The sequence below is a fragment of the Cetorhinus maximus genome, chromosome 14, assembly GCF_964194155.1.
Source record: "Cetorhinus maximus chromosome 14, sCetMax3.hap1.1, whole genome shotgun sequence".
Lineage (NCBI taxonomy): Eukaryota > Metazoa > Chordata > Chondrichthyes > Lamniformes > Cetorhinidae > Cetorhinus > Cetorhinus maximus.
This window is the reverse complement of record NC_135892.1, coordinates 23049871-23171687: the sequence shown is the minus strand read 5'-3', so window position 1 is coordinate 23171687 and position 121817 is coordinate 23049871. Positions and strand designations below refer to the sequence as shown.

The following is a 121817-nucleotide window of genomic DNA, read 5'->3' as shown; positions in this document are numbered from 1 at the left end:
CTTTATTCTTCTCCGCCGATGCTACCAGATCTGCTGAGTTTTTCCAGGTAATTCTGTTTTTACTTCTGGGATCTTGCCGTGTGTAATATGGCTATGTTAGCAATGATGGATTTCAAAGTAATTGTAGTGAAATTGGTTTTTGAGATATTTCTGGGAGACATAAGATGTTATATCTTACATAAATGGAAGCTTCCTCTTTGTTTCTTTCACTTAAAGGATGCATTTGATTATTTCCGTTCTGGTGCTTACAAAAGACAATTCTGAAAGGTTAATATAGCATGAACCATATGGATAAAAAGTGAGAATTCAGTGTTCAAATTTGTGCAAGCATAAGAAAGAGATGCAGAACTGCAGTCTGCGCCAAATCTGGTCACAATCAGCCTCAAGTTTAGTAAGACCTTAGGTATCAACTCCGCCTACTTCCTCTTCCCGATCTAAAACCTACGAATTAGGATGCGTACGCCCCAGCTTCTATTGCGTATTGGAAGCCATTTTGGAGCTGTTATTATTCAAAAGAAAACACGGTGATCAATATGGATCCCAGAGAATGCCTGATACGACAAAAGATTCGGCGCGTACTGCGCACGTGATCTCAATTCCCAACCGCCAACCGTTCCAATTCTTTCAGTCCGATCGCGCCGCACTCTGTCGAGTGCCCGTATGTGCCCATGTCCTAAACGCACATGCGCAGGCGGCAGAGGCGGGGCGGGCTTCGCTTTCAGTTAATGGAGAACGGGCGGAGGGAAGAGTGAGTGTGTTATTATGTCCCGATACAACCGGTGCGGTGGAGGTGAGGATTCCCCCCCCTTTAGCACTGAAGGAAAACCCAAACAGAAAATAAGACCACCGAAAACAAGCCAGCGTCTCGTCCCCAGGCATCCCCTGCCCTTCAAATTGGATGCTGCTGTACGGTCCTGAAAGGTTGCGGAAGCTGCCATCTGCGCGATGGTAGCACGCCAGCCTCTTCAGCATGGCGGGGGTCGGAGCTGCGTAATGGCGGCCGCTTGTTCTCTTTCCTAACGTCAATTTCATTTTCCTTGTTGCCCTCTGCGATTTCAATGTGCGTGTCTTTTTTTTTAAAAAACCGTTTTCCCTCGACGGTTTAACTGTAAAGATTGTGGAAAACATGTCGGAGAGCAAGCACTGAAACCGAAAGCAATTGTGCGCGCTTTGGCGGGCAATGCCAGGCGGGCCGTGCAATGCCTCCATGTTGTTTAAGGGTACATCTCTCCAGTTCGTGATTAAAGGGGTTGGGAAGGTGATAACCGAATTGTGAGCCCGGCACGTCGGTGGTTCTTGACGACCCTGGGTTTGGGGGCAGAGTAGAAAAGGAAGCTCGACAATGCGCCAGGCGATTGAACCTTTTGCAATATTTTGTCTCGTCCAGTAAATTAAGATTTAGCGTTCTTTGAGGAATTAACGATGTTGTCTTATTTAAGCTGCTATCATGCACAATTGAAGCTGTGACCCAGGCTTAGAACATCTCGAGTTTTAATTCACTTGGGGTTTTCGAAATCAGAGTTCATTGAGAAATTCATTTTATTAAAATATGCAGCATTGTAAAATTTGAAGCTTGTGCCGTTACCATTTTATATCTTTCCTGTACCAATTGTAACAGTTGAATTTTGCTTTGTGACCCTTTATGGTGAGGAGGAAATTCGTAAGAGAAATAGGCTGCCTTATGAATTGAAGTTATTTTACGATATACAGATATTTATTGATTTAAGATGATAAAAGTCTCAGGTTATGTCATAAACTGAATCATGTTCATAACTAACAGAATCAGAAATGCTGGTATGTGGGAATCATTTGATCCACACTGCCTGCTGGTTCTAGCTCCACGTTCTAATGTAATCTAAACTACTTTTGCTTATCTTTTACATAAACTTTCATATTTTTATTCAGTGTTGATATAGCTCCTTCCTAAATGTTTTTTCCCCTTCATTGCCACTTATTAGTAAAGAATTCCATTTTCTATTATCTTGAGAAAATTTGTTCCAATCATCTTTTGTTTTTAGTACTAAAAAGTGTTAGCCTTGACTCAATGGTAGCACTCTGAGTGGGAAGGTTGTGGGTTCAAGTCCGATTCCAGAGACTTGCGCATGTAACCCAGGCTGATTCTTAGGTGCAGTATTGTGGGAGTGCTGCACTGTCAGATGGTTCATCTTTCAGATGGTATGTTAAACTGGCTCTTTCTGCCCCCTCGGATGGATATAAAATGTCCTGTGGAAGAAAAGTAGGGGCCTTCTTCCCGTGTCCTGGAAAATATTTATCCTTGAAAAAAATTATCTGGTTATTTTCTTATATGTGGGACTCTGCTGTGCACAAGTTGACTGCAATGCTTCCTACATCAACAATGACTGCATTTCAGAAGTACTTCATTGTCTGTAAAGTGCTTTGGGACATTTTGAGGTTACAAAAGGCACTATATTTTTTACTAATCCTAGGCTTGGGGCCCCTCATTTCAGATTCAGTGAGAATATGTTTGCATTAATGCATGTAAACCCTTTCTTAATTTTTACCACACTTAATAGATTTATCCTTAATCATCTCTGCAACAAACATTTTTACATTTGATAACTCTGTCCTGTCATTCTTAAGCCGTTGACAACATGTCCTGCTTTGAAACCTATGAATTTTGGAATTCCCTCCTTGACCCTCTGTGCGATACTGTTTCATTCTTCATAACTTATTCTGACCATTTTAGGATAAGTATCCTCTCTTTTTTCAAAAATGTACTGTATATTTGAATTTGACTGCAGTTGTCACATATCTACCAATTATAATTTGCTTGTATTGTACTGTTGTTTCTCCTCACAGCTTGCCATCTAGTTTTGATATCCCTCTATTGTGTGCAGGTCACTTCTATTTATATAGAAACAAAATGTCCCAGTACATTCCTGGAGAAAACTATTCATTAATCCAAGAAATGTCTGTTTACTGCAGCTCCCTCCCTCTACAACTCCACAGTTAATACTGTGGGCTTTAATTTTAAGCATCCTATGTAACACTTCAAATACTTATTAGTAGTCAAAATATAACATGATTTCCGAATTTACTTTCTTGATAAGATTGCTATTTTTCTATATAGCCAAGCTGAATAAAGATGTTTAAAATATAGTTATTGAAAAGGACTATATATATTGAAATTGTTATTCAGAGGATAAATTGTGGTCAATATTTTGCTAAGCACAATGGTTATAATGTTATGGAACCTCTAATTTGGGCAATTAGTCTATAGTTGAGTAGAGAAATAATGCTATTGGTAGGAATTAACACCATTGAAAAGTTCTGATAACATTTTAAACAGGCCTCCACTGAATCTGGCTCTGGCAATTTATATTGTTTTTGCAAAAAGTTGCTGATCTTCAAGTATTTTGACTATGTACACTATTGAAATTTCTCCCCTTCACTAGAAAGTCTATTAGCTTTTCATGTAATGAACCAGGGTGGTTTACATTTCCAGACTAGTGTAATATAACTTAATTGGACAATTTGAGTGGACTTTTCAGACAGATTGTCACTTTTGTAGCAAAGAGGTGTTTTGTTATATTGTTTACGAAATGGGAGATTTCAGTAGAAGTTTTCACAGCTATTTATGCTTCTTGCATTCATCATAGAAAATATTGAGAACTTTTTTGGAATAAACCTAAATCAAAAAATGGTTTTGCTGAAGCTAGCATGCGTGCAACACTATTCCAAGAACCTATTTTTATGATGGCAGTTTTAATTGGGGTTGGCTATTCTGGTCCTTGTCCTCTGTTCTAAAATGAATCCACTCTAACTATTTGTATCTTGATATTGCTCTAAAGCATACCTTGTAACTCAGGTGTGCTGTTAAGATATTTCTTAAATTTTATCATGTTCCTGTTCCCTGTTGCAGTAGAGATGTAAGTAAGTACTGGTCACATATTTCCATAGTAAGGGAAAGTTGGAGAAAGACCCACTAGATGTTATGCAACTCTTAATGACCTGTTTGAGTGGCATGCATGGGTGGGAACTCTAGAGTCAAGGTGGTTGCAAAAAGCAATGCAATTCCTTCTGAGAACATACAAATGTGGAATCAAATTGTCAATTTTTTTGGATTACTCTACATCTAGAATATACACTTGCTACCTTTTGTAGTAGTGTGAATGATTGCCCATGCGGACCAACAACCAATTCAATAATGTACTTCTAATTCTCTCGGGCTGGGGAGGGAAGAAATTGAATCTTAGCTTGTTTGAAACCTTGTTCATAAAGTATTGTTTTACTTGCTTTTATGTTTTGTACTCTGCGGAATACATTTTCTATTTGGCAAGTTGTGTTGGAATGAGGAGATCTTTAAAACTGAATAGTGGGGCTTAATGTTAAAGGTGATAACTTTGCATGCTCAGAAAACAGAGCCCTATGCCATAACTAACATATTTTTGATCTATCTTACTTCAGAATTCCAATTTTGCCTGCATTTGTACAGGGAGGCACCAAGCCGAAGATAGTTGGAAGGAAGTTTGGATGGAAATGTCCATAGACCTGTAGTTGTGTGGCTTTTGGTGACTGGCTAGAAGTGGCGATACTGGTCTCTGGCCAGGTTCCTGCCATTCAGTTGTAGATCTGTGGCTGAAGGAGACCTAGTCCAGGGAACTTGTGTGCAAAAATTGATCGGTCCCTGATCATGCAATTCTGAAGATTTGCTAATTTGCAGGAGCCTGTTACTGCCAGTATTTATTGTGCTTGTTAATTCTCATGTAAGATAAACTTTTTAAATTTTGACAATTTGGCATGCATATATTCATTCCAATATGCAGCTCAGTTTTGGACTTTGTATTAAAGCTTTTTACTCTAATGTATGAATTGCATCTAAAGGCTTTTGCCTTTCCAACAGGTAAGAGGTTCTTGCTGCCTGTATGCATGAGGGCAAAGTTTGCAGTGTGGATGAGCAAACTGACAGCATCACTGGTACAGGAAGCCTTTGAAGTAGGGAGAGTGAAAGGGAATATAATGGTGATAGAGGGGAATACAGTTTGGTCGATAGATACTATTCTCCGAAGCTGCGACCAGGAGTTTGACAGTGTGTTGCCTGCCTGGTCCCAAGATTAAGGACACCTCTTTGCGGTTGGAAAAGAAATTGAAGTGGAAGGGGGAGGATCCAGTTGTTGTGGTCCATGTTGGAACCAGTGCCAAAGGTTGATAGGAATGAGGCTCTGCTGAAGGGCTAGGGTGGAAATTAAAACACAGAACTTTGCAGTTAATATCTATTGTTACCTAATACATGTGAGTTTGCCTTGGGGAACACACATTAAGAGTTTTATAAAAGCAAAATGCTGCTTTGCAGATGCTAGAAATCTGAAATAAAAACAAAAATTACTGGAAAATTCAGGTCAGGCAGCATCTGTGGAAAGGAACAGAGTTAACTTTTCAGATTGGGAGACGTCTCATCAGAACTGAAGAAAGATAGAAATGTAAGTTTTTAAGCCAGTGGAAGGAGGAAGGATGAGCAAATAGCATGCTCTGTGATAGGGTGGAGGGCAGGGAAGGTTAAATAACACAAAGATTTCATGATGAGGCAGCCAAAAAGAGTTGTAATGGATATGGAATAAACAAAGGTTGTGTCCAAATGAGGTGTAAATGGGTACATAAAAAACATCTGAATGCACTGTGAAGGGATAAGGAAAGAAACAAGACAAACACAGCAAAACAAAATAAAGAGGTAAAAAGAACAAGATGAAGTTAGATATGGAACTTGATGCTGAGTCCAGAAGGCTGTAGAGTGCTGAGTCAAGTTTGCATTGTAGCAGGCCATGGACTGAAAGGTCAGCATAGGAGCACGATGGAGAATTAAAATGACAAGCAACCAGAAGCTTGGGGCCATGTTTGCAGACTGAATGGAGATGCTCACCCAGTAGAGACCATATTATGAACAAGGGTAAGGGGAACACTATTGTGGTTCTGAGAGGGAGGGGAAGGGTTGAGAGTAGAAGTATGAGAAATGGATTGGGCTCTGTAAACCATGCTGGGTGGGAATCCTTGGTTGAGAAAAAAGGAAGGCATGTCAGAAGCGCTGGTGTGGAAGGATGCATCATCGGATGTGACGGAGAAACTGGGAGAATGGAATAGAGTCCTTCCAGGAAGCAAGGGGTGAATTTGTCCTTGTCCACCCCACCAACCTCCATCATCAGTTCCAGGATGTTAGCAAACACATCTTCCCTGCCCTCCCTTTTCAACATTCCAAAGTGACCTCTACCTCCATGACACCCTAGTTCCCCCCTCAGTCACCCCAAATACCCCCTCTCTTCCCCAAGGCGCTTGCCGTGCAAGTGCAAGAGATGCAACACCTGTCTTTTCATTTCTTACCGTCTCGCTGTCCAAGGCCCCAAACATTCCTCCCAAATGAAACAGTGATTTTACTTGCACTTTCAAGTCAGCGCACTGTATTTGCTGCTCATCATATGGTGGTCTCTACATTGGAGAGACCAAACGCAGAATGGGTGCACATCTCTGTTGGGTCTGTAAACATGATCCCAAGCTTCTGGTTGCTTGTCATTTTAATTCTCCGTGTTGCTCCTATACTGACCAGTCCATGGCCTGCTACAATGTAAGCTCGAAGAACAGCACCTTATCTTTCGACTATCTTCTGGACTCAGCATCCAATTCAACGTCTACCTTCATCTTGTTCTGTTTTTCATTTTCCTTGTTTTGCTGTGTAGGCCTTTTTTTAATCCCTTCATGTTACATTTAAATGGTTTTTATTTAGTCGTTCATGGCTCTTTGGACACAACCTTTTGATTTCTTTACTATATCCATTGCCACTCTTTTTGGCTGCTGCATCATGAAATCTTTTGTTATTTAACCTCCCCATGCCCTTTGCCCTATCACATAGCTTGCCTTTGTTCTTCCTGCCTCCTTAAAAACTCATCAGAACTGAAGAAAGATGGAAATAGGAGAGGTCACTCGACCTGAAGCATTAACTGTTTTTTTCGGACCTGCTGAGATTTTCCCAGCAATCTTTGTTTTCATAATAAAAATGCTTGACTGGTGTGGGAGGCAGGGCACTGGCACCAGTACTGGGGAAAGAGGAAGTTTTGTTGGGATGAGCTCCACTTAGAGCTGGGGCCAACATCCTGATAAATCAAATAATTAGGCCTTTTGAAAGGAGTTTAAACTAATTAAGGAGCAAGTGGGAGGATTCAGAAAAGGGCAAATGCAAAGCAATAAGAAATGTAGAGCAGAGAAGCAACTTGGGTTAAATCAGTAATATGTGTCAGGAAGGGATAGATAGCTTATGAAGATAATGGGCTTTGGTTGAGTGACAGGGAAAAATCAAAAGTTCATGCTGAAGACACTTTATTTATGCAAAGCACTCACAGCAAAATAGATGAATAAATAGCACAGATGGAAATTAATGGGATTAATATTTCAGGTTAATGGACTTTATATCAATGCGTTTTACTCTCCCAATTCATTGATTTTAACACGGTTGCAGTGAACTAGATTCTGATGGAATGTTATCAACTGAAACATTAACTCTCTTTCTCTCTACATAGATGCTGCCTAACCTGCTGAGTATTTCCAGCTTGTTCTGTTTTTATTTCAGATTTGCAGCATCTGCAATATTTTGCTTTTGAGTTTGTAAAAATTAATAGGTTTGGTCTATTGGCTGACATGGAGATGTGGTTGCAATGACCAACTTTTCCAAGATACTTGACCTGAAGAGAGGCAAAATGGAAACGAAGATGGTTTTGCCCTGATAAAGTACAGGATATAGGCAGTAGAGAGAAAAGGACCTTAGCTCAGAAAATCAAGATGTAGAATCTGTTTGGGTGGAGCTGAGAAGCAAGAGTGGGAATATAATAACGGGATTAGTATATAGGCCCCTTCATGGTGATTGTAGTGCTAGGTAGAATACGAATCAGGAAAATGGAGGTGCATGTACTATGGGTAACAATCATAATCTTCATTATAGACTAGGCAAACTAAATTTTCAGTTTAGTGTGGAGGACATGTTCGGCAAGATAATTTTGGAGATTAGCATGTCAAGGAATGAACTAAGGAACAAGCTATTTTTAGATCTAATTTTGGGCAATAAGATGTAGTTAATTGATAACCATGTAGTAAAGGAGTCTTTGGGGAAAAGTGCTCATAATATGATGGAATTTTATATTGAGTTTTAATTATGTCTGAGACTAGGAACTTAAGCCTGAACAAAACATATGTAGGTATGAGGGGTGAGTTGGCTAAGATAGCTTGTGAATCTAGATTAAAAGATATATGATAGGTACAGGTAGATAGTTAAATATTTAATTGGTAATTTGCATTGGTTATATATTCCTTTTAGGAATGAAAATCCTCACAGGAAAAGCAGTTCAACTTGGGTCCGTGAGGAGGTTTCAGGGGGTCTGCTAATACTAACCAAAAATACATTAATGTACCATGCCTACACACCATTTCACCATACAAACAGCAATTTGTCCTCCACTTCTGGCGCTGCCATTGGTAAAATCCAACCATCCACCTGATTTTTCTTTTTTGCCTTATTTCGGCCACAGACTTGTTAGCCTGAACTCCCATGCATGTAAATGCAGTAGCACCATTGATGTTTGTCTGCTTTTGTAGCCTGTACACACCATGTGGTAGCATTTTAGATGAACTGGATAGCAGCCCTTGAAGTAGCACTTATGGAAAGGGAGGCGGGGCTTGAGCAGAACAGTCTGTCACCATGCCTAAATTTGGGATGGGCACATGGTATTCGAGTCTTTGATCTGTAGGCAGTCGGTTAGAAAAGATTTGGGACAGTGGTGAGCATCAGGTTTATTGGCAAGAAGTGAGGTGGATTGCAGCCCTTCTCAGTACATGGTGGTGTTTAATCATCTGCGGCACAGTAAGTCACGTGTTTAAACCAACTTGAGTGACTCATTCCTAATGCATCAGATTTGCAGGTCTCTTCTGTTTCATCATTTTATAACTTTATCCTCCTACCACATCATAGATGTTGAATTTTTGATTTCCACCTGTGAAGTTCCAATGTATAACACATTTTGAGGGATTATTATGCTTTCAGATCCCACATTTAAGCAGTTCTATACGTGCAGATGCTGGAAAAAGTATTTGTTGCAGGAATTTTTATAACACTGGAGAGGGGGCTCGAAAAACGGTTGAGAACCCCTGGTTTAAATCCACTCCAACCAAAGAATTCTCTCCATTACTTTTTAAAATACCCTTATCTAATTTAAGTTACTTCACTTTAACTCAGCCTTTGATACCTTTATGTCTTGTAAACTCCGCGTTTCACTTGTTCTGTTGCTGCTGTTAGCTCTGATTCCTCCTGTTTGGTATTGTCCCTTTTTTGAATATCCGTTGCCTCTGGATTTCAGTGACACGTTATGTTTGCCCACCCTCCCCCAGTCTGTTTGTGCACCTCCATTTTTCTCATAGACTCTTGCTTTGCACGCATGTAGGTGTACCAAACAGTAAATGAAACAAGTAAGATGAGACCTTGTGTGATGAGATTTATCTTTATACGAATGAGTCTTAGTTAAAGCTGAGACAGAAATTTGGAAATTACAGGACTTTGGCAAGTTAATTGTGTGACGCGTTTATGCACTAAGGTGTTGAACTGTATTTCTGGTGCCAACCCATTAAAAATAGCTGTATGCAGTATAGAGCCATTTATGGTGCAGAAGGAGTCTATGTGGTCCATCAGGCCCATGCCGGCTCCTCGTGGAACAACTCAGCCCCACTCCCCTACTTGATCCAAGTAGCCCTGTAAATTTATTTCCCTCAAGTGCTCATCCAGTTTCTTTTTGAAATCAGATTGTTTCTGCTTCCACCACCACCCACATGGGCAGCGAGTCCCAGGTCATTACAATTCACTGTGTAAAAAGTTCTCGCGTTCCACTCTTAATGTCTTAAATAAAATTTTAAGTCTGGGTCCCCTAGTGTACAGCTGTCCACATAATCCATTTACTGAAATAACATTATTTAACCAATTTGTATTGACAGCTATAAACAAATCTTTGAATTTATTTCTATTGAATACATCACAATTCAGACTGCATTTTGTAGCAATATGATAAAATATAAATAAATTGGCATTAAGTTAGCCTCATTTGCAGTGTGTAATTGTCTGAGGTTTTGAAGAATCACCAGTTGAATGCATTCGGTTCAGACAGTTCTTAAGTTAGTGGTGGTTTGTATGTTTTGCCACATTTTAGCCCTTTTGGTATATTAATTTTGTTCATACTTGTATGTATGTGGATATCAATGTAGCTTCCCCAATTTGTGTATTTCCTTACTACAGAAACTTATGACCAAACAGCTAAGTATAGTTGCTGCCCTAGTATATAGACATTGTCCATCAGTGTAACTTCAGATGTTCTAGGTTTAACTCCCAATACTCCCATTGCATCTCCTAAGCAGCTTTTTTGGCATATCAGTTTCCTAGGTATTGTACCAAAATGTCCAACTAGATCATATACTCAGAACCCTGGAGTAGTACTTGAACCCAAGCCTTGACTGAAAGGTGAGTGCTAACAACTGAGCCATTTTGACAGTTTCTGATCAAATTACACTACCATGTAGTTAATATGGACAAGTTTCACCTGGTAAATTGATTCCTTATCAGCACACCCCACAGCCACATTTCTCACTGCCTTCCCAGTAACTCACAACATAACCTACCTCAGCTCTCAGGCCTTGGTCGCTTTCCTTCACCCTCTCAATGCTCCCACCCTGGACCTTCTTTTCGCTGGTCCCCTCTTGCTCTTGGATTATTAGCTTTTCAATTTATGCAAGCAAGAGATACATTTGAGTCTATCTTAAAATCTGTGTTCTTTTTCTAATTTATTCACTTTGCTTCAAAAGAATACCTAGCCCTTTCTAATACATCCTCACCGTTGCCAACACCGATTCCACTACGGTCTCCAGCGGTCAGTTTGTCATCTTGTATTATTCTTTCCTCTGCAACATTGAGTCAGTGGCATAATATCAGAATATAGTGGAAATGCTGAACAGGCCAGGCAGCATTTGAGGAGAGAGAACCAGAGTTAACGTTTCAGGTCAATGGTCTTGGGACCTAAAATATTAATTCTTTTTCTCCCTGCAGAGATGCTGCCTAACCCACTGAATATATCTGGCATTTTCTATTTTTATTTAAGATTTCCAGCATCCACAGTGTTTTGCTTTTGTCAGTGGCATCCTGGTTCCATATGAGCCTCCTACCAAACATTTACTTTGCACCTGCATCTCTTGAGCAGCTTTTTCTGCTGTCATAAATTTATTGATCTTGAATATGGGTATTTTACCATGATGTTGCCCTTCGCCTGGCCCCATAACAAGCCATTTTTGCATTCATCAACTGAATTTCTTTTTAACTAGTGTAATGAGATATTTTTCACTTATTGTTAAGTCAGTCTACTTGTGGAATAGAGTTCTGTGTTACCTATAATGGATACCTTTGCATGCTAAACATTTCTGTTCTTAGTTTCTAGTAAGACATTTGACCTTGCCAGAGATTTTTGCCTTTCCCCATCTTCCTTAGTATACATTGAAACAATACAGTAAGGTTTATTTTGTATTTATGTATCTAAAGCACACAGAGCCCCTATAGTTATCACAGATAGTTAAGTATTGTATATTTAACGTAGTTTTATTTAGTGTTTTGTTTTGTAGACTCTAATGATGTCTGATGTGCATCTCAACAGAAACCAAGGTCTATGTAGGTAACTTGGGAACAGGTGCCGGTAAAGGGGAACTAGAGCGTGCATTCAGCTACTACGGACCACTGAGGACAGTCTGGATAGCACGGAATCCCCCTGGTTTTGCTTTTGTGGAATTTGAGGAGCCTCGAGATGCTGAAGATGCTGTTCGTGGTTTGGATGGCAAGTAAGTAAACTTTAAAGGGGATCTATACCCCATTGGTAAAGTCACTGCTTTCATTATCACTTGCTGTTCTTTCTAATTACATAATATGAATGTTTTCAGCTGTTTTTAAAAATTCTGGTCAGAGCACAATTGTTTGGATTGTGTAGGTACTAAAAGGCAGGGTTTGTTCCCTTAAAAGTAGTGATAGAAATAATAGCGCATGTGTAACCTTTCCTATAAAATCAATGTCAATCTGCAGGACCTTACATTATTTAGGAATATAGTGGGCATTGTGTGCTCTGATCAGAGAAATAGAGAACATCTGAGGATCATTCACTACTTTTAAATGGAGAGAATGAATAATGAAAGGACTGACTTTACCATTTGGATTTAGCTCCCCTTTAAATAATGGGCAGTTGTCGATGAGTGACAAATGTACAAAATTGTTGTATATATGTGTGTGTGATTGGTGTGGTTGGTATCCATACATTTATTTTTATTTATTACAGTAAATACAATAGTGTATGGATAAAAGACCTATGACAGCTGCCATTACTGTAACCAAACCTGTATTAAACACTCGTGTGGTCTGGCAACTGTGGAAATGACAATTTATTTCCACAGTTGTCATGTCATCCGCCAGCATACCGGTACTATTTTTCTCATCGGAGAGCCTGTCCAGTAACTGAATATATGCATGACAGCTCTTCTGCCCTGTTTAGGACTTAGATGTCAGTTAAATTCTAACCACTCAAGAGCCTTCTCCTGGTAATGTTTAGCTTTTTTCTGCTAGATTCTCCCTGTGTAACAGGCATTTGGTGGTGGGGAGGAATGGAGATAGTTGCTCCTAAACCTCTATCTATACTGTTCTGTAGTTTTCCCATTTACCAGGAAGTACTTGACTCCATTTTGGGAATTACTGTGTGGGCAGACTGAAGCATAAATCTGCATTGATGTCAATCAGAGGTTCCCAAAGTTTTTGCTGAGGCACCCTCTTCAGAAATTCGATGTTCTATGGGCACACCCTCTTGACTAACAGTGGATGCGATAATTAGTAGTATGGAATGAGCAATAGCGAATCACACTGTTTTTAGATTGCTTATGATTTCCATTGAAGTCAACAGAAAAGAAAAAAAGCATGGTGTAAACCATGGTGCTGATTTGTTTATTTGACCTCTTTTAGCACTACTGCTAGAAACCAGTCTTCCCCCACCCTTGTATTTTTGCATAGACAATTTTATTTTCTCAGCTAAAGTAATATTGCTTACAACAGCAATGTAACTAGTGCTGTACTTGTTACTATACAACTGAATAAACTTGAACATAGAAGAATCCTTAATGACTGAACTCTTGGTGACTCGACCTACCTCAGCTGTCGGGATGAGCTTGTTTGCTAGTACATAATTTGTGGAATCGCTGTTTGATTTTTGGAGTTTCAACTATAAATCAGTCTCTACATTCAGGCTGCTTCTATACTTGTTCAGGGATGTAAATATTGAAAAAATTCTTATTTCGCACATACTTTTAAGTAAAATGGACAAATAATTCAGTGACTCTTTAGGATAACGTGGAACATTCATTTTGTATTGAGAGCCAGAACTGGTCAAAAGGCAAAATCTTCAAATTTTCTCAAAGCAGAATCACTGACAGTGTTGATCAAATTCTCATTTAGATTTAACGCCAATCTTGAGCTTTGCTACAGAGTCCTCTGAAAATGGATTTCGAACCCAGACAAAATCCTGCAATATGTTTGCCTCTTTTCAGGAAACATTTGCTGAATTTTATGCAAACTTGATAAATACTGCAGAATTTCATTTTTAACCTAGGGCTGACATTTTCCAGTCCATAATAGCAGAAGACAATATTAGGAACCTAGCCCAAAGGCAGCCTTGAATAGGTAGATCCCAGCACAGCATGCAGTGTTTGAATAGGTACTGATCACTGTGAAAAGCACCTCTGACTGGCCCAACTTTTTTTTCTAGAAATCAGCGTGAATTCAAACATTCTGTGCTGAGATCGCCCTATGCAACACGCGTTATACTTTTTCTTTGAATTTCAACTTAATTTTTAGGAAATTGAGCACGTTTTAAAGAAATTCAGATTTTTGATGTACCTCCTCTGATTATGTGAGGTTGCATTGGTGGCTCACCCTTCAGCCAGCTTGTCCTCATTGCCCACATTCCCTAACAACCTTGTAGCCCTGTTGCTATTGTAGATAGCTGATCTGTCACTCCCTTTGACACTAGGCTGCCTATTTTTATAAGTATACTATGGGAATGAGTGACCCTTTTTCCCCATTTGTTTGTCTTAGCAAACTTTGGATTCCATTTGTCAATTGCATTGCAGGGATCTGCTCCTATGCTTGTGCTAATGTTCCATAACTGGGTATTTTAAGAGTGATTTCTCTCGATCTTTCAGTTTCCTGTGGAAAAGCACCTGGGTTCTACTTGTCTCAGTTCCTTTACTGCATGCCAGAAATTTGGAATGTTTGATGGAACTAGAAGTTTGAAGGCTTCTTGAACTTTAGTGCAGCATTTTGGCATACTACCAAATTCTTCCAGCCTTTTCAAAAGATATTTTAATTGTTTTATATTGTGTGTGGAGTTGAGGATTTCTTGTTTCATTGCTCACTGTGGAATAAGTAGGATCTATGGCTAAGATATTGTAAGTTTAATTTTGCATCATAGTTTGGGTGATTTTGAAGTGCCAACTAGTTGATTCTTGAAAGAGGAGATTGATACGACCAATTTAAGTGTATTGGAGTGCCCTCAGCAATTCCAACAGTTTTTATTTAAATCTAAATGTATTCATACTAAAAATTGTGACCACATGAGTGTTATAAATAGAACATGTTATGGAGGGAAGTGAAATACAGTTTTTATTTGCACTTTGGGACAGATTAATTCTCCTGCGACTTTGTCGCTCGTGAATTGTTAACTCTGCCGGTGGACAAATTGTATTTCTCGCTTTCTATCCTGTATCTTCTGTCAGCTGTCGTTAATAGGCTATTTAAATTTCTTTAAATCATAATACTGATCTGTGGTCCCAGCTTTTCCACAGGACCTCAGATACAGCTTGAGTTAATTGTCCAACTGTCCTGTACTGCAGTTTCAAAAATAAAATTTTGATACATTATGCACATACAGGGCTATGTTTGCCTTTCTTTTGCCCCCTTTTCACTTTCCTTTTTTTTCCCCAGAAGTAAAGATAATATGATTTTTGCTAATAAGTGGTAAATGTCATCAAAACATTTTATTTCAAATAAAAATTTTGGATTTGCTCCAGTGCACAGGTGTTGGCATCAGTCCCAGTTAAACTATTCTGCAGTGATAACTTCATTTCCTTTCATCAACATGAAAATTTTTTGGCTTCTGTCACAGCTTTATTGGTGTCTATAACTTCTCACCCAATCCCTCTCACAACTGCTTGCTTTCCTTTTATACCCCTAAACTTCAAACCAAGGTGAACAACTGAAAGTCATTGAATAATACATCACCACACTTAATCTCCCTTTCAAGTAGACAGAAGGAGACCCTGTTAGACACCATGTTTTACTAACTTGTGAACTGTTATTTAACTTATTTTTTGCTGTACACGTAACTCTTCGAGCTGTTAACATTTAATTTTCACTAGGATGGATGGAGTTATTGTGCTGCTCCCTGCTCAGTTAAACAGTGTAGTGCCTTTAACTGTACAAGTACTCTTGATTTGCTCCTGTTTTTGTTTTAATTTTGTGTTTTTTGATTCTCTGTCTCAGTTGTGATACTGTTCTTTCCACTCTAGTCTCAAGGAAGGTAGGTACTGTTTGTCGTCTCCTCTTCCCCTGCCACACCCTCTTCCCTCTCCCCATCCAAATCAAACTGATGGTTCTGAATTTTATTCTTCAGGGTGGTAGAAGTATATTTTTTATATAGAGATTTTGGTCAGATCTTCAACTGCCTTTCCTGCTATCTTTCCCATATCAGACAGGTGGTCTTAGTAAATATTGCCAAGCAACTTGTGATGTTACGAGCTTCATCGTAAGTTTACACTGTTCTATAATTGGCCTTTAATACAGTGATGATGTAGTGTTCACTTCCCTGTTGCAGGAAAAAGCTTGTACAGGGAGGATAAAAAGGAATCTGAATAGCCTGATTTATCACTATTTTGTAATAGGCATTGAAACAATAGCAGTGATGGAAACCCAACTAATATGCATTTTGTTATATACAACATGAAACGAGGGACAGGTTATGCTGTTGAAGCCTTCAAGTGCCAGTCATTTCATAGCAGTAGTATTTGTTACAGTTACACATTTCAACCTGTGCTTTGTGTTATATTGACTTTGGTTTTGCATAAACACTAATTTCTTTAACTTAAGGGTAATTTGTGGCTCACGCGTTCGAGTGGAACTATCAACAGGAATGCCTCGGCGCTCACGCTTTGAGCGGCCACCAGCACGCCGACCCTTTGACCCAAATGATCGATGCTATGAATGTGGAGAAAAGGGTCATTATGCTTATGACTGTCATCGCTATAGCCGACGCAGAAGGAGCAGGTATGAGTTGCCAATTTCAGCGACTTCTAAAATTGCTTTAAAACATTTTAATTTAATAGCTAAGAAACTTTATTTTAATCTGAATAAAGAAATGCAATGCTTTATTATTCTTGCTTTATATTTTAAGTGATAATCAGGCCTTGTGGCACTTTTTGCTTGACTTTTTGAGTTTCACTGTGAATGTTTTGAATATTAATGATCCACCTGGTCCGAACCTTTCAGGTTTCTTCGTTTGAGTCAGTCACCGCGATTCAGAATGTCGTGAGCCTCATGATATCAGGCTAAGGCATCTAGCAAATCCAACAGTTTTGATGCGCCTAGAGCATACGGTGATTGGCATGAGGCCAGATCCCCTCGAGAACCTGCTACAACTAGCTTCACCTTAAGATTCTTTTGAGGGCAGAAAATGTTTGAGAGTGAGACAAGGTGATCGCCGTTATGCTGTAAATTGGCTTTCAATTGGGCCCCTTTCTAGAGGAACGCCAGATTGACCGCATTCCCTCGTAGACAAACCATCCTGCGTCAATCAAGCCTCACTATGGCTCATTTGGCTGTCAGTTTGATCGTCGTTAGATTGAAGAACATCTAGATGCTGCGATGATCTGATAGATACTTCTAGATCGCCTAGATCTGCTAGACCTTGGTCCAAAGAGAGGGTCGACTGACCTGCAAACTTGCAAGGTTTACTTTACGTACCACTTACAAAGTGTTTTTTTACAATGCACAAAATACTAAAAAAATGTAACATTTTTAACTGAATCTACATTATGTAGATATAATCTAAAAACAAATACTTAGGGCCCCAAGTTATCTTCAAACTGACGAACATGTACTATATTGTAGCAATCTTATTTTTGACTCCAGCAGAGGTATTCCAAGAATTTAATGCTGAAATTGCTAAAGTTAATACTGCTTTCTTTTGTTAAACCAGGTCCAGGACTAGATCGCGTTCACGCTCGCGGGGAAGAAGGTACACCCGTTCACACAGCCGTAGCCGTGGCAGAAGGTACATTTTTAATTGTCAGGTATTAGCTTTGAGGAGTATGCCTTTTGTTTCTTGATATCCTGTACAATTTAAAAATAATGTTCAACTTTTATTTAGGTCCAGGTCTTTTTCTCCTCGGAGGTCCCGGTCTTTTTCACCAAGAAGGTCTCGGTCGTTTTCTCCTAAAAGGTCCAGGTTAGTGAACACTTTTCCCTTTTCTCTTTGCAACTTAAATAAGCTGTTGAAACTTATTGAACTTCAAAATATGTTGTTTTTGTTGTTGCTGGTTGCAAATGTGCTTTTCTGCCTGGCAATTTTTTTAAAAAAAACTTGACCTTGCAAAGAGAGCACCTCATGTTAGTGTGGCACTGAGAAGTTGCTATCATGAAAAACACATTGGGTAAAACTGGCACTGTGTGTGTTGCTGATGCAAAATTGAGCTTTTGATTTAAGTAAATTTGAGTTATATACAAATAATTTGCCCCTTAATTGGCACAAGTTTAGATGACAGCAATTCAGTCCGTGCAGTAGTTTAGTGTTTTCGTTTCACAGCCAAGGCAATTTGTCGCTTGTCTTCATTTCACCTTGGTTGTTGACAAACTAATTCCTTTGTATGAATCTAGGCTTCAGTTTATGACCTGCTTTGCTGTGGGCTACAGACTAAGCTGGTTTTCTTCAAGATGAGGCATGGGAATGTTTTTTGGATTTTTTTTTTTATACACAAATGAGAGGACCTTATTGAAATATATATATATTTACTAGAAAACTAGTGGTGCTGTAACATTTATCTTTCTGGGAAGTGCCTGGCCTTCACTTGGCAACAACTCAACTGGTTGAAATTGAGAGCTCACTTTTGGGACTCATGGATGCAGACTTGTTGCTCCATCTTCCTCAGTTGCAGCATTCCTGAGAATATATCTTGTAAGCCATCTGGCATGATTCCGGTTTTGTTGACTTGTGACTCACGATGTAAACCTTTCTGAGCTGCTCTAGACACTGCAATATAGCATTGCAGTTGAGAGTCCAGATGCTTTAGGGTCTTCCTAAGTTCGGTGGTGGGGGGTGGGGAGGAATGAAGCAAAGTGGGGTTATCGCTACCACTTTGCTAACAAGCTTGTATGAAAACAAGCATAAATGAGCAATGCTGGCTTTTAATATTGCTGGAGGCTTCACTTGTAGGTTAGGTTCTTTTATTGTTTAGGTGATAATGTAAGGTAAGTTGATCTGTTGAAACTGCCCAAAAACCGAAGCTTGCATTCTGTCCCCCTCACCTACAGCTAACTGCACAGAATTGGTATTTGTAGACAGATGAGAAATTTAAAGTAAATGCCCTTGACCATACAGGTGTTCTTTCTTAGAAGTACCTTGCTATTTTACCTAATACTGGAAGTTGATATATGTATACAGCATGTGACAAATTACAACACTTAATTTATTTGCCTCTATAAATTATAACAGAAGATTGTCTGCATACTAAACTTGCCTTTATTGGATAGTTATTGCAATTTTAAATCTTTCTTTCTTTGTAGTCAGAGTTTGTATTTGCTGAAACTGTCTTGTCTGACCACAATTATCCCACTATATTATGAGTTTGCTCCGGACTGATGGAATTGAAATTAAGCTGGAGTTTTCTGCAAATTGGATGCACTTTTCCTGCAAGTACTTAGAATATGAGCTATATTGTATATTGATTTAGGTTTTTTAACAGACTTTAGAGTAGCTAGACAGTTTTCATAAAGTCCAGAAGATGGCTGGCTCTGTCTAGCAGAAATTAGTCACGATGAATTCCCATGCAGCAAACCTTCCAAGCATAGAAGATTGTTATTTGGACTATTTGCAAGCTGATCATTTTTAAACATATTCCCAACCAGGTTATTTCTAAGCACAAATTGAGTTTTAAAAAGACATGAATGAACAAAGTAAATGACAAAACTCACAACTAGTAAAGATTGGTGTGTAGGCACTGCCTTGCCTGAGTTCGCTTGGATTTCCTTATGGAGGAAATGGGTGACATCTAGGCTCTTAGAAGGGCCAGTAAATATTTTTAAGTTAAATTAAGTACCTGTCAATCTTTCCTAATAGCTTACTTTTCCCCTATCGCAAGAAGATCATGATTTTATTTTCTGTCGTAGGTCTAGATCGAGGTCACGATCCAGATCCAGGTCTCTGTCAAGGCAGAGAAGCAGGTTGGTTTAATTTTCTTAGTGTAATATCCCCTTTTTTTGTAGTAATCGAGAAACATTGAGTATATGATAAGTTGTCAATTATGTAGGAGCTATGTCAAGTACAATTGCGAATTAATATCGGTGACTAGTTGCAATAAAAATTGGAAGCCAGCTTAAAAGGAGGCCGAGGCTCCTTTTGACAGCAGCTTCAATCCACGACCTTTTTCACCCAGAGGGTCAAGGCAGGAGATGCTTGGGAACACCAATGCCTGTAAGTTCTCTTCCAAGTCTCTCACCATCCTGACTTGGAAATATATCACTGTTCCTGGGTCAAAATCCTGGAACTCCCTCATAGCACTGTGGGTGTACCTACATCACAAGGACTGCAGTGGTTCAAGAAGACAACTTAATACCTTATGAAGGAGGGCAATAAATGCTGGTGATGCCCGCATGAACATTTTTTTAAAAAAAAATCAGTTCAGTATTAACATTAATGAAAAATTAATATTGTAAATTTATGGGGGAGTGGAATGATCAAGATGCACGCAATTCTGATTGCTGTCTTTGAGGAGAGGCAGGTTTGGGCGGGTTAGGGCAGGAGCAGTGCACAGAGACCAAATAACTCCTAGGAAGAGAGGAAATTGAGCAGGTTATTTTGTGTTTTTGAGCAGTACTAGAAGAGCCTTAAGGGGCTGTCATCTCGGTTGTTGTATGGGTAAGAGGCAGAAAAATGCAAAGTGGAATATTTGTTTAGGAACTTGAGACAAAATATTATAGGCAGAAACCAAATTAATGAGCAAGATTTGTAACCATATCCAATAAGTTGGTAATGTAGTTTGGAATAGATGATCAGACTGCAGTGACACCAAACCCATAACGCAAATGCAGTAATTTTGATAAGCAGGAAGGGAATTTATTGGTGGTTCAGTAAGTTTCAATAACAACTGAGCTTGCAGATAGCTTTGAATACAAATTTGCAATGTAAGTACAATGGGTATTTGGTATCAGGAAAGGCAAAAAAAACTCTTGAAAGACACTCTGAAGCTATATTTGAAGCATAGCAGCATTGATATTAATGACTGGGAGGAGATTGCTACCAATTGTTCAAAATGGTAACAGCTTGCCCATCTAGCTGTATCACACTTTGAATCACAATGTCTTAATAATAAGGCAGAGCAGCAGCAGAGAAGGAAAGAAAACAAAGCAAATCCCTTACTCCGATCTCTCTACATCATGGGATATCCTGCCGTATGTGCCCAAAGACCTGTTGAGTCAAGTATCAGCCTGTTCATTTACATGAAGATCCATGGCAGAAACTCGCAACCCTGAATAGACATCATCTTTGAAGCGAGGCACAGCTGATGACGAATCTGAGTTCACGGGCCAGATTCGGCATGTTCCACAGAGTAAAGTATCTTGCCCAAGAAATCTAGAGATGAAAACTCTGATTCAATGCAGCGTATTTTGTAATCAGAAATTACATTAAAACTGTAAAGAGTGTACTTTGTTGTTTTGCCATGATGTGAAGGATGGGAAATTGTAATTGAGAGAGTTACATAGTTGCGAAGTAATTGACCCTCAAGTGAGGCATATTAATCTGCAGTTGATAAATCTTTATTGCTGTCAGTTAAACACTTTTTTATTTTTGTAGGTCTCTATCTCCTCTAAGAAGATCCAAGTCCGGAACTCCGGTTCGAAGGTAAGGAAACCAAAAACAGAAATCTTACTAATTGTTTTTATAGATTTATACATGTTTCTGACTCCCCCTACCCTATTCACCCTCCCATATCAGTTTTAAATGGGATTTCTGGTGGTGCGTGCTATTCCATAAGCACACATTAAATAGTTGACCTCCCAGCTATCTAAAGCTATTCTTAAGCCAGTTGTTAGGAGGTGTGTGAGAAAAGTATGGATTAACTACTGTTCATGTGTAATTTCAGGGTGTCTGCATTATTGATGGCATAGCTGTGATCAGAACTTGTGTTGTTGGAAATTCTAGTCATGGCATATTGAAATACTGCAGTGTTGCTCCAGAGTGCCTCCTGTATTATGGGGATCCAATTGGATATTGTTTTACCTGTGGGATCTGGATTTGATTTGAACCCAAACTGATATTTGAATTCTTGGTGAAGTAAGTTTGGACAGCATGAACACACACTATTGAGCCATAACGCAAAGTTGCCCATCAAATGTGAAATGGCTAGTATTGAGGAATTTAAAATGGGAGAATCTTTTCTGAGCTGAGTCTGCTTGTTCAGGTAGAGTAGGGAGAACTTTACTCTGCTGTTTTCTTTGTAGTACTTTGTGATGCTGCTCAGTTCCTCACAATTAGTATTCTTGAATATTGCTAAAAAGAGACATGTTGCCGAAACTTTTTGTCTTGCACTCCTCAGGACAAACGCAATAATGCCAAATTTCAAACTATCATAACAATTTATACAATAGGAAAAACGTGCTGATTGATTGGCGGATCGACTGAGGCGATGCAGTGGGGAACTATAGCCTCCCCACGCTTCCGAGTAATTGAAAAAGGTGCAAGGCTTGAACACATTTGTTTTGTTTTCTGAGAACATGTCCCTGCGTATGAATGTATGCCGCTTCTAGCAAGCAAAAATGAGCCACATTAAAAGCTTGACTGATTATCTTTAAATTAGTTGTTAGTGTAGCTATTAGCACACTTGGAATTTTTCAGAAAGTGCTTCTGATTGCAGAATCACTCCTAACAGATGTTTTGTTTTTGTTTTTGCAAGCGCGGGCTGGTTGAGTACGGTCTGTACTCTGCCTGTTACGAACAGCCGGTGGAACATGTTTGATTCGATCAGCCAGTTGTTGGGACATATGGCCTATGTACCTGGCATCACACCAACACTGAAACTTGTACATAATGTTGCTGTTTGGTATGATAGGCAGAACATCTTTTTGGATTGATGGTAGTTTCCTATTACTGAAAGATACCACATGTTGCCACTGTATAGCAGCGTGAAACGGCTTGCTTCACCTGTTGTTCACGTTTTTGAGATACTTTGCCTTTCCTGATGAGTGGAAGACAAAAAGCTTCAGCAACATGTCTCTCTTTTCAGCACTATTCAAGTTCTGTACTACCTTGCAGCAATTGGTATCCTTTCCCTCCCTTTCCCATCCCCTCTATCCAGAAATTTGTGGTTTTAATATTGGTTTTGTATGCTTTGGTAATCTGTGTACCTTCCTTTCTTGAAACAGTCGCTCGAAGTCTAGATCACTTTCACCAAAGCGAAGGTAAGGAATTATTAAAATGTAACATTTAGTGCCCCTTCACTGTAATTTCTATCTAAGGTGTAGGGCCAGACAAGGTTGGGGTAAATCAAGAAATATTAGTTGACTCTTTTAAAGTCTGAAGATGGTAAGAGGAAGGACTGACTGAGGAAGAAGGTAGGAATTCCAACATAATTTAACACGAGGTGAATAGGTTTCAGTTCTGCCTTTTCTGTTATTTTGCATTTATTATAGTAATCTGCTACAAAGATTTGAGTTTATATGGGAATTTTGTGCAAATAATTGCACTTTTTTGTCACTGAATTGTTTTTCTGGCAATTTGGGGTAGTACCCTTGTATTTTGAAAGTCAACTGGGACAATACTTAGTTCTTGGAATCTATTTCCTTCTATCCATTGCTGTTTAACATGTGGGCTGGGTAGTTTTAAGTCACTGAAAGGCCTGTGAAGATCGTAGAAAATTATGCTGATGTATGACTGCTTAATTAGATTTTTTCCTGTCTGAGGTTTTTTACATGTGTACATTAAATTACACCTGTCATTGTCTAGCCTGTTCCATATTTTATCCAATTTAATTTCTCCAATTTCTACGCTGCTGCTTCTGAACCCACTTCCCCATCCGCTGTGCAGATTTGGGTTGAGTTTCCGAATCAGTCATTTATGTAAATTAAAAATAGTAGTGGTCCTACTATTGAGCCCTGAGACACTGCACTTCAGTCTTTCTATCCCACAATCCTTTCATCTTTAGTAATAGCGCTTGTAAAAAGCAGTCTCCCTGCACCAAATTTTGTGTTTTTTGGTTTAAGGCATCATATTTAGCGCACACAAGCATTAGAAATGATAGATATATGTCTGAAGTAATGGGCTGAAAGTCCTAGTTAATTATATCCAAAATCTACTTCCCCGAATGAGCCTGAGTGAATTCACTTGGTATTTAGATTTTAAAAACTATGATGCAGATGTATATACTACATTAATTGCTGGTGTTGTAAAGGTTGTTTTGCTTAGCAGTTTGAATTTGGGAGTGCAGTAGATTCTCCTGTTTTTCTGTAAAAGTTAGACCTTTCGATTAAGGTTATTTATTAAAATGTCTGAAATAATTGCTTTATTTCATGCCAGTTAATTGTTATGTGGATGTAAGATATTTTGCTTTAAAACTTGACTTGCATTAAAAAAAATTCTACTTGTACTGACGAAGCAATTTCCTCAACGAACCAACATTATTCGGGATGGGAGTTGTCATTGGTGCAGAATATGTTTTATTTCATCATCTGACATACAAACAGGATCCAAATTAAGCCATGCATACAAATTCTATACTCGTGCTTAACTCTACTTGCTTTTTGAGATGGAGTATAATATGGAAAATGTGAGGTTGTCCACTTTGGCAGGAAGAGTGGAAAAGCAGAACATTATTTAAATGGAGAAAGACGGCAGAATTCTGCAGTACAGAGAGATCTGGGGTGTCCTTGTACATGAATCACAAAGTCAGCATGCAGGAGCAGCAATTAATTAGGAAAGCAAATGAATTATAAAATTAGGGAAATCTTGCTACAACTACAGCTTTGGTCACCTTAAGGGCGACATACGTTGAAAGCAGTTGGGAGAAGGTTCACTGGGATGAGAGATTTATTTTATGAGGAAAGGTTGAGCTTTTACTCATTGGAGTTTAGAAGAATGAGAGATGATCTTATTGAAACATAAGATCCTGAGGGCTTAATAGGGATGCTGAGAGGATGTTTCCCCTCATTGCGGAATCTGGAACCAGGGGCATAATTTTAAATAAGCAGTCTCCCACTTGAGGAGATGAGGGGGAGTTTCTTCTGAGGGTTGTTAATCTTTAGAATTCTTTTCCCCAGTGAGCAGTGGAGGCTGGGTCATTGAATTTATTCAAGCCTAAGTTGGACAGATTTTTGGTTCACAAGGGAGGGAGTCAAGGGTTATGGTGTGGGGGGCGGGGTGGGGGAGTGGGGATAAGGCCACAGTCAGATCAACCATGATGTTATTGAATGGCCTACTCACTGTCTATTTCTTATGTTCTGGCTAATGAATCATGTCCTGTTGCTCTTTGTCATTTATTCAATGTCCCCTTTACTGCAGTTTAAAAATCATGCAACTAATTCAATTCCAACTTTGTTTATCGAATGTTATCGCCTAATAGGTGATAAAGCAAAATTGGTAAAAGCCTTGGAGTATGATCCCTGACTGCTTTATTGATCAATGAGACCTGAGTTTTTATTTTGAGAATAAGGGAAATTGACAGTATCCTAAAATATAGATGAATTGAAAGACAAATTAATTTTTCTCATGTTTTTGAATTGCTATTCTGATTTTTAAAATTTTTTCTCCCCAGTCGTACACCATCCGAAAACTCTCGTAGAAGTGCAAGTCCTGACCGAAATGACTAAGTTGCAAAGCAGAACTTTAGAATGAATGTTTTTTTGTTTACATTCTTTGAAGTTGTATGGGAATCTTCATTCTTTGTGGGTTTTTGATTTGATTTTAAATGTAAGGGCTTGTTTCTAACTTAATTTTTCATGCTTCCTTTTCCCCCTTTGTGGAAAACATGGCGCGGGTAGGACTGATGTTTTTTTTAAAAGAGTACACATCTTAGAGTAGAGACTAAATCCAGTAACCTGCATTTATTTTTCCTGCATAACTGTGTTGTATTCTTTTGTTCTAATATCAGATTCCTGTTGAAGTGTATCACATTTTTGTATCTGGAAATAGAAATAAATAAATTGTCCTGAGAAATGTGTGTTTCTAAATCTGTATGTATTTGTTGGGAGAAGCATTCAGACAAATTTACTGGCTGTTGGATCTCTTGTGCTGCTCAGGGTGAAGTTAGAGATTTTAGAATGACCGTTATGCCAAATAGTTTTAAGACACTGACTTACCATCAGAGCTCTGGGAATGAGGCCTAGCAATATTTTGAACAGGGTCTTTGAAATTACTGCAGAGGGAGGTTGTTGGAACATTCTTAGGTATGGCAGCATAGTAATTATGCTACTAAACTAATCAAATCCCACCATGGCAGCTGGGAACTTAAGTTCAGTGACTTAGTTGAATCAAATTTAAAAATCAGTTATGGTGACCATGAGACTGCCAGTTACTGTGCAAAAATAAAAATGGTTTACTGATTTCCTTTAGACCAAGTAAGGATGGCAGGTTTCCTTCCCTATATTTTGACTCCAGCAATGTGGTTGACTCTTAACTGCCTGCCCTCTGAAATAGCCTAGTAAGCCACTCAGTTGTATAGAGATAGCCAATAAAAACTGGCCTTGCTAGCCACACCCATATCCTATGATATAATCAGTATCTTTGGGATGGGGATCTGGAAATGTTGATGAGGCCAATCTTGGAATTTGACATTTCTGGTATGAAGCAGTGGGAATGCTGCTTGGGGCTTGAGCTGTGAGGACAGGGGAAAAAAATGAGGATGGATCTCCTGGGTCCAGTAGTAATGTGGGATGGGGAATTTGGGACCAGTCTGTAGAAGTATTGGCAGTTGCTGGGACCTTCTGATGTGGAGAAGGAAAGCAAAGTCTCATTACAACTTTGTGAAGTAGCAAGACTGAGGGTAATAGCATCAAAATTGCTATTGGCTCCTTTTGAACCATCAAACCCTTGCTCTAAATACCCCTTTGGTGCTAAAGTAAAGTGCAAATTTATTGTTTAAAATTAATGGATGGACCGCTAGAAGTGGAATTTCTTTCTTTGAAAAGCAAGTGGGAACATTTATTGAACTTATGTTGCTGTTTTGTAGGCTAACAAAGAGATTTCTATAATACATTGTTATAAATGAATTATTTGTAGTTTCCCAATTTTTATAAAAAGTTCCAGTGGAGGAAAGGTCATTAACAGAAGACACAGATTTAAGGTAACTGGCTGAAAAACTGACGAGTCATGGAGGTCTACAGCACAAACAAAAAGGCCCTTCGGCCTATCGAGTCTGTGCCAGTCAAACAAGTACCTAACTATTCTAATCCCATTTTCCCGCACTAGGCCCATAACCTTGTATGCCATGGCATTACAAGTGCACATCCAATACTTCTTAAATGTTGAGGGTTTCTGCCTCTACCACCCTTTCAGGCAGAGAGTTCCAGATTCCCACCACCCTCTGGGTGAAAAAGTTCTTCCTCACATCCTCTCTAAATCTCCTGCCCCTTACCTTAAATCTGTGCCCCCTGGTTATTGATCCCTCCACCAAGAGGAAAAGTTCCTTCCTATCTATCCTATCTATGCCCCTCAATTTTATACACCTATAAGGGAAAATAAATTGGTTAGTGACTTATGATTTGGAATGTACTGCTTGAAAGCATTGCAGAATTGGATTCAATAACTTTCAAAAGAATTGGATAAAAAGGAAAGGACAAAAAGTTCAGGACTATGGTGAAAACAGGAGTAAAACTAATTGTGCAACTCTTTCAAAGAGCTGAATAGGCTGTGCTGTGTAATTCTATGATTCAATAAATAGTTGTAAGGGTTATGGGATTTATATTTTTCTTTATGCCATGAATTTTAGGTACTGCACTTCATAAATGTTTGAATGGGCTTTTGGTAAGTAAAGAATTAACTGCTGGTATGTGAACTTGTTTACGCTGATTGTTAGGTTTAAACAAAGGATGTTGTGATTAGGCATAACGGATGAAACTAGTCATTTTATAGAGATAGAAGTTAAAACAAATGAGAATGATTGGAATGTAGTTTAACAATAAGACCAGAAAAAGATTATTTGAAATGACTAGGTTGTTTTTGTTTTTCATTATTGCTAAACTGTTACCAAAGGTGTTATCAGAGAACAATTTAGGCTCCAAATTGTCTGCATGTTTTAGACTTCATTAATTGTAGTTCAGGGTGTAGCTATTGATTGTGTATCAATGGTCTATTGATGTAACTCTGGAGTATTGATGGTCTATTGATGTAACTGAATGGTGTATCATCAGGAGATTTTAACTGTTTTGAACACATTTCGTTCTCTAAACCCTTACTGCTAAGCAGTAAAGAAACCACAAGAGGGGTTGCTGATGTATGATGCTTTTTACAAGTGTTGTATGGAGGTCATAAAAAAGCACACATACTTGAAATAAAAGTTGATGAGAATGCAGTCCTTTCTTTCCCACAAAGTTTTTGGAGAAAGTGAAGAAACTCGAGTGTTCATAGGAAGAGAACACAAAACCATCCATCATTTAATTTTTGATGGTCATACTAGCTGCATGATACAATGATAATGAAGTTATTGACTAATCATAGTCAAAAATCTACAACCTAAATACTTACACAATTCTTTTAATGTTTCTTTGCTAACTCAACTGTCACTTTGAACACCATTGACAGACAGTAGCTGCCGAGTGCATATTCACAGAACGTTACTTTGACAACACCACAAGAGATGTAGTCATCTCTAAGTCAGTGCCATCCTGGCTTCGACACATCATTATTAATTTTCGTTCTTTGTCACTGGTTCAATACCCTGGAAAATGAACCTTTTCTGATATGTATGAACAACAATGCAAGAAATAGACACAAGTTAACCTAATGCAATTAGTTTCACAATCATAGTCACACAGAAGGTGGCTATTCAGCCCATAGTGTCAACTGTGGCTTGGTAGCAGTCCTGTGTTTTGAGTCAAAGGGTTCAAGTACCACTCCAGGATTTGAGCACAGAAATCTAGGTTGACACTGGTGCAATAATGAGGGAGTGCTGCATCTCTTTTAGATGAGATGTTCAAGTGGCCCTGTCAAGTGGATGGAAAAGATCTCATGCCATTATTTCAAAGAAGAGCAGGGGTATCGTGGCCAATATTTATCCCTCAGTCAACAGCACAAAAAAAAAATTCTGATCATTATCATGTTGCTGTGGGAGCTTGCTTTGCACAGATTAGCTGTAAAGTGCTTTGGGATGTCTTTTGGTTATGAAAAGCACAATATAAATGCAAGTCTTCCTTTCTATTGTGCCTGTGGGGAGTTCTTTGAAAGAGCAGCCCAATTACTCAAACTTGCCCTGCTCATCAATTTTAGTTCTAGGGTATCTAGAAATCTCCTGGTAACAGATCCCTGATCCCAACAATGAGACACTTCATGCAACAATGGATTGAATAAGTTCAGGACACCTGGCTGGGACATGACTCCTCTCCAACACAATAAAACCAGTGGGGCAGCGGCCTCGCTTACTCCATCTCCACCCGTGCTGCGGACTTGGTGGCTTTAAAGTCAGGGTGGGGCAGAAAGGAAGATTGATTATCAAAAGGGCATGAAACTTATCACAAACCCACTTGAAGAGAACTTACCTCCTGCAAATCAAAGCTGTCCCTCCTGCCTCTTCAGAGCTCTCGCTCACAATGAGGATTCAGGAGCAGGAGAGGCCACAAGTCAGGGTTGACAAGGAAGGGTCTGCAGTGACAGTGGGGGTCAGAGAGCGGGATATGTGGCGAGCAGGAGGTACTACAAGTAGAAAGCTACCCTATTTTAAAATAAAACAAACTTAACTTTTATATTTTTATTTCATTTACCAATAAAAGAATTTAGCAAAGTATTTTAACTTAAAGGGTAAAATGTTTTTTTCTGATAAGCAAGGTACTACAGAACCTAACTACAGCTTTTACACTGGTTTTAATTGGAAAATGTGATTCACTTATAGTTGTGTTCCTGAAAATCACAACTTTAATTTTGAGGACTTGCTGTATTTATCCTTAAACCAAATTATCTGGTCATTACCTCTCTACTGGTTTTGTTGGACCTTCCTCTACACAAGCTGACTGCTGCTTTTCCTACGTTACAACAGTGATACACTCCAAAAGTACTTTATTGGCTGTGAAGCATTGAGATGTCCGATGGTCATGAATATGAATACAAGTCTTTCTTTTTGTGGCCATTATGCCAAATGCTAGCCCGAGTGCTTTGCTAATATTAAACATCCAGACCTCTAATCTGTTCTCTTCCCGAATAAACAATCTGAAGAGCTGTGTAATTTAAGGCATCTCTGGTTTGGGGGAAATATTCTAAGATAGATGCTAGTCCACATTCTTGGTTATGTACTGCTGAACTCTGTTTTTGCACTCCCTCTTGTGGGCACAATGGGTAAATACATGATTTAATTTTCCTCATTCTGCATTGGTTTTCTTTCCTTACCAACAACCCCCACGTCGTGTGATTTTATTTTTTGCTCTAGTTTAACTAAGGTAAAAATAAGTGTTTTGATTCAAGTATGACAACTAAAACATAGCTGCCCATATTACCACACTCAAAGTACAGAGAATTTAAACCATGTTGTGTGGTCATATTCCTCGCCAGGTCTCAGCAATGCATCTGGGAAATTCATCTGCAACATAAAACATTTGGAAATGTCAAATTAAATTCTAACTCTCAGAAATAGTAAATACTGTGTGCACAAAACAACTTCCAGACTATTTTCCTGGACAGTTTCTCACCTGCCCTACCACCATCCCCACAACCACCGGCCCCTGTGCACTTAAGCTCATCAAAAACTCTATCAAATTTTGTCTGATAATGTTCCTATGAAGCATCTTGGGAAATTTTACTGCATTAAAGGTGCAATCAATGCAAGTTTTTTTTCCAACAATTTGCAACTGGTCCTAATTTACTAAATTATCCAGTTTTTCTTTCTTCAGAGTTGCAGGAAGCATTGCAGTAATATTTTTTTCCCAAGTTAGAGATAATGGGTTAGGTCAACGAACTGGTTTCATGACCAGAAGGCAACCTAGGGCATGTTAACAGGAACTTTGTTCAATCAGAACTCTTACATTAATATTTTCTGCTTTCGCTTTATGTAAAGGTTTCTTTCCCCTCCTCCCTCCTAACCTTGTTGACAGCATCAGGCCAACTCTGGGTTTCCAGACAAAAAGCCGAATGCTTAGGGTATACGGCCCCTCCTTTGCCCTTCAGGCTCCCATCCAGAAAATTGGCAGTGTAAAACTGAACTCCTGGCTGTGTAGTCTCGATTTGCAGTAGTCTGCCGCTTGGCTGATGGTAAACCCTGTAAACAAGAATATGTTTTTACTATTTTTGAATATTAAAGATTTATTCCCTAAATTTTCTCCCTAATCTACATTCCACTCGTGGCTCAAGGGGGAAAGTGCTACCAGATTGCTCTAATCTGACCAACAGCAACTGAGACCTGAACACTACCCAGGGATGGCACATGTTCTCTGTTCAGTATTTCCACAAACTGAAATTGGTAATTCGCTAGCATAGGATTCAACCTTCATTCCTCTATTCAGCTGCATGTCACATCAAAGCCACCAGAGAACTCTGCTTTTATAATTCCACTGGACACCTTATCTACACCAACTCATCTTGCTGATTTTGTTTCACTGATACCCTGTATTCAAGTCCCTGCCAAAGACTTCAACACAAAATCTAGGCCAGTGCTTCAGCATAATACTGAGAGACTGCCAGAGGTGTTGTCTTTCAGGATAAACATTAAACGAAGGCCCTGCCTGCCCCCTCGGGTGGAGAACAACTTGCATCTACATACAGAATCCTTAAAGTAAAACAGCCCAAGTTTCACAGAAGTGTAATTCAGACGAAATTTGATACTGAGCAAAAGGGGAGGACGTGTTAAGACAAATGAACAAAAGCTTGGTCAAAGAGATATGTTTTAAGGAGGGTTGTGGAGAAGGATAAAGAGGTGGTTTAGGGACGGAATGTCAGGGTATAGGGCCTAGATAGCTGATGGCATGGTCACCAATGGTAGGCTGAAGGAAGTAGGAGAATACACAAGAGACTAATTGGAGCATTGCAGGTTTCCCAGCGGGTTGCAGGGCTGGAGCTGGTTACAGAGATAGAGAAAGATAAGGCCAAGAGAGAATATGAGGATGAGAATTTTAAATCAGAGGCGTTGACGCCCAGAAGCCAATGTAGGTCAGCGAGCACAGAGAAGTTGAGGGAAGGGGAGTTGGTCTAACTCGGGACAGGCAGCAGAGTTTTGAATGAGCTTTAGATTATGAAGGATAGCAGATAGGCAGCCTGTTAGTGATAACAAAAACATGGATGAGGGTTTCAGCAGTAGACAGGTTGAAATGGGGTCAAATAGAACACCAAGATTGCAAACAGTCTGACTCACCCCGAGACAATGACTAGGGAATGGAGTTTGTGTGTCGAAGACGATGGCTTCTGTCTTCCCAGTGCTTGATTGCAAAAAATATTAGCTCTTCCAATATTGGGTGTACGACAAGTAGTGGAGCAAATGAGAAGTGGAAGGGAGGTGATGATGACATAAAGCTGGGGTTACATGTACATGTGGAACCTGATCTGTTTCTGGCGAGGGGCAGCAAGAAAAATAACATGCCAAAGATAGATCCTTGAGGTCTTTGGTGGTAATGGTATAGGGGCAGGAAGGGAAGCTATTGCATGAGGTCTCTGACTGGATAGGTAAGAGTCAAATTAGGCAAAGGTAGTCCCTTTCAGTTGGTGAACAGAGGAGAGGTGTTCAAGCGTAAGACCATAAGACATTGGAACAGAAATTAGGCCATTCGGCCCATCGAGTCTGCTCCGCCATTCAATCATGGCTGATAAGTTTCTCAACCCCATTCTCCCGCCTTCTCCCCGTAACCTTTGATCCCCTTACTAATCAAGAACCTATCTATCTCCGTCTTAAATACACTCAATGACCTGGCCTCCACAGCCTTCTGTGGCAATGAATTCCATAGATTCACCACTCTCTGGCTAAAGAAGTTTCTCCTCATCTCTGTTCTAAAAGGTTTTCCCTTCACTCTGAGGCTGTGCCCTCGGGTCCTAGTCTCTCCTACTAATGGAAACATCTTCCCCACGTCCACTCTATCCAGGCCTTTCAGTATTCTGTAAGTTTCAATCAGATACCCCCATATCCTTCTAAACTCCATCAAGTATAGACCCAGAGTCCTCAAACGTTCCTCATATGTTAAGCCTTTCATTCCTGGGATCGTTCTCATGAACCTCCTCTGGACCCTCTCCAGGGCCAGCACATCCTTCCTGAGATACGGGGCCCAAAATTGCTCACAATATTCTAAATGTGGTCTGACCAGAGCCTTATAAAGCCTCAGCAGCACATCCCTGCTTTTATATTCTAGTCCTCTCGAAATAAATGCCAACATTGCATTTGCCTTCCTAACTACCGACTCAACCTGCAAGTTAGCCTTAAGAGAATCCTGGACTAGGACTCCCAAGTCCCTTTGCACTCCAGATTTCTGAATTCTCTCCCCATTTAGAAAATAGACTGTGCCTCTATTCTTCCTACCAAAGTGCATCACCTCACACTTCCCCACATTGTATTCCATCTGCCACTTCTTTGCCCATTCTCCTAACCTCTCCAAATCCTTCTGCAGCCTCCCCGCCTCCTCAATACTACCTGTCCCTCCACCTATCTTTGTATCATCTGCAAACTTAGCCAGGATGCCCTCAGTTCCTTCATCTAGATCATTAATGTATAAAGTGAAAAGTTGTGGTCCCAACACTGACCCCTGTGGAACTCCACCAGTCACCGGCCGCCATCCTGAGAAGGACACCCTTATCCCCATTCTCTGCCTCCTGCCAGACACCCAATCTTCTATCTATGCTAGTACCTTGCCTCTAACACCATGGGCTCTTATCTTACTGAGCAGCCTCCTGTGCGGCACCTTGTCAAAGGCCTTCTGGAAGTCCAAGTAGATAACATCCATTGGCTCTCCTTTGTCTAACCTACTCGTTACCTCCTCAAAGAATTCTTAACAGGTTTGTCAGGCATGACCTCCCCTTGATGAAACCATGCTGACTTTGCCCTATTTTATCATGCACTTCCAAGTATTCTGAAATCTCATCCTTAAGAATGGACTCTAAAATCTTACCAACGACTGAGGTCAGGCTAATCGGCCTGTAATTTCCCGTCTTTTGCCTCACTCCCTTCTTAAACAGAGGGGTTACATTAGCGATTTTCCAGTTCTCTGGGACCCTCCCTGACTCCAGTGATTCCTGAAAGATCACCACTAACGCCTCCACTATCTCTTCAGCTATCTCCTTCAGAACTCTGGGGTGTAATCCATCTGGTCCAGGTAATTCATCCACCTTCAGACCTTTCAGTTTTCCTAACACCTTCTCCTTGGTAATGGCCATCGTACTCACCTCTGCCCCCCGACTCTCTTGAACTTTGGGGATGTTACTCGTGTCTTCCACCATGAAGACTGACGCAAAGTACCTATTCAGTTCCTCCGCCATTTCTTTGTTCCCCACTATTACTTCTCCAGCGTCATTTTCCAGCAGCCCAATGTCCACTTTTGCCTCTCTCTTACCCTTTATATATCTAAAAAAACTCTTGCAATCTTCTTTTATATTACTGGCTAGTTTACCCTCATATTTAATCTTCTCCCTCATTTCCTTTTTAGTTGTCCTCTGTTGGTCTTTGTAGGCTTCCCAATCCCCTGGTTTCCCACTGCTCTTCGCCGCATTGTATGCTTTCTCTTCAGCTTTTATGCTGTCCCTGACTTCCCTTGTCAGCCACGGTTGCCTCGTCCTCCCTTTAGTATGCTTCTTCTTCCTAGGGATGAATTTTTGCTGTGTCTTCCAAATTACTCCCAGAAATTCCTGCCATTGCTGTTCCACTGTCTTTCCTGCTAGGCTCATCTCCCAGTCAATTCTGGCCAGCTCCTCCCTCATGCCTCTGTAGTTGCCTTTATTCAACTGTAATACTGTTACATCTGATTCCAGGATAGTGTTGTCAACTGTGTCAAAGCCTATAGACAGATAGAGAAGTATGAGCAGCAATAGTGCTCCACAGTCACAGTCACAAACAACGTCATTTGTGATTTTGATCAAGACTGTTATGGGGTGGAAATCTGATTGGAGAGGTTCGATTGTAGAAAAGTTGGGTACAGATTAGGGAGGTGGCAACATGTTCAAGGATTATGAGAAGAAAAGGGAGGTTGGAAATGGGGTAGTAATTTGTTGAAGGGAGGGTGATGATGGCAGATTTGAAAGGGTGGTGAACAGTACCTGGCGACAGTGAATCAAACAATATCAGCTAATGATAGCATCTCATCATGTTACATATCGTGGGATCTTACGTGAAAATTACTACCACATTTCTTATGTTGCAACAGTGACCACACTTCAGAAACACTTCATTGACTGCAAAGAGTTTTGTGCAGCTAACGTGGTGAAAGGCGCCATATAAATGCAAGTTTTTATTCCCCCTTTAATAATCTTCCCCTAAACCGTTGCAACTGAATCCCAGTAGCCGAGTTTGGAATAAAAACATGGAACATACCTTGGCCTTGGGAGGAAATTGATGTAAGTGCAGTAATATCAACACCTGGGGTTTTGTTAATGAATTATTGACTCAGTGTTGCTGTTATAATGTACACAATCTATTAAAATTAGTGTGAGAAGTAAGTTTTTTGTCAACCTGTGAATAGCACATTTGGGAAAAAGATACAAAGGAGATAAAAGAAATGATGCAATTTTTTTTTTAAAGGGAACAAAATCACAAGTGTTGGCAACACCCAAATGCACAATTACAAAATGCCTCCCAAGTTCAAGATAAGTATAATCCCTTTTCCCAGGCTGGTTACCTTGCACAAGGAGATCGTTGTTTTGAGGAGTTTAAACAGAAGTTGTGATCAAAGCCTCCGACTAATTTATTTGCAATATGGTTTCCAAGTAATACTGGGTTCCTCAAGTCAAAACTTGTGTTCTCCACTGAGGCAATGTCTCCTTTATAAATTAGAAATATGTTAAGAAGCATCGCATCATAAAAATCTGATTATCTCATGTAAATAAGGAATAAAAATGTTGATACTCTTAATAACCTTCATGTATTAGCCATGGCTCAGTTGGTAGCATTCTCACCTCTGAATCAGAAGATTGTAGGTTCAATTCCCCCTCCAGAGACATGAGCATAACATCTAGATTGACACCACCAGTGCAGTTCTGAGGGATTGCTACACTCTCAGGCATGCTGGCTTTCAGATGAGATGTTAAACCAAGACTGTGTTGGCCCTCTCAAGTGGATGTAAAATTTCCCATGACACTATTTTGAAGGTGAGCAGGAGAGTTCTCCCAGATGTCCTGGACAATATTTATCCCTCAACCGATTTCACTAAATCAGATTAGCTGGCTATCATCGTATAAACATAAAAGTAGGAGCAAAGATAGGCCATTCAGCCCTGCAAGGCTGCTCTGCCATTCAATAAAATCATGGCTGATCTGTCCCTTGCCTGACAAGAGTCTATCTATCTCTGCCTTAAAAATATTCAGTGACCCTGCTTCCATCACCTTCTGAGCACAGAGTTTCAAAGTCACACGACCCTCAGAAAAATTTCTCCTCATCTCTGTCCTATAAGGGTCACCCCTAACTTTAAAACTGTGCCCCTTAGTTCTGGATTCACTCACAAGAGGAAACATCCTTTCCAAATCCACCTTGTCAAGACCATTCAGGATCTTATATACATTAATCAAGTCACCCCCGACACTTCCAAACTCCAGTGGAAATAAGCCCAGCCTGTCCAACCTATCCTCATAAGGCAACCCACTCATTCCAGGTTTCAACTTAATAAACCTCTGAACCGCCTCCAATGCATTTACATCCTTCCTTAAAAAAGGAGACCAAAACTGAACACAGTATTTGCGATTTGGTCTCGCCAATGCCCTGAATAACTGAAGCGTAACATCCTTACTTTTATGTTCAATTCCTCTTGCAATAAAGGATAGCATTCCATTTGCCTTCTTGATTACATGCTGTAGCTGCATACTAACTCTTCATGACTCATTCACTAGAACACCTAGATCCCTCTGCACCTCAGAATTCTGCAATCATTCTCCATTTAAGTAACTCTGCTTTTTTATTCTTCCTGCCAAAGTAAACAATTTCACATTTTCCCATCTCCATCTGCCAGATTTTTGCCCATTCTCTCAACTTATTTATATCAGTCTGCAAACTCCTTATACTTTCTTCACAACATACTATCCTACCTATTTGTGTTGCCTGCAAATTTAGCTGCCATACCTTCACTTCCCTCATCGAAGTCATTGATGTAAATTGTAAAAGGTTGAGGCCTCTGCAGGACTCCACTCGTCACATCCTGCCAATCAGACAGAGACCCATTTAGGCATACTCTGTTTTCTGCCAGCCAGCCAATCTTCTATCTATGCTAATATGTTAGCCCCTACACCATGAGCTTTTATTTTCCGCAATAATCTTTGATGTGGCACCTTATCAAATGCCTTCCAGAAATCTAAGTATAGTACATCTACCGGTACCCCTTTATCCATAGCACATGTTACTCCTTCAAAGAACTCTAATCAATTTGTTGAACATGATTTCCCTTTCACAAATCATGCTGACTCTCCCCGATTACCTTCAGTTTTTTTTTAAGCGCCCAGCTATAGTCTCTTTGATCGATTCTAACACCTTCCCCATGTCAGATATCAAGCTAACTGACCTATAGTTTCCTGTTTTCTGCCTCCCTCCCTTCTTGAACAGAGGGGTTATATTTGCTACTTTCCAGTCTGATGGAACCTTTCCAAAATCTATGGAATTTTGGAAAAAAAACACCAATGCATCTACTACTTCATTAGCCACCTCTTTTAAGGCCCTAGGATGAAGTCCATCTGGGCCTGGAGACTTGTCAGCCTGCAGCTCCATCAGTTTGCTCAATACTACTTCCCTTGTGATTGTAATTTCACCAAGTTCCCCTCTCCCTTTCACCTCCTGATTTACAGCTATTTCTAGAATGTTTTTGTATCTTCTACAGTGAAGACAGAAGCAAAAATATTTGTTCATCTGCCATTTCCTTATTATGTACTATTAACTCCCCATTCTCACTCTCTAGAGGACCAACACTCACTTTACTTACTTTTTTTCCTTTCTAAATACCTGTAGATACTCTTGCTATCTGTTTTTACATTTCTAGCAAGCTTCCTCTCACACTCTAATTTCTTTCTCCTGATTAACCTTTTAGTCATTATCGGACATTCCTTATACTCTGACCTGCCACACGTCTTTGCACAGTTATATGCTTTTTCCTCAAGTTTAATGCTTTCCCTAACTTCTTTGGTTAATCACGGATGGTGGGTCCTCCATTTAGCATTTTTCTTTATAGTAGGAATATACTTATCCTGAGTATTCTTAAATATCCCCTTAAATGTCTGTCACTGCTTCTCTATTGATCTATCCTCCAGCCTAGTATCCCAATGCACTTCAGCTAGCTCAGCTTTCATGCCCACATAGTTGCCCTTATTTAAGCTCAAAATACTAGTCTTAGACCCACTCTTCTCCCTTTCAAACTGGATGTAAAATTCAATCATATAGTGGTCACCGCTACCTAGGGGTGCCTTTACTCTGAGGTCATTAATTAATCCTGTCACTTTACACAATACCAAGTCTAATATAGCTCTCTGGTTGGTTCCAGAAAGTGTTGCTCTAGCAAACTATCTCAAAAGCATTCTATGAACTCCTCATCCAGGCTACTACTGCCAATCTGATTTTTCCAGTTTAGATGTAGATTAAAGTCACCTATGATTATTGCCATCCCTTTATCACAAGCACCATCTTCTTGTATACTTTTTCCTACATTGTGGTTACTGTTAAGGGGCCTGGAGTCAACTCCCACTAGTGACTTCTTTCCCCTACTATTCCTCATCTCCACCCAAACCAATTCTACATCCTGATCTCCTGAACCAAGGTCATCTCTAACTATTGCACAAATGCCATCCTTGATTACCAGTGCTACCCCTCCACCTGTACTAGCTTCCTATTATTCTTGAATGTCATATACCCCTCAATATTCAGGACCCAATCCTTGTCGACCTGCAGCCACATCTCCGTAACGGCTATCAGATCGTACTTATTTACTTCAATGCGCACTATCAATTTGTTTACTTTGTTATGAATGCTATGCGCATTCAGATACAGAGCCTTTAGTTTTGTCTTTTAGTTCTCTTTGTAACATCTAGTCTTGATTGTCGGTGCATTCTTCAGTTTTTTCCTCTCTGTCCCTTCCTGCCATTCTCTGACCCTCATTTCTCATATTGCTATTTTCTTCTCTTACCTTGTCTCTACTCTTTGATATACCACATCTGCCCACATTTGATCCCTTGCCCTAACTATTTAGTTTTAAACCCTCTCTACTTCCCCAGTTATACGGTTCACAAGAACTTATGCTTGTGGGAGCTTGCAGTGTGCTGCTGCATTTCTTATGTATTCAAATTAGAACAGTGACTACACTTCATAAGTACTTCATGGACTGTAAAGCACACTGGGAAATCCAGAGATTGTGTAATATACTACATAAATGCAAGTCATAAAACCTTTACTGTGGCACACAATCATGTATTGTAAGCAACTTCATAATGTTTACTTCCTCTGAAATCCATCCGCATAAATTAAACTCTTCCTCGAATCCAGCAAAACTGAGGTTTATTTACTCCATAACTAATGTTGGTGTGAATTTTGGCTTTACACCAAAGTTGAAGGGAGACTAGAGAAACTGGGATTATTCTCCTTAAAGCAGAGTAGGTTTAATAGAGGTGTTCAAAATTATGAAAGGTTTTGATGCAGTAAATAAAAAAAAAAACCTGTTTCCAATGGCAGAAGAGTGGAGAGTCGGAGGAGGCAAGTTTAAGATAATTACCAAAAGAATTAGAGGGAGGTGAAGAGGATTCTTTTTAATGTTGCCAGTTGTTAAGACCTGGAATGTGCTACCTGAAAAGGCCAGAAGAAGCAGAATCCATAGTAACTTTCTAAGGGGAGTTGGATAAATACTTGAAAAGGGAATTGCAGGGCTATGGGGAAAGAGTCGGCCTAATAGGATAGCTCTTTCAAAGAGTCAGCACAGGCACAGTGAGCTGAATGTCTTGCTTCTGCGCTGTACGATTCCAGGTTGTTGTGTAAATCTCAAATCAGACTCTTTAAAAATGGAATCACGGCTCAACCAACTCTGGAACCAAGTGGAATGAGATTTCCTAGTGGTCTTTCCGGCAGTTACTGTCTTTATTTCAGCTGCGACTATATCAAAAAATTGTAAAACAGGTTAATGTTTTTTGGTTTTGACCTTTTATCAGCACTTAATACTGAAAAGATAAGACAGTTCTTAAAGATCACTGAACATGCAGAAAACAACATTTGTAATCACAAGAGTGGAAGTTGAATAGTCTACCAACTGTTTATTGTGAAAAGTGAAAACTCATAAAAACAGAAAATGCTGGAAAAACTCAGCAGGTCTGGTAGCATCTGTGGAGAGAGAAACAATGTTTCAAGCCTTGTATGACTTCTTCAGAGTTGGAGAGAGTTAGAAATGTGATGGGTTTTAAACTATTGAAGGGAGGGGTTGGAGCGGGTGGAGCAAAATAGGTCACGGATATGTGGGAGCTCAGGAGAGATTTGACAAAGATGTCATGGACATAAAATAAAGGGAGTGGCAATGATAGTGTTAAAGACTAAGGCAGGTATTAGTAGTGACATACAAGTCAGATAGCAAAATCTGTTAATAGCAAAGCAAGGGTCAGCGCTCCCTGAAAGCAAAACATAAGAACAAGTCACAGACTGGCCCTGTGAGGGGAGGTGGTTGGGAAAAAATATCAAATGGAGTACAGAGTTCATGGTCTGAAGCTGTTGGACTCAATATTTAGTCCAGAAAGTGCCTAATCAGAGGATGAGGTGCTGTCCTTTCAGTTTGTCTTGGGCTTCAGTGGAACATTGTAGCTGGCCAAGGACAGAAATGTGGGCATGAGAGCAAGATGGTGAATTGAAATGGCAAGCGACAGCAAGGTTGGGGTCATGCTTGCGGACTGAACGAAGGTGTTCCCCAAAGCGATCACCCAGTTCGCGTTTAGTCTCCCCAAAGTAGAGGAGACCACATTGTGAGCAGTGAAGTGTGGTGGGAACCCCGCTTACATGCATAAAGAGAGCTTCTGCCACACTTTCGTCAATGTAACGCTGACGGATCTGAAGCAGCTCAAGAGAATTTCCTGGCTTATCTTGCAGCATTGTCCCTGTCAGGTTCAAAACCGCCCTTTACAATCCTTACTTGAAAAATATACCCTCAACATTCTACATGCCCAACCTGACCCGAACTGTCAAGTCTGAAATCCGGCAGGGACTTAGTCCCAAGGTTGCTGATTTTAAGACACTGTACCCCGAACCCATTCACAACCACATTTCATTAAACACTGTTGTGTGCCTCAGTTCCAAGTGTCACATGACATACTGGAAAGCTCCACATGTAGCAACATGTACAATTTCCTCCCACAGAATGACTCATTGACTTATAAACACTTCAAGTTTAGTGTTTACCAATTCATCACCACAATTTTACAAATCACTCCAGTTAAGCAAGAGGATTAAAAAGCAATTAACTGAATTATGCCAAGTTTTTAGATTAACTGGTGATGATGATGAAGTGAAATTAGAAGGGCTATTTCAATTAAAAGGGGAGTTTTGTTAATGGGCAGTAACTGCTAGTGACAACATTCAACGGTGTTACTACACTGTACAATCCTCAGGGTGCATTGCAGCAGCTCACCAAGGCTTATTTGACAACTGCTTCCAAACCAGACACTTTGACCGCCTAGACAGACAAGAGGCAGTAGATGCATGGGAACACTATTTCCTCTGTGACATATCGTCTCAACCTGCACAAATGTTATCGTTGGATCAAAATCCTGGAACTCCCTACCAGCGCTGTGGGACCCTTAACCCATCGGTTCATGAAAAAGGCAACTAACCACTGCCTTTTTAATGGCAATCAGGATTAGACAATAAATACTGGCCTTGCTGGTTTTGCCCATTTCCCAGAATGAATTAAAGGAAAGCATCACTGAATAGTTCTGGTTCTAATGCTCAAAATGGAATGGTATGCCATTTTGGTAATAAGCAGCAAAATCTCATCATCAGTAACAAATTACAATACACAGCAATAGTGATGGGGGCATTTAACAATTAAGGAATCAGACAAGCAGTGGTTGCAGACTTGGTATCAAGTGGCACTTACTCAGTAATAACCTGTTCACTGATGCTCAGTTTGGGTTCCACCAGGGCCACTCAGCACCTGACCTCATTACAGCCTTTGTCCAAACATGGACAAAAGAGCTGCACTCCAGAGGTGACGTGAGAGTGACTGCCTTTGACATCAATGTACCATTTGACCGAGTGTGGCATGAAGGAGCCCCAGCAAAACTGAAATGGGAATCAGGGGGAAACCTATCCACTGGTTGGAGTCATGCACAAAGGAAGATCTCTGTGGTTGTTGGAGGCCAATCATCTCAATCCCAGGACATCAATGCAGGAGTTCCTCAGGCTAGAGTCCTAGGCCCAACCATCTTCAGCTGCTTCGTCAATGACTCTCCCTCCATCATAAGGTCAAAAGTAAGGATGTTCACTGATGATTGTACAATGTTCAGCACCAGTCATGACTCCACAGATACTGCAGCAGTCTGTGTCCAAATGCAGCAAGACCTGGACAATATTCAGGCTTGGGCTCATATGTGGCAAATAACATTCACACCACACAAGTGCCAGGCAATGACAAACTCCAACAAGAGAGAATCTAACCATCACCCCATTTGACATTCAATGGCATTACCATCGCTGAATCCCCCACTATCAACATCCTGGAAGTTACCACTGACCAGAAACTTAACTAAATAAAATGGACTAGCCATATAAATATTGTGGCTACAAGAGCAGGTCAGAGGCTCGGAATTCTGTGGAGAGTAATTCACCTCCTGACTCCCCAAAACCTGTCCACCATCTACAAGGCACAAGTCAGGAGTATGATGGAATACTCGCCATTTGCCTGGATGAGTGCAGCTCCAACAGCCCTCAAGAAGCTCGACACCATCCAGGACAAAGCAGCCTGTTTGATTGGCACCTTGTCCACCACCTTAAACACCAACGCACAGGGGCAGCAGTCTGTATCATCTACAAGGTGCATTGCAGCAACTGACCAAAGCTCCTATGGCAGCACTTTGTAAACTCCCTACCTCTACCACCTAGAAGGACAAGGGCAGAAGATGCATGGGAACACCAACACCCTCCCAAGTCACACACCATCCTGACTTGGAACTATATTGCTGTTCCTTCCCATTACTGGGTCAATATCCTGGAACTCCCTTCCTGACGGCACTGTGGGGTTCCTAAAGCACGTGGGCTGCAGCAGTTCAAGAAGGCAGCTCACCACCACCTTTGCAAGGGCAATTAGGGATGGACAATAATTGCCGGCCTTGGCAGCAACGCCCACATCCCATGAAAGAATAAATAAAAAACACAACTCCAGGATGGTATGTTTGCCTCCCTCGTGCCGGGATCAAGTATGTTACTTAGTGGCCGCACAGAATTTTGAGGGGAAGAGTGAACAGCCAGAGGTCATGGTCCACATTGGTATCAATGACATAGGTAGAAAGACAGATGAAGTCCTAGAGGCAGATTTTAAGGAGCTAGGAAAGAAATTCAAAATGTAGGACCTCAAAAGGTAGCGCACTCTGGTTTACTCCCGGGGCCACACGCTAGTAAGTACAGAAATAGTTGGAGAGTACTGATGAATGAATGGCTGGAAAGATAGCGTAGCAGAGGGCTTTAGATTCCTGTGGCTTTGCGTACAATCTCTACAAGCCAAATGGGTTGCACCTCAACCAGGCCAGAACCAATATTGTGGCAGGGTGGTTTGGGGGGGAGGCAGTGGTGGTTCTCAGTGCTGTTGGAGAGGGTTGGAACTAGCTTAACAAGGGGATGGATTCGTGGATGTAGATTCAGAAGGGAAAGAAGCAAAGCCAGAAATGGAAATCAAGAAATTAGTAAGCAAGTATGGAAGGCACAGGAAACACAGGCTCATAAATAAACGACAAAGGAGTTGCTCAGTGATTAATGATATATACTTCAATGCAAGGAGTCTGGTGACTAAGACAGATAAGTTGAGGGCACAGATAGACACTTGGAAGTATATCCTAACTATTACTGAGACATTCCTGCTAACGGAGTTTTCAGATGGGATAAAGGGGGATTGAAAAGGGGGGAGCGTTGCAATACTGGTTAAAGAAACAATCACAGCTGTGAGAAGGGATGATATGACTGAAGGATCTTCAGATGAGGCCATATGGTTGAACTTAATCATTCTGCTGGAAGTGTACTGTAGGCTGCAATTAATCAGACGGAGGTAGAAGAGCAAACACATAGACAAATTGTTGAGAAGTGCCAAAACAATGGAGCTGTAATAGAGGGTGATTTCAACTACCCCAATATTAACTGGATAAAATCAGGTGCAAAAGGATCAGGGGGCACAGAATTCTTAAAATGCATTCAGGAGAACATTTTTTGCTGGTAACACAGCAAGCCCAACAAGAGAAGGAGCAGAGAAAGCTCACCACCACCTTCTCAAGGGCAAGTAGCAATGGGCAACAAGTTCTGGCCTTGCCAGCAATGCTCACATCCCAAGAAAGAATTTAAAAAAAGAACTTCTAGTTTTAGGGAATAAAGCTAGGCCAGCAAAAGAGGTATAAGCTGGAGAGCATTTTGGTATCAGTGATCATAATTCAATTAGATTTAATGTAGTTATGAAAAAGAGTAAAGATAGACAAAAGTTTTAAGGTGGGAAAAGCCAATTTTCCTAAGCTGAAATGTAATTTGACAGCTACTTGAAAGTAAATCAGTGTAAGAGTAGTGGGAGATGTTAAAGGAGGTGATGGACAGAACAGATATGCCCCCAGAAAGAAAAAGGATGGGGTTCCCAAATCCCAGGTCACCCTGGATGTCAAAGAACATTCAGATAGGATAAGGCAAAAAAGGAAGCTTATATCAGAGACTGAGCGTTTAATACTGCAGAAAGCCTACAGGAGTATCAAAAGTGCAGAGGTCAAATCAAAAAGCAAATTAGGAAAGCAAAGAGTGCATGAAAAAAGTACTGCAAATAATTCAAGGAAAACCCAAAGATGTTTTACAAAGGTACAAAAAGCAAGAGGATGAGTAAGGAAAGAGCAGAGTCAATTCAGATGGTAATATAAAAACAGAGATTAAGAGTTTCTACAAGTGTTTAAATAGGAAAAGAGTAACTAAAGCTAGTTAAGGCCCTCTAGAGAGCGAGTCTGGGGAACTGATAATGGAAAACGAGGAGATGGTGGAGGTGTTGAACAGGTATTTTGTGTCTGTCTTCCTGTAGAAGACTTAGAAAACCGCCCAAAGATACTTCAAAATCAAAGGGCTGAATCTTCCGTTCTCACCAATGGCAGGAATCTTGGCTGGCAGGGGTACTTAATTTGGGGAAGAGGCAAAAAATCTGATTCTCAACAGCGCAATAAACTGTCCGAATTTTGTTCTCCCGACTTTCAAGTCAGGTCGAGTTTCCCAACGAGCGATGTCGGGAACCCCATTAGCATTCATTAGCGTCTCATACATGCTAATTAAAAAGGATCAAAGGTTACGGGGAGAAGGCGGGAGAATGGGGTTGAGAAACTTATCAGCCATGATTGAATGGCGGAGCAGACTCGATGGGCCGAATGGCCTAATTTCTGCTCCTATGTCTTATGGTCTCATGGCCACCTCACCAGGAATAAGTTCATCATTAAAATTAAGTTCCCTGCCAGCGAGAATTTAGAACGTTCAGTTTTACGACTGCACATAAGTGGCCTGCACCTGGCAAACTTCACCTCTTCCATGATGTTGCTTTCGCCTTCTTGGGGGCTTTGCATAACTTCATTCCAGTGCTGGAACTAAACGCTGCACCAAGACTGGAAATGGGAGGCAGGCGAAGGCTGGAAGTGAGGGGGCGTAGGGTGGAACGAAGGCTGGGGAGGGGAGGCAGGCTTACCAGGGAAGGAGGGCGCTAGACTGTCCAGGGAAAGAGTGGGGTAGAGAGTGTCCAGGGAAGGGGGGAATGTTTTGGAGGGCAGGGTTGGTGATGTCGATAGTGGGGTCCTGGAGGTGAACCCAGGGCACTGGTGATAGGAGCGAGTTCACTATCAGAGGGGGAATGGCATGCGTTAAGGTGGCAGGTCCAGGGTGACAGTCTGGCAGGTGTAGGTCTCTTTGGCGGGGGTGGTGGGAGGGGGAGAAACTAGACAGGTGGCTCAGATAACGGAAGACGGCATGGTCTGGGTGGGGATGGTTTGCTCTGAGGGGAGGGAAGGCTTGCAGAGGTGGATCATGATAGAGTACAGGGTATTGGGGGTTCAAGGATGACAGAGGGAAGAGGAGTGGTGATATTGGGTGGGTCAAGGGTGATGGGGGTGAAGTTGGTGGGTGACAGAGGGAGGGTAGAAGGTGGTGGAGTAAGTTTGAAAGGTGAGAATACACCATTTTCTAAATCTGACCTTGATCACGCAGTTCATCAGTCAGTGAGATCCCTCGAAGTGAGAGGACGGTCTTTTCAGGTGGGCGGGGTTCAAGTTCAGCACAAGTAGCCGACCGAGAGCGGGAGAGGGGGCGGGCGCGGGAGAGGGGGCGGGCGCGGGAGAGGGGGCGAAAGAGAGCGTGAGAGAACAAGAGAGAGAGTGTTTGATGCCCCCTCCTGTATGTGTCAGAGACATGGGCAACGTACAGCAGACACGTTAAATCTCTGGAGAAATACCATCACTGATGCCTCCACAGAATCCTGCAAATTCAATGGCAGAACATGTGCTCCAATATCAGTGCCCTCTCTGACCAACATCCCCGTTTCGAGGCACTGGTTATGGCCAATCAGCTACATTGGGTGGGCCACATCGTCTGCATGCCTGACACAAGACTTCCAAAACAAGCCCTCTACCTCTGAGCTTCCTAACAGCAAGAGGTTACTCCCAAGAGGGCAGAGAAAACACTTCAAGGATGTCCTCAAAGCCTCCCTGAAATAAAATGCAACATCCCCACCAATATGTGGGAATCTCTTGTTTGAGACCACCCAAACTGGAGAAGAAGCATCCGCCGTTTTCTGTGGGGTTCTGCAGGGCTCAGTGCTAAGTTCCTTGTTTCTTGTCATTTGTATCAATAATTTAGACATAAAGTCGGGGCATTATTAGGAAAGAAGTTTGCAGATGTTGTAAAACTTGGTTGTGCAGTTGACAAATGAGGAAGAAAGCTGCAGAATGCAGGAAGATAGCAACAGGTTGCATCCTATGGGTGGAATTTTCCCAGAATTGCACTAAGTGTGGTAGCGGGCGAGTAAAATGGAGTCCTACCCGCCGATGGAAATGGCCGGCTCTCGCGCCGTGGCGTCCGGAGCTCCCACGAACACACCATTTCCATGGCGGATGGGCACTCGTTTGCACGCCCGCCATCACCCCGCTGTTGCATCACGTCGGCCACCATGTTTAAAAGGCCACCGACAGCAGAGTGCTCATCGCCACCAGCTCACCACCGCTGTCCGGCAGACATGGCCAGGAAAGGCAGAAAGACTGCAGCCACAACGGGTCCCTCAAGCGACTGCTGGATGCTGTAGAGGCCCGCTGGGATGTGCTCTACCCCCGCTCTGGCCACAGGATGGGCAGAAAAGTCACCAATCCGGCTTGGGAGTGGTGGCAGTGGTGGTCAGCGCAAACGCCCTGCAGAGGAGGACAGCCACCCAGTGTCGCAAAAGGATGAATGATCTCCTCCATTCCGCCAGGGTAAGTCACTCTTTTCATCACTCCCAACTCGCACACTCACAAACCCATCTCACATCCACAGGGCCCTCACTCACTGCCAGTGCAAGGGACATCACCATTCACTCTCTCACACACACTGTCATTGTCCTCATCCCGTCCGTGGGACCACTCATCACCCACGCAGGCCAGACATACTTATCATCTGGCCTGGCAGGCATCCTGATCCATTCTCCCCATCTCTATCCAGGACAAACTGGCTCACAACAGGAGGGAAAGGTCGCAGACAGGGGGAGGGATTCTGACAGAATTCAAAAACAGAGCCATCCAGCTGGCTGGTGAGGATCTGGACCATTCCTGTGCTGACGATGAGGTCGGCGCTGCTCTACCAAGTGAGGATCCAGCAGTGCAACATCCATCAGACAACCATGCCATAACTAATGTGTCCTCTTGCACAGGCCACTGCCGTGCACTAATTGCTTTCGCAGGCATATCTGCCAAACAGCTGACAGAGTCCATGACCCAGAGCCTTCAATCAAGCTCTGAAGAAACCTCTGAAGAGGAATCTGAAGGCACCCTCCCTGAAGTCCCATCACAGTGCTCACCCACACCCTCCACCAGCGCAGAGACACGCACCTCGGTGGGACCTAGCTTTAGAGTAGCCTCGGGATCACAACCTGGTGAGCACATTGCATTTTCTGATCCACAGCAGGCGGAGGCAGGGACTTCCCAGGCCCCCGTCACTTGGAGGGCTGCTGGAGGCCAGAACGTTGCTGAGTCCGAGTCAGATGATGAGCCTCTGGACTCGGTCATGTCACAGTTGCTGAAGCTGCAAAGGCAAGCTCGGTAACATCAGGAAGGGATGTCCGCTTCACTCCTCAGATTGCAAGGCACGATGGAGGAGTCCGTCCGTCTTCAGGCTGGAGGTGATAGTGCCGGCATTGCAACGCACCGAGGTTAACACTGGCAGGATGGTAGCTGCCATGGAGACCTTGGTCCAGGATGTTGCTCCTGCACTGCTGCACGGGCTGAACTCCATCGCTGATGTCATAGTTGAACTCTAACAGTGTGTACACGAGAGGGGCGCTGGGCAGCTCAATCGCACTCCAGCTACCCCTTCACGGAGTCAGCCAGGGGCCCTCGGGCACCCATAGGGAGGAGGATCAGCAGGATGAACACTCTGGGGCCATCCATGCAGCTGTCTCTGGGAGTGACTGGCCCATCTGAATTCCCCCCTTCCTGTGACCTCTGCAGCTCCATCTTCACAGGCCGAGGGTGCCACTGCCACACAGCAGGACCCTGAAAGCAGGCTGGGGCCCTCCAAGTCTCGACCCTCCAGAGGACCCCTATCAAAGTCATCACAGACAGGGCGTCACAGTCAGCAGGCTGCCTCCACCTCTGCTGTGGATGTCCGGAGAGCACCAAGACGTAGCTGCAAGGTTAGGAAAGTTAAGTAAAAGTAGTTGCACAGCCTGCGCGCGGGTATTGATCACTTGTACATACTGTTCACTATTGTCAATAAACTCCCAAGAATGTCCCCCTGCCTATGGCTCCTTGTTCTGATGAGCAGTGTTCTTGTCACTCAGATGTGAAACCTTTCTATACAAGATAAAAGGCAGGTGTCTCAGTCCAGGGCCTCTTCCCTGTGCTCTGTGCAGCCTTCAGACCACAGTGATGGTCCAGCCTCTCACTCCCTGGAAACATTACTGATGCCTGCACCTCAGTGCTGGTCATTGCTGCCAGAATGTAGTGGGCAGGCACCACAAGGTTCTCTCATTCTCTCTTTGTGCTCTCAGCACCTGTAAGGTGGGGCTGGCCCCCATCACACCAACATCTGCGACTAGTGATGCTGTGCACCAGCTCCTGAAGGGTTGAGGTGCTGAAAGCGGACACAGCATCAGATGCATCTAAGGTTTCATGGCTGCGTCTCTGAGATGGCCCTGATCATGCAGCGCAAGCGAGCTGCCCTCGGCCAGACAGAAGTCAGACATTCTCAGAGGCTATGTGGAGATCTATGGAGTGTCCTCACTGCAATCAAGCGACCATTAGTGCCTCCACTGCATCTCCACAACAGGAGCATTCTCACAGAGGGTATTGGCGCTGCCATAAGCCAGACTGGAGTCAAACGTTGACAACTGCGATGTGAGGATCTATGGGATCACCTCACTGCATGGCGTCATCATCCTCCACAAATCTGGCAGCTATGGGGGCCCCCCCGAGCGTGCCTGCCTTGTCTAGCCAGTGCAACAGCCTCATCCCCGTCATCGTCACCACTGAGGACCCCCCTCACCTTCATCCCTGGCGGTGTCCTCCTCATCGGAGGAGACCTCCAGCTCCTCCATCTCCTCCTCAGCCAGCTCCTCCCCCCGTTGCAGTGCCAAGTTGTAACGGGACAGCAGACGATGATGATGCGTGACACCCTCTCCGGACTGTATTATAGGGCTCCACCAGACCAGTCCAGGCATCGGAACCGCATCTTCAGAATCCCGATGGTTTGCTCCATCAAGTTGCGAGCTGTTGCATGAGCATTATTATACTGTCGCTCTGCTGCAGTCTGAGGCCGCCACACGGTTGTCATCAGCCACGGCCTCTGTGGGTAGCCCTTGTCCCCGAGGAGCCAACCCTGCAGCCTCTGTGGACCCTGGAAGACTGCAGGGATCTGCGAGCGACTGAGGATGTAGGCGTCGTGCACACTCCCTGGAAACTGTGCGCTTACCTGCAGGATGCGTTTCTGGTGGTCCCATACCAGCTGCAAGTTCAGGACTGGAAACCCTTGTGGTTGATGAAGACCACCGAGCGTAGCAACGGAAACCTGAGCGCCACATGAGTGCAGTCAATCGCACCCTGTATCTGTGGGAATTGCATCCTGGCTGTCCCGGTCCCAGGCGAAATGCACAAAGTTGTGTGCCCTCGTGAAGGTGGCATCCGTGACCTCATGGATGCATTTGTGGGTGGCAGATTGTGAAATCCCAAGAGGTCACCTGTGGAGTCCTGAAAGGAGCCACTGGCATAGAAATTGAGCGCTGTGGTCACTCTCACAGCCACTGGCAGTGGTTGCTCTCCATGCCCCTTGGCGCCAAGTCCTGCAGTAAGTGGCAGATGTGAACCACCAGGTCCCTAGACATGCGCAGTCATTGGCGACACTGGTTCTCAGTCATCTGGAGGAACGGCAGGCGGCGTATATAGGCTCTGGGTGTCTCTAGGCGCTGACCAGCCACGGCTCGCTGTCGCTCCTGGGCAGCATGTGCGGGAACCCCTGCTACCCCTTCTTCCTGAGGTTGCTGCTCCTGCCTTTGCGCAGCCAGGTGCCTCAGTCGCTCCCTCCTCCGTCTTCTATGGTGTCTGTAGGCCATCAGGCATACAGCTAGATCACCAGGGTCCATGATCCTGGCGTGGTCCTCCTGCAGCAAGAAAGAGAGAGAGAGATGTGGTTACCATGTCTATACTTAGCACCTCTCCGGGCCCTGTGTGACCGCCCCTTAATGCTTCCTGGAGAGTGCTGATCACCCCTCGGATGGCCAGAGATGAGCGCGCTGCATGGCTGCCCTGTCAACCTGCGACACGGGGGGTCACTGGACCAAACCGGGATGCTGAGATTGCAAGGGGCTGTGAGCACAGTGACTGCTACATGGACAGCGTTGGTGAGGAGATTGTACAACGTGTGCAGCCCAACTGCCCTGCGGTCCAATAAAGTGGTGGCAGACTCGAAGTCTGTGCCGGGTGTGGGGGATGTTTGGGGGTGGGGGGGTGGGGGGTAAAGGTCTGGAGCGCTTGGTGGCCCTTTGGTGCCTCTGATTTGCTTCCAGGGGCGGGCAGGCTAGGAGCCCGACCCCAATCATATCACTGTGGCTGCGCCTGATCTGTCTCAGTTGCAGAGGCATGGTCAGTTTATACAAGTGTCCCTGATGCATGGCCACTTCCCTCACTTACCCTGCCCCCCACCTCAATTGCCCGTGCACGGGATGCAGCGCCAGGGCAGTACTTGACACCCCGCCCCCCCACCCCCCATCAATGGTAGCCTCCAAGGCTGGCCAGCACTTGCCCACGGACACCCCCCCACCTTAGCAGTCGCCTCCGAGGCTGGGCATCAGTTGCCCCCACCCCCCCGGTGCTCCTGAGGCCTGTAAACAGCAGGCGAGCTGTGGGGAACGCTGCTGTTCACTCACCTCAGTTCCCCCAAAGTGAAGGCCGCCAAGCACACGTCACCTGTGTGCTGTTGTGAAACACGTCGGTGTGCTTTCCCGCTGACGTGGATGGGCGATACGGCGGGTTTCCAAGAGCCTGGCAGAATGGCCATTTAATTATATGCTAATGTATTACAATTAGCTCCCCGCCGACCGTTTGGCGGTAAACACGACCCGCCGTTGGCGGGCTGAGCATAAGATCGTGACCTGCCTTCACGCTATCGTGAAGCAGGTTGCACCATATTTTCCGTGCACGTCACCTATCACACCAACCACCAGCGGGCTCGGGAAATTCCGCCATATGACTTTATGACATTTAAAAATTAGTTGGATATGCACAAAGCCCTGTAACTTATAAAGCTATGGACCAAGAGCTAGAAAGTGGGATTAGGTTGGATAGTTCTTTTTCAGCGGACACAGACACAATGGGCCGAGTGGCCTCCTTCTGTTCTGTAAGTTTTCTATGTTTCTATAGTTAATTTTACATTTGGCATCAGATATCAATGTTTTGCCTAGCCTTACAAGGGTGACAGTGACCCAGGAAATAAGGAGTACAAGTAAAGTTAAAAATTATATGCTTCACTAAACAATTTACTGTTAATGTAAGATTAAAGGAACACCTTCCCACACAATGGCCAGGATTTTCCCGTCGGCGATTTGGGGGCGGGGCCCACTCGCCAATGGGAAAATGACACGGGATGATGTTGGGAGGAACCCCTGACGTCATCCCGGTCCCTTTAAATTTTCAGGAAGGCGGGTGGACAGTGAAATCAGCTGTCCGCCCGCCAACCTGTCAATGGCCAATTGAGGCCATTGACAGGCTAATTAAGATTGTTAAAGACCTGCCCGTCCAACCTTAAGGCTGGCGGGCAGGCCAGGAGCCCCAGCGGGCTTCTGATAATACATGAAATCTCATCCACTGGTGGGATGAGGTTTCATGTCCGTTTTTAAAAAGTTTCATAAAGTTTATGTGGTTCTTATTAACATGTCCCAACTCGTGTGACATTGTCACATGAGGGGGACATGTTAATAATTTTAATATTTTTCTATTTTTGGAGTTTTTTTTACCTGTCAGTAATCTCCCTGAGACAGCACTTAGTCTCAGGGAGCAGTGCGCTCTTTCACGCACGTGCACGAAAGAGCGCACTTTGACAGTTGGGGAATCCCTTCCCCTCCGCACAGGAAGCACATAGCGCTTCCTGTCGGGCGGGCCGCTGGGCGGGCCTTAATTGCCCCGCCCACTCAAAATGGCGGCAGGCCCCGTTTCAGCGGCAGAGTTCGGCTGCCGGCCCACCCACCAAGGGCAAAATTCTGCCCAATATTTCCTTATTGTACTCTTTTTCATATACACATGTTACAGTGCATTACTGACATGCATTAAAAACAGAAATTTACAGTACAGAAGGATGTCATTCATTCCATCATGTATATGCTGGTCCTTTGCAATCAAAAACTACTCCCACTGCCCTGCACTCACCTTATTGCTCTGTATCTTCCTCTGCTTCATCCATTTTTCCCTTAAAAGAGGCAACAGTCATGGTCTCAACTACCTACTGTGCTAATGCATTTTGCATTCCAATAACTCTCCACATAAAGAAATCAATCCGAAACACGCTCCTCACTCTTTGGATAATAATTTTAAATTGATGACCCCTCATCAATGAATCCCAATTAAAGCAAATAGTCTTTCTCTATGCATCCCATCAAAACACTTCAGAAGTTTTCTAAAACTCTATCAAATCTCTTTTTAGTCTTCTCTGCTCCAATGGAATTAGCCTCAGTATCTCAAGGCTTACCTCTTAAATATGGTTCCCCTTCCCTAGTCTTACATCATGTAGAAGCAACAAAATGGAGATATAAATGGGTGGAATATTTGTTGAACCAACCAAGTGCTTAGTAAGCAAAAGACACAGCCAAACTCCACTGAGTTGGGGCAGTTACATCTCTCCAGTTTCACTCAATGTAAATTCAGTATTCATACATTCCCCTCCTTTGATAACATAGGAACAGGAGTAGGCCATTTAGCCCCTTGAGCCTGTTCCAACATTCAATAAGATCATAGCTAATCTGTGGCCTAACTCTATGTATCCACATTGGCCTAATATCCTTTAATACATTTGGCCATCAAAAATCTATCAATCTCAGATTTAAAATTAACAATTGATTGAGTATCAATTGCCATTTGCAGAAGAGTTACAAACTTCTACCATCCTATAACTATGTTATAGTTGAAGCATGACTTCCATCCCCTTGTATTCTAGTCCTCTAGATATAAAGGCCTGCCACATCTCATGAATGGATATATTTTTTAAATGTTGTCACCTAAAACACTGGGATTACTGTTATTTTGCTTGCAATTCCTCATATGACTAAAATATAAACAAAATAACATGCATATCCTTACCAGTTGGAATTGATGTCAGATCGACTGGCAGGTAGCTATTTGCTTCTATAGAAACCTTATGGTCATAGATGTTAGGGAATCCCTAAATGGAAAGAGAAAAAGGTGAAACTGTTAATGTTAGAACTACTTCCTTACAATATTTCACCCAGGTGTACAAAATCTTCCGTGGTCACATCTTACCTTAGCTCTGATCAGAACTCACTATCCGTCCAATTCTGGGCTTTTGCACATCCGACTACCTTCACCCCACCTAGCTGTGCCTTCAGGCGTGAAGGTCCCAAATTTCCTCCCTAAACTTCACCTCTCCACTTTCTCTCCTTTTAAGATTTTCCTTAAAACCTATCTCTCCAACAAAGTGCTTGGTCATGGTTCCTAATGTAATTTTCTTTGATTCGGTGTGAATTATATTCCGATTACATTCCTGTGGAACATCCTGGGACTATGTTAAGAGGTGCCATATAAATGCAAGTTATTGTTTGCTACATTAAAGGCACTATAGAAATGCAAGTTGCTGTTCTACCAGGAATAGAGTATTTACAATTTGCCTGGTGTATTTGGAATAGAAATGCAAAAATGTTTCATCAGATGCAAGAATAAGTAAAACCTACAATTTCTGGACTCAATGCCATGGAGTGAATGCAACTGAGGGCTTCAGTTCCTGATTTAAGTGGGTCATACTTGGGGTGTACCCATTGGACGTGGTGGTGTTTCCCAGCCAGGGGAAGGGAATAATCAGGAGAAATGGTCAGGTCCATACACACCTGGCCATCCCCTAGGCCCAGTTATGGACAGTGCTGGCAACAGTTTGTGAGCAGACCATGCAGCCACTGAAAAGGGGGAAGTCAGGACAGGCAAAGAAACGAGAGCCAACAATAATGGAAAGAGCGAGAGGAAAGTCAATCAATAAAATATCGATGGGGCAGGGGAACACAATCATTAAAGTCCACATTTCCAGCAGATAAATTTAAACTTGTGATGAATGCTTGTCTCTTCATCAAATTTCAGAGATCTCATGGAACGTCTTCTTGAATGCTGATTACAATATCATTCACTGATTAATGGTTCATTAGCTTCACTACTGGGCAGCAGCAAGTGATCTTGTGACATGTTCTCAGCACTGACTATGCCTTTTTTAAAAAAAATGCATGGTCACTGTTTAATGCAACCAGCTGCAAAAAAGTTAAATTATTAGGTATCAGCCATGATTCAGTTGGTCGCATTCTGCCTTTGAGTCAGAAGGCTTGAACCCCACTCCAGAGAATTGAGCACCAAATCAGGACTAACAATCCCAATGTAGTACTGAGGGGGTGCTGCACTTCCAGAGTCACCGAATTTTGGATGAGATGTTAAACAGAGCCCCCATCTGTCCTCAGGTGGTCATAAAAGATATATAAATGCAATTTTTTTCTTTCTTCCACCTTTGGTGGCAAGCAACTTTTCCAACAGAGGTTACTGAGCAGAGAGCTGGTTTCAGGGGCCCCCAAACCCAAAAGGAAACTGCCCCTACCAAGTCTACGGTACTTTTATAGGTGGATGAAATATAAATTGTATCTCAAAAATAATTACAGTTTTCCAGAGGTCCAGACCACATTCCTGGCTTGGATGCTCCCGCCCTCTGTAGGTGACCTCATAGTATTCATTGTACTCTTATAGTCCCCGCAGGGACCGATAACTTTTAAAAGAAAGGAACTCCCATGAAGCCAACAGAAAGAAAACTGTTGAACAAGATTTCACTTTTTAAATCTTTTACTGTAACAAACCAACTAAAACCAATATAATTCAACCACTAATTACCTGGCGAAGGATATTTCAAACAAAAAGTCAATTTTTAAAATAGTCGATACAACAAAGTTACAAAGCCCTTGCATTACTTCCCGCATACATGTGACACAACAGGCAATCTCAGTCTTTCCAACTCAGGCTCCATTTTGTAGGATCTCTCACTTCCCACCCAATCAGCCCTCGAGTCACATACACCAGCAGCTGTATTCCATTCGAAGTCCCTGCACATGGTTAACTCCAATAAGGTGTATATCTCTCTCACTCAGGTCACAACAGTCCTGATGGCACAGAAATGCCCCCCCAGAGACTCCCTTCTTCGACCCTTTTAAGTGGTCTGGTGGGCTCTGGCAATGCTAAAGCAGCAGCAAAGGGACCAATTCACGATCCCTTGTTCTTCCTATCCTCAACTCTCTGTCCTTTCCAACTCTATAACACGAAAGTAACATAATATTTATTCTATTCTCAGAAACCTGCTTCACCACAAGGATCTGTTTGAAAACTAACAGAAAACGTCATATTTGGAGAGAACCTTGCCTTGTTCCCTTTTACATGAATTCTTAGCACGTTCGGAACTGTGAAACAAACACATATGCTTGTCACCACGCTCCAACCCTATGATTCAAACTAGTTGCAACAGCAGTGAACTGCAATAAAAAAATGCCAAAGCAAGTGTTTTGCCAAGTGGTCATCTCGGATACTCTGATGCTAGACCAGGCCCCAACTATCCATGACCCCAGTCTAATTACCTGTTCCTCTAGCACACAGCATTTTAAAAAATAGATTCTTGGAAAATGGGTATTGCTAGCAAGGCCATTATTCATTGCCCATCTCTAGTTTCCCTTGAAAAGAGGATGGTGAGTCTTCTTCTTGAACCACTGTGCTCTTTGTGGTGAGGATATACCCAAAGCCAAATACAGCAGGAGTACATGGAAGGGCCAGCAACTTCAGCCACCACATTTCCCCAATAATGTTCCAGGCTGGATATGGGTGAAGTAGTGGCAGGGATGAGGAACTTCAGTTAAGTGGAAAGAGATTAGAGAAGTTGGATGTGTTTTCCATGGAACAGAGACAGTTAAAGGGAGATTCAGAAAGTGCTCAAATTAAGAAGGGTTTTCATAGAGTAATGAAGGAGAAACTAGTTCCAATGGCAAGGGTTGGATAATGACAGGACACTGATTGAGTGTATAATGCAAAACAACATGAGGAAATAAAGAGAATTTTCTTTTACTCAGCAAGTTATGATCTAGAATGCACTGCCTGAAAAGGTGCTGGAAGCAGATTTAATAGTAACTTTAAAAAAGGAATTGAATGAATACTTGAAAAGGAAAATAATTCTAAGGTAAGGGGAAAGAAGAGAGTGGTACTAATTGGATAGCTCTTTCAAGAATGGCGCAAGCAGGATGGGCCAAATGGCCTTCTTCTTTGCTGTATGACTCACATCAAGCAGAAGGTGGTCAGGGTCCAAAATTAGAAGTTGAAGAACACATCCTCAATCTGCTTGTTGCCAGTTTTATGACAGTGGTTTTCGAGCCAAGCATGTACTGTCCTAGAGAGGCAGGGCACTTAATTATCATATTAAGTCAAACTCCCACAGTGCAGCTGGGTACGTGATCTAAATTTAGTAGCTGCTGGTTAGGCTCCCCACGGTTCAGAATACTCAGCTGCTAAATGGAGACAGGAGAAGCCAGCTCCAGGAGGTAAGGGCTTTTTAGGGCACATCTCATGAGCAGGAGTGCTCTTCCAGGCCTCTCGAACAAACCTTTGGCCTCTCTCCTGCTGACTGCGACCTCTCCTCACTGCTGCGATCATCCAACCCTTCCCATCCAGCCAGCCACCAAACTTTAATTCCAACCCTCAACATTGATGGGCTCTGAAACCCCCTCCCTCTCCCATTGTCCCGATCCCAGTCATTCCCTCCCTCTCTCCCGATTGCCTGGCTCTGACAAATGTTTGATAATTGAATGATAATCAGTTACTCAAAATTTGGCATAGGCATTTTACACATTTATATTAAGAATATTACACCACCTTGGTGTCTAACGAGTGTGAAAAGACTCCCAACAAGCCCAAACCCATTCCAACTGCAGAGGACTATTTCCAGCTGCGGCCTCCTGCCACTGGCTTTCCTGCCCACAGCCAGCCAGCTGTTAATCTGGATGGTTGCTGGATGAGGAATGGAAGAAGAAAATAATAATGAGGCCCTCCGTTAAATTTGATAGGGCCTCACTGACCCCAGGATTTCTGGTCACCTCCACCTCCAAAAATACTGTGTCCTGAAATTCAGATGAAACCAAACAGATGGACAAAATGAAGTGAAGGAAACTCAATGGCTTATGAATGAAAGGTTTGACTTATTAAAATCATCTTGGACTTTATCTTCATTCCACTTACTCCAGTAATAAACAGTGGGTAGACCTATCTTTAAGCTGTGAACCGGTAAAAACAATTGATCTTACATGCCCTGCTAGATTGAAATAGGAGTGGTTGGTCAGGTTTATTGGAGTGGTCTTGGTGGTCTGGGCCTTGTAATTAATAGCCAGTACTGCTCCATCAAGAATATACGTCACCCAGACTTTCAACTCTCCAGGATATCCTTCTTCACCATCAGCGCTCGTCATTGAAAACTCCACTCCATTCGATAATACTTTAGGTGTCCAAAGCACCTACAAGAAAAAGAATTTAAAACACATTAAAAATGCTTTCACGTTGAGCAAAAAAAGGCAACTTAAACTACTAACCAATTTAGTTGACACAATGGCCATGAAAGGCTGAAATGCATTTAACACCGAGATTAGGAACAGTAGTAGTGTTTCAGCCCCTCAAGCCAGCTTCACCACCTAGTTGAATCATGGCTGATCTGCACCTCAACCCCATTTACCTGCCTTAGTTCCATGTCCTTTAAAATAAAATCTATCTAGCATACACAGTGTTTTGAGGGAAGAGGGCTGCAGGTTAATACATTATAGGTAGAATCTTGGGGAGGCAATGTGGATCTCGGCCACTGGTTGGAGAACTGGCAAGACACTCATTGAGCCTCTTTTTGGGAAGAGCAAATGTGCCAGTCAGGCACTTGACAGGCCAGCCCAGGCCCTCCCCTGGGATCAAGGACCCTGGGGACAGAAGTCCCGCCCATCAAGAGCTGCTGGCCAATCAGAGGCCATACTGAATCCAATCACACATAGAAGTCCAGTTATACTCCAGTTTGAATTATATTGTGATCCAACTGCAACGTGATAATGCTTGTGCTGTGAAAAAGTGTCTATCAGGATATTACATAAAATATCCCTCTAAGTTATTTCCTGCAAGACAGTGTATGTATGGATTATATCTAGGCAGTGCTCAATGCAAACCCAACACACAATCAGCAGCAACTTGCATTTATATAGTGGCTTTAAGATAAGTCCAAAGTGCTTCAAAGGAGAGTAATGATTCAAAATTGATGCCAAGCCAAAGGACCAAGTGATGACCAAGGATGGTCAAAGAAGTAGGTTTTAGGTGGGTTTTAAAAAGGAGAGAGACGTAGAGAGATTTATGGATGAAAATCCAAAGCTGAAATCAATGTTGGAGAAGAGTTTCAGAAACTGAGACAGAAATTATTCCCAATCGAAAACTTTGTGTACCTTTAGCTGTTGCATCTTTCAAAGATGCAGAGATTGGTTAGCAAATTATGTTCAAAGTGAAAAAAAGAGCTCCCATTGTTTACTAGTAATATGCTGCCCAGCAACCTCCTCAGGCATCAATAACAACTTGTATTTATATAACACTTCGAAGTTAGAAACATATCACAAGGTGCTTCACAATAATTAGGCAAAAGTGAATGCCAATCACATAAGGAGCTATTGGCAGATGGACCCAAAGCTTGGTCAAAGAGGTGGAATTTAAGGAGCGTCCTGAAGGAGGAGGCAGAAGTAGAGAGCCATAAGGAATTTAGGGAGGGAGTCCCAGAGCTTCAGGCCAAGTTGGCTGAAGGCACGCCCACCAATGGTGGGAGGAAGAAAGTGGGCGATGGGCATGAGACCAGAATCAGAGGAACATGAGAGTTCTGAGGGTTGTAGGGCTGGAGGAGATTACAGAAATGGGGCAGGTCAAGGCATAAAGGACTTTGAACACTGAGATGATCCTTTTAAATTGGAAGCATTGGGGAACCGAAAGCCAATGCAGGTCAAAAAGAACACAAGTGCTAGGTGAGCAGGAATTAGTGTGGATTAAGCTATGGGCAGCAGAGTTTTGTATGAACTGCTTTAAACAGTCAGATTTCACTCTTAGACCAGATATTTAATAATCTAAAATGCAAAGATTTAAAAATAATGAGTTTTGATGATGCCTTGTCTGGCTAAAAGATAAAACATATACACCAAACGGTGACCGTTGATAGTACAAATATTCTTCCTCAAAAGCACAATACACCAAGTATTAAAGTTTGGTAACATCTGCATTAAAAAAAAAAGACTTCAATGAAGAGGCACAAAACATTTCTGCAGCATACATCAGATCTGCTTTTCACTGGGCTAACTTGATTCCCCACAGTTAGCAAATTGCATTGGCAAAGATAAGAGCCCCAAAATCCGGCAAACCCTTTCGAGGAAGTGGAGATCCAGTGGGATGGGAGTTTGCCACCTGCTTTAGGGATAGGTCACTTAAATATTCTTGGCAGGCACAATGTATCTGCAGAGCAACACTAAGGTCCACCTGCCCCAATAATACAATGGAATTGGTACGTTAGCCTCATGATAGATTGCTCCTAATGTTCAAAAGACAGATGATTCCGTGGTAAAGGTAATGAATTCCAGGTGGATCGTACTCCTGCCAGCCATGATTCAAGACCTGGACAACATTCAGGCCTGAATTAATCAGTGGCAATTAACATTCACGCTACACAAGTTCCAGGCAATGACTATCTCCAACCAGAGAATCTAACCATCTCCACTTGACATTTAATGGTATTACCATCACTGAACCCCTTACCATCAACTACCTGGAGATTACCATTGACCGGAAACTGATCTGGACCAGCCACATAAATACTTCAAGTGCTGGTCAAAGGCTGGGAATTCTGCAGCGAGGAACTAACCTCCCGACTCCCCAAAGCCTGTCTACCGTCTATAAAGCACACATCAGCAGTGTGCTGGAACACTCTCCTCTTGCCTGGATAAATGCAGCTCCAACAACACTCAAGAAAATCAACACCATCCAGGACAAAGCAGCCTGCTTTACCAGCATCCCATTCACCACCTTCAACATTCACTCCCTCCACCACTGATGTACAGTGGCAGCAAGGGTGTACCATATACAAGATACCATATATAATTGCACTGCAGCACCTACCAAACCTGCGATCTCTATCATCTAGAAAAACAAGGACAGCAGACACAGGGGAATACCACCACCTGCAAGTTCCCCTCCAAGCCACACACCATCATGACTTAGAAATATATCACTCTTCCCTCACCATCACTGGGTTAAAATCTTGGAACTCCCCTCCCAACAGTACTGCGAGTGTATCTACACAATACAGGCTGCAGCAATTCAAGAAGGGCAGCTCACCATCACCTTTTCAAGGGCAATTAGGATGGGCAACAAATACTGGCCTTGCCAGTGACCCTCTCATGAAAGAATGAAAAAAAGGCTGTGGTTCAACTGGTAACACTCTTGCCTCTGAGTCAGGAGGTTTTGGGTTCAAGTCCCACCCCAAGAATTGAGCACAAAAATAAAGAATGACACTCCTGCACAGTACAAAGGGAGTGCTACACTGTTGACAATGCTATCTTTTGGATGAGATGTTAAACTGAGGCCCCGTTTGCCCTCTTAGGTGGACAGATGCAAAAGATCCCATGGCACTATTTTGAAAAAAAAACAAGGGAAGCTCTCCCAGTGTCCTGTCCAATATTTATCCCTCAATCAAGATCACCAAAAATAGATTATCTGGACATTACTCATTGGTCTTTGTGGGGACTTACTGTGCACAAATTAATTGTAATAGTTACTACATTACAACACTGACTACACTTCAGAAGGAATTCATCGGATGTAAAGCATTTTTGAGACATCCTGAGGCCATGGAAGGTGCAACATAAATGCAAGTTCTTTCTTTTCCTTTATGCTATCTGCTTTTTGCAATGCAATAATACATAAGCATTTTGGAGAGGCAATCTGTTTATGTTTGCAAATCTATATGCAATAGAGCGGAAGGTGCTGAGGTGCATAGCCACAGACATTTCCTTTGAAGCAAAAGATCGTGTAGATAAGGACAAATCTTTGTCACACATTTCCCAAACAACAGCTATAATATCAAGGTAAAAGCAAAATACAGCAGACACTGGAAATCTGAACAAAAACAAAAATTGCTGTAAAAACTCAGCAGATCTGACAGCATCCGTGGAGAGAAAGACAGAGTTAACGTTTCGAGTCCAGATGGCTCTTCTTCAGAACTAAAGAGAAGTGGAAACCTGATGAAATATATACTGTATAAGGGAGGTAGGGCAGGTGAAACTAGATAGAAGGCCAGTGATAGGTGGAGGCAAAGGAGAGATTGCAAAAGATGTCATAAACAAAAGGAGGTGCTAATGGTGACACCTTCGGTCTGTCTGCAAGCATGACCCAGACCTTCCAGTCGCTTGCCATTTCTCATGCCCACGTGTCCGTCCTGCTGCAATGTTCCAGTGAAGCTCAAGGCAAACTGGAGGAACAGCACCATATCTTCCGATTAGGCACTTTACAGTCTTCCAGACTTAACAGTGAGTTCAACAACTTCAGATCATGAACTCTCTCCTCCATCCTCACCCCTTTTTTCAAATATTTATTTTTAAATTTTTATATATACAATTTTTCCCCACCTATTTCTATTATTATTTTTAAAATTTATTTCCATTCTTTTATCCCCACCTTTTAACCTATTTTGATCCTTGCTCCCACACCGTCCCCTCCCCCCACCACACACCCACTGGGGCCATTTGTCACTGGCTCATCCTGCTTTCTACTCTTAATGTCACCATTAGCACCTCCTTTATCCAGTATCAACACTATCAGCACCCCTCCGACCTTTTGTTTATGACATCTTTTGCAATCTCTCCTTTGCCTCCATCTATCACTGACCTTCTGTCCAGCTTCACCTGTTCCACCCCCCCTTAAACAGTATATATTTCACCGCATTTCTACTCTTTAGTTCTGAAGAAGAGTCATCTGGACTCGAAACGTTAACTCTGTCTTCCTCTCCACAGATGCTGTCAGACCTGCTGAGTTTTTCCAGCAATTTTTGTTTTAGCTACAATATCAATATGCATAATTAACTTGTAGCAGTCTTTCATTGTGATTTGAAGCATTAGGGTTAAAGCATCAGACACAGACACGCAGATGAGGTTTTGTCCTCACTAATTAAAATTCAACAACATCTGCTTTTAGAAGAACCCTATTTTCAACTGATCACTACACAGGGCTGTGACACAAAGGTCCAATGAACAAAGACTCACATTCTCCAATAAAACCAAAGGTCAACATCAGGTTAACCGAGATACGACAAATTATATATAGAGATACAGATATGTACAGATACAGAGATAGAGAGAACTAGGCAAATAGGTCATATGTTGAGCAGTGCACTGTTCAGAAACTTCAACCTCCACGTGTTACTCTCATCTGTTTCATTTGGCTAGTGCTGCTGCTCCTGATCAAGGGTCATTGGAGAATGGAGACCTACAACTCCTGGAGATAATGGTTGAAAATAGAGATATAGGAAGCAGAGATATAGAAACAAGAGTAGGCCATTCAGCCCCTCCTGCCACACCTCCATTCAATTAGATTATGGCTGATCTGGTATGGCACTCGTCTCTGCTCCCAAGTACAAGGAGCACAGATCTGAACCACTTATGGTGGTGCGGCAGGTTCAGCCATTCATCGTCAGTCTTGGCTGGATCACAAAGGTATTGCTTTCCTCTGTCAAAATTGTTCGCTACATTCCAGGATGTTCCTGGAATAAAGATAACCTGCAACTTCATCCTCCTCCACAAACCACATCCCTAAACAAATCTTCTCTGCCTTCTCAACCCTCATCTCCAACAAGTGTGAGAAGCTCATGGCATTCTTTGTCACTAAGATTTAGACCATCTCTTCAGCTTCCTCTGCTGCTTCCCTCCCTCTCCCAGGCCACCAGCCAAATTTCCCCTAAAGTTCCTCCTACCCTAGCCCTGAACTCGCAACTTTGTCTAGTTTCTCTCCTATCTCTCCTTGTGCATTCTCCGAGCTCATTTTGAGCATGAGGCCCATGTCCTCCTCCCTCAACCCTATCCCCATCTGAGCGTCCAACATCCTTGAATTCCTGGTCCCCATATTAGCTGACAATATTGTTAACCACTCTCTCTCTCTTCAGGGACTGTCTCCTCCTATTCAAATCTGCCATCATCACTGATCTCCTCAAAACATCCACTCTGGACCCTTCCATCCTTGGAAAATATCACCCCATCCCCAACCTCCCTTTCCTCCCTACAGTCCGTGAACATGCTGTCACTTTCCAAATCTATGCCCAGCTTTCCTGGAATGCATTCCATTCACAACTCCTCAGATACTGAGGCAGTCCATGCTGCGTGCAGCAAGCACTGGACAACATTCAGGCTTAGGCCAATAAATGACAAGCAACATTCGTGCCACACGAGTACCAGGCAATGACCATCTGCAACAAAAGAGAATCTAGTCACCTCCTATAAAGATTCAACAATGCTTCCCTTGGCGAATCTCCCAATATCAACATCCTGGAGGCCTCCATTAACCTGAAATATCTGGACCAGGCACATAAATACAATGGTTACAAGATCAGGTCAGAAGCTGGGTATTCTGTGGCGTGTGATTCATCTCTTGACTCCCCAAAGCCTTTCCAGCAACTACAAGGCACAAATCAACAGTGTGATGGAATACTCTCTACTAGTCTTGATGAGTGTAACAACAATAACTTATATTTATATAGCATCTTTTAAGTAATGTCCCAAGATTTTTACAGGGGTATTATAAAACAAAGTATGACAAAGCCACATAAGGAGCTATTTGAGTACAATCCAAAAACACTCAAGAAGCTCAACATCAACCAGAATAAAGAAACCTGCTTGATTGGCACCCTATCCACCACCTTAAACATTCACACCCTCTACCATCAGCAAATCATGGCTGCAGTGTGTACCATCTACAAGATGCAATGCATCAACTCGCCAAGATTTCTTTGACCATAAGTCCATAAGACGTAGAGCGGAAGTAGGCCATTCGGCCCATCACGTCGGCTCCACCATTCAATGAGATCATGGCTGATCTGGTAACCCTCAACTCCACTTTCCTGCCTTTTCCCCATAACCCTTCATTCCCTTACTGATTAAAAATCTGTCTATCTCAGCCTTGAACATACTTAACAACCCAGCCTCTACAGCCCTCTGCAGTAAAGAATTCCACAGATTGACTACCCTCAGAGAAGAAATTCCTCTTCATCTCTGTTTTAAATGGGCACCCGCTTACTCTGAGATTATGCCCTCTGGTCCTAGACTCTCCCACAAGGGGAAACAACCTCTCAGCATTTACCCTGTCAAGCCCCCTAAGAATCTTATATGTTTCAATAAGGTCGTCTCTCATTCTTCTAAACTCCAATGAGTACTCAGCCTCTCCTCATAAGAAAATCCCTCCATACCCAGGATCAACCTAGTGAACCTTCTCTGGACTGCCTCCAATGCCAGTATATTTTTCCTTAGATATGGGGACCAAAATTGTTCACAGTATTCTAGGTGTGGTCTAACCAATGCCTTGTATAGTTTTAGCAAGACTTCCCTATTTTTTACACTCCATTCCCTTTGAAATAAAGGCCAACATTCCATTTGCCTTCCCTATTACCTGTTGAACTTGTGTGTTAGCTTTTTGGGATTCATGCACAAGGACTCCCAAATCCCTCTGTGCTGCAGCCTTCTGCAGTCTTTCTCCATTTAAATAATATTCAGCTCCTCCATTCTTCCTGTCAAAGTGCATAACCTCACATTTTCTCGCATTATGTTCCACCTGCCAAGTTTTTACCCACTCACTTAACCTGTCCATATCCCTCTGTAAACTCCTTGTGTCATCCTCACCACTTGCCTTCCCACCTATTTTTGTGTCCGCAACCTTGGCTATAGTACATTCACTTACCTCATCTAAGTCATTAATATATATTGTAAATAATTGAGGCCCCAGCACTGATCCCTGTGGCATTCCATTGACAGCACTTCCCAAACCTGTGGCCCCTACCACTTAGAAGGACAAGGGCAACTGGCACATGGGAATGCTACCCATTTTAAGTTTCCCTCCAAATCACACACCATTCTGATTTGAAACATAACGCCATTCCTTCATCGTCACAGAGTCAAAATTCTGGAACTCCCTACCCAACAGCACTGTGGAAGTATTTGCACCACATGGACTGTAGCAGTTGAAGAAGGCAGCTCACCACCGCCTTCCCAAGGGCAACAAATGCTGGCCTTGCCTGCGACACCCACATATCATGAACAAATAAATAAAAAAGAATCATTTAATTCCTTTTTGAAGGTTATATTGAAACAGCATCCACCATTCTATCAGACAGTGCATTTACCCCTTATATTGCCTCTTTTATTTGACAATTACTTTAAATCTATGCCCTCTCATTATCATCCCTACAACCATTGGGAAAAAAAAATTCTCTTTATTTATTCTATCTAAGCCTCTTAGTCTTTTCTACTCTAAGGAGAACAACTCCAGCTTCTCCACATAACTGTTAACTGCTCATCCCTGGAATCAATCTAGTAAATCTCTTCTACACCCTTTTCAAAGCCTTCATGCCCTTTCAAGAATGTTGCGTCTAAAATTGAACTCAATACACCAGCTGAACTAGCGTTGTATATAACTACGTGTCCATTCCACCAGCCTGTCTATATCCTCTTGAAGTCCATTGCTAACTTTCTCACTGTTTACAACATTTCCAAGTTTTATGTCATCTGCAAATTTCAAAATTGTGTGTTCTGCAACCAAAGTCCAATTTACTAACATATATCAAAAACAGATATATCTTAGTACTGAACCCTACAATCCAGTGTATACCTGGCTCCAGTCCAAAAATCAGCCATTCACAACAACTGTTTTCTATCCCTTTGTCAACTTTATATCCATATTGTTACTGCCCCTTTTAACCCATGGACTTCAATTGTTGCCAACAAGTCTGATACGTGGTATTCTATCAAACACCTTTTGAGAGCCCATATATAGAACATCAACTGCGCTGCCTCATTCACCCTCTCTGTTATCGCATCAAAAACTCAATCCCGTTTGTTGGCAGTTTAAAAATCAATAATTTTAGTGTGACTTGAACACTTCGTAGTCTGATTCAATACATTTTTTACATAGTAAACTAACATAGTCAAGAAACCATTTTGAACTAATCCAGGAGACATTTTAAAACTAACCAGTTTCTGCATGATTGGAAACCAGCCAGGAATGATTGAACAAAGTAGTGAGTTTCCATTGTGAAACAGTTGAAGGATAAGTAATTAATCAATAGATGTATTGGTAAAAGCTGGACATATAACCTGTAAGAGAAAGTCTGTAATGTTTTATAATAACACAATTTTAATTTTAAATACTGTATACTAATTGTACATTATGAGACTGTGCATTGTAAAATGATGTTTCTCAAGCTAGTCTAGAAAGACAAGGTATGCTAAGTTGAAGCCTTCATGACCTTGGCGGGGGCAGGGGTCACATTAAGATGGGTAAAGAGTAAGGCATTATTCAAGTATTATACAAAAATCAGACACTGAAACATTCTGAGTAGCATCACTGTATGGAAAGATGTTCACATGTGTCAGGAACCAATTATGAATAAACAGACAGTTAAGTTAACTAATTATTGTTTGACAGTTAGGCTAAGGCTAATTCCAGATAAGAAAATACAAGTTGAGGGGTAAAATGAAGGCTTCAAGGAAGCCATCTTTGCTACCATGCTATTCATCTTCTGAGTGTCCTAGACAGGATTCCGAAAGATCTACTGTCCACAACAGACCAGAGGGTTAACATCACATCATGCCTTCGGCTTGATCAACTGAGGAAGCCGTGAGAAGTCTGTTTAGTTGTTAAGTTAAACTTTATTCCTTTTACTGTTAATTGGAACTTTGTCTTCTTGTTACCTTTCTACTTTTTAATTGTTAATAAATCTTTTGAGTTTACCACCTGAAGTGTTCGCTCTCGCCTGATAGTTGAGCCCAGTGCGAACTAAATGATTTATCAGATAATTCACAATTGGGGATTTACTGAATAGTTGAAACATCAGGTCAAACAAGTTGTACTCCATAAATTATCATAATAAGCTAGTCAAACATAATTTGCCCATAACCAATCTGTTCTGGCTTTCCTCTATTCGTCCACACATCTCCACGTGATTGCTAATTTTCCCCTGGTTTGTTGTTTCTAAAAGCTTCCCCACAACCAGTATTAAATTGACTTGCCTGTGATCACCAGGTTTACCCTTCACCCTGTTTCTGAACAAGGGTGCAACACCTGCAATCCTCCAGTCCTTTGGCACCCTTGTACCTAAGGAGAATTGGAAGATTGTGGCCAGAACCTCCTTACTTCCCTTAGCAGCCTAGCATAAGATCCCATCTGGAGTGGGTGACTTATTAAACTTTAAGTACAGCCAAACTTTGTAGTACCTCCTCTATTTTTATCGCATCCAGTATCCCAACATCCTCCTCATTTACCAAAACCTCAGTAAAATTCTCTTCACTGCTAAATACCGATGCAAAGTGCTCATTTAGTATCTCAGCCATGCCTTCTGCCTCCACCAACAGATCTTCATTTTGGCCCTTAATTGACCCCACTGCTCCTCTGACAATCCTTTTATTGATAATATGCTTACAGAAGATCTCTAGATTCTATTTATATTAATCACCAATCTATTCTTGTCCTGTCTCTTAGTCGCTTTTATTTCCTTTTATATTTATCTGTACTTTTTATATTCAGTCTGATTTTTCCTTGTTATCTTGCTGACAGATGTCAGATACATTTTTTCTGTTTCATTCTACTGTCTAACTCCTTTGCCATCCAGGGATCTCTGACTTCTGTTGCCCACCCTTTCTCCCTTCTGGATATACATCTAGATTGTGCCTGAACCATCTTCTCTTTAAGGCCTCCCATTGCTCCATTACATTTCTGCCATTAGTCTTTGACTCCAATTTGCCTGGACCAGATTCATCCTCAATTTGCTGAAATTATCTTTCTCTGGTTAAATATTTTTTATTCAAGATTGTCCCTTGTCCTTTTACATAACTAATTTAAATCTTATTTATTACAATGATCACTACTGCCGAGATGCTCCCCAACAGGGACATTCTCCAGTTGATCTATTTCATACCCCAGGACTAGATCTAGCAGTGTCTCCTTCCTCATTGGGCAAGAAACATACTGACCAAGAACATTCTCCCAAACACACTTCAGAAATTCCTCCCCTTCTCTGCCCTTAAAACAATCACTGCCCTATTCAATGTTGGGATAGTTAAAGTATCTTATTATCACTATTCTATAGTTCTTGCACTTCAGTAATTTATTTGCGAACCTGCTCTTCCATTTCCTTCCTACTATTCAGAGTCTTATAAAATACACCAAGTAGTGTAACAGCTCCTCTATTGTTTCTCAACTCCAACCAAATAGATTGCTTTTGATCCCACTTGGACATTCTCTCTTTCTATCACAAAGATTCATGTGTACAGCTGACAATGCTCAGCTCTACTGCATCACCACCTCTCTCCATCCCTCCCATCATCTCTGATTTATCACACTTATCTGGCATCCAATACTGAATGAGTAGAAACTTTCTCCAATTAAATATTGCAAAGATTGATGCCACTGTCTTCAGTTCCCTACCCACCGACTCTATCCCTCTCCCTAGCAATCATCTCCACATATCTGCTGCAGAACCAAGATTGCCTCCTCCCAACTCTGTAACATTGTCCAACTCTGCTCCTACATCCGCTGTTGAAACCCAGGTCAATCCCTTCCCCTTAATTCAACATTATTCTCCTCATAGTCCTCCCAGCTTCCACCCCAAAACTTTATTACCTATATCCTAAATTGTGCCATCCCATTCACCTATCACCCCCATATGCTACACTATCTCCCAGTCTAGCAAGGCCTCAGTTTTAAGATTCTTATCCTTGTTTCCAAATCCCTCCATGGCCTCATCTCAACCTTTCTCTGTAACATACCCCTGCCCCACAACCCTGCGAGATTCACTGTGCTCCTCCATACCTGGCCTTTCACACATCCCTAATTTTAATCACTCTATCATTGAAGGTCATGCCTTCAGCTGCTAAGCTTCTAATCTCTGAAATTACCTCTCTAAACCTCCCCACCATCCTTTAAGATGAATGGCAAAAGAACCAAAGACCACATGAGAAAAACATTTTTTTTAAACACATTATGCAGTTGGCATCTTAAATGCACTGCCCAAGAGTGTGGTGGAGGCAGATTCAATTGTGGATTTCAGATAATCATCCAATTTCTTTTTGAAGAGAAAATATTTGCAGGCGGGAGAGAGAGACTTATGCAGAGAGTTGGCATGAACACAATGGGTCAAATGTGCTCCAACTGTGCTGTTGCCATTCTACGATTTTACAAGGCCTTCCTTAAAACCTAACTATTCGATCAAACACTTGATCATCTGTTCCAGTATCTCCTGATATAGCTTACTGTCAAATTTTGCTTGATAACTCTCCTGTGACCTCGCTTTGGTGCTTTACTACGTAAAAGGCACTATATAAGCACAGAATGTTGTTGAACCTCAACTCCATTTACCAATATTTGCTGCATGTCCTTTGTCACCTTTAACCCAACAAAAATCTATCAATTCCACTTATGAAGGCTCCTATGAACCACCAATATCCATGGCCTTTTGGGGGAGAGATTTCTAGTTCGTCACGTGAAGAAGTGCCTCTTGATTTTTCTCCTAACTGGCCTACAACTAATTTTGAGATTAGAAAATTTTAGATGGCTAGTTGAAGGAAATGTAGAGAAATGGTTATTGGAACAGGGCGAGCACGTGGGATTAGGCCTACCACTCATGGAGAGATAACCAGCAAACACATACTGATTGGGTTGAACAACCTGTTCTTGTATTGTAATTCTCATTTCAAAATGGACAGAATAACCACAAATGTTTAATCTTAAATGTAGACCTTGTGGCAGTTTGAGAGTTATGATATAATTTGGGTCTTCAAATATTGAGTTCTCTATATTGCAAAGTGGCATAGGTAGCAGGATTACAGTATATCTGCTGTCAATGGTGCTCCTTTAATGTTAAAGTGCACTCTGGTGTAGTTTCCTATTTCTGTATTGGTTTATAAGAAACTGTGTCTGCAGTGGATGATGGGTTCAGCCTATTTTCCACAAACGTACTCTGCAGCTGAACTCAAGCACGTAAGCTGCGTTTAAATTTAAAACATCATCGTGACTCAAAGCCACAAGCATTACGACCTGGCGCATGTATTTTTTGCTACCTTGTCACTCTTTATATAGAGTAAATGCTACAAAAAAGTTCCAGGAATAAAACATCAAAGTAAAGGCTAGACAATTCTTCCTTTTGCTACTGACATATTGCGCTGCACATGCCCCCGCATGTCTCTTGCAATGCTACTGAAGAGGCATACCAATATTCTGCAAACACCTACATAGCACCTACACATATAGCATTGGGGATAGGAAAGGAAGGGGATTCACGAAGGCTAGGCCTGATGTTAGTTTTGGTTTTACTCGACACTCAATCTGGTGTCCTTGTGTGCTTAATTTGGTTTAGGAACAGGAGTAGCCAATCAACCCTTCAAGTCTGTTCTGCCACTCAATATAATAATGGCTGATTTGTATAATCCATCCACCCACCTTGGCTCCATATCCCTTAATACCCTTGCCTAACAAAAATCTACCTTCATAATAAAGTTATTAATTCAGCTGGCATCTACTGCTTTTTGTGGGAGAGAGTTCTACACTTTTCCACCACACTTTGCATGAAGAAGTGTTAATTTCTCTCCTGAATGGCTTGGCTCTAATTTTAAGTTTATGTCCCTTGTCCTAGACCCAGGGTTGTCCAATAGTCTGTTCAAAATACAGGTAAGTGGAAGTGAAAGACCTGCAAGGAGCTGCTCCTCCAATCACAGGGTATTTTTCTCCCGTGTTTGCTGCTGGTAGGCTCACCAGTGATTTCATATTTCCAGCATCCGCAGTATTTTGCTTTTATTAAAAAATTGAAATGTCAACCCTTGGACCAACCCACCAGCAGAAAAGTTCCTCTCTATCTACTCCGTCAATCTTCCCAAAATCCTGCAAATTTTAAACCACCCCTTAGTCACCTACATTCCAGGAAATAAAGCCTCGTTTGTGCCATCTCTCTTTATAATCTAACATTTGTAATCCAGTCACATTCCAGTGAATCTGCTCTGCAGCCCTTCTAAGACCAATATCCCTTTGCTAAAATGCAGCGCCCTGAACTCCAAATGTGGTTTACCCCAGGGCTTTGTATAAGTATAGCAAACCTTCTTCCCTTTCTATTTCGGCCCTTGAGTTATAAAGGCTATCATTCCATTGGACTTTTGTACATGAACCCCTAAAATCTGCTTGGAACTCCACATTACCTAGCTTTTCCTAATTTAAAAAGTACTCACATCTATCCTTTTTTAAGGTCCAAAATAAATGACCTCACACATACCCATGTTGAAATCCATTTACCACAGCTTTGCCCGCTCACTTAATGTATCAATGCTACCTTATAATTTTATGCTCCCACCTACACTACTTACCATGCCTCCAATCTTTATGTCTTTGGCAAACTTGGATATGGTTCTTTATTACATTATTCAGGTCATTGATAAATATAGTGAATGATTGAGGCCTCAGCACTGATCCTTGCTGGACTCGTCACTCGTGACCACTAGTCACTTCCTTCCAATTGAATTAAATCCCTACTATCTGTCTCCAGCCACTTTAACAGATATCCTAACCAGGTGAATAATTTGCCTTCAATTCCATGACTTTTAATTTTAACCAACAGTCTGTTATGTGGAATCTCACCAAATGCCTTCTAGAATTCATAGAACTACATCCATAGACATTTCCTTTCTACTATTTTAGCTTCTTCCTCAAAAAAATTCAACTAGGTTTATTAGGCATAACCTAGCCTATTACAAAACCTCGTTAGCTCTCTCTAATCAGTTTAAAATTTCTCTGGGTGCTCAAACACTTTGTCTTTAGCTATTGATTCCAATAATTTCCCCACAACAGATGTTAGACTAATGGGTCTATAATTTCCTTTTTTCCCTCTCAAACCTTTCTTTAATAATGGAGTTACATTTGCAATTTTGCAATCTAAGGGACAATTCCTGAATCAAGAGTAATTTGGGCTATGGTTAATTCATTAATTTCTTCTAACAGCTATCAGATCCTGGGGAATTGTCAGTCTTTAGTGCCATTATTTTTCCTATCATGTGCTCAATCTGATTTCATTGTGTGCTGGGTGATCTTTTGGATGTCACACAGGATTATTGAGCAGCAGGAATAGGTCTTCAACCATGACCAGAAAACATCAAAAACTGTGTTACCAGGGTAAACTCTGCCGCATTCTTTGGTTTCCTGGCCAACATTTATCCTTCAAACAACATCACTGAAAGAAATCAGGTGGCCATTATCTCAATGCTCTTTGTGGCCTTTGCTGACTGTAAATTGGCTGTTGCATTTCCTACATTACAACAGTAACTACACTTCAAAAGTACCTCAGTGGCTGAAAGACATCCTGCGACTCTGAAAGACAAATGCAATGCAACAGTTGGCTGCTATCTCACAAACTAAAATACTAGTGCAGCAGAAAACGGAAAATACAGAGATTAATCTCAGCTAAATGAACAAGCGAAAGAGGAGAACGACTTGAAATTTAATTTATAGTTGCATCATTGTTAAGGGGACCAGCAAACACAACTGAAATCTCAAATGAATGAGGTAAACAGAGTAAGTAGAGTAGTTGAGGCACTGAATTTACACCACCATGCTCCTCGTGACCTAGTCTTGCATGCAGCAAATTTGTTCAGCTGTCTAAGTTAATCCAGAAATGGAACATAGTTTAATACTTATGTTAAACATGGGTGGGGAGAGGAGGCAGAGAAGCAGAGATTCTTCAACTGCAACTGCCCGTTTTGCATCTGAAAAACAGGTGTTGGCAGCTGGAGGTCTGGTGAAGGCCTTGTGCATACACGTGCATGCCTGATTCATTTGTGAGGTGGACATGCCCAGTGTTCCTATTCAAAACAAGTGGGAGGCTGTTTAAACAAACATTCAAATTGAGGTTTCTATGCTAGCAGTAGGAGCCAGAGTGCAACATGCACAGGAAAAAAATGGAAGGAGCATCCAGAAGTGCACGTTAATCCTACTTTATCCAGGCATTGAAAGGCTTAGACCTTCTGGTTAGTTGGTAAAAGGATCCACCTGAGGTTCATCGGAGAGGTTTACTTTTTATTTTTAATTAAGTTGCAGCCTATTCTCACATACTGCACTCACCCCTAAGCAAATGCTCTTCCCTTATCCCCTGCCTGCATTCTGACTCTGTGAAGATAGCTAAACTGGTTAAACTTCAGTTTCCCCTACTATGATAAGTCTCTCCTGCCATTCCCAATGACAAATTTGATGTAGTAGACACACTAAAATATCACAAAATGATTGACCTACTGAAGTTATTTGCCCCTTCCCGTAATAATTGTCTCTGTTGGTGCTTTTAATGCATTAAGGCTGATTTTTAACATAACACTAAACATGTCAAAAAAACAGAAATAAAACACTGTGTTGGAACATCTAGTCAGTCTTTTCCACTTGACAGTAGAATTGGTGTTAGTTACCCAAACTCAGAATATAGCTATGTGTCTAATAAGGATATGAAGTAACATCCTCTTAAACAGCCTCACCTCTAGTATCTCCTAATCATTTCCTGTTTGCTATCGGGTATTCATGTGTCCTAACAACTGCTTCGCATTCAGGCCTACATCCCATCACTTCTATTTTCACTTCATTCTCTTTCCTCTACTTGTTTTTTTATGCCTCCTAGACCCCTGTCTACAATCATCACGTCTCCTTTCCCTTTCTCCCCTTTCAAGCGCTTTGCCTTCCCAAATCTCTATCACCAACCCTTCTATACTCCTCGACCTCACTGCTCTACTGCAGGCTTGACTCCCTCTTAGGTAAGTCTACAGTTTCCCTCTGTGCCTCTTCCAAGTGGCTCGTCGAGGCACTCGACGCCGGCTCATTACAAGCAGCAACCCCAACTGTCCATTCTATTCTCTCGCTGAACATACCGTCCAGTGCACCTCCAGGTCTAATCTTGCCAATCTCCTTCCTACCCCATTTACGCCTCCTGCTGCTGACTCTCTGCAAGGGGATCAGCTCTCACCACCCCTCTCCTCATCGCCTTCCAAAATATCCATTCACTTGTGAACAAGGCCTTTGCTGTCCATAAGCTTATTGTGGATAACTGCATCGACATCATGGCTTTGATGGAACCTGACTTTGGGGTGATGACACCTTCCCCCTTAATGAAGTCTCCCTGCATGGCTATTCTTTCCGCATCAAGACCATTGCAGCAGTGGTGTGGTGCTCATTACCAGATCACAATCTTGACCCAAACCTCTACTCCTCTGGAACTTTTCTCCTCTGAGCAGCTCACCTTGTTCCAACTCTCTCTCTCCTCTCATTCAAAATCCTCATTCTCTACTGCCCACCCAACTACAATAAAAAAAATTTCACCAAGCTTTCTTCACTGCTTTCCTCCCTGCGCCAGAAGACTTCTCATTCTCGGTGATTTCAACCTCTATCTTAACTCATCGTTGTCTCTTATCCTCCTTTAATCTCTCCATCCATGCCAATTCCCTAACCTATAATCATGACCACCCCCTTGACCCTGCCATCTCAACTCCCATCTTATCAATCACAGATAGGCCCATCTCTGATCACATCCTTGTATCACAACCTACCTCTTTCCCTGTTCACCCTTGGGAAAAACGGGCCCCAATTCACTTCCAACCGCTGCACTTTCAAACTCCCAACTGTGTCCCCCCCCCACCCAAAATGGCCCTCATCTCTGCTCTTTCCAAGAGACACAGACATGAATGGATATTGAACAACAGCCATTCACTACCAGACCTGGTTGGGCCACATAAAGCATTCAAGTGCTGCTCTCAACTGATAAGCCTGGAATGCAATGATTGGCACGCCATCCAACACCTTCAACATCCACTCCCTCCACCACTGACTCACAGTGGCAGCACTGTTGTACCATCTACAAGATGCACTGCAACAACCCACCAAGGCTCCTTCAACGGCCCCTTCCAAACCCACAACCTCTACTACCTAGATCCTAGAAGGACAAGGGCAGCAAATGCATGGTAACACTAACACCTCAAGTTCCCCTCCAAGCCACTCACCATCCTGACTTGGAACTATATCACCATTCCTTCACTGTCGCTGGGTCAAAATCCTGGAACTCTCTCCGAACAGCAGTGTGGGAGTACCTACACCACATGGACTGCAGCAGTTCAAAAAGACGGCTCACCACCACTTTCTCAAGGGCAATTAGGGATGGGCAATATAAACGCTAGCCAGCAACACCCATATCCCATGAAAGAGTTAAAAAAAAAACTCCAGCTTCTTTTCACTATTGTGAACCCCTCTTCTATCTCTTCCACCCTCAGCTCCAGCAGCAAAAGGAGCTCATGGACTTCTTTGTCATTAAAAGTGAGACCATCTGATCAGCTGCCTCTGCCACTTGCCTTCCTTCCTCTCGCCCACCAAAGTTCCTCTAAAGTTCCCCATGGTCTAGCCCCGAATTTGCATCTTTCTCTAGGTTCTCTCTCATCTCCCTTCAAGCTTGTCTTGTCCATCGGTCCTACCTCCTGTTCCGTCAAACCTTTTCCCACTAAACTGCTGACCACCCAACTTCCCTTACCCCTCTGTGCTCTAAAGAGAACAATCCCAACTCCTCTAGCCTCTCCACAAAACTGAGTTGCTCTATTTCATTGGACAGTATAGTCATACATTTGCCTTACCTTGTCAAATCCTTTCAAACCGCCATGTATACTATTAGGCCCATTATTAATGGGCAGCTGGTATTCCTTCCCATCAATACTGAATTTCCCTTCCGCAATTCGATTGGCAAAACGGCCAATCACTGCGCCAAAGTAGGGGTGCTTGTTAATATAGCCTGTAAACATAATTGAACCAATTGTCATCATAGAATGAGGGATTTTGACTTCACAACAATTTGATGTTCTCTACAAATTACTTGTCACTCAATTCCATTTTGTCACACCTTCCTCCACTTCTCCAGGAATGTTAATTCTTCCAAAATGCCCGTTGGAATGAGAGACAACAACTCATGTTTATAAAGTACTTTTCACGTAATCAAACATCCCAAGGTGTTTTATAGGAGTATTATAAAACAAAACATGACAACGGGGCCAGACAAGGAGACAATGGCCTGTCAGCACTGAAGCTGTGGCTTACGTCGCTGACTGCATTATAAATTACGACTTTACCCTTCTGACCAGCTGCAAGGGGAAACATTCTCTCCCAGTTGCAGCTTGGCCTATCTTCAAGGTGAGTCAGGAGGCTTGGTGCAGAAGCATGGTTGCAGCGAAGCCACATCCACTTTGGAGTCATGAGCTGAAGGTACACACCTTGAGGACTGGGGGGGGGGGGTTGGGGAAGGGTATGACAGGAGGAGGTTGTGACTGAAGCGGGAGACATGATGGGAGTGGGGGGGGCATGACGGGAAAGGCCGTGACCACAGTGAAGGGTGTGGCGGTAGCAGGGGGTGTGATGGTGGGGGTCATGACAAGAGCATGATGGGGAGGGCGGCGTGATGGAGAGGGCAGTGTGACAGGAAGGGGAGGTGTGATGGGGTTTGCGTGATGGGCGGGAAGACGTGATGGGGGTGTGAGACGGGAGTGGGGGTGCCGGGGGGGGGGGGGGGGGGGGGGGGGGGCGGCTTGAAGGGAGGGGGACAAGACAAGAAGAGGATTCTGATGGGAGGGTGTCATGATGGGGAGCATGTGTGATGGGAATGGGGGAATGACGGGAAGGGGTGTGCGAAAGGAGGGGGCCATGACAAGAGGGAACGTAACAGGTAGGGGTGTGAGAAGGGGGGGTGTGATGGGATGCGGAGGATTGACGGGAAGGAGGTCTTGGTCGAAAGTGAGCATCACGGAAATGGGCCATGATGGGAGGAGGGACGTGATGGGAGGGAAGGTGTGACAGAAGGGGATGTATGAGGGGAGAGGGGCATGACAGGAGGGGAAAAGACAAAAAAGGGGATGTGACGTGAAGGGGACATGACTGGAAGGGGGGGGCGGGGGGGGGTGACAGGAAGGGGGCGTGATGAGAAGAGGACATGACAGGAGGGGATGAAACAGGAGGTGGGGTGACGGGGGGAGGGGAGCGTGACATAAAAGTTTAAGAAATAGGAGCAGGAGTAGGCCATTCGGCCCCTCAATCCTGTCCACCATTCAACAAGATCATGGTTGATCTGCCCCAGGCCTCAACTCCTCTTTTGTGCCGACAAATCGTAGCCCTCAACAAACTGATATTTCGGGAAGGGATGTGACGGGATTGGAGCTGGTGGGGGGTGGGGAGTGGGGGTGTGTGACGGGAGAGGGGCAAGACGAAAAGGGGGTCGTGACGAGAATGGGGCATGACAGGAAGGGGGGTGTAATGGGAGGTAGGGTGACGGGGGGGGGGACGTGACAGGGGGGGAATGTGAGGGGAGTGGGGCTGTGTGACAGGAGGAGATGTGTGATGGGAGGGGGGCCGGCAGGAGGTGGGCTGACAAGCAGTGTGACAGAACAGGAGCTGACAGGAGGGCTGTGACAGGGTTGACAATGAGTTGACGGGTGGGATGATGGTGGGGTGGGGGTGACAGGAGCTGGGCTGATGGGCATTGTAATGGGAGGCGGGCTGACAAGCAGGGAGTGACAGGTGTGATGAGTGTTGACCAATGTAGGGTGACGGGTGCCGGTGGGGGAGGTGGCAGTGAAGCCTGGAGTTGGGGGGAGGGGGGACAGGAATGAGCCACGAGTGTCAGTGGAGGCGTGAGCCAGGGGTGTGAGTGAGGGGCTTCGCAGCAATGGAGGGGTAGGGAAGGTGTCTGGAGTGTGAAGAGACTCCCCCTAACTTAAAGGGCTGCATTCTCAGCAGGCTCTACGCCAATTCGGAACAGCGTCAATAAATCAATGCAAAATAGCAGGGAAGTACATGACAAACAGCCCAAGTTCACATGTTGACAGGTCCCAGGGGACCATCAGAGTGGACCCCCATGAAGCCGTTTTTTGGCGAACTGAAAGTTCGGGGTTCTGGCGTAAGTCAACTCACCGGAACTTCCGACTCTGTCGCAACCCTGAATAGCGGTGAACGTTTCAGCATTCGCCACTATTGGGGGGGGCGGGGGGGGGGTGCCACAAGATCTTGGCCAATTAGGCCCGATGATCAAAAACTTGGTCAAAGAGGCAGGTTTGAAAAAAAGTGTCTTAAAAGGAAGAAAGCGGGGCAGAGAGAGAGGAGAGTACTGTATAGGGAGGGCATTCCAGAGCTCAGGAATAGAAACTGTTGAATGAAAATGACATTAAGAGTCGCTGGCAGTTAAAATCCCACAATAAGTACAACCAAACAGTGGCTGGGGGGGAAAAATAAAGTGGATTTAGAATAAACACACAATGGGGCTGGTAGGGTGAGGTTTGCCTCAAGGGTTGATTAAAAAAAGACTCTACTTGTGGAGAGGAATTTGCCCTCCTGGGGGTGGGGGGGGGGGGTGTTGGTGAGGACTCTGAATGCCCCACCTTGCAGGTTATCGAAGCCCAGGACGATGTCTGCCACTTGCCCGTCCCGGTCCTTGGTCTCCAGGCTGGTTACAATGCCGCCCAGGGTCAGAACTCTCAGCGTCACCGAGTCGGAGCGCAACGTGTACCGGCGGACCAGCCTCCCGTCCGGCAGCGTCCCGAACACATCCTCACTGACTGGGCTCATGCTCCCTTTGGCCAGTCGGTTAAAATGAATCCCTGGGTCCGGTTCTCTTTCCCTTTGCCCCCACTCTCCCCTCCTTATTGGTCAGACGTTGCGACCCCTGACATAATGTCTCGTGCTCGTGAACACAAAGTTCATTCGGATTTTGCAAACCCCAATCTTTTTTTTTCTTTTTGCAACGTCGCCCCGCCTTCTTAACTCGACCTAAAATACTTTGCTAAGTTCAGCCGCCATGCTGCTTCCAAAGCAAGGGTTTCTTTTTTTTTAAAAAAACAAAACTTTTCCAGCCGGTGACGTGTGTTGATCGCCAATCGGCCTCTACTTCCTTGTTAGTCTGGGAGAGGAGAGGAAGGAAATGCAAAACAAAAACAAAAATACTTGGAAGAACTCAGCAGGTCTGGCAGCATCTGTGGAGAGGAACACAGTTAACCTTTCGAGTCCGAATGACTCTTCAACAGAACTAAGGAAAAATAGAAAAGAGGTGAAATATAAGCTGGTTTAAGGGGGTGGGGGTGGGACAGGTAGAGCTGGATAGAGGGCCAGTGATAGGTGGAGATAGCCAAAAGATGTCGTAGACAAAAGGATAAAGAGGTGTTGAAGGTGGTGATATTATCTAAGGATTGTGCTAATTAAGGGTAGAAAGCAGGACGAGCAAGGTACAGATAGCCCTAGTGGGGGTGGGGTGAAGAGAAGGGATCGAAATAGGCTAAAAGATAGAGATAAAACAATGGATGGAAATACATTTAAAAATAACGGAAATAGGTGGGAAAAGAAAAATCTATATAAATTATTGGAACAAAAGGGGGGGATCGGAAAGGGGTTGGGGATGAAGGAGAGAGTTCATGATCTAAAATTGTTGAACTCGATATTCAGTCCGGAAGGCTGTAAGTGCCTAGTCGGAAGATGAGGTGCTGTTCCTCCAGTTTGCGTTGAGCTTCACTGGAACAATGCAGCAGGCCAAGGACGGACATGTGGGCATGAGAGCAGGGTGGAGTGTTGAAATGGCAAGCGACAGGGAGGTCTGGGTCATGCTTGCGGACAGACCGAAGGTGTTCTGCAAAGCGGTCACCCAATCTGCGTTTGGTCTCTCCAATGTAGAGGAAACTGCATTGGGAGCAACGAATGCAGTAGACTAAATTGAGAGAAGTGCAAGTGAAATGCTGCTTCACTTGAAAGGAGTGTTTGGGCCCTTGGACTGTGAAGAGAGAGGAAGTAAAGGGGCAGGTGTTGCACCTTCTGCGGTTGCATGGGAAGGTGCCGTGGAAGGGGGTTGAGGTGTAGGGGGTGATGGAGGAGTGGACCAGGGTGTCGCGGTGGGAACGATCCCTGCGGAATGCCGCCGGGAGGGTGAAGGGAAGATGTGTTTGGTGGTGGTATCATGCTGGAGTTGGTGGAAATGGCAGAGGATGATCCTTTGAATGCGGAGGCTGGTGGGGTGATAAGTGAGGACAAGGGGGACCCTATCATGTTTCTGGGAGGGAGAGGAAGGTGTGAGGGCGGATGTGCGGGAGATGGGCCAGACACGGTTGAGGGCCCTGTCAACCACCGTGGGTGGAAAACCTTGGTTAAGGAAGAAGGAAGACATGTCAGAGGAACTGTTTTTGACAGAGGCATGATCAGAACAGATGCGACGGAGGCGAAGGAACTGAGAGAATGGGATGGAGTCCTTATAGGAAGCGGGGTGTGAGGAGCTGTAGTCAAAGGATCATCCTCCGCCATTTCCGCCAACTCCAGCATGATGCCACCACCAAACACATCTTCCCTTCACCCCCCCCGGCGGCATTCCTCAGGGATCGTTCCCTCCATGACACCCTGGTCCACTCCTCCATCACCCCCTACACCTCAATCCCCTCCCACGGCACCTTCCCATGCAACCGCAGAAGGTGCAACACCTGCCCCTTTACTTCCCCTCTCCTCACCGTCCAAGGTCCCAAACACTCCTTTCAAGTGAAGCAGCATTTCACTTGCACTTCCCTCAATTTAGCCTACTGCATTTGTTGCTCACAATGCAGTTTCCTCTACATTGGAGAGACAAAACGCAGACTGGGTGACCGTTTTGCAGAACACCTTCGGTCTGTCCGCAAGCATGACCCAGACCTCCCTGTCGCTTGCCATTTCAACACTCCACCCTGCTCTCATGCCCACATGTCCGTCCTTGGCCTGCCGCATTGTTCCAGTGAAGCTCAATGCAAATTGGAGGAGCAGCACCTCATCTTCCGACTAGGCACTTTACAGCCTTCTGGACTGAATACTGAGTTCAATAATTTTAGATCGTGAACTCTCTCCTCCATCCCCACCCCCTTTCCGATCCCCCCTTTTTTTTCCCAATAATTTATATAGATTTTTCTTTTCCCACCTATTTCCATTATTTTTAAATGTATTTCCATCCATTGTTTTATCTCTACCTTTTAGCCTATTTCGATCCCTTCCCTTCACCCCACCCCCACTAGGGCTACCTGTACCCTGCTTGTCCTGCTTTCTACCCTTAATTAGCACATTCCTTAGATAATATCACCACCTTCAACACCTCTTTATCCTTTTGTCTATGACATCTTTTGGCTATCTCCACCTACCACTGGCCCTCTATCCAGCTCTACTTGTCCCACCCTCCCTTAAACCAGCTTATATTTCACCTCTTTTCTATTTTTCCTTAGTTCTGTTGAAGAGTCATTTGGACTCGAAACGTTAACTGCGCTCCTCTCCGCAGATGCTGCCAGACCTGCTGAGTTTTTCCAGGTATTTTTATTTTTGTTTTGGATTTCCAGCATCTACAGTTTTTCGCTTTTATCTTGAGGAAGAAAATGCCACGTTCACGTTAATTCACTCTCAGGATAACGTGTTGGCGACAAGATTTCCATTTGTTGCTTGCTCCTGCTTCCCTTGTGGCAGTGAAAGTATGATCATATCAGGTAGTTGTGAAAATTAAATAAGACTTAGGGTGACTGGATGAATAGGAAAAGGCTTTCGGTAAAGCACTTTTGCACCTCCCAAAGCAGTTTACAGACAACGGGCGGAATCATCCCAGATTGGCACAAAGTAGGGTAGCGGGCGGGAAATAGCGGGCGTTTTCACCCGCGAGCTGCCATGGCAGGTTTTCGCACCGTATTGTCCCATTCTCGGCGCATCCCGCCTCATTAATAATGCATTCCCGGGAAACACGTCAGATCGCTGGCGTCCTCTGATTCACCCACCCCGCCATCACCTCAGGCCTTCAGTAATCCAGGCACCATATTTAAAGGGCGCCCCAGCACAGAGCTAGCACTCTGTAAGGCATCGGAAGCTGCTGCAAAGTCATGGTCACCAAAGGGGGGGAAACACGCTGTCCCCAAATTTAGCGACACCTCCCTCGGACACAGTGGGGGCCTGCTGTGTGGTCCTTCATCCCTGCTCAGGGTGAAGACCAGCAAGCAAGGTCACTAATCCAGCATGGGAGGTGGTGGCAGCGCTGGTCAGCATCAACGCCCTGCGAAACAGGACAGCCACCCAGTGGATGATCTCCTCTGTTCCGCCAGGGATAAGTCACTTTTCTCATCACTCTCAACTCACACACTCACAAACCCATCAAAAATCCACAGGGATCTCACTCACTGCCAGTTCAAGAGACATCACCATTCGCTCTCTCACACACACACCTTCATCTGCCCTGCGAATTGTGTCCTCATCCCATCTATGGCACCACTCACCACCCACACATGACAAGCATCTTTATCATCTGGCCTGGCAGGTGTCCTGTTTACACTCCATCTGTTTTCATGCAGGACAAGCTGGCACACAACAAAAGGGAGAGGTTGCAGACTGGTGGAGAAAAGCCTGACATCAAGGTCCTCACAGACTTTGATAATAGACTCACCCAGCTGGTCGGCAACGAACTGGACCATTCCTGTGCTGACAGTGAGGTTGGCGGCGCTCAATCAAGTGAGGATCCAGCAATGCAACATCCATCAGACAACCATGCTGTGAGTCAGTGCCCCTGTTCTGCAGTTCCCTGCCATGCACGGATTATCTCTCCTTGTTCTCGCAGGCACGAATGGGAAGCAGCCAAGGGGTCCATGACCCAGGTCCTTGATTCACAGCAGGAAGCCAGAATGTATTATGGGAGTTTTTTGCTGCAGGAATGCAACTTTTTACAAACTTAAATGTTTTACGTCAGGTAGGGACGTGTTATTGAGTAAAATGAGTCTAGACGGAAGAGATTGAATGAGTGTTTTAACTATATCATAAAATCGTATATAGTCCGCTGATGTCAGCAGCCCTACAATATTTTACCATATGAGACCACCCTAATTGAAAGTTTCACAATCAGTAGCACTATGGTCAATTTTCTTATGAATTGCCCTCTCATCTCTTTTTAAATGTTACACTGTCCATTCTCAAAGCCACAGTGTTAAAATCAATTCATAGCACCATATGTTAGTAAATTTGATTAATATACAATCTCCAAAAATAATTTGCTAATATTATAGTCCCAGTATTTGATTAGTTTCTATTTAGGTAAACGTGTTTGATTATTTAAACATTTGTTCTCTGCTCCAAATGTCCCTCACCTTTGACATTTCTGCTTGATGTGCCAGATTCAGCTTGCAATAACTTCAAAGTAAGATTGCAACCTGAAGTGTTGAGATTGGAGGGGTGAGAGAGGGAGTGAAATCATAATATAGTGCAATACTGCTAAATCACTAGAGAATTACAGCATTCATATCTTTTGGGTATGTGGACAATGAACTTTGTATTCTTATCCCTTTTTGTTTGGTAAGCTTGCTAATCCTTGGCTGATCCAGCTGGCTGGAATATGTCAATTAAGCAGTGCATCTTGTGACTAACCTAAATTTGAACCTTGGTGCCTTTTATCTGAGGAAGTAGGTTTGGTCAAATGAGTGATGATTTTGAAATATATTGTATATTACAGTTGGAGTCTCTTACCGAGCTGCAAGCCGAACAATGAATGTTTCAAATGTCAGGTTATACATTGGAAATATCAAAGCCTGTCTACTATGTTCATCCGCTCTCTTGAATGTGAAAAATACCATAATTATAGCTCTGCCTAGAAACTGCTAATTGAACTTTGTAAGAATTAAAATTGTACAGAAGCAAGAATAAATCAGCAAAACATAAACATAGTACTCAACTTAACCCACAGATGTTTCAAACCAATTGAGATCCAGATCTTAAGCTTGGTCTTGTAATTGGAGAACTGCTAAGGTGGAGGAACTTGTAACAGTTGTGACAACTGTTTCCATTTCAAATATTTGTGCCTGGACTAAACCTGATGAAAGGTCATTGATGTAAAAAGTTTACTCTATTTCTCTCTGCATGTGCTGCCTATTTCCAGCAATGTTTGTTTTTACTCCGTTATGCCATTGTTCTGATGGGGGGTGGGGGGGCTGGTGTTGGTGGAGTGAGAATTTAAAAACTAATCAGACTTGGCTTAAAACTGCTTGTTTAGATGGCCAGCATTCATGCACATTAAATGTTAGGGGAGACATAGAGGCACAATTACATATATATAAACATTTCTTAGAAAAGGGAATAATGCCAGAGGATTAATGGACACCTAATGTGTTTCTAATAGATGAAAGGGAAATGGAATAAGTCCAATTAGCTTAACATCAGTGATAGGAAAGATAATGGAATCGTTGCTGAAAGATGTAATAGAAACACCTAGGAACCGAAAATATAATGGTCAGTGCAGATTGCAAAATAAAATCATGCTTGACCAACTGTATTGAATTCTTTGAAGAAGTAACCTAAGGGGCTCTTAGAAAAGCCTTCAGTAATGTACTGCGTTGTAGACTCCTGGCTAAGGTCAGAAGATGGAATAAAAACAGAAAAATGCTGGAAATATTCAACAGATCAGACAGCATCTGTGGAGCAATAGTTAACGTCAATGATCTTTAGATATCCGGCACATCAGTTCTGACAAAGGTCATTGATCTGATGAATTAACTTAGTTTCTCTTTCAACATAGCTGCCTGACCTGGAGTATTTGAAGCATTTTCTATTTTTATTTTCAATTGCTGTAGGGCAAGTAGCAGAATAGGTAAGATGGTTGCAAAACAGAATGGGTTAAAGATATCACCACCTTCAACACCTCTTTGTTCTTTTGTCTGTGACAGCTTTTGGTTATCTCCTCCTATCACTGGCTGCTTGTCCCAACAATGCTCTCCCCCCCCCCGCCCCCCACCAGCTTATATTTCACCCCTTTCCTAATTTTACTTAGTTCTGTTGAAGGGTCATGAGGACTCGAAACGTCAACTGTACTCTTCTCCGCCGATGCTGCCAGACCTGCTGAGTTTTTCCAGGTATTTCTGTTTTTGTTATGGGTTAAAGATGGTTGCTCAGATTGGCTAGTGATATTAAACAAGGATCGCTGCTGGGACCGCTGTTCACCATTTATATAAATTGAGCTGAAGAGTTGAAATACTATTTCAAAATTTGCAGACGACACCAAATTTGTGTGTGTGGGGGGGTTGTCTGGTGATGGGAGGGCTGTCAAAATAGAGAAAATGAGTGTGTAATTGGCAGATGAGCATCAAGAAATAGGAAAGTGAGTACGTTTTGGTAGGAAGAATAGAAAGGCTGTATACTCTTGGAAATTAAGTGCCTAAATGGGATAGGAGCACAGAAACTCAAATCACAAAGGTGTAAAAGGTTAATTTTTTTTTAAAAAGCAAAAATGATATTTTGTATAAAACCTTGGTTAGACCATATTTGGGGTATTGCAAACAGTTGTAGTCTCCATATTTTTAAAACAAACATAGAAACTAGAGCGGATGCAAGAAATAATAGAATTGTATCAAATTGAGGGGTTATAACTGTCAGGCAATATTGACCATGTTGGGGTTCTTTTTCTCTAGAAAGGAGAAGACTGAGCGGTGACCTGAGACGTCTTCAACGTTGTTGTCAAGCTCATCCTGCTAGTTTTATTCTGGCAATTTTAATATAGGTTTCATTTGACTTTGAGTGGCTCTTTAGATGCCTTGCAATCTAGGCAACAACGGATGCTGGTGTGATAACTTGGAAGTCATCTGTTCTCCATGCCAAGATCAGTTGGAGTTGAAAATCCAAGGTCTCTAACCAAACTGCTAATTTGGTGCCAACTATAGTGTTGCTGGCAATCTTGGATACCATAAGAATGAGTGGTGTAGGAAGTCAAATATGTCAATGGTAGGCTGAAGAGGCTGGGCATAAATGTATCAAAGAGCTTTGCTTTGCATCGAGTGGAAGTAGTTACTGTGTCTTGTCTTTTTCTGATGAATCTGCGTATGCTTTGCTTTGATATCCTTTCTATCATGTCTCCAACACCGCATGCAGTACTCTAACTATTAACATTATGCATCTACTCATTAGAAAGTTTCTTTTTTGAGACATTTACTAAAATTTTGTCTTAACTTTTATTTAGCCAGCCAAATGTTTAATGAATTGGGTTTAAAAGCAGCTTAGACTGATGTGTTTGACAGCCATCTGGATTGTCTGTTGAAACTAATTTTGCTGTTTCTACTTTGTGGCTGTGAGCATAAAGCTCCTTGTATTGTAGTGCTAAAACATGTTGAGATGTCAAAGGCACCTGGTGGGAATTAGTAAAACCGCAGCAGTGAAATAGAGCACTTTTAAGTTAGATTTATGTGGAACATTACTTTGGTTTAGCCAGAGCTTCTTATTGATGACGGTTAAATCCTGTGGCATGGCGATTTCTATTTGGCTTGCTCAACTTGCAGCCGCGGAATCATAGAATGATATAGCACAGAAAGGCCATTTGGCCATCATGCCTATACCAGCTCTTAGGAGTAATCCAATTAGCTTTACTCCTATCCTTTTTCCTAGTAGCCCTGCAAATTTTTTCCTTTTATGTATTTATCCAATTCTTTTGAAAGATATTTGATCATTGCCACCCATTTATTCATTTTGCATTCCAGATCACCATAACTCAGTGTATATTTATTCTTGTCTCTGGTTCATTCGCCAATTTTCTTAAATTTGAGTCCTCTGGTTATCTGTTGCCACTGGAAATAGTTTCTCCTTGTTAACTTGATCAAAACTCCACACACGTGTCTCAAAACTGGCAGCCTTGGGACGCGTGTGTGCTATTTTTTTTGGAAAAGGTCCTGAAGCATTTCACAGGACCTGCAGTGTAATAGATAAAGATTGACATCAATTAAATCTATGTCTAAGGCAGCCACACTGAAGATGGATGGTGCTTTGCTAAGGCCACAGCTCACTTTTGGTCACTTGAGCAATAGAGAAACACTCCAGATGGAAATTGTGCAGAGAAGTGCAACTCCTTGAGCTTGGTTGGGTGGGGTCAAGGGTTACTCTGATCACTCGGTGCATGGTAAATGTCGTGCAAAGCGGATGACTACTTGGCATGCTGCCCCGTCCATGTAGCAACTCGCTGAACAGGCCACTAAGTTTTCACTTACTTAATAGCACTTCAAAATTCTTGCATGGCTAGCTTAAAAAAAAAGTCCAGTTTTCGGACATTACCAGTTTTCGGGTGGCTAGATTTGAAGTACTGTACCTCCTCTTAGATTTCCCCTTAACATTTACACTCTGGCAAGACCAACCCCAGCTTCTTGAGTGACCATTTCACTGAAGTCCCACATCTTTGGAATTCCAGTATATCTCCTCTGCCCTCTCACCAAAGGCCTTGACACTTGACAAGTGTGGAGCCCAGAATTGGATGCGCTACACCAGCTGAGGCCTAAACCAATGAGATAAAGGTTTAGCATAATGTCCTTGCTTTTGTACTCTCTGCCTCTTTTCATACAGCCAAGGATCCCCCGTACAATGAGATAAAGGTTTAGCATAATGTCCTTGCTTTTGTACTCTCTGCCTCTTTTCATACAGCCAAGGATCCCCCGTACTTTGGAACAGCCTTCTCAACTTGGCCTGCCACCTTCACAGATTTGCTCCCCCAGGAGCTTCTGTTCCTGCACCATCTCCAAAATTGTTGCTGTTTAGTTTATATTGCTCCTGCTGATTCTTCCTACTAGAATAGTTCATTTCACACTTTTCTACATTGAATTTCATCTGCCATGTGTCTGCCATTTTCCCAATCTATAATGACCCCTTGAAGTCTGTTACTGTCCTCTTTGTATCATTCTCCACCCCTATCCCAACCCAGTCTATGTCTGATTGTGGAGGGGGAAAAAGAAGTTAGCCCCAATTCACTTATAACAGCCCTTTCAAAATCCCAATTATCTAACCATTGGCTCTCTATTCACCACAACCTTTCTGCAGCTGCTGATTTGCACACCTGTAGCCACTGGGTGGCTAACTGGTCTTGCTGTTCACAGGCAGATCTGGCAGGACCACATAAAGTACTATGGGATCCTGCTGAGATCTGTTAAAATTGTTCACTATTCCAGGGTCACCTGGGAATGCCAATATAATCCTTCCACCCCTGACTACTTCACCCTACTGTAAGCCAACTTAAACACTCCCCTATGTCTCCTACAGCTGCAACTGTAACAAACAAGGGACTTCTTTGTCACTAAGGTTGAGACAAGCTGGTGCCTCTGCTGCTTCCCTCCTCCCACTAGCCCACTGGGCCAAACTTTCTCTAAAGCAATCTCTTCCCCTGGCCCTCAACGTGCATCTTTAGTTTCTTTCCTATCTCCCCATATGCCCTCTCTGACCTCACCTTGTTCATGAGACCCACCTCCTGCTTCCTCAATCCTATTGCTGCTTCATTTCATGGTCTCCATGTTAGCTGATGTCCTTAACAACTCAGTTCTGCCTTGAGGTACTGTTCCTCTCTCCTTTAAATTTTCTTTCTTCCTCGCCTCTCCACGAAATTAACCCTTGAGCCCACTGTCCATGCAAGCTACTGCCCCCATCTCTAAACTCCCTTTCCTTTCCAAAGCCCTTGAACCTATCATCTCTAAACCCATGCTTATCTTTCCTGGAGCTCCATGTTCCTAGTTGCCCCAAATCTTGCTTTTGTCACAGCCACAGTACCATATCAGCTTTTGCTAAAGTCACAAATGATGTCCTGTGTGTCTGTAACAAGGATACAATATCCCTCCTTGTCCTGTGTCTCACCACCTGCCTCCAACACCACCTCCATCACCCAGCTGGCGCAGGGATGAAGAATTTCCACCATTTGACAGAATTCAGACTTTGTGGCCATGGAATTCTGCTCTTTTAATTCCTTTTCTGACCTCTGCCCCTGCAGAGGTGCATTTGAGCGTGATCGTGCTGTAAACATTTTAAAAGAACACGATGCGACTGAGCTTACAAACACAACAGCAAGAAGAAATTGGGCTTCCCTTTTGATTCTAGCAGAGGGAAATGTACCTGTGCAGTTTGCCTTCCCCTGGCTGCCAGTGCAATGTATTGACGTGTGAATTTGTTGGACATTGTACTGAAATATGAGCTGTGGGGTGAGGAAAGAGGGATTGAACACGGTGTGTGAATGTCACAAAGCATAGGAATAGCTCCATGGTCGAATAGGACTGCATTTCCTGCCAATGCCGTGCATGCCCTGAACGTGTGTAGTTCGAGCATGTTGCTCTGTGACATCGTTTGAAGTGCGTGAGTAGGCAACAGCCAGGACCAAAGGTGGTGCTGCTGAGATCATCACAGCTGAGATGCAGCGTCCTTTTAACAGGCACTCAGAAAGAAATGCAAAACTGTATTAACTTGTACTCCTCTGTTGTGAGTTATTTAAATTATACATAAAGGAAAGACACAGATTTATGTCAAGACAGTGCACTCTGTCCTTCTTGGGTACCAGCATGCTGGGATGAATCTCAGCTGCTTGGAACCGGAATTCATATAACCAGTTAGTTTGAAAAAAGTGCATTTTTGCAAGGAATAATTACAGAGTTGTCTGGAACAAGGTGCGATAGCAAATCATTAGGTTTCGCTGTGAAAACTGTCTGCATCCATAAAGCCTGGAGAAAGCATATGGCAGCCACAATAGCTATTAAATAAGCAAGTATTGATGGGGGATTCCCTGAGAGCGTTTTCCCGTGGAACGGAAGGAGGCGATGGGGTGAGGAGGAGCAGGTGGTGACCCCCATAAATACTGCCCAGCACTCCCTATGGCCGTCCGCACTGGCTGACACTCCCCAGGATCTGCCGAATTTTGAAATTCTCACATGCACGATTCTTCTGACAGCACCACGGCTTGCAGCCCATAACTGTGCATATGCAGAGGTCTGACGAGAGGCCCCTTTCAGATTGTTGTGCATCTTTGGCCTGAATGTCTCTCTCTGCCTCTGAGCAGTGTGGGTTTAGGGGTTGGGGACAGTTTTGATTAACTTCGTGCCAAATTCGATTTCTTGGTTATAAAGTACTGGGTAACAGGTCTTTTCTTTACTTGTGCCCTATAATCCCTGTATTCTCTAAAGCTGATCAGCTTTATTGGCCAGCAAGGAAAGTTGAACATGACATCATCATTGAAAATTAGCATAAATAATGGCATTGACAGAAGACATGGAGCATTCCATTTGTAATTTTGTTCTAGTAAACCTTGCAAAGCCATGCAAAATGTGAATTTTAGGAAAGTAGCTTAAATTAGTTTGGAGGTTGTAACTGCCATTATATGTTTAGAGAAGTCGGTGAGTGATTCAAAGTTCTTATGTATATAACAGTAGTTTGTATTTATAAAGGGGCTTTAATGTCAAATGTTTCACAGGAACAATATAAAACAAAGTACGAGTCTGAGCCACAGAAGGTGGTATTAGGTCAGGTGACCAAAAGCTTGGTCAAAGAGTTGGGTTTTAGGGGAGTGTCTTAAAGGAGGAAAACAAGACTGAGGTAGAGGTTTAAGGTGGGATTCCAGAGCTTAGGGCCTTGGAAAACCAAAGCTGTTGTCTTTGTTCTCTGCCACAAGACCTGCTCCCTAGCTATTGACTCCATTACTCTCCTTGGAAATGGCCTGAGGCTGAACCAAAATGTTTGCAACCTCGGTGTCATATTTGATCCTGAGGTGAGCTTCTGTCCACCTATCTGTGCCATCACCAAGAACATCTGCTTCCACCTTCGTAACATCACCTGACTGCCAACCTTGTCTCAGCTCATCTGTTGAAACCCTCATCCATGCCTTTGTTCCCTCTAGACATGACTCTTCCAATGCATTCCTGGCCTGCCTCCCACATTTTATCCTTCATAAACTTGAGGTTATGCAAACCTCAGCTGTCCCTGTCCTTACTCATGCCAAATCCTATTCCTCCATCACCCTTGTGATCGCTGAGCTACATCGGCACCCAGTTAAGCATTGCTGTGATTTTAATATTCTTTTTATTTCAAACACCTCCATGACTTCGTTCCCTATCTTTGTAATCTTCTCCAGTCCCACAACTCTGTTATCTGCGCTCCTCTAATTCAGGTCTCTTGAGCATCCCCAATTTTAATTGCTCCACTATTGGTGACTGTGCCTTGTGTTGCCAGGCTCTAAGCTTTGGAATTTCCTTCCTGAATCTACCCAAATTTTGCTGCCATGGCTAATATTCACCCCTCAACCTACACCTCTTAAACAGATTATTTGGTCGTCGTCATGTTGCTGTTTGAGGGACTTCGCTTTGGGCAAATAGGTTGCTACATGTGTGACATTAACCGTGACTGCTTCAAAAGTGCTTTGTTATCTCTAAAGCACTTTGTGATGTTCTGAGGTTGGGAAAGTTGCTTTATAAATCTAAGCTCTTCATTTTCTTTTGCAGTATTACAGGAAAGTAAATTGGGATTTCTGCTTTGCCTGTTTCTCCTGTTACTTTTGGAATGTTTCCGTACACGGTGTTCTTGGAATTCTAAAATTGAATGTTTCTGGCTCTTCAGTTCATCTGTAATGGAGCTGGAGTAAATGCGAGAAGGATTAAATCATTTATTGGTTGAATGGATTAAAGTTTTATTATTACAAGCAAAATGCTTTTGAGGTTTGCCTTGGCCATGTCATTAGAGTACCAAGATTAGATTTTAGTGTTTTCAGAATGAAGTTTGGAGATTAAACATCTTCCACCACTACCCATGAAGTTATATGTATCAAAACATTGTTTTCATCTGAACAGTTGAAAGGTCATTGACCTTTGTTTCTCTCTCCGAAGATCCTGCCAGCCCCGCTGAGTATTTCTAGCATTTTCTGTTTTAGACTTATGTTTACTGTTTAAGTCAAGCAACTTAGTAGTTTCACTTTGTTACTCATGTTATAAAAACAACTAGATGCTGTACAGTTTGTTACTTTTTAACTTTTCTTAATTGTGCTTACTGCAACAATCAACTGTTGCTTTTGTATTCTTGTTAAATAAAATACTGCAGATTCTGGAAATCTGAAATAAAAGCAGAAAATTTTGGAAATTCTCAGCAGGTCAGGCAGCATCTCAGGAGAAAGAAAAACGAGAGTTCTGGGAAGGGTTATCGGCCCGAATTCGGTTTCTCTCCACAGATGCTGTCTGACCTGCTGAGTATCTTCAGCATTTTCTGGTTTAATTCCAATTCAACAAGCTACATTTCCTGTATACTGAAACTTAACCATTGTCTAAAAAGAGCCTTGGCTGGTGTCCTGCAGAACAAATCATTTTACATGTATTTGGGACAAGTATTGGAAACAATTTGGGCTGCCCAGACTTCCTCTTTGATCTCTAGAAAGACAGTGGGTCTCAGGCTGAAACCGCCAATTGATTTAACACCAGGTATGGGCAAACGAGATAAAACAGCAGAGAAAGTTAAGTCTAGCCACTACTTCAGGGCTTTTGGGAACAAGATAAACCTGAAATTTTAAGTAAACAGACTAATTTTATGCTTCTCGGGCTTGTCTGGTGACCTATATACAGATTGAACAGAGTACAATTTAAAATTACATTCTTGCAATTAAACTGCAAATCACAAGTTAAGAATTTGCATAAATGTGAATCTCATTTAAATGGATCTTCAAAATAACTGTTAAACAACTGATAATTTTGGACCCTCCTAGCCCAACAATGCTTGAACCAGTGGCTGGAGATGCTTGCGTCTTAATATCGGTGATGGAATCCAGCATAGGTGATGATCATCAAATGTTTAAATTACAATGTTGTGCACCTTCATAGAAATATAATTATCCCCTTTTTCTGGATGTTGGATATTGGGGTAATCCTAATCCTTAACTTTAATACAGGCTAGTGGACTCGATGGATGTTTTGATCTATATTTATCAATACACTGATGCAAACCTGTACATGCAGTAATTGTGAGGCTGACGCTAATTTTACTCCCGAGCAACAAATTCTTTGGGCCCTGGTGAAGTGTCCTCTGACTTTTTACAGTGGTCTGCTCAAAACTGAAGAATTTCTAAAGTATACTGTGCAAGTCAAATTGTGTTACTCCTTTAATTGAGAGGTAAGCATGGTGATAGTACAGTAAGTGTGTCCATTGTACATTTACGTATGCTTAATAGTACCATTAGTAGTTACAAACTGCTTTCTCTTTCCATAGCTTCCCCACTTCCAACCTAACATGCTCATTAGAAATGCTAGCTGTTTATTATTCCCTAGACATTTCATACACAGTTCACCAAGATTGACCTGCAGAATCCTTGCGTCTTTATCTTTTTTAGATTTTTTACTACAGTGAAACCTTCCTTTATTAACAGTTCAGATGCTAATACCTGCCTATCCAATAATTAAGGTTCCACTCTCTCCATCCTACAATTTACTTGATTTTTTACCTCTACATGTCCACAGTCTGATTTAATCTAGTTTAACCCTCAACTGTTATCCCTACCTCAGTGTTCCCGGCTGCTGGTCTTGAAGGAAAGACGTCTTTCAGTTTAATGCTAGTCTGCTTAGAAAAATAATTTGTCATAATGTGTATTTAGTTTTTAATTTGATACCGGACTTTGCTTTTGTCATAACTTGACTCTTCAAATACTCTATGGACTTCCAGCATTTATTACTGACAAACTCCTGCTTTGCATACTTTGTACTCATTGTTTTCTATGTAGCATGTATTCTTTTCCAGAAAGTCAGTTGGTGAAGGCTAAAAATGGAGTTAATCTTCATACTTTTTTTTGATACTTGTGCACAGTTGCATTGCGCCAACTAAACCAACAATCACCTGTATCTATTTGTAAGTGGCTCAATTAATGCCCACCACCTGCATATAAATTAAACACATAATTGTACATACTGTTAACTGTATATTAAGTGGGAAACCTGGAGGTAATAATCTGTTTTAAAATGTTAAATTTTTAAGCCTACTGTACCATTAGGCTGGACCTTTTTTTAAATAGACAATTCTAGTAGTGCACAGTGCACTATTTTTGGTGAATGTTGTTGAACCTGTGCCAAAACTAAAGAATTTTAGAAGTTAATAAATTAACTTTGTCTTAAATTTTGTGAACAGTGCATCAAAAGATCCTTGGTTTGAAGGAGAAGGCTAAAATGTTCAAGGTGCTTGAGTTTTGCCATGGGGCCTTGTGTATTAAATTGGTAAAATACTAAATAGCTTTGTCAAGTGGAATGGAGGAAATATACACTACCCCAAGATACTCTAGCCCAATTCAGGCAACCAGATCAGAATTAATACTTCTAATGTGCACGAAGAGCATGCTTAGGAATTTGGATTATTTTACCACCAATGCAAAAATAACTTACCTGACTTTCATTAGATTTAAGTGCAGAACTTTTATACCTTATTTAGCATTCTTGGGCTCGTAGAAGGATCCAAAATTATCAATTGTTTAACAGTTATTTTGAGGAGCCATTTAAATGAGATTCATATTTATGCTAATTGTTAACTTATGATTTGCAGTTTAATTGCAAGAATGTAATTTGAAATTGAATATTTGTCTTTAGAATGGATTTCTTAATGATCTAAAAATTCATAAGTATCTTCCACAGCAGGGAAACCTGGTTCTTTTAATCTCGATCGAGCACAAGTGAAAAATGTTTATATCCTTCTGGGTATCTCTTTTTTTGAGGCCAAAACAATAAAGACTTTTAGTGAAAGTAAACATTTGTTTAAAAATATTCTTTGTATAGGGGATGGAATATTTGTCTATCGGCATGTTACCGTTGACCACAAGCTGCTCACTGTGCACTATTGTTTCATCTAAAACACTCGAGTTTTTCTCTGGCACAGAGGTGCATCTGCTTTTAGTTTGCAGACAAGAAAAAAAAAGGGAATGACTTGACGACATAAGCAACATGCTGGCTAGTAATGATTGTTAGTAACCTTGTCCTTGTTAATGATCTTGTGGTTAGCATGTAAGCTGTTGACAAACCAACATAATATATTTAATTTAATTCCTGGCTCAAGATTATGAAAAACATTATTCAAACTTGCAGATAAGAAGTTGCATTATTTTTGTTTGTTTTTAAAAAGTTGTGATTAATTGAACTGTTTATACATTACCATTTTTAAAATTTAAACCTTAGTTGGGTGGTAGCTATTTATTCATGTACTCCAGTCTGCCAACTATTAATTGCTATGCCTAGCTAGGGCTTTTGGGCAGAATATGTTTGTGTCTCTTTTAGGTTAGGCAAAATACATTTTTGAAAAAGATGACTTTTGATTCCTAGTGTGTGCTGAGTTTAATGGATTTTAATTGGGACTAAATTGTTTTGACATGATTCTGGACTAGGAAAGGTAAAATCTAACCAGGTGAGAGAATCAAATTGCATGGTTAATGTCATTGTCATTTATAGCCTAGGCTAAAATATTTTTCGTTTTCAACAGATGAGTCCGGTAGCCAGGAGGCTGTAATGAATTCAGAGGATGTTCCCATGAAAGAGGCAAGACCGATACAGGTGGTGTTGGCACATGAAGATAATCATCATTTTGATCTCGATGAAGAATCCTTGGAACGAATTCTATTGCAGGAACACATTCGGGACTTGAATGTTGTCGTTGTCTCTGTGGCAGGAGCATTTCGTAAAGGCAAATCATTTTTGTTGGACTTCATGCTGCGATACATGTACAATCAGGTAAGAGACCATGCTATCATTTCTTTTACTTAAAGTCTAAATTGTTTTGAAATGTGAATGTTGAAAATGTCTTCAGCCACTTAACAATGACAATTGTATATCCCTATCTGAGTGTTCCCATGAGTTAGATATTTGCAAGGTTTTTGTTTGCAACCAGTTGGTCTCAGTTGAAACTGTAGTTGAGTAACTACTTGTAGAATGCTTGCTTGGTTCTTGTCCAAATGCTCCAGGGTACTGAACATGAAATTCATTGCTCTCCATTTAAGCCTGCAGAGCAGTAATGTTCTTCAGGGTCAACCTAGGATAATTTGTAACTTGCTCTACAAATTCACTTTCTCCCACTTTCCTTATGAATATGAATCATTTACAAGGAAAGGATACCCCTTTCACCTTGTAACTCACAAATCGCAATTCCCGTTAGCCTTGATTGTGACTGTTGATGGATTATTTGATTGCAGAGGACATCACAGTTGATTGCGTTTGTTCATAGCTGACATCAATGTCTACTTCCACAGGGGTTCAATTGCTGACTTACATGCTTTGGGAGTCCTCTTTAATTAGCCATCCACAACCTGGGCTAATTATAGGACCTTTAGTGTCACCTACTGAGAACAGATTGACCCTGGAAGTTCCTGGATTGTGATGATCAAGTACTTGCAAGATACAAATTGGAATCAACTAGAGAAATTAGTCCTTTAAAAGTGTAAACTTATAGGGACTTGTTTTGAGTAGATTTCAAGAGCAGAGCCACCTGCATGCTTACTCTCTTCCGCTCCTATTTTTCAGCAAAGATGCCAATTTCCCTCTGCCTGTTAATGTTCCCTCTATATTCCCTTGGAAATTTAGCAATTGCACTGCCAGCTCTGGCTCAATTAGTAGCATTTCTACCTCTTGACTTAGAAGGTTGTGGGTTCAAGTCCCACTCCAGGACTTGTGCACAAAAGTCTCTAGGCTGAAACTAATGCAATACTGAGAGAGTACTTCACTGTTAGAGATGCTATCTTTCAGGTGAGACGTTAAAGTGAGTCCCACTGTGCTCTGTCAGGTGGAATTTAATCTGGATAAGTGTGAGGTGATGCACTTGGGCAGGACAAACGAGGCACGGGAATACATGTTGAATAGTAGGACCCTGGGAAGTACTGAGGATCAGAGGGGCCTTGGTGTGCATTTCCACCGGTCCCTCAAAGTAGCGGGACAGATAGATAAGGTGGTTAAGAAGGCATATGGGATTCTTGACTTTATTAACTGAGGCATAGAATATAAGAGCAGGGAGGTTATGATGGAACTGTATAAAACGCTGGTTAGGCCACAGCTATAGAGTATTGTGCGCAGTTCTGGAATCTGCATTATTGGAAGGATGTGATTGCACTAGAGAGAGTGCAGAGGAGATTTACCAGGATGTTGCCTGGGCTGGAGAGTTTTAGTTATGAGGAGAGATTGGTTAGACTGGGGTTATTTTCCCTGGAACAGAGGAGATTGAGGGGGGACATGATTCAGGTGTATAAAATTGCGGGGCATAGATAGGGTAGACAGGAAGGAACTTTTCCCCATGGTGGAGGGATCAATGACCATGGGGCATAGATTTAAGGTAAGGAGCAGGAGGTTTAGAGGGGATGTGAGGAAGAATTTTTTCACCCAGAGGGTGATGGGTATCTGGAACTCATTGCCTGAAAGGGTGGTAGAGACAGAAACCCTCATAACATTTAAGAAGTATTTGGATGTGCACTTGCGATGCAATGGCATACAAGGCTATGGGCCTAGTGCTGGAAAATGGGATTAGAATACTTCAGTACTTGTTTGAGCAGCGCAGACTCGATGGGCCGAAGGGCCTTTATCTGTGCTGTAGACCTCTATGACTATGAGGTGCTCCTCCCTTTGTCGAGCCAGGCACCTCTGCCATTCGCTTCTTCTTTGATCTCTGTAAGCCATGAGGCATACCGCTAAATCACCAGGTCCATGATCCTGATGTTCTTCTCCTGTAGGATCAAAGAGAGAGACGTGTGGGTTAGCATGGTTGTCCTAAGGACCTCTCTTGAGTCTGAAGGCCCCTTCACGCATGCAGAAGCGTGCTGGCCACCACTTGGATGGAAGTATGTAGTGCGCTCATTAGCTGTCTGAAACCCTACCCAGCTCTGTCCCACTCTACTTGACTGATTGGCGGCAGCTTTGGTCGCTGGACTGCATGCTGTGCTCTCAGCTCAGGCACAGGCATTCTCCTAACCCGCACTGCAAGGCTGCACTGTTAGCTTGAACCCTAATGCATATTGGTCCACACGTTAATAAAGACATTGCAAGGGGCTGTGAGGCCTCCACCAGTGACTGTGCCATGGCCACTTTTCACAAGGGGATTGTACAACTTGCCCATTCAGTCAATTGCTCTGCTGCCCCCTAAAACGCACATTCATTTGCAATCTGCGTCTGAGGGGTGAAAAGCTCTGGAGCATTTGGTGGCATTTTCATGCTTTTGTGTTGCTTGAGTGGGCAGAAAAGCTTCAGAGGCCCGATTGCATGCATGTCAATGGAGCGGCAGCTGAACGGTCTCAACTGCAGAAGAATGCTCACTTTTGACAAGCTTTTCCAAGTGCGTACCCATTTCCCTCACTCTCCTCCCCCTACCCATCGGCATGTGCTTGAGTATTTCCTTAAGTCTGTCTGTGCTGCCTTGCCCCCCCCCACCCCCAAACCCCGACCCCCTGGTCTGACCCACACTGGAGCCCTTGCCCCGGTATTGCACTGAAAGCCAGCCAGGAAAAAACGACTTGTCTGTGCCCTCATAAATGTGCAGTGCCTCTTTCTTGGTGTCCTATGGGTGATGCTCAGAGGGCTACACAAGGTGTATGACCTGACCTCCGAGTTCTCTTTGAAGTTCAGGTTGCCAGGTGCATGCCTATTAAAGGCAGTCATGAAGCACGCCATTCTGAAGTCTTCTGAAATTTGATGGGGGATGGTTCAGGCAAGCAAGGCTTATAATTAGATGCAAATGAGTTAAAACGATGCTCCTGACGTGCGGCGGTGGGAAATGTGGCCCGCCATTGATGGGTGGAGTGGACAATCGCAAACTGCTTTCACAATGGCATCAAGCCGATTTTTGGCCTTCTCGCCATATTGTCCCGTCATGACACCATGAATTTGATTCATGGAAATTTCGGCCAATGTTTTTGTTTGATGTGTAGTCACTCTGGCTATGTAGGAAATAAGGATGCAATAGGGGTTGAGTGAAGAGTGCAGGAAGGCATGCCAGGAGCAGCATCAGGCATACCTAAAAACGAGGTGTCAACCTGGTGAAGCTACAACACAGGACTACTTGCTTGTGATAGACAGAGCTAAGCGATCCCACAACCAACAGATCAGGTTTAGGTGCAGTCCTGCCACATCCAGTCGTGAATGGTGGTGGACAATTAAACAACTAACAGGAGAGGAGGCTCCACAAATATCCCCAGCACATTATTGCAAGAGACAAAGCTGAAGCATTTGCAACCATCTTCAGCCAGACATGCCAAGTGGCCATCTTGGCCTCCTGCTGAAGTCCCATGCACCGCAGATGCCAGAATTTGGCTCACTCCACATTATATCAAGAAACGGCTCAAGGCATTAGATACTGCAAAGGCTATGGGCCTGACAACATTCCAGCAATAGTACTGAAGACTTGTGCTCAAGAAGTAGCCATGTCGGTACAGCTACAACACTGGCATCTACCTGACAATGTGGAAATTTGCCCAGGTATATCCTGTCCACAAAAAGCAGGACAATCCAACCCAGCCAATTACCGCCAGTCCCCCCACCCTCAGTCTACTTTGATCATTAGCAAAGTGATAGAAAATGTCATCAACAGTGCCATCAGACACACTTACTCAGTAATAACCTGCTCACTGACACTCAGTTTGGGTTCTGCCAGGGCCACTCTGCTCCTGACCTCAATACAGCCTTGGTCCAAACATGGAGAAAAGAGCTGAACTCCAGAGGTGAGTGAAAGTGACTGCCCTTCACATCAATATAGCATTTGATCAAGCGTGGCATCAAGGAGCCCTAGCAGAACTGGAGTCAATGGGAATCAGGGGGAAAATTCTCCACTGGGTGGAGTCATATCTAGCACAAAAGAAGATGGTTGTGGTGGTTGGATGTCAACCATCTCAGCCTCATGTCATTGCTGCAGGAGTTTCTCAGGCTAGTGTCCTAGGCCCAACCATTTTCAGATTCTTCATCAATGAACTTCCCTCTATTCTAAGGTCAGAAGTGGGGATAAAAACAAACAATGTTGGAAAAACTCAGCAAGCCTGACAGCATCTGTGGAGAGAGAAACAGAGTTGATGTTTTGAGTCCTTATGACTCTTCTTCAGAGCTACAGAGAAGAAGAATCATACGGACTCAAAATGTCAACTCTGTTTCTCTCTCCACAGATGCTGTCAGACCTGCTGAGTTTTTCCAGCATTTTCTATTTTTGTTTCAGATTTCCAGCATCCGCAGTATTTTGCTTTTATCAGAAGTGGGGATGTTTGCTGATGATTGCACAATGTTCAGTGTCACTCATGACTTCTCAAATACTAAAGCAGTCCATATGCAGCTAGCCCTGAACAACATTCAGGCTTGGGCTGATAAATGGCAAGTAACATTTACACCACACAAGTGCCAGGCAATGAACATCTCCAATAAGACAAAGTCTACACATCTCCCGTTAACTTTCAATGGCATTACCATCGCTGAATCCCCCACTATCAAAATTCTCAGAGTTACCATTGACCAGAAATGAACTGGAGCAGCCATAAAAATATTGTGGCTACAAGCGCAGATCAGAGGCTGGGAATTCTGCAGCGGGTAACTCACGTCCTGACTCCCCAAAGCCTGTACGCCATCTACAAGATACAAGGCAGGAGTGTGATAGGATAATCTCCACTTCACTAAATGAGTGCAACTCCATCCAGGATAAGCAGCCCTCTTGATTGGTACCCCGTCTACTACCTTAAACATTCACTTCCTCCACCATTGACACACAGTCGCAGAGCAGTGTACAATATACAAGGTTCACTACAGCAACTCACCAAGGTTCCTTCGACAGGACCTTTCAAACCCACAACCTCTACTACCTAGAAAGACAAGGACAACTGTTGCATGGCAATGCCACCACCTGCAAGTACCCCTACAAACCACACACCATCCTGACTTGACACTATGTCACTGTTCCTTCACTGTCCCTAGTTCAAGATCCTGGAACTCCATCCCTAACAGCACATGGATTGGAGCATTTCATGAAGGCGGCTCATCAACACCTTCTCCAGGGCAATTAGGGATGGAAACAAATGTTGGCCTAGCCAGCGACATTCACTTCCTGTGAAATAATAAAAAACAGTAATTGGGCTCATTATTTCATCGGGCCAGAAATATCCAATTTTTAGATGATAAGATAAAAACATTTCAGTTTAGCTCCCGATCAAATAAAGTGATTCAGCACGGAAGAAGCAGCCAGAGCCTAGTCTAAAGCACCACGACTAGCTCAGCTGCACAGTGGGCAGGAGGAAGATTGGAAAAGCAAGGGGGGGATAAGGGATTTGATTGTTAGGGAAATGAACAGGTGTTTCGGTGGCCACAGACATGAATCTAAGATGGTATGTCAGCTCCCTAGTGCCAGAATCAGCAATGTCACTGAGTGGCTGCAGAACACTCTGAGGCAGGAGGGTGAACAGCTAGTGGTAATGGCCCATGGCAATACCAACGACATAGGTAGAAAGAGGGATGAGGTCCTGCAGGCAGAGTTTAGGGGGCTAAGAAAAAAAACTAACAAGCAGGACCTCAGAGGTAGTAATCTCCAAATTACTCCCAGTACCACTGTAAGTAAGTATAGAAATGGCTTAGAGCAGATGAATGGGTAGTTGGAGAGAAGGGGTGGAGGGGGCTTTAGATTCTGGGACATTGGAACCATTCCTTGGGGAGATGGGTCCTGTACAGGTTACTCCTGAACAGAGCTGGGACCAACGTCCTTGAGGAGCAACTTGTTACTACTGTTGAAGAGGATTTAAACAAACTTGACAGTGGTATGGAAACCAGAAGGTATTATTAGAGAGGAAAAACAAGATGCATAGAGAATTGGGAGAGACAGATAGCACTAAAGTAGGAAATAGTAAAGTATTAGTTGGTGTTGAATATGAGGGAATGTAATAAGATCTAAATTAGGCTTATTGTGCACGAATGTGAATGTACAGAGTGTGGTAAAAAAGGTTAATGAGTTGTATGTGCAGATAGCCACGTGGAAATATGATGTGCTGGTGATACTGGAGACTTGGCTCACAAACCGCCAGGTCTGGGTACTAAGTATTCCTGGATACAAGGTGTTTCCGAAAGATAGGTAAGGAAAGAAAGGAGGAAGGGGCCCAGTATTGAATAAGGAGAACATTACAGTGCTGGAGAGAGAGGATATCCCAAAAGGGTCAAGGGCAGCATCTATATGGTTAGAGCTAAGGAACAATAGAGGTACCATTGCATCACTGAAAATATTCTATAGGCCACCAACTAGTGAAAAAGATATAGAGGAACACATTTCTGAAGAAATTACAGAGAGGTGCAAGAATTATAGAGTTATTATAATAGTGATTTTAATTATTCCAATATACACTGGGATAGTCAAGGTGTAAAGGACAGAGAGGGGCAAGAGTTTCTAGAGTTTGCTCACAGAAATTTTCTTCACCAGTATGCTCCCAGTCCAATGAGGAGAGAGGCATTGCTGGATCTAGATCTAGGGAATAAGATGAGTCAAGTGAATCAAGTGTCGGTAGGAGAACATTTAAGGGACAGTGATCATACTGTTGTAAGATTTAGGTTGACTATGGAAAAGGACAAGGAGTAAACTAGAGTAAAAATAATTAATTGGGGGAGGGCCAACTTCAATGAGGTGAGAGTGGATCAGCCTGAGTAAATTGGAATCAAAGATTGGCAGGCAAAACTGTAATGGATGAATGGACTGCCTTTAAAGAGGACATAGTTCGGGTACAGTCAAGTTATATTCCCATGAGGGAGAAAGGTAGGACAAAAAAATCCAGAATTCCCTGAATGTTGAAAGTGATAGAGAATAAGATGAAGCAGAGAAAGTGTACAGATGTCAGATAGATAATACGATCAAGAATCAGGCTGAATATAGAAGATTTGACAGGGAAGTGTAAAAACAAATAAGAGAAGCAAAGGGAGAGTATGAGAAGAGCTTGGCAGCTAACAGGAAAGGGAATCCATAAGACTTTGGTAGGCAAATAAGTAATAAAAAGGTGATAAAAGGAGGGGAAGGAGGACTAGGGACCTAAAAAGGTTTTCTGCATGGAGGCAGAGGGCATGGCTGAGGTACTACTTGAGCACTCTGCTTCTGTTTTTACCAAGGAAGAAGATGCTGCCCAAACCATAGTGCAAGAGGAGTGGTTGAGACACTGGAAGGTCTAAAAATTGATAAAGAGAAGGTATTAGAAAAGCTGGCTGTTCTTAAGGTTGGTAAGTCACCAGGACCAGATCAGATGCATTCAAGGATACTGAGGGAATTAAGGGCAGAAATTGCGGAGGCACTCGCCATAGTCTTCCAATCCTCCTTAGATACAGGGATGCTGCCAGAGGACTGGAAAATTGCAAAAGTTACGCCCTTGTTCAAAAAGGGTATATGGATAAGCCCAGCAACTACAGGCCATTTTAACCTTTGTGGGAACAATTTTAGAAATGATAATTTGGGACAAAATTAACAGTCACTTAGACAAACGTGGATTAGTTAAGGAAAGCCAGCACAAATTTGTCAAGAGAAAATCATGTTTAACAAACTTGCTTGAGTTTTTTGATAAGGTAACAGAGAGGGTTTGTTATGATCTCTGTAAAGGCCGATAACTTTTAAAAAGAGATGCAAATTTCCAGTTAGCAGCTAAAAGAATGACACGGCAAAATTTCATGCTTTAAAACTTTTACAGTAACAGATGATTAAAAGCACTATTGACTAAACTCTATTTTCATTTTTGTAGGCAACTTACACTTTAAATTACAGAGAGGAATATTCTCCTTTTATACACATCGCATTCTGCATGGAATTACAGTCCTTATAGCAAACAGTCCACAGTTGCTCCCAGCTTCCAACAGGTTCCTCTATCGCCGTTTTACCAAATAGTAACTTTAAATGGTCATCTCCAGGCACTTTCCTCAATTTTTGGACAGTTTCTTAAATCCCATCACCAGCAGTAAAGCCTGTTCCGATGATTCCTCTTCCCCCTGAAGATGCCAGAACAAATCGCCCAGAATCCATTGAAAGCTACTGGTTTTGTCTCTTCAACTTGAGACCATCTCCCTCCTGCATCCGGCCGTGTTAGCTCATAAAGTCAAACGGCCTTTTCTCTCTGCTGACCACACAGTAACTCTGAGAGACCCCTCGCCCTCTCTCTCTTCTGCTGATAAGCCTGGAAAAGCCAACAAATCTACTCTCTGCTAGCACAGCTGCTCTGGCCCATTGTCGCAGGGTTGAGAATTTCATACCTTGGCCACAAGTTCCTTACTTGAGCCTCTTGTTCCCATAGCAACTAAACCTGACTTGTATTCAAGCAGAGTTCGGAACAGATCACATGACCTCCTTCTTTACCCTACTTATAAATTTAAAGCTACAGTCCCAAAATGTAATAATCTTATGAGCTTCTTAATTATAGGTTGATGAAAGTAATGTAGTTGATGTAGTGTATGTGGACTTCAAAAGGCATTTGATAGAGTGCCACATAATAGGCTTGTCAGCAAAATTAGAGCCCGTGGAATAAAAGGGACAGCCGCAGCAGAGATACAAAATTGGCTGAGTGACATGAAGCAGAGAGTAATGGTAGACAGTTGTATGTAGGACTGGAGGAAAGTATATCATGAGGTTCCCCAAGGATCGATGTTGGGACCCCTGGTTTTCATAACATATATTAATGACCTAGACTTGGGAGTACAAGGCATAATTTCAAAATTTGCAGATTACACAAAACTTGGAAATATTGTGAAATGTGAGGAAGATAGTGATAAACTTCAAGAGGACATAGACAGGCTGGTGAACTGGTTGGATAAGTGGCAGATGAAATTTTATGCAGAGAAATGTGAAGTGATTCATTTTTGTAGGAAAATGAGGAGAGGCAATATAAAATAAAGTGTACAATTCTAAAGTGGCGGCAGGAGCAGAGGGACCTGAGAGTATATGTGGAAAAAGCATTGAAGGTGGCATGGCTGGTTGAGAAAGCAGTTAATAAAGCATATGGGATCCTGAGATTTATAAATAGGGGCTTAGAGTACAAAAGCGAGGAAATTATGATAAACCTGTATAAAACTCTGATTTGGCTTCAACTGGAATATGTGTCCAATCCTGGGCACCAAACTTTAGGAATGTTGTGAGGGCATTAGAGAGGTTGCGGAAAAGATTCATGAGAGAGGGATGAGGAACTTGTGTTACATGGATAGATTGGAGAAGCTGGGGCTGTTCTCCTTGGAGAAGCAAATATTAAGAGGAGATTTGATAGAGGTTTTCAAAATCATGCTGGATCTGGACAGTGTAGGTAGGGAGAAGGATCAAGAACTGCAATGCACTCTCTCTGAGAATGTGGTGGAGGCAGGTTCAATTGAGGCCTTCAAAAGAGAATTGGATAATTATCTGAAAAGAAAGAATTTGCAGGGCTATGGAAAAAGGTGGGGAACAGAGTTGCTCTTGCAGAGAGCCAGCATGGACAACTGGCTGAATGGCCTCCTGTGCTGTAACCATTTTATGATTCATCGCCTCCCCTGTTGCAATTGTTTCTTAAATTAATAATAACTTTTTGCCTACACTACTCCACTTGATCAACACAAAGGCCAGGATTTCCCGGTCGGCGAGCAGGGGGCGGGGCCCACTCACCGATGCGTAAAATGATGCGGGGCGGAACTCCCAACGTTACCCAGCCCCATTTCAATTTTCAGGTTGGCGGGGGCTCAGCAGAATCAGCTGTGCGCCCGCCGACCTGTCAATAGCCAATTGAGGCCATTGACAAAGTAGTTAAAGTAATTAATGGACCTGCCCGTCCAACCTTAAGGTTGGCGGGCAGGCCGGGAGCCCTGGTGGGCTTAAGAAAAAGCATGAAACCTCATCCACGGGTGGGATGAGGTTTCATGTAGGTTTTAAAATTTTTAATAAAATTGTCAATGAAAGTGATTTAAAATTTTTTCAGACAGGAACCGAGCTCCCTGAGGCAGCACTTAGCCTCAGGGAGATGAGTGTGCTCTTTGGCACACATGCGCTAAAGAGCGCATTCTTGGCTTAGGGAATCCCCCCGCCCACACAGGAAGCACTATGCGCTTCCTGGCGGACATCATGCTGGGCGGGCCAATTAAAATGGCTGCGCACCTCCAATCGGGGGCGCCGATCAGAGGCACGCCTCCACATGCCCGCTCCTAAACTTCCCCCACAACGGGGGGAAAATTCTGCCCAAAAAGCGTCAAACAGATTCACTTAAGCTGTTACTATATGTTGATTTAAATTTTAAGTATAATTTTGTTCCAATAACTTTTAAAAAGTACTCATTTTTTAACCCCTCTAGAAAATTATGTCAATAGATGTTGAAGAGGTCAATCTTTGCCTCGAGGAGATTGAAGTATAAAAAGGAGCCACACACTATTTATGTAGTAGACAATGGTCGGGATTTTCCGTGCTTGCCAGTGTCGGACATGTTCGGTGGCATGAGTGGACAATATGGCACGATCAGTTTTCATGATGGCGTGAAACCAGTTCGCGATCGTCTGCTCAGCCCGCCAATGGCTGGCTGCGTTTCCAACCATCAGACGTCAGGATCTTCATTGTAAACATCTGCATGTCATTATTAGGCCAGCCCGCCAGAATCGTTCCCCCGCACCCCCTGCGCCGCCCCCACCCCTCCACCCCACCCCTCGCTGGATTGTCAGTGGGAAAGCACTCCAACGTGTTTCACAACAGCACGTAAAAGGCATGCACTTGGCAGGCTGCACTTTGAGGGAAGCTCGGAGGTGAGTGCACAGCAACGATATGCAGCCTTCGCCAGGGTCGCCTACTGGATTTCAAGCTTGAGGAACGTTGGTGGGGGGGTGTCAAGGGCAGCCCTGCAATTGAGGTGACGTGGGGGAGGCAGGCAAGAGCTGCCTTGCAGTTGAGGCGACTTGTAGGCGGCGGGGATGGGTGAGTGGGGTCAAGGGCAGCCCTGCCATGGAGCATAGTGCACAAACATTCGGGATGAGGTGTAAGGTGGGCAAGGGAAATGGCCACGTATTAGGGAAACCTGTATTAAATGACCATTCCTCTGCAGCTGAGACAGTTCAGGCGCAGCCATATTGATATGATTGGATAAAAACAAAAATAAAAGCAAAAAACTGCGGATGCTGGAAATCCAAAACAAAAACAGAAATACCTGGAAAAACTCAGCAGGTCTGGCAGCATCGGCGGAGAAGAACAAAGTTGACGTTTCGAGTCCTCATGACCCTTCAACAGAACTGAGTCTGTTGAAGGGTCATGAGGACTCGAAACGTCAACTTTGTTCTTCTCCGCCGATGCTGCCAGACCTGCTGAGTTTTTCCAGGTATTTCTGTTTTTGATATGATTGGAGTCGGGCTTCTAGCTTATCTGCCCACTCAAAAACTGCAGAGGCATCAAAGTGCTACCAAATTTTCTCCAAAGCTTTTCACCACCCCACCCCCCCGCACAGACTGCAAAGTCATGAGTGTTTTAGTGGACTGCAGAACATTTGGAAGACTGCACATGTTGTACAATCTCCTTGCTAAAGTTGGCCATGGATCAGTCACTGCTGGAGACGCTCACAGCCCCTTGTAATGTCAGCACACTGGTTTGGACCAGTCTCCCCGATGGTTCAAGTTAACAGTGCAGCCTTGCAGTGTGGGTTAGGAGAATGCCTGTGCCTGAGCTGAGAGCACAGCATGCAGTCCAATGGGCAAAGCTGCCGCCAATTGATCAGGTGGAGTGGGGCGGAGGTGGGTGGGGTTTTGGGCAGCCATGCAGTGCACTAATCAGTGCACCAGGTGGTGGCCAGTACTCTCCAGGAAGCGTTAAAGGACCTTCACACTTAACCAGGACAGGTTGTTAGTACACCCATGCTAACCATGTGTCTCTTTCTTTCATCCTGCAGGAGGAGTACATAAGGATATGGAGTCTGGTAGACTAGCTGTATGCCTGATGACCTACAGAGAGTGAAGGCAACGGAGGAGAGAGCAACTGAGGCTCTTAGATGCGCAGAGGCAGAAGCAGCAAACTCAGGAAGGGGCGGCTGGGACTCCTGCACATGCCGCCCAAGAGCCACAGCCAGTTGTAGCTGGTTGGCGCCTAGCAACACCCAGGGTCTATAGACGCCGACTTTCATTCCTGTGGATGACCGAGAACCAGTATCATGCGCATGTCTAAGGAACTAGTCGGTCACATCCGCTAGTTACTGCAGGATTTGGCGTCACGGGGGCATAGAGGGAATCCACTGCCAGTGGCTGTGAAAGTGACCATGGCACTCAATTTCTATGCCAATGGCTCCTTTCAGGGCTCCACAGGTGGTCTCTGTGGAATCTCACAAGCCTCCACCCACAAATGCATCCATGATGTCACAGATGCCATCTTCGTGAGGGCACACAACTTTGTGCATTTCGCCCAGGACCGGGAGAGCCAGGATGCAAAAGTGATTGGATTCGCCCAGACCTCGGGTTTCCCACAGGCGCAGGGTGCGATTGACTGCACTCATGTGGTGCTCAGATCTCCATTGCAACACGTGGTGAACTACATCAATCACAAGAGGTTCCATTCACTGAACGTGCAGCTGGTGTGTGACCACCAGAAACGCACCCTGCAAATGTGCGCACAGTTTCCAGAGAGTGTGCACGACTCCTACGTAGTAGGTCACAGATCCCTGAAGTCTTTCAGGGTCCACAGAAGCTGCATGGATGGCTCCTCGGGGACAAGGGCCACCCACAGAGGGTGTGGCTGACGATACCCATGTGGCGGCCTCAGGCTGCAGCAGAGCAATGGTATAATGAGGCTCATGTAGCAGCTCACAACTTGGTGGAGCAGACCATTGGGATGCTGAAAGTGAGGTGCCTGGACCGGTCTGGTGGAGCCCTGCAATACAGTCCACAGAGGGTGTCACAAATCGTCATCGTCTGGTGTGCCCTTTACAACCTGGTGATGCAACAGAGAGAGAAGGAGATGGAGGTGCTCGAGGTCTCCTCCTATGAGGAGAACGCCAACGGGGATGAGGGTGAGGAGGTCCTTGGAGGCGACGATGATGGGGATGAGGCCCTCGCACTTGCTAGACAAGGCAGGCACACGCGGGGGGCCCTCATAGCTGCTAGATTTGTGGAGGATGATGATGACATGCAGTGAGGACACTCCATAGATCCCTGTGATCAGGGTCACATCATGGAGATGCAGCCGTGAAACTTTAAATGCACCTGATCCTTTGTCTGCCTTCAGCATCTGAGCCCTTCAGGAGCACAGCGTCAATGGTCACAGATGCTGAAGAGATGGGGGCCAGCCCCACCTTGAAAGTGCTGAGATTACACAGAGAAAGATGGAACTCTGTGTCACTAGCCCACTACATTCTGGCAGCATTGACAAGTACCGTCAAGGTGCAGGCATCAGTAATGTCATCGGGGAGTGTGAGGTCAGACCATCACTTTGGTCTGAAGGCCGCACAGAGCACACGGAAGAGGCCCTGGACTGAGACACCTGCCTTCATCACACCTGAGTCACAAGAACACTGCTCATCAGAACAAGGAGCCGTAGACAGGAAGAGATTCTTGGGAGTTTATTGACAATAGTGAACAGTATGTACAAGCGATTAACACCCGTGCCCAAGCTGTGCAACTAATTCTTATTAACTTTCCTAACCCTGCCGCTATGTCTTGGTGCTCCCCAGACATCCTGCTGACTGTGATGACCTTGGCAGACGTCCTCTGGAGGGCAGAGACTTGGAGGGCCCTGGCCTGCTTTCGGGGTCCTGCTGTGTGGCAGTGGCACCCTCCTTGGCCTGTGGAGCTGGAGCTGCTGAGGTCAAAGGAAGAGGGGATTCGGATGGGCCGGACACTCCCGGAGTCACCTGGATGGATGGCCCCCGGGGTGTGCACCTGCTGATCCTGCACACTATGGGTGCCGAGGGCCCCAGGCTGACTCCTTGAGGAGAAGGGGAAGCTGGAGTGAGATCGAGCTGCCTGGCACCCCTCTCATGTACACACTATTGGAGGCCAACTATGGCATCAGTGTCAGGGAGAGGTATTAATGTATATAATGTTATTGGAAATTATTTTTTTTAAATAGAGGTTTAGTTTGTGTGTGTGTTAATTGGATTAAAGCCAGTTAGTCTGGGTGCTTTGATGTATAGTAATTTTGAGATGTAAACAGTAAGTAGAGGTACATTTGCATTTTGTTGAATAGAGCATTCAAAGACGTGGGGAATGAAATCTTGTGCCTAGCTGGGAGACACCAAGCAATGTTTATATTACTAATAAAATTGATAATATGAAAGTGGTTCAAAGGCCCTGGTGATACAATGACAATTTACATTCACAGGGGAATGCTGGATATAACAGAAAGGAGTTTGTGTGTACAGGTCAGAGGCATGTAAGATCTAAGCCTGGAAGCTTACACTGTCTGCAAAGGAACCAAATTGAAAGGAACTTCATTTTAAATTTGTGAGGTGAAAATACTTTGCCTGATGTCTGTTTAAGTCTATTGGTTATTGTTGCCTTAGTGGAGATTAATTTGGGAATTTGTTAAAAGTTATGATAGTGGTAATTTGTACCCATGTGTACGTTTTGAATTTGTTGTAACTTAACAAATATCTCATTTAGTTTGATATAAAAGCCTCTCTAGAACTGGTGGTCTTATTCCTGAATTTAGAGCTGCAACTCAAAACGTACCAATTGAAATATCAGTTATGACAGTTGTTTAAAGTTTCCCTCTGGGATTTGAAACAACTCAGCCTTTACAAACTGCTATGTCATAACAATCAGTGATAAGTTGAGCCCGCACAGCAGTGCAGGAGCGACATCCTGGACCAAGGTCTCCATGGCGGCCGCCATCCTACCAGTGTTGACCTCGGTGTGTTGGCATGCCAGCGCTATCACCTCAGAGTGAAGGTGCTGCTCCTTCGGGCTCCTCCGTCATGCCTTGCAATCTGAGGAGTACAGTGGACATCCCTTCCTGATGTTCCCGAGCTTGCCTTTGCAGCTCCAGCAACTGTGACATGACCGAGTCCAGAGGCTCGTCATCTGACTCGGACTCAACAAATTTCTGCCCTCCAACAGTTCTCCGAGTACCGGACACCTGGGAAGTCCTTGCTGCCACCTGCTGTGGATCAGTCAGTGTGACGTGTTCACCAGATTGTGATCCCGAGGCTATTCTAAAGCTAGGTCCCACTGAGGCGTGTGTCTCTGTGCTGGTAGAGGGTGTGGGTGAGCGCTGTGACGGGACTTCAAGGAGGGTGCCTCCAGATTCCTCTTCAGAGATTTCTTCGGGGCTTGATTGGAGGCCCTGGACTCTCTTGGCTGTTTCCCAGATGTGCCTGCAGAAGCAAGGGGAGATAATTAGTGCATGGCAGTGGCCTGTGAAACAGGACGCATTACTCACAACATGGTTGTCTGATGGATGTTGCACTGCTGGACCCTCGCTTGGTAGGGCACCACCGACCGCGCGGTTGAGGGGGGGGGAGAGAAGTTGGCGGGGGGGGTGGTGGTTGTAGGGAGAAGCAAGCAGTGATAGGAGCAGATAATCAAAAGATGTCACAGACAAAAGGAACAAAGGGGTGTTGAAGGTGGTGATATTATCTAAGAAAATGTGGTAATTAAGAATGGATGGCAGGACACTCAAGGTACAGCTCTAGTGGGGGTGGGGTGGATAGGCTGACAAGGTATTATATGCCTGGCATGTGTGGGTGGTGAGTGGTCCCATGGATGGGATGAGGACAATGACGGTGAGTAAGAGAGTAAATGGTGGTGTCCATTGAACTGGCAGTGAGTGGGATCCCTGTGGATGTGTGATGGGTTTCTGAGTGTGTGATTTGAGAGTGATGAGAAGAGTGACTTACCCTGGCGGAACGGAGCAGATAATTCATCCTCTTGCGGCACTGGGTAGCTGTCCTCTTTTGAAGGACGTTAGCGTTGACCTCCACTGCCACCACCTCCCAAGCCTGGTTGGTCACGCCGCTGACCATCCTGCGGCCAGAGTGGGGGTAGAGGACATCCTGGCAGGACCCCATGGCATCCAAAAGGCGTTCCAGTGATGTGTCTCCAAACCTGGGGGCTTCAGTCTTTTTGCCTATCATGGACACCTTCCCTGCAGCAGTCATGGGCTGGAAGCACTGAGATGTGCGTGCGCGGCTACACTTTAAATATGGTGCCCGGCATGATGAAGAGGCTAAGTAATGGTGGGCGGGTGAATGAGAGCCCAACGGCCATGGAAATGGCGTGTTTCCTGGGAATGCATAAATAATGTGGCAGGTTTGAAACAATATGGTGTGAAAACTCGCCATCGCGGCTGGCGGTTAAAACATCATTTTCCTGCCCACTACTGCACTTAGTGCAAATCTGGGGCGATTCCACCCAATGTCTCACATTGCACTCAGTGCTAAGGAGTGATCTTCAGGTGGTTAAAGGGTGGGCTAATAATTGTACCAAGGCAAACATAATTTAGTCCCCATATTAAAGTCATATTACTTTTTATATTCTGTTTTTATTTTACATTTATAGTGTTGTGTCGAGATGACATGAAAAGAAATCCAAAACTTTATTCTTTTTGCAATTTTTAAAATGAACTTTCTGCGGAACCAAAAAAGATGGCTGCTACAGGTCACATGACCACAAGATTGACCCTCTGTCCTGGAAGCTACCAGCAGGAGTTACAAGAACAAAAGAATCCTCCTCATCATCGTGGAATCTTACACCCAATTGTAAGGATATTATAATCATGAAACCAGGGGACTCGCAGATTGAAACTCATTATGCCTGCAAATCTGTTAGCAGACTCATCTCACACCTCGGATTGTCCAGGTTCCTATTTCCACTTCCAGCTTCTACAGCAGTGAAACTCCAATGCTCCATCCAACTCTACTCCACTATTCCCATATGGTGTATTGAAGGGACAATAGACATTATGTGAATCTTGATAAGCTTATTATAGTGGAGTCAGTGGGTCCGCCTAGCCAATGGCTTCCCAACGCAACACCCTCAATATGGACGGTCACTCTTTCAAAGGCTAATGGATGGGACATTATCAGTCCTGAAACCAAAGCCAGTTCTAGACATTGGATAAACATCCCTTTTGAAATCACTATGGACAAAGAAGGTCACATGACTCAGTGACTATTTTGAAATCTCTACATTCCTTTGAGAATTGAGAAATCCTCAGTTTGCTGTTTAACATCCAGCTGGTGAACCACCAAGAAGCAGAACCCCAGACTGAATAACAGCCTGCTCATCGAAGCCTGTCTCTGCTAGAAGATTTCCTACCTACTTCCTATGGTAGGAAATCTGCAATCTGCAAAAACTGCAGAACTGACGCAGTTTTTGTATATCAACTTCATCTTGTGGTATCAGCACTAACTGTAAAGAGAACTCTACAACCCCAGTCTTCAGCCAACTGAACTCAAATTCCTTTGTGAAAGAACTCCTCATTGGACTCTGACTCTGGACTCTGATAATCACATGAATTAATTTTTGTGATTCTTTTACTGTTACTATCCATGGTGGTAAAACTTTCTTTTTTCTATCCCCCCTTAGTGTGTATGTTTGCATGCGTGTATGTGTGTGTGTGGTGGAGTGCGATGTTGCAAACACTCCTCCCCTGGGTTTTGAATGTGAATAAACTAACCTTCTGAGTTAATCATAATGTGGGTTTGCTGCAAGTTATTAGTAAATTGGATCAAACAAACTGAGCTTGGCAAACCTTAAAAATAATTCAAAACAACTTCTCCTTATGGACAGCTGGTGAGAGGAAAGAAGCCCAGTTTGCCTGTCTTTCCTGTCTGTAACAATAGTTAAATAGCAAGAGTCAAAAAATGGGAATAGTGGAGTAGAGTTGGATGGAGCATTGGAGTTTCACTGCTGTAGAAGCTGGAAGATGAAAAATTGAGATTCTAGACTGCCAACACAACAGCGAGGGTGTAACACCAATATGTGTACATGGACTGTTTCAATTTTAAAGTGGAAATAGGAATAGATAGCGGGAAAAGTTCATACAAAACGTGATTGATAACGTGACAGGAAATCAGGTTTTATTAACTGGAAGTGATTTTCATAATTATAAGCACTAGTCTTCAATTTATTTGTATTCTGTGGTTAAAGCAATCATTAGGGATAGCTAGCTTTCAGTCTATCAGATAAGCCAATGAATAAAGAACAATGAGCGCAAATGAGATAATAGCTGTCCAATACTTTAAAGATCAGTCATCTGCAAACTTTTAACTTCCACTTGTTTCAAACAATTGACTCGAGGGCTCAGGTTCATTTTGAAACCAAAGAGATAATGGAAGCCGGATGTCATAACTGGAATTCCTATTCCCCTTTATTTACTAATCCATTACCAAAAGTCATATTGCTCACTTCCTATTTTCAGTAGCTATCATATCAACTTTCCACTTCATCGACTATTGAGCACCAAAGGACTTCAGACAGTTATTTTGAAGCAAGCTTTTGCTTTGCTGAAACAGGAATACAGCTTAATTTCAGTAATTCTCATCGGGTTGCTTAATTTACTATTCACAATGAGCAAGAATAAGGTGCTTTGTCACCACCGATTCCACTGTCCCTGGTTGAATCAGACTGAAATCTTGATATCCTTTTTGATCCCAATCGAGCTTTTGGCTCCATACCCTCTCCATCACCAAGACCACCTGCTTCAACCTATGTAACTTCATCTGTCTCCACCCTGCTGTAGCTCATCTGTATCTGAAACCCTTGTCCATTCCTTTGTGAGTGCCAGACTCGACTATGTAAATCTTAAATCCTCTAAATTTGACTCAATGAAAATTCTGCTGCCCATATCCTATCCCACGCCAAGTCTCATTCAAGCATCACCCTGTGCTTGCTGCACTTTGGATCCTGATCCCCCCCCAAGCCTCAAATTTAAAATTCTTGCCCTTGTGTTTAATTCCCTCCATGGCTATGAGCCTGTTTCTCACTTTCTAATAGCACTGTAGGTGTACCTGCACCACATGGAAGGTTCAAGAAAGTGGCTCACCACTATCTTCTCAAGGACAATTAGGGATGGGTAATAAATTCTGGCCTGGTCAGCGTCGCCCACATCCCATCTACGAATAAATAAAAGAAAACATCTACAACCACCTCCTTCCAAACTCTCCATTTACCTTATTGCAGTTTCTTGTACATCCCTCTTCCCTCCATTCCACCATTGCCATCAACCTTCAAGAAAGAAAAACTTGCATTTATATTGTGCCTTTCATTGCCACCAGTTGCCCCAAAGCATTTTACAGCCAATGAAGTACATCTGAAGCGTAGTCACTGTTGCAAAGTAGGAAAAGTGGCAGCCAATTTTCCCAAAGCAAACTCCCACAATTAGGAATATGATGGTGACAAGATAATCTTTCTTTAGTGATGTTGATTGAGGGATAAATATTGGCTAGATCACCAGGAGATAACTCCCCTGCTGCTTTTCAGAATAGTGCTGTGGGATCTTTTATATCCAGCCGGGAGGGTAATTGGGGCCTCGGTTTAATGTCTCATGAGGCATCATGTTCTGGAACTTCCTCCTTAAGTTTCACCACTTATCTTTTAATAATACACAATACAAATGCAAGTTTTTCTTCCTTCCCTAAAATTTACCTCTGTCCAAACGTTTGGTCACCCTCCCCACCCCTCCACCATCCACCTCCTAATATTTCCTTCTTTGGCTTGATGCCCTACTTTTATCTGAAAGAAAGATTTGTATTTATATACCAGCTTTCACCACCTCAAAATGTCCCAAACTGTATACAGCTGATGAAATATTTGGGAAGTGTAGTCACTGTTGTAATGTAGGAAATGCAGCAGCCAATTTGTGCAGTGCAATTTCCTACAACCAGCAGGATGATAACGATTGAATAATCTTTTTTAGTTATGTTGTTTGAGAGATAAATGTTGGCCAGGACACTGGGGATAATTCCCCTGCTCTTCTTTGAAATAGTATAATGTTTTTTATGTCCGCCTGAGAGAGCAGACAGGACCTCGGTTTAACTATTGCACTCCTTTGACATTTTTCCACTATATAAATGCAAGTTGTAGTTGATGCTGTCTCATCAAAACGGCTCTAAACAAAGTCATGAAACATTATCTGTGATGCTTTACTCCTTTTCATTCTTCTTGAGGAAGAAATACAACAGGGAGGCAGAAGAAAACAGAGAGATGAAAATACTGAGATCAGGAGATGAATTGAGAGTCTGGTAGAGGAAGAGAAAAGGATGGAGGAAAACATAACGAGAGATAGAAAGAGAAGATAGATAATGAGGTAAAAACAGTATTTCAAATAATGGGACTACAGTATATATGATATTATTATATTATCTGTTATTTTTTTGTTCATTCATCAGATGTACGCATCTTTGGCAAGGCCCTTTATTGCCCATCCCTTGAGCTTGAGAAGCTGCTGGTGAGCTACGTTCTTGAACCACTGCAGTCAATGAGGGTGTAGGTACACCCACAGTGCTGTTACGTTGGGAGTTCCAAGATTTTGACCCAGCAACAGTGAAGCAGCAACAATATATTTCCAAGTCAGGACAGTGTGCAACGTGGAAGGGAACTTGCAGGTGTCGGTGTTTCCATGCGTATACTGCCCTGCTCCTGTGGTAGAGATTGTGAGATTGGAAGATGTTGTCAAAGGACAATTGTCAGTTTGCCAGAGTGCATCTTTACAAGGTGGTTATACACTTTCAAATGTAAGGTTTAGAAAGATAAATGATTCCAGAGAAACCTGAACTGAGTGGCTCCCATATAAAACATTTCACACAATCAAGTTGCATTTCAGTTCTTGTTTCTTTAAACAGATTTGTTTATTCACAAGTGCAACACACTTCCAAATGAGGGCTTTGGCCATTGCAAAGCAAACCTGGAGAGGTCTATCCTTCCCCTGCGTACAGTGTCAGGCTTTAACAATAATAATTTGCATTTATTTATCACCTTTAACATAGTGAAATGTCCCAAGGAACTTCACATGAATGTTAGCATCAAAATTTGTCACAGAACCATATGTTAGATGGTGACCTAAAGCTTGGACAAAGGAAGACAATTTTAAAGAGCATCTTAAAGGAAGAGAGAAAGGCAGAGAGGTTCAGGGAGAGCATTCCAGAACTTAGGACTGCTGAAGGCACAGCTGCCAAGAGTGGGGTGATAGAAACATAGGAACATAGGAGCAGGAGTAGGCCATTCAGCCCGTTGAGCCTGCTCCACCATTCAAACAGATCATGGGTGACCATCTACCTCAACTCCATTTTTCCTCACTATCCCCATATCACGTGATGTCATTAGTATCCAGAAATCTTATCAATTTCTGTTTTGAACATGCTCAGTGATTAAACTTCCACAGCCCCCCGGAGTAGTGAATTCCAAAGATTCACCACCCTCTGAGTGAAGAAATGCCTCCTCATATCAGTCTTAAATGGCTTGCCCCTTATTCTGAGACTGTGTCTTCTGGTTAAGTTGGAGTTTGGTGACAGGGAATTTAAGGGTTAATTTCTATCTAAAGTCTAGTCTTTCTTTAATTTAGCAATTAACTAAAAGCTGCTGTCTGGATTGGAAGCAGGCGAGTTTTAGGCCAGCTTTAAGACAGGGTTTACACAGGCTCTGCTTTCAGCTACAACTAGTTAATTAGATAATTGGCTTAAACAGGTTTCCAGAGGCTAGATTCAGAGAGTATAAAAACAGGCCATCTTACAGTGCTGACTTTGTCTGCCCTGGCGTGCTGTCCTGGGTTGCAGTAGAGTGCTTAAGTTGGAGTTTGGTGACTGAGGGAGGAGGTGAGGAGGGAACAAGGTGATCCTTTGAGCACCTTGAGTACGGTCAGGCAAGTATTTACTACTTTTATCACTTATAGTTTTTAAAGTCTTATTTTGTGGTTCATTGTTTGTAAGGGCTATATTCTGTAACAACGAGGAGCAGGGAAGAAGAGCCCTAGAATAATTGATATTATTTGATATTAAGTATCTTCCAAAAGATTTAATTTAATTTAAAGGGGTAAGTCATGACAGGAGAGCTCAAAGCCGTGGTGTGTTCCTCCTGCTCTATGTGGGAAGCCAGTAACGTTTCCAGTGCCTGGGGCCAGCATATGTGTGGGAAGTGTCTCCAGCTGCAGCTCTGGAAGCCCGAGTTTTGGAGCTGGAGTGGCGGCTGGGGACACTGTGGAACATCTGCAGGGCGGAGAGTATCGTGGATAGCACGTACAGAGAGGTGGTCACACCACAGGCTAAGAGTCCACAGGCAGGAAGGGAATGGGTGACCACCAGGAAGAGTAAGAGAACTAGGCAGGCAGTGCAGGAATCTCCTTTGGCTATTCTCCTGTAAAACAGATATACCGCTTTGGATACGGTTGGGGGGAATGGCCTCTCAGGGAAAAGCAGCAACAGCCAAATTCATTGCACCACGGTTGGCTCTGCTGCATTGGGGAGGAGTAAAAAGTGTAGGAATGCAATAGTTATAGGGGATTCAATTGTAAAGGGAATAGATAGGCGTTTCTGTGGCTGCAAACGAGACTCCAGGATGGTATGTTGCCTCCCTGGTGCTAGATTCAAGGATGTCTCAGAGCAGCTACAGGACATTCTGAAGAGAGAGGGTGAACATCCAGTGGCTGTGGTACACATTGGTACAAACAACATAGGTAAAAAATGGGATGAGGTCCTAAAAGCAGAATATAGGGAGTTAGGAAGTAAGTTGAAAAGTAGGACCTCAAAGGTAGTGATCTCAGGATTACTACCAGTGCCACGTGCTAGTCAGAGTAGAAGTAGCAGGATATATCGGATGAATATGTGGCTGAAGAGATGGTGTGAGGGGGAGGGTTTCAGATTCCTGGGACATTGGGACCGGTTCTGGGGGAGGTGGGACCAGTACCAACAGGACGGGTTACACCTGGGCAGGACTGGGACTGATGTCCTAGGGGGAATATTTGCTAGAGTGGTTGGAGAGGGTTTAAACTAAAATGTCCCATAGATGGGAACCTATGCAAGGAGTCAGAGGAGGAGGAATCAAGGACAAGAACAAAAGACAGAAAGGGTAATAAGAAAAGTGATAGGCAGAGAAATCAAGGGCAAGAATCAAACAGGGCCTCAGTGAAAAATAGTGGGAACGGGACAAGTAATGTTAAAAAGACAAGCCTTAAGTATTTATGCCTTAACCCGTGGAGCATTCACAATAAAGTGGATGAATTAACCACGCAAATAGATGTAAACAGGTATGATATATTCAGGATTACAGAGACATGGCTGCAGGGTGACCAGGGATGGGAGCTGAACATCCGGGGGTGTTCAGTATTTAGGAAGGACAGACAAAAAGGAAAAGGTGGTGGAGTTGCATTGCTGCTTAAAGAGGAAATTAACGCAATAGTGAGGAAAGATATTAGCTCCAACGATGTAGAATCTGTATGGGTAGAGCTGAGAAACACTAATAGGCAAAAAACGTTAGTGGGGGTTGTATATAGACCCCCAACCTGTAGTGGTGATGTTGGGAATGGCATTAAACAGGAAATTAGAGACGCATGCAATAAAGTAACATCTGTAATTATGGGTGACTTTAATCTGCATATAGATTGGGCAAATCAAATTAGTAACAATACCGCAGAGGAGTAATTCCTGGAGTGTATACGGGATGGTTTTCTGGACCAATAAGTTGAAGAACCAACTAGAGAACAGGCCATCCTAGACTGGGTATTGTGTAATGAGAAAGGAATAATTGGCAATCTAGTTGTGTGAGGCCCCTTGGGGATGAGCGACCATAATATGATAGAATTCTTCATCAAGATGGAGAGTGACGTAGATGATTCTGAGACTAGTGTCCTGAATCTTAATAAAGGAAACTATGATGGTATGAGATGCGAGTTGGCTATGATGGATTGGGAAACGTTACTTAAAGGGATGATGGTGGATAGGCAATGGCAAATGTTCAAAGAGCGCATGGGTGAACTGCAATAATTGTTTATTCCTGTCTGGCACAAAAGTAAAAAAGGAAAGGTGGCCAAACCATGGCTTACAAGGGAAATTAAAGATAGTATTAGATCCAAAGAAGAGACATACAAATTGGCCATAAAAAACAACAGATCTGAGGATTGGGAGCACTTTAGAATTCAGCAAAGGAGGACCAAGGGATTGATTAAGATGGGGAAAATTGAGTACAAGAGTAAGCTTGCAGGGAACATAAAAACTGACTGTAAATGTTTCTATAGGTATGTGAAGAGAAAAGGTTTGGTGAAGACAAATGTAGGTCCCTTACAGTCTGAAACAGGGGAATTTATAATGGGGAACAAAGATGGCTGACGGACTAAATATATACTTTGGTTCTGCCTTCACAAAGGACGACACAAATAATGTACCAGAAATGTTGGGGAACACAGGGTTTAGTGAGAGGGAGGAACTGAAAGAAATCAGTATTAGTAGGGAAATGGTGTTGGAGAAATTGATGGGATTGAAGGCCGATAAATCCCCAGGGCCTGATAATCTACATCCCAGAGTACTTAAGGAAGTGGCCCTAGAAATAGTGGATGCATTGGTGATCATCTTCCGAGATTCTATAGACTCTGGAACAGTTCCTACAGATTGGAGGGTAGCTAATGTAACCCCACTATTTAAAAAGGGAGGTAGAGAGAAAACAGGGAATTATAGACCAGTCAGCCTGACGTCGGTAGTGGGGAAAATTCTAGAGTCCATTATAAAAGATTTAATAGCTGAGCACTTGGAAAACAGTGGCAGAATCAGAAAGTCAGTATGGATTTACAAAAGGGAAATCATGCTTGACAAATCTACTAGAATTTTTCAAGAATGTAACTAGTAAAGTTGATGAGGAGGAGCCAGTGGATGTGGTTTATTTGGACTTTCAGAAGGTTTTCGACAAAGTCCCACATAAGAGATTAATGTGTAAAATTAAAGTGCATGGGATTGGGAGTAGTGTATTAAGATGGATAGAAAACTGGTTGGCAGACAGGAAACAGAATAGGAATAAACGGGTCTTTTTCCGAATGGCAGGCAGTGACTAGTGGGGTACTGCAGGG

The 121817-nt window shown here is 43.0% G+C and overlaps 2 protein-coding genes across 3 annotated transcripts; one reads left to right on the top strand and one right to left on the bottom strand.

Annotated features, from left to right (window-relative positions):
- Positions 1 to 600: 600 nt before the first annotated feature.
- On the top strand, positions 601 to 25529 carry srsf7b (serine and arginine rich splicing factor 7b). 2 transcript variants are annotated; one of them, XM_078556666.1, is made up of 9 exons: positions 678 to 790; positions 11679 to 11859; positions 16199 to 16375; positions 17307 to 17381; positions 17478 to 17555; positions 19493 to 19546; positions 21177 to 21224; positions 22745 to 22780; positions 25129 to 25529. In XM_078556666.1, exons 1-9 carry the CDS (start codon positions 763 to 765, stop codon positions 25181 to 25183), a joined length of 732 nt encoding a protein of 243 aa, XP_078412792.1. In that variant the 5' UTR covers positions 678 to 762; the 3' UTR covers positions 25184 to 25529. The 2 variants fall into 2 exon arrangements, with proteins under 2 accessions (XP_078412793.1, XP_078412792.1); XM_078556667.1 differs by lacking the exon at positions 11679 to 11859 and having other exon boundaries at positions 601 to 748.
- A 3730-nt stretch (positions 25530 to 29259) lies between these two features.
- galm (galactose mutarotase) lies at positions 29260 to 79721 on the bottom strand. The gene is made up of 7 exons (XM_078556665.1): positions 79535 to 79721; positions 76751 to 76905; positions 58115 to 58321; positions 53877 to 53958; positions 35318 to 35459; positions 30597 to 30771; positions 29260 to 30096 (listed from the first exon to the last, which is right to left on the bottom strand). Exons 1-7 carry the CDS (start codon positions 79719 to 79721, stop codon positions 30019 to 30021), a joined length of 1026 nt encoding a protein of 341 aa, XP_078412791.1. The 3' UTR covers positions 29260 to 30018.
- Between the last annotated feature and the right edge of the window lie 42096 nt (positions 79722 to 121817).

What these genes read in the sequence shown, in the direction of transcription:
- srsf7b (XM_078556666.1), top strand. Translation starts at nt 763, where the DNA reads ATGTCCCGATACAACCGGTGCGGTGGAG. An exon ending in CTGTCAAGGCAGAGAAGCAG is followed by an intron (nt 19,547 to 21,176) that starts GTTGGTTTAATT and finishes TTATTTTTGTAG; the next exon opens with GTCTCTATCTCCTCTAAGAA. An exon ending in TCCGGAACTCCGGTTCGAAG is followed by an intron (nt 21,225 to 22,744) that starts GTAAGGAAACCA and finishes TTCTTGAAACAG; the next exon opens with TCGCTCGAAGTCTAGATCAC.
- galm (XM_078556665.1), bottom strand. Translation starts at nt 79,721, where the DNA reads ATGAGCCCAGTCAGTGAGGATGTGTTCGGGACGCTGCCGGACGGGAGG. An exon ending in GTTTGAAAGGATTTGACAAG is followed by an intron (nt 58,322 to 76,750) that starts GTAAGGCAAATG and finishes TTTTTCTTGTAG; the next exon opens with GTGCTTTGGACACCTAAAGT. An exon ending in GGCCTGATGCTGTCAACAAG is followed by an intron (nt 30,097 to 30,596) that starts GTTAGGAGGGAG and finishes TTTATGTTGCAG; the next exon opens with ATGAATTTCCCAGATGCATT.